Raw genomic sequence first — 120,648 nt, forward strand, 5'->3', positions numbered from 1 at the left:
AGCAAAATTATTTTACTTCTTAAGAAATTGCTTTGTTTTCCCAAATTAACTGCTTTTTACTTATTTCCAGAACACCCGATGTTCAAGGGATAGTCTTGATTGCTTGACAACCATGAAACAAATAAAAAATTGAGAATCCAGACGATAACGAAAACTCAGACTGTCTGTGTAATGAATGGTGAAAAAGTTGCATTTAAATTTAAATTGTACACATAGCATACCTGAAGCCCACCAAAAGTAATAAAAGTTTGCTTAAGCACAATACGGGAAGCATAAATTCAATCTATTTCCTTTCATTGGGGTTTGTGTGATGGCTGCTGTTGCACCATGTGAACTACCAAAGGAATTTCATATCCACAGCATTTAGAACAGAAGAAAAGAACAGAAGAACTTTAACCTCATATGATTAAATATTTTTGTCTGAAAACCAAAAGCCCCTTTTGTTCTTCCCGCATATGTACATTTTACGTCACACATGCACACACCCAACTTAGACAATACATGCAGTCCATCTGTCATCGCTACTCTATGATTGTCTCTATATACATGACTTTGTTTTGTTTGCCCTAGTTTTCTTTTCTTTTCTTTTTTAGCCTAAAGATATTTAATGAACATGTCACGCAGTTATGATATGACACAAGACAAGGAAAAAGTAGCTACAAGAAATCTATTTTATAATCATGAAAAAAAGACGCTGTTCATTTTATGTATGGAAATTTCTATTACATCGAGTGGCTTTCAAAAGTATTTGGCCCCCTTGAACTTTTCCACATTTTGTCACATTACAGCCACAAACATGAATCAATTTTATTGGAATTCCACGTGAAAGACCAACACAAAGTGGTGTACACGTGAGAAGTGGAACCAAAATCATACATGATTCCAAACATCTTTTACAAATAAATAACTGAAAAGTGGGGTGTGCGTAATTATTCAGGCCCCTGAGCAATGTTCCCTCTAAGCTGTGCACGTGCGCAATTGCGCACTGCTGGCACGGTCTCTGCGCACAGAAAATCTTCGTTATGCACAAAAAAAATCTACCTGTATTGAAATTAAAATTAATACTTTAACAATTCTGTTTTGCAGTGTTAGTCAGTAAGTAACTGGCTGCTCCCGTATGAGATTAGAACGATGCTGCCTTATCCCATAGTGCAGCCAATAATGCGATTCACATTCGTATATACGCAGCCGATCAACGTGGTTGACAGGCTATGACAGCGTCTTTATGTCCCGACACCAGTGTTTTAGCTCGCAAAAGCTGATGAGGAGTGAAGCCACGTTAATGACAACGTGTACAACCATTGGAGATGTGAGGACAGACGGAACAATTAACGGAAAAAAGTCAATATATTATACCAGTTTTTAAATTGTGTTGATAGGCCACGTAAAACAAGAGTTATGGTAAAAAAAAAACCATATATATATACCGTAATTGTCGGGCTATAAGCCGCTACTTTTTGCACAAGCTTTGAACCCTGCGGCTTTTAGTCAGGTGCGGCTTTTCTATGGATTGTCCATGAGCGGATTTGTTTTGTTTGTTCCGCTGTTGTACGGCACTACGTTGCCTGGCGGAAGGATCGGAGTTCAAGAGTGGTATGTTGGTCACATGTCCATCCGCCAGGCAACGTAGTGCCATACGAAGTAGCGCGAAAAACAAACTTCAAAGTAGCGCTACGCGTTCAGCTGGAGGCGTGGATGATGAGCGGCGATAAACTTGCAAAAAGCAAGTTATGCCCAACTCCACCACTGGATTCTGACAACGTGGAAAAGTGTGAAAACATCCACGATCACCAACGGATTTCGAAGGGCTGGACTGCTGCCTGATGGAGAGGAGGCTCTTCAGAGGGTGTTCGACTCTGACACTGACAATGAGGATTTCTTTGGTTTTGAAAGTGACAACGAAAGAAAGGAGCTGAGAGTGGATGATGAAGCCACCCTGAGCCTGTTCGTTTCCGACACTGGAGAAGAGGACTTTGGTGGTTTTAGTGCGCAGGAAGAAGAGAAAGATGGTGGTGAATGACTGACTTTTCTTCTTGTTAAAGCCGTGTCACTGCACCTGAGCCTAAAAGGTAGTCTGAATCTATTTTTCTGGTGTGCTGTAGGTTATTGTTATGTACTACATTTGTTACTCATTTATGAAGCACAGTACATGTTTTGTACTTGTAATTACCACTACTTGTACATATACCCTAAAAGGTTATGCAAATATGTACCCATAACTTGTTTTTCAAAATATTAATAAAAGTGGTGTGTCTCCAAACAGCCATCTCTTTCCTGACAATTCGATTTGTGCATATTCTCTTACATATGATAAGTCAACATTGAAACACCTGCGGCTTTTAGTCAGGTGCGGCTAATGTATGTACAAAACAGGATTTTCCCCTGATTTTAGCTTGTGCGGCTAATATTCAGGTGCGCTCTGGTCCGGGAAATACGGTATATATATATATATATATATGCAATGTTTGGTTTTCTTCCTGAATACTATCGTTGTTTATATTTACTGCGGGAAGAAACGGTAAAAACTGCGTTTTATAAGGAAAGCGCTCGAAAGCACTCTGAGCCTGTGAGCAAAAACAAAACCAAAAAAACCCCACCCTTTCCTATTGGTGGAAAAATGTACCATGTCAACCAATCAAAAAATGATATGGCAACATGGCATTTAGAGTTGCTTAGGAAGGGGGAAGTTTTAGGAGAGACGGTGGTGTTTTGAGATGTGAGAGATTTGCAACGTTTAGCGCAAATCTCGTGTAGTTAGTGTGTAGTGTAGTCAGTAGTTTTGTTGTGTGTGTCAGAACAATGAGGCGACTGCTGAATGTTACAGGTGTTACAGCAGTGATACATCTCCTGTTGTCAGGCCTGCAGGTATCAGGCTGTTGTTCTCCTTTATCTCATAGTGGACAGAAATTATTTTTTGGAGTGGCACAAATAATTTGTTTGGCATCAAATTTGATGCAGAACAGCTGATTGTTCTGTAAATAGTTTGAAATGTTTATTTAAAAACCACCTTGGCTGCATTTTTAGGTAAACAGCTGCAAAAAACTTTGTTGTTTTCATAACTCAGTTACTTTTTGAAGAACTATATAATTAATTGCCCAACATTGGTCATTATATACTGTATTTTGCAGACAGAGAGTTACAGGACTCTCTCCCAGACCACAGACTCATGCTCATAATACAAGTCAGAGCTTTATAGAAAAAAAAAAGTTGTGTTTTCAAAATTGGAGTTCAAGTTATTTTTGCTTCCAACAGAGCTAACATACTACACAGGTCATGAACAAGATTTTTTTCTAATTTTCATTATTAGTGGGCTAAAGCAGTTAATTAAAAGTAGTCTAACATAAATGTAAATGCTGTAATTTGATTATTTTAATAAACTATGTGACATGGATGGATTCGATGCTGGCGTGACCACAGTGTACACGTCTGCTGTTGCTCACAGTGGTCCAAGGGACCGTTCATGGAGTTTGTGTGTTCGCTCAGACACATGACAAATTAGAGGGAACATTGCCCCCTGAGTCAATACTTTGTAGAACCACCTTTTGCTGCAATTACAGCTGCCAGTCATTTTAGGGTATGTCTCTACCAGCTTTGCACATCTAGAGACTGAAATTCTTGCCCATTCTTCTTTGCAAAGCAGCTCCAGCTCAGTCAGATTAGATGGACAGCGTTTGTGAACAGCAGTTTTCAGATCTTGCCACAGATTCTCGATTGGATTTAGATCTGGACTTTGACTGGGCCATTCTAACACATGGATATGTTTTGTTTTAAACCATTTCATTGTTGCCCTGGCTTTATGTTTAGGGTTGTTGTCCTGCTGGAAGGTGAACCTCCACCCCAGTCTCAAGTCTTTTGCAGACTCCAAGAGGTTTTCTTCCAAGATTGTGTCACGGCTGGGGTCACAGTCGTGTGGTGGAGTGAATGAGGATCCAAGATGCAGATGGCAGTGGAGATGCGAGTGGTGATTTATGTACATTGAAAATAAAAAAGGTGAGGGCAGAACTGAACATAAACCTAAACTGGGAAAAACTAACAAACAAGCCTGAATACATAAGAACGGTGGGAGATGTATAGAGATGGCAGCTGATGAAATGCTGGGCAGAGAGACGCGGAGAGACACAGATAAAGACGGAGTTACACGGAGGATTCACTGAGAAACATAGAGGATGAACACAGACGACACGACGAGGAGCACAGGCCAACATACACTATAAATACACATCAGGTAATGAGGAGATGACACACAGGGGTGGACACAGCTGACACTAATGGACATAAGAAGAAGCAGACCTACAAAGTAAATCCGGAAACACACAGACTGTTTAACAACACCAAACGCAGGGACCCGAACAGAGCACAGAAGGGAAGACACAGGTAGGGATAATAAACATGACAACCAAACCCAAAGAACTAATACAAATTCAGAATAAACACCAAACACAAGATGAAACCAAAATGAAACACAAAACGCTGGGTCAATGACCCAGGACCATGACAGATTGCACTTGGCTCCATCCATCTTCCCATCAACTCTGACCAGCTTCCCTGTCCCTGCTGAACCAGAATGAGAATACTTAATTAATCCCGAAGAAAATTATGGGTTACAGCAGGCAGCACGCTAATGGCGCATGCACACTTACAAAGGAACCTTCTGAGCGTTACACAAACATCACATTGGGAAGACATGTCAGAGAGGTAGGCTGATAGGAAAAAACAACGAAATACATAACATGAGGTGAGAGGAGGAGAAAAAAAAACTCCACTCAGACTGAGCTCCTAACGGGAGAACAGTTTGAGAACAGAAAAAAAACCACCCCAGCGTAAAAGCACATGACTGTCAATACACCATAGAAACACAAGACAAGCAACAGGGGCGGGTAAGGGTAAGAGAGAGCCGGTGTGGACAGCGCATCCGGTCCTGCAGCATGGCTGCGCTGGTCCAGTTGACCATCTGCACCAGGAGGGAACAAGCATCGAAGGCGTTTGGAGAGGGAGAGGGTATGAGTGTGTATCAGTGTATGATTGTGTGCGTGTGTCCAGAGTTCAGCTGAAACAGTGTCCTTCGCCCTGCCAGGCTAAGTAAACAGTCCTCCAGCCAACCCAGGTGGCCTTGAGTGGGATAAGAAGAACAGTCTATGCACAGTCTGTTATCAGGGTGTTTTTGTTCGGCTCCAGCCTTGAGACCACAGCTGGCGCCAAAGTGGTAGCCGCATGAAATGATGGTCTTCTTCTTGGATCCTGAATAATTACACACACCGCACTTTTCAGTTATTTATTTGTAAAAGATATTTGGAATCATGTATGATTTTGGTTCCACTTCTCACGTGTACACCACTTTGTGTTGGTCTTTCACGTAGAATTCCAATAAAATTGATTCATGTTTGTGGCTGTAATGTGACAAAATGTGGAAAAGTTCAAGGGGGCCGAATACTTTTGCAAGCCACTGTAAGTTGGGTTATTGTGACCAAATATTGGTTCAAAAGTCATCACTCAGAAGTTGGGTTGGTAATGTGCCAGGTTCTTCAATTCACTCCACAGCTTGACTAATTCAGTTGGGTCATAGGTTGGGCAGCTTTGATCAAATATTGGGTCAAACTTTTACCCGATTGTTTGGATTGAAGATAAGCCTCAGAAGAAGCCACATTATTCTCCACAAACTGCCATTTTCAACTAGACTGTGACAAGATCAGACATCACTGGACTTCTCCACTACTATGAAATAAAATGTGGTAAGTAAAAAGTGAATTCTAAGAGTTTGAAAATCATGGAGTTATTTTTGATATGCAATTGCAGTGCAATTTATTTGTTTATTCTGTTTATTCTAGAACTTTACCTACTCATTAAAGGTCTTTTGACAGATAACACCAGCTATCTTGTGATGAAGAAAGTTATTTTTACTTAAAATGCTTGATATCATCTGTTACAATTATTATCTGAAATGAGGGTGAGGTTGCTCTGTTTGGCAAACTGTTTAGAAATCACTGTATATAGAACAAAGAAAGTATGAGATGGGTTCTGAGTTTCGATCCAATTTTTTATTAACCTCAACTGTAAACACTGGTCAATATAACCAAATTTTTTGGATAGTTTTCCTAACCTAGTGTGCTGGGTCAAACCAATAACCCAACCCTGTTAAGTTGAAACAACCCAGCGTTGGCTCAGTCATATTTGACCCAGCACTGGGTTACAAATTGGGTTATTTTAACCCAGCATTTTTTAGGGTGAAGCCATTGGGGAACAGAAGGACTTTCTTTGTTTGAGCTATTTAAAAAATTATTTTAGCAACACAATCAAACAAAGTTTTAGTCTAGTCTAGTCAAAGTTTTGGGGAGTATGTAAAAACATTTATGGTAGCTTAGGTTGGAACACAACCAAACTCCCTCTGTGTCCTTCAGACAGACAGACAAACATATTATACTTATCTGAGCCTATTAATTTCAAGAATTACAAGCAAGCTACATTTTATATTATAGGGAATATTTACACAAACAACAAATAAAAATAATACACATACTTAAATTGTACTTATTTTAAATATTTGTGATTTAAATAACTGTAAAACATGTAGACACATCAACAGAGTGTGAATACACAAGCACCTGTAAGGAAGGATTGGGGCGGGGCTGGAAAAAAAGACTTGCTAGAAGAACAGTTGCAAAAATCTCAACACTGGTACAAGGCTGCCCCCTGGTGTAAAGGATATTCATTAGATAATCAAGATGATTAAGTAATTGTTGCTTTGGCTACTTCTAATTTAGTATATTTACCATGCAATTTATTTTAATTTGTTTTAATAATTTATTACAGATTTTGTAATATTAATCCAACAATAAATTATGCCATATTATTAAATCACTTTAGATATTATTATTATTAAAAAATGGGTACTTCTGCTTTGTACGTGAATTTAAATATCTTAGGTCAAGCATCCAAAGCTTTGGACATGTGCGGAGGAGAAATAGTGGATATGATGAAAAGAAAATGTTGAGAATGGCGCTGCCAGGCAGGAGGAAAAGAGAACGATCAGAGAAAAGGTTCATGGACGTAGTGTCCCGCTCATGACCCTGGTTTGGATAAGTGAAAAGTAATAGGTGCAGGAGGTGGCTTTGTTTATCGCAGTTCATCGTTGACATGATCAGTAGGCACGGGGTTTCACCAAAAACTATACAATTTCTAACAAAATATTTGGATTTCCCGTTGCACAGCCACCTTGGTCCTGTCTTTTTATTTCATTTCTTTCATTAGCTCATATTGTGCTAATATTATTGTTTTGGTTAGTTCTCTCTTTTCAACATTCTTTTTTTATTCGGCTTTTCTTCGATGTCTATTTTTAATCTTTACTGTTTACGGTGTGTGTGTGTGTGTGTGTGGAGGGCGGGGGGTGTCATAGAAACGTCGTCTTTCAGAGGTCGTGCTTTTATTTTGAAGGCTCGTCTTTCAAACCGGAACAGACAGCAGAGGAAGTTTCCGCTCATCAAAGCAACAGGAAAGCAAAGCCATAACGAAAGGTAGGAAACAAATGCCATAAACAACCTGAGTTTCATTCTTTTACTCACAGTCGGTGTTTGTTGGTCTGTTACAGCCTTTAGACTCACTATGAAAAATGTGTTCCGCGTCTGTTTTGTTGTTAAACGTAAGGCTAACTTTATCACAGTGCCACTGATAACTTGGCTCAGGAGTTTGGCGTTTGCGGTCCTTTTTAAACATGATAAAGATCAATAAAGTCAAATGAAACGTTAATATTAAACTATGATTAGGTTAAAAATAAGGTATCACCGCTGTTGGAGTTTTTAAGAAGTTTTTAGGTCTTCTCCGGAGGGCCACTATTCACCACTAGGGTCAAGCACCCTAGTGGTGAACTGAAACATGTTGCTAAATAATACTGAACTTTACGTGTCAGATCAACCTAGAGTCAAAAGTTTGCCAGACAGTAAGCAACTGAAAATGTTTTCAGATGTACCAGTTTCTTATTGCATAGACCAGTGATGAAACACAAGTCATTATGCTGCAAATACAGGGTGTACTTCTGACCCAGCTGGAATATGCTCCAGCACCACCACACCCTAAAATGGATAAGGACTTGCATCACTACATGAAGAAAATCTTAGCCCAGTATTTACTATTTATGAGCATTTGCATTGTCTTATGAGTGGAGTCTCCAATACTGGAAGTGCGTTAGATATGAGGTTGTTTTGGAGATTGTGTCAGTCATTTTAAAACAGCGTGGGGTTTACTGAATGGTTCGTTTTCTGCCTTTAGGCCGTATTCTGCCCATGTGTGTGATGTCTATGCAAGATTTGTCTTGCTGCAAAAGTATTCTACTGGAATAAACATTTTAAGCATCTGATTTGTATACTCAAGCTAACATTTTACACGTTGTCCCTCATGTACATTTAATATCATTCTTTATTTATATGTTATACTTAGTGTTTCTTGTTTTAAGTCCTCATAATTTGTAATAATGGTTGAGTTTGGTGTTTTAGATCTTATTTGGACAGTTTTTTTTTTGCCAGTTGTAGTGGTGATTGACTGACAGTTTTAACCTCTCAACTTATAACGTTAATGGTTTATTTTAGCTGTTTAACATACAATCCTGCCCCAGGAAACTATATCATTCTACAGCATATTATACTTTTTCATTTCCATGTAGATGATCCCAAGCTTTTGCCATCCATAGAGTTAGATGACACACAGTAATTAGTTAAACTGCAGGGAAGTCTTAAAGACTTGGATAACCTCCAATGTTCTGCTTCTAAATTCAAATAAAAAACATTTCATCAATATTAATTACTGCTAATTATAAAACATTGCTAACCATTACCTCCTACCTTGGATGTTTACGTTGAACACTAACAAAATTAGTTACTTTGTAGTCTGTAGCTGATGACTGATGATGGGCTATGTAAAGACTGCTAGAATATGTTGTAATTCAAAATCTTGCATATTGAGCACACTAAACATCTATGAGCACATCTAAGTATGTAACTGATTTTAAAAAGTGCTGTCTTTAAGCAAGCAGGAAGCTGGATTTACACTATGATCATCTGACAACAGGCTGTATTGACCTCAATCTATAATTCAGAAATAACCTAATATTTTACATTTACTGCTCGATAGGATTATCCAGATGTGCAATGGAAAAGAGTCGAGCATTGCACTTTTCACTGTGACTTTTACCCACTTTTTATGTCTTGCAATTTTTCAAAGGATTTGTCTTTCTATAATTTGGCCTGGGAGGGGGACACATGAGTTAGGGACTTCTTTTGCAGTCGTCATTTTCTGCCTGGGTGTTTTTGCTTGGTTTGTCTACTATTGAGTTTCCTGGCAGTTCAAACTTTTGGGCAAATTTGGCCTTGAGTAAGTGCATCATTGATAATCAGTAAGCATTTCTGTCACATATTGTCATTAGGTTCATAGGCATTTTCCCAGAATGCCTGATAAGGTTTCTGCTGTTTCACAGTTTATCACTGTCTTTCACAACCTTGATTTCTGCAAAAATTTAAACAACAAAATGTTTAAAAACAACACATACAATGGTTTTCAAATCTCATTAACACATATGTGCTTCACAGCATACAGTCCTCAAATGCAGGTTAAAGCATGCTCATTAAAAGAAGGAGCCATGTGTAAACATGTCATCCCACTTGTAATGGGCTGTGAGGCAAAGTGGAAAAAATGTTCTGCTGTCAGATGAGTCAAATCTGAAATAGACAATTTGTCCTTCTGAATAAAGAAGACAAGGACCATCTGCCTTGTTATCAGCACTCAGTTCAAAAGCCTGACAGTATGGAGGTGCATTAGTGCCCATGGAATTGGCAGCTTGCACATCTGGAAAGGCACCATTGTCATCAAAGGCATATACAGGTTTTGGAGAAACATGTTAAAAAAGAGGGGATTCTCACAGTGGTAAACATCAAAATTAGTATCAGTGTCAGAGCTACCATAGGGCGAGTGGTAGCGTTCACCCTCGACAATTTGCCACTCTCTTGCAAGGCCAGAATAAAACCACTCTACCAAAAAACAATAAATAGAATAAATATATTCAGGCTCTGTTTGATTAAGCTCAACATACTGTCTCAGAAGAATCAGTGGGATCTGAAACTCAGTTTATTTGAACTGCATCAGTTTAATCCCATTGAGCAGAAATGACAGCAAAACATGTTGTTTTTCAAAATAAAATAAAAAAAATTAAAGAAAGCTGTATTTCTGTTATGTCACTAGTCTCTCTTCCTAATCTTCCCTCCTGTTTTTCTCTGTGAGTGTGATGGAGCAACACTGTGTTGGTATGTCATCTGACTGTAAATGTACAAATATTAATGGTTTGCCCCACATATCCTCCTGAGAACCAGCCTATTAATGTATGAGTTGTTTTGTTTGCTTTGGTTGCATGTTTGCATGTGTGATAGCAGCAGGTAGCAGGAGAGTGTGGTTGCAATCTGACTTAAGGGGTCAGATCAGGCAAAGAAAACCTCTTTTAAAGGGATGCAAAGGATGTAGCAGACTGTTAACTTCTCACTGTGCTGTCTTCGCCCAGCTGTTTTAGAACTAGGTGCAGCTGCACGGTGTACTGACCGTGAAACAAAACTGAAAGAGGAATCTGGTGCACTCCCTGCTTTCAGCATACAGTGCATGATATCAGGGCACGTCAGAACAACAGATTTCTATTACATGGGGGAAGCCAACGGCAAAGCAGCAGCAGTTTGAAGGTGTTTCACACTTGACAGACTAACACTTCTGTCTTTGTATGTTTGTGAGTTATATCTTTTTCTTAAATCTGGTGGAGTGACTGAAAAGCTCAGGTAACAATGCTTTGGGTTCTTTCTTGCTCACTCATTATGTTTTGTCTGAGAGACATTATGTAAGATAGAACCAAAGCAAAATCCTTCTAGCCTCTATTTGCTCTATTACACAGACAGAAAGATAAGGTTTTGCTAACATCATTTCAATTCACCAGTCAAAGCTTAATGCACTCTGAGCTCAAATGAGAAGAGTTGAAAATAAATTAGGAATAACACCAATACTTTGTTTTTAAGTAATAGTGTTTTTAAGATAATCTTGGTGCTTCGGCCATTTATTTTTCTGCTAATTTATTTGCCACAGCATATTTTATAAACACCCAGTTGATCAGCAAAGTTTAAATCAAGTCTGATATTGAGAGAGAAATATAATCTGTAATATCTGCAGCACGTTCTAATCGCTCTAATAGAATATTATGGTCGACAGTATCAAACGCAGCACTGAGGTTTAGCAGGACAATCACAGATCACGCAGAGATGTTTCCAAGTTTCACACAATACTTTTATTTCCCATTACTCTTATAGATGCATCTGGAGATCAGCACACTGCAGTCCTATTCTAAAGGCTGATCTAAAGAATTCCACACAAGTCATAACCTCTGATCTCCTCCCCCTACAGTAAAACACACATAGGAAAAACACTGGTACAGTGGCCAGGGGTGCTGACACCCTGTCCCCCATCTCCTTTTAAGATAGTGTGCGTTTGCCCTTTGTCTGCCCCTCACCCTCAGTAAGTGTTGTGTCCTGCCCTGCCCTTGGGGTGGGGGTTGATTGCCCTCCTGCCTTGCACCCCAATTCTTTGTTCCCATTCCAGGCCTGTTTTCTATTTTGTATTCTTACCCCCATTAACCGCCATATTATAAACTAGGGCTGGGCGATATGACCCAAAATTCATATCTCGATATTTTTTACCTGGACGGTGATATAAGATATATATCTCGATTTTTTTTTTTTAAGCCATAAAGTAAGAACAAAAAGAGAGTTCTTAGTCAAAGCTGTGTCCCAGATGTCACACAGGCACTTTTATTAACATAGAGCATAGATTTACATAAAATTTACTCAAAAATAAATTATGAGCATTTATTAAATAATAATGCTCCATAAATAAAAGAAAACAATGTTGTTTTTGTGCATAACAAAAAGCTCACAATTGTGCAGTCAAAATGTAAACTAACAGATGCTGAGCATAATAACAAAGACAGATTTCACAGCTGCTCTGTTCCCAACTTCTACTGTGTGACTGACAGCATTGAGTTTGAAATCCTCTTCGTAACCACGTCTCTTAACAGGTGCCATTTATAGTCCTTATACACAGTTATACATATTACGTTGAAGCACAGTACGTATCACTCCCCGAAGGCTCCTCGGTAGCCGTAATGCTCTGGCAATCCATCAAGCGGTGCAGCACCGTAGCTTACCAAAGTCGTACTAAAACATTTTTGACAGATTGCTGAGCGCTGTGTACCACATAAAATCGGTTCGCGGCCATCAAGCACAAACAGAATTCATACATAAGGCGCGCTGTCAACTTTTGAGAAAATGCAAGGATTTTAGGCTGTGCAGCGCCTCTGGGCTGCATGGCGTTAGCGTGGTTAGCTCGTTAGCGTGGTTAGCTAGCTAACACGTTGATGGCGTCCAGCCCCACGCACGGGGCGATGTGCAGTAACTCGTTAACGGAGATTTGCCGTGTCCATCTTGTCGCTTCCTGCAGGTGAAGTGATGGGGGAGGAGGGGGAGCTGTGTTCAGTGAAGGAGGTGCGAGGCCGAGTAACGTTGCGTAAAGACAAAAGTGGACGAAAGAGAGGCAAACTTGCGGCTCCACAAGTATAATTATAACGTAACATAGACTATATCGATATAAAGGATATTATCACACCTTATATCTCGTATAAAAATTTATCGATATTTTTTTAAAAACTCGATATATCGCCCAGCCCTATTATAACCCCCCCCCCAATATTCAACTGTAAATACAGTGTGGTATGTTTCACTAAAAGCCTTTTCCGCAGCAGGCATTTTGGCTTGTCACTGTGGAAAATGCACCACCGCATTTTATGTGTGTATTATTCACATTCTCCAAAGGTCTCAACGTCTAACACATTCATGCCATTGAAAAGCCGGGTGATTGTATCTCAGGAAGTTGGAGGAAAAGCAGACAATTCTAAAGGTAGCGGAGCCTTTTGTCTCTTCAACCACTGTAAGAGATAGCAAGGGAGTGTGAAGACCAAAGGTGTGAAAACAGCTGCGTACTGCCTTTTGTTTCTGTAGGAAGTATTTAAACTTAGGGCCATTCTGGGCTGAAGCAGAGACTCTGCCAATCAACTGCCCCAGCAATGTTGGCTTCTCTGACCAAGCTTGGGTTTTTGTTCTTTTCTGATGAAACAATATTAGCTACTGCTCACCATTTGTCTGCAGGCTTTATTAAATAGAAACTTCCACAACAGTGTAAGCGCCTCTGGTCTGTTCAGGTGGCGTGTTCAGAAAACCTTTGTCTTGGCAGCCATTTTTATTTCCCATGAAATGAAACTACTAAAGGAATTAAGAGTGTCTCGTTGTGGGAGATGATCCTGTTATATCTCAGAAGTCAGGTTGTAATGTTGATGTGTGCACTTGGTGTAGGAAATGAATTAATATTCAGGGTTGCATAATCCTGATTAGGCAACATAGAAAAAAATGTCACGGTTGTTCAGGTAATCTTGTAGCAGTAAGTGTAAAATGTATTTATTTTTTAAATAACTTCGTTTCTTGGCATGTGAAATGGGATGTCTTTTATTCATCTTGCCACATTTCATTATGTTTTTCTTCCAAGGAGCCAGACTGTATTAACATTTTTAAGTGCTCTTAAGCAATAGTTTTCCACACTTTCTGAAGGTCTTTCAAAGTTCTGCTTTGGACATTGGCTTCTTTCACACTCATTTTCAGTCCAGTCTTTGTACCTGACCATTTCATAGGTGTTTTAAACATTTGCTAAGTCACTTAAGACCAGAGATGGGCAGTAAGGCATTACTGTAACGCGTTACTGTAATCTGATTACTTTTTTCAAGTAACGAGTAAAGTAAGGGATTATTAACCGTGATTTTTTTTTTTTGCGAGAATGTGTCATGACAGTGACGTAAGCGAGTGCGACGTTCGTGACAACAGCTGTGTGCAGATCAACAATGGATAATATATCGAGTGCAGGAGAGAATATGAGCGTGCAGCGTTTAAAGCGTGGAAGTACTGACCTGATTTTGAGTTTGATTCCATAAAAAGTGACAAAAACATTAGTGTCCGTTGTGTGTGGGACGAAAAAATCTTTTTACAGCGAAAAAACCCCCTAAACTTCCGAGCAAGCACCGAGTGCGCTACGACGTAATGGGAAATTCACAGAGAAACTCGCGGATTCTTCCACTGACTGCGGCACACCTGCACCAGGGTAAACCTCCGCCTACCCCACTCCTGCTTTACAGGTGAAAATAGAGCAACAGGACAGCTAGTCTTTGATTTTATTTATTTTCTGCTGTGTTTTACTTGCATCTATTTGAAAGAGTGAGTGTAAACACAAAAAACTATTTTATTTTATGTGCTGGAATGTGCAGAAAATAGGTTTAAATGTTAAACAAATTTCTTCCAGTCAGAGAATGTTGCATATAATTTAATTTTTGCTTGATGCATAAAGTTAAAAGACTAAAACTAATAAAACAAGTTTTAAAAACAGACGTTTCCATTTGATTACATTTTGTATGATGGATTATGTATCGCTTTATCACCTATTCAGGTTGTAAATCGTGTTTTTTACAAGGTAACTAAGTAACTAATTACTAATAAGTAATCAGTAAAGTAACGGGATTACTCTTTGGGGGAAGTAATCAGTAATTAGTTACTGATTACTTTTTTCAATTAACTTGACCAACACTGCTTAAGACTGATCTATGAATTATTCACGCATGAAAAAAATTCACTCATAACAGACAGGTTAAAAGACCCATTTTAAAATAGGAACTTTTTCACAAAAATATATTTTCTTATATAATTTCTTTACAATCTGGAAAAAACTAACAAAGCTAAAGATAAAACTGTTTCCAGATATAAAACTGTGTTTTTGCACCAATAAGGTAATTCCCAAAGAGTTTTTAGCTGAACACTTATACATACAGTGTGTCCTTAAAAATTTAGGAAAGTGGGAAACCTACAAACTAAAAACTAGGAAAACACATCTGACACAGGACCTAAGAGATACATCTGGAACTTCAGCTGATCTATCTACTGCTTACTAAAGCCTCATCAGAAATGGTCTCAGGGGAAGGGTGACTGTCTTTCTTAAGAATGTCAGGATGCCATTCTTAAGAAAGGGAAATGGGGAGGAAAGGCTGAGGTATGCCAGATTACACAAGAACTGGACTGGAAGTCAGTTGCAGTGAGTCTTATGGAGTGGTGAATCCAAACTTGAAATTTTTTTTGTTCAGCCCGTCATCAATGTATCCACAGGAGATCAGGAGAGAGGTATAACAGTCGTCATTTACAGCTATCTGTAAAACACAGCGGAGGTTCTCTCGTGGTTTGCGACTCCATTTCAGCCTGTGGTCATACTCAATATTGTCAATTAAATAAACCCTGTGTTTGCCTTATTCTGTATTTTCATGTATGTTTATATTTTATTCAATAAATATCTGTATGCAATTTCCAATTTTTCTTGTGACAAATTGAGAATAGAACAGTAAAATTAGCTGCTTGGTTTTGGATCACAGCTGATCCTTGTTCTGCTTCAGAAAAGTAAACTGGTCTTGCATCTGCTGATTTGAGTGCAATTCAAACTTAAAGATCTCCCCAGAAAGGGAATACCTCTTTAGCTGCAGTCCAAAAGGTCAAGTTGGACTCTGTCTAGTCGTAAGATGAGATCTTCCCTGTGAAAGCAACTGCACAATATTGAGGATTTCCACAACCAGCTGCCAGAGAAGCATGAGATGGTAGAGGCCAAGGCTAGCTGGTTGAAGCTTTTAGAATAAGAGAGGGGTTTGTCCACTAGTAAATTGATCATAATTGGCATTGTTCTTTCTTACAGATAGAAATTGAAATACTTTGTCAGACATACTTAGGTGGGTCTCATTGAAAGAAAGACTAAATAAATGTATTCTCTATGTCATATGATCTTCTTTCTTCTCTTCACCTATCATTTTATGCTTTTGCCTGCTTTGCTTTTTGTCCGTCTTTCTTTCTTTTCTTTTTTTTCCCCCAGAAAAGACCCTGACATGATATCAATGACATCATTTCTATCTTGCAGGACTGAGCAAATCAGGACAAGACCATGCAGGTGATGAATTCCATCGATCCAAGAAATTGACGCCCACACCAGTTCAATAACACCATTTTCCATTTTTAATTTTTCAACTTTTTGTTATTTTTGAGGGATAGTATCTCTTCTTCTGCTCCAGGGCCTCTACAAAGGCCACAACATTGAGAGCTTCCAGGGATCTCACTAGTGATTGAGGAGAAGTTACCTTGGAGTTGACTCTTTTGAACGTCCACCTTGCACTGATATAGATAAATGGCACTCTTGTAGTTGCCTGTTGCCCTAGCACCTTACCAACAATATTCAACACGCCATCTCCATGTCTAACTGCAGCATCCTCCTTCCTGGCTACCCCAGCCCTACATAACCTTCTGGAGGGTGATAAGATCATGTCCCATCCCATGGATAACACCCATGCCTCTGGGAACCAAAGTTCCAACCAGGGGCAGTATGGACTATCGGATGTACATGCAAGTGGGGACCCTAACAGGTCTATGACTCTGGCTGACTCTCAGGACAGTCATTTTACTAGCACACCTAGAGATGAGTTTCATTCATCAATCACTGAAACAAGCAATCCGGTGTCTTCGCTCTCTCAAAGACTCTCTGATGTTGATAGCGGCATGGACTGGTTGCCAAACTACAAAAGTGAAATTGAGGATTCTTCTTCTAAATTCCATGCATCACCGGCTTCTTATAGAAATAAAAGCAGTCATGACAGTAGATTTGCTGCTCTGAGTGAAGGAGAATGTCATATCCAATCCATTCCAGGTTTAGGTGATTATGACTCTCAACTGCCTGACAAACCTGTGGCTGTGGCAGAGTCCAGGTACCCTCAGTACACATCAGAAGAAGCTGCTAACATCCTTTTGCAGTTTGGACTTGAAAAAGAAGACTTGGAATATCTGATTTCTTACCCCGAAGACCAGATTACCCCTAGTAACCTGCCTTTTATCTTACAACAAATACGCAATCAAAGGGGTACTTCAGATCTTCAGCCAACCACCAGTATGAGTAGAAGGGACAGGTTTAATACAAAAAGAGGAGAAGAGATGTGGCAGGATGAAATGTCACCTACTGTTCAACCAAGTAAAGTGATTGACTCTGGACACACTGCCAAATATACAGTAGATGAGATTGGGAAGAGCAGTGACAAGAGAGCTAGCAATGGTGGGAGTAGAAGTATGTTGTTGATGGACTGTTATGAGAGTAGCAGCCACAATAGAGAACCACTCCAAAAAAGTATGATGGAAGGGAAAACCAGTACGATGGTTTCACCATTTGACCTGCAGGATACTGTTTCCAGTCTGAGCTCAGTCCAAGTCTGTGTGACTTCTCAAGGCAGTAATGCAGCTCAACAGATCCAACCAAGCCGGTCTTCTCAAGAAATCATCAGCTCTTTTTCTCCACCGAAGAAGGACACAGACTCAAGATTTCCTAAGATGTCTGAGGTCTCCAGGCTAGTTCTCTTTAAAGAACCAGAGACATATCAGCAGTCAGCCTTAAAAACTCAGCCACCTCTCAGTGTGGTCTGTGTTGTGCATCCCGATAATGATTACATTCACACCAAGGGAGAGAGTACAACTCAAGAACAAGACTCTAAGGTTGCTGAACCGATGAACAAGAAGCAGCATAAGTCGACACAACAACAGCTAAGAAGGCAGAGTAAACAGATCATGAATGCTGCTGCAAAACCAGTTTCTCTACTTTCTTCTCCCCGAAGTACCATAACTATTCCATCTTCCAATAAGCAGTGCTTGGCAAACAGGGAGCTTTCAAAGGCTCTCCCAACAAGGGCCATGAAGCAAGACTATGCTGCAGCCACACCAAAAATCTTTCCACATACCTGTTCTCTGTGTTTACAACAATGTGCTCATATGAAGGTGGGTGGAAGAGTATACTCTGTTTGCCCTTGTTTAGGAGGACAAGTTTTTTAAGATTACGTTATTTTGATTGAGTTTCAATTTCATTTTCTTTTCATTTGGAAGAACTGATGGCTGTTTGTTGAAAAAAAAAAAAAAAATCTATAAATGGTACTTTCAGTTGATTTTAAACATTGTTTCACTGAATCAGTAATATTGACAAAAGTATTCCAGTAAGGTGTGCACCACAAGCTGTAAGCTGTGTACCCATTAACAAAAACAATATGAAATTTTGTAACAATATAAGGAAAGGAACAGTTCATGATCCAAAGAATGTCACATTTGACAAACATTGTAGAAGAATTGTGTGGCTACTGGTAGAATGAGGAGAATAGTCTCAGTGACTGCTGATTGAGGTAGCAGATGAATTAATTGTACAGTGCTGTACTCCCCGCTCAATTTTTAGCCAAATGATGCAGAACTGCAAAGATAGTGTTTTCACAGTGCAAATGGATAATGAAATAACTCAAGAATTTCTCAAGGCAAAGAAAATAGGTATTGAAAAAAGAGAGAGACACACAAACAATTAGCCATTGAAGGTGCCTGCAGTAAAGGCAGAGCATCTCAAAGAAGGAAACAGTATTTGGGAGTTCGTATGGGTTCAGGACTTTAGGAAGTCATTATCTTTTAAGACTATGTGCATTTGTACAGTTACTTTTGAGCTTCTGAAAAAGTTTGAGATAAATTAAGTCTGAAAATGAATCGGAATTCAGCCACATCAAATCTAGTGGCATACTGAGGAAAAATCACAAAAATTTAGCAGTTGTCCAAAAACTTATGGACTGAACTGTAGTTACTTCTATGATTATCATCTATCATATTTTTCAAAATGTAATCAAAGTCTTTGTCTATACAAATGTATGACATGCTTTTTGAGGTTTATTGCTTAGTGCTGTTTCCTCGACAACCTGGATATACGTCCAAGTTAGTGTTGCATAATGTCACAGGGCATCATAGTGATGAACAAAATTTGACTGTCTAATGCTGCAGTCACACTAGGCAAAACAGTGTTAGGAGACTGCGGTACGACTCAAATTACTTGGCCCATGTACAATGAATTTACATTGCCTTTGACATAGTTGCTTCGAAGATGGGGATTACTAAGCCAGTTGCTGTCTTCAAAACGTTGCTGTATCAATACTATAACAAAGTGGCAATAAGACAGAACTTTTCTGCTACCAGTTTGTGTGTGAATGGGGTCGAATTAGCAATTATATGCCATCTCATTGTAGTAATATGCCAATCAACTGAGATAAATGATAGAAAAACGCTTATCTGTTGCTGTCTATATAAACTGAAATGTACATAAACCTGAATTTACATTAAGAGTTCAGCCAGAACCTCATAATTCTGAAACAGAAGTTTCCTCCACAAACAGATTTAGTTGCTGCAGGGTGGCAATGTAACTCCAAGTAGAGCAGGGCGATATGACCAAAAATATTTATCACGATATACATTTGAAAATTTGCGATAACGATATAACTGACGATATAATTGACACTAGACAAAATACTTTACAACCCCACAACTTTATTAGTGCAAAAAAAAAAAAGAGAAAACATCAATGTATTTTCACTTACACAAGCAGCTTTTTTAAGTGCATTAAAGTTATATAAAAACGTAACAGTGCAAATGCAAATTCCTTGCTGACAGTTTAACCAAAAGGCATTTCCAGTGGAAATTGGCCGACATATCCTCAGCATAACCATGTATAATATCCACAAAACGTAAAAAAGGTTATACACACACAATACTGTAATATTATGTTGAAGCACAGTACGTATCACTCCGCGAGGCTCCTGCCTACGATAGCCGTAATGCTCCGACAATCCATCAAGCGGTGCGGCTTCGTAGCTTAGCAAAGTCATACTGAAACATCTGACAGATTTTCGAGCACCGTGTACATAAAATTGTTTCGAGGTCAGTAAACACAACCAGAATTCATACATAAGGCACACGGGATTATAAGGGGCACTGTCGATTTTCAGAAAAATCAAAGGATTGATTTTAAGTGTGCCGTATTTTCCAAACAACACGGTAATAACGACGGCCCGCTAGCATGCTCTACCAAAAATAGTGCTTTGTTGTGTATCTAATGGTTGAAAGCCAAACCAGTTCCACACCACTGAAGTTGCAGCATTTTTACAAACCTATTCTGGTTCATCCGTTTCATTCAATGATCCACTTTCGCTCTTCTCATTCTGCGTCGCCGCCATGTGTGTATGTAAACAAAGGCAGTGCACATGCGCGTTTTACCCATATTCTATCGCATAGGTGTCAAACTTTGGCCCGCGGGCCAAATTTGGCCCGCAGCCTAATTACATTTGGCCCGCGAAGCCATACCAAATTACTATTAGAGCTGGCCTACTGGTATTATACAGCTAATATATATATTGTTTACTATTAAGCTTTGCTTGTTCCATATTCAGTTTTTCAGCAAAACGTGTTTGAGTCCATAAGAAAAGATTCATTCTTATATCTGGAGGAATAAATATATTTCAATAAATATTAACGTTAGCCTGCGACTTTGTTCCAGTGTTGAATTTTGGCCCACAGTGTATTTGAGTTTGACACCCCTGTTCTATCGCGATATTTCATCTTCTTATCGTTGCCCAACATTACACCGGTAGTACCGTGAACAGTGTGATATAGCCCAGCCCTAACTCCAAGTCATATAGACAACAGTTTTTATGTAGGACTATAACTAGAACAGTTTCCCAACCTTATTGGAAAGAAATGAGTCACAGGCAATTTGTGATCATGGGTCAGTCAATCCATAATAGACTGTAGTTGTTTGTAAACTGGTTACCTTCCATTGGGCAACCTGTGTAATTACATTGTGACTAAAGATGGCCACACAGAGGTTTAGGATATTGCACACTCAACCTATGGGGGAAACCAACTACTTGGACCAAAAAAAACAAAATTAAAATCAGTGCAATCACTGGATGACCAGCAGTGTTTGTTTTTTTTCTCCCCTGCTATTTTTACTACTGCATTTTAGTATGACTGAGCCGTAAGGGACTTGAGGCCACAGTTGTGTTTATTTGTGTTTTCAAATGGTAACTGAACTGAAGGCTGGCGGCATTAAAACTGATAACACTACATTTCTTCTTGTTTTCTGTGTCTTAGGATTGGATCTTACACCAGAATACCAGCATTCATACTGAAAACTGCAAACTCCTCCAGATACAGTCAGTCTGTCTTCCTTTTAACTACAAATTTTAAAGATCTTTGTCCTTTTTTTTTTGATTGATTAGTGAGAATCACAGTTTTTCCAGACCTTGTGGGGTAGACTCGACAGAAACCTCCTGATGTAATTTTATTTTACTACTTCTAGGGTGTGCTATATGTTCCATACCTTAGGTCCTCTAAAGCAGTTTATTTGACAGAATATGAGCCACCCAAAAACATTGTTGATAATCTTTAAGGGTTAATCAGTTCTTTCAGAAACCATTCTTTAGGATACCTCCTGTAGTTGCTTTTGGTTTTTAATAGTTGCTGTTTGAAATAGCTTTTCTAAATTTTATTTTCATCCCACTGGTACCCAGAGTGGGATGGTAGTGTAGTACCATTGTCAAGGTAACAATATTTGTCATCAGGCAAAAACCAATCACAGAAGCTTTGCAGCATTTCCTTTTTATTTGTTTACCCGTTCATTTCTTTATTAATATCCTTTAGTGATGTAGGCACAGAAAACAATCCCATGCCCTCCACATCTGCTGAAACTTCCCAGCATCGTCATCAGAAAACCAGACATGAGAGTTCTCGCTCTCGCTCACACAGCCCACGCCAAAGGCATGGCTCAAATGGAAGAAGGTGTAGCCCTAGTAGCTATTCTTCTCATTCACACAGCCCTCACAAACACCACCACAGCTCTGAGGGTAGAAGAGAGAAAATCAAGAGTGGATCACGATCCCCACACAGCTCCAGACATACTCACAGGTACTCACTAGTTGGAGACAAACATTAATATCAGCATTTTTACATGTCAGAAATATTGCTAATATCGCTTTCAGCCGTTTTGTCATTTTTAGAAATTTTGAATTTGATTTGTCCTTCCAGCTCACCACGTTATAAAAACCCCAACTCCTACCGTCATCAGTCAGACCTGAGGAGCCATGAGCAATGGTCTGACCCGAGAAGAAGAGATGAGAAACTTAGCAGAGGCCTTAAAAGACAGCCATCAATGGAGAGGTCATCCCCTCAACCAAAGAAATTGAAAAGTACAATGAAGCTACAGGACACTCCAGGTCTGATAAATTGCAAACATTTTGTATTTTATAAGTTAACCAAGTGCACAAGTTGGTTATTCTGTGGTTAATTTACACTTGCTAAACACAAATATATTACTAGTTTATACTGTAAAAGATAGAGGAAACCAGCCTCAACCAGATATTTTTTTTGTGTGTTTTCTTTAAAATTGACTTAATAACAATAAATAACTTGTGTTGTTTTCAATAAAGTGCTTTTGTAGCTCTGTATTTAATCATATTGGTAGTGTACAGTGAAAGGCTGTTTTTTTCTGCCATCGTTGTCCCTGCAGATGTTCAGTCTTTGCCCGAACAGCCTGACTTGGAGATGGTGGTGAAAAATTTGGCTCCTGTCTTACTGGATGAGCCATTATCAACTGCTGCCCCTTCATTGTCATCCTGCCGTCCAGCAAGAAGGGAATTGACTTCCAAGACCCCCGAAGCTAAACCTATCTTCCAGAAGAGATGGGCAATTTTCTCTGCAAAACCTAAGGTTGGTGTGTTTGTTTGGTTACAGGCAGTTAACATATGGTAATTTTGTTTATGTGAGTCACTGCTCAATGCCTTGATCAGTAACAATGTGTCAGGAGTTGCTGCTGATTTTGTAAAGGCTGGACACCGATGTGTTCATCTACAACAAATAATATATTTAAAAAACAGCTGGATTCATCCTGTCATGATCACATCTATATTTGGTGTAACTTTGTCTTTTTTCTGTTTTGTTTTGTTTTCATAGTGTGATAAACCTTTACCTCCAACCATGGTGAGGCTGGAAGGGGTTTATGATTCAATTTCATACAATGATGTGGTTGCTGCTGTGGGGTTTTTTGGAAAAACCAAGTCAGTTCTATTGTTGAGGGCCAAACTGCAGGTATGTACAGTTAGAGTAAAAAGAGTGTGTATGTCTTTTTGCTGTAAAAGTGTACCATTTCATCTTTCCACATTAGCAATAACAAAGTATGTGATAGGTATCAAAGTTTAATTACGTGGGAAGTGGCGGAGCATGGAAAGAGGAAGAAACCCACTAAATGATAAATTTGCAATTGCTTTTATACTGATATTGGAGATGATGGAGTGCCCTTCTACTTTGCTTTTGTTTTGCTACTTGGCATAAAATCTTTATCCTAAACATCTTTGCACTGACGTCATTAACAAGGAACTGCTGTTTGGTCTAGAGTGTCGTGCTGAGCAGTCAGTATTCTTAATGAAGCTGGTTAATGACTTGCATGTATAAATCCCAATCAGAATTTAAGAGCCATCTTGAAGTTGTCGAATCTGTTTCAGAATGTGTCAAACAAAACGTTATTGATATTCAACGTAAAGTTACTTCTACAGGTAATCAATAAAGGGTTAAATTTTCTGTGTTGGAATATCGTTTCCTGCTCTGGATCAACATGTGCAAGTTACTGTTGCAGGGCTAAAACAGCAGTTCAGTAACTCACTGGATGTGGCTTTTAAAGGCTTGAGACTTAAGAAAGAAAGTGAATAAACGTAACAATGCCTAATTCTAACTAAAGAAAGCAGATTTCCAAAGACCTTTTAAATTTAGGAATTTGTTAATGAATACGTTGTGAGCTGATGTTCATAATTGTAGTAAGCAATCATCTTGGATGTTTATATATATATAGGCAGTCGCGTGTTTTGAGAAGGAGGAAGATGCTGAAAAATTGAGAAAAATGAAGAAACTCAGTGTGAAAGGAGTGCAAGTCGCTGTTGTGAAAGGAAAGGTATTTAACCTCTTCTATCTTTATTTGTCTTTAATTTGAGAGTATGCACAATCAGTAATCAGAGTAATCCAAAATAAATCTTTTTTTTTTTTAAAGGATGCTGTTTCTAAGAGACCTCTTCTAACTTGTACAACAGAGCAAAAGAAGCGCCCTCAGCAGTAAGACATGCCTCACATGTACTCTTTTTTTTTTTTTTTTTTTTTTTTTTTTTTTCCCATAATTATAAATATTCATCTATACCAGCAGCATTTTGTGTCCTCTGTGAGAGGGAAAAAAATTAATTTGTTTGATTCAATATAATTAGAATTTGCTGTAGTTGCTGTACCTCCTTTTTAACTTGTACCTTATTACAATCAATATTTAGTCCAAAAGTGCTTAAAGTTTATTTTAATCACAGGAAGGAATCAGTATTATTAACTTAGATCACAGTTTGTTTAGCATAAACTCTGCAGGTATAAGAAGGTGCCATCAAAAAGTTATCAGTCTTTAAAAATGACAAATCAGACCTCAGCCCTAACAGCACCAGATGGCTGCCCTTCACTGAGCCTGGATCTGTTGAAGGTTTCTTCTTGTTAAAAGGAAGTTCTTCCTTCCCACTGTTGTGTTTTTTTTCATTGGGGGGCCATCCAATAGTAGATTTCTTTACTGTTAACTCTGACTTTTAGATGTGGCTCCTTGCAACTTCATACACTTCCCCAAAGTTAAATTTAGGTTTTAATTGTTACTTTTTAAAACACCGGAGTAGTGAAGCAGAGGCACAAAAGCAAGTGGACTGAATGGGACTTCCACTTAGTAATCTGAAATCAGCAGTCCATACACACCTAACAAACAAATTTAAATCAGGTATACTTTATTTTATTTGCTGATTCCCAGAAATGTTTGATCGCAAATCATATGTTTGGATATAAAGCCTTACAAAGGAAGGACTGTCTGACAGAGTTGACCATATCATTCAAAACATTTCCTTGTATTTCTCTATTTTTGTCTCATTTTTTTCCATTTACATGTTTCCTTCACAGTGAATCTTCCAAGTTTGGTATTATTCCACCTCAAACCACTGAATCCACTTCCACAGGAAGGATTACCTCTCTGTTGGTCTCATTTTCTTCAAAAAAAATGAAAACAGCAAAAAAAAGTAATGTGCCTGCAATAAGACGAGTGGAGTTGGTTGAGGCAAAAGAAGCAGCTTCAAAACTTCCATTCAGAAGTTCAGTTCTGCCTCACAATGGTGGCTCTGAAAAAACAGTTGAGTCCAGTGAATGTGAAACCAGTGCTATTGAATCTGTGGTTGCACCTACTGAGTCAGGCCAGGTGGAAACATTTACAAACACGAACGTTACTGAACCAAATAAAGTCACAGAAACCATCTCTCAGCTAAGCTGGTGCTCAGTGGTGGCTTCTGAAGCAGAAACGGGCTCGATTACGGCAGCCCAAGAATCTGCAGTGGTATCTGACGACAAAGACAAGGTTGGTGCAACAACAAGTTTAACATCCAATGAGATGATGCAGCAGGAGGATTTCACCAAAGCCAATGTTGAGGCAACAGACACAGAACCACTGAAGTCTGGAAATACAGGAGACTCCACTGTTACCTCCCTGACTGTTGGGGAGAAGCTGGATGAAATGTACACAAAGTTCACTTCAGGTTGTTCAGGTTTTAGGAAAGCACTAAGACCAAATGTAAGTTTTCTCTAAAGCACTTACATTCATCACTAAGTTTCAAACATGTGCTCCCATTTTACAAATATGTTAGGAGTTGCATCTCGTTCTTTAATACATTGGTTCAATCACATTCACTCTCGTCATTCTTAGATGACACTCAAAGAAAATACCCTAAATAGTGTGAAGTGTAGTAATATACAGGTTATCAACAGGTTTTTAAAGACCTTACAACTTATTATGGGCTATTATTATGGGACTTCTGGGACTTATCATGGCATTATGGGCTTCTGAAAGAAGAGTTATCAGGTTTCTCAAATGAGATCATTTGGACAGCCTAAGAGTTGTCCGCTATATTGGATATGATATAACCACTGAGCACAGATAGTATAAATAAATAAATAAAACATGCTCACAAGGGAAATTTATTCCACTACTACTTTGTGAGTGGTCCCTGGTGAAATCAGCTGCAATGAGTGTGCTGACTCAAAACCTCCTTTACAATTTCCCTATAGGTAGCAGATTGGTGCAGTTTGGATGACAGATAGCAGCTTGTTTGCAAACATTTGCTAACTACTAACCGAGTAGTAATAAAACCTAAGAAATTGGAAAGCAAACAATCACCCAATTCGGCGTTTTCTATCCAAAATCTGGCAATCTGCTAATATCAAAAGCTGAAGTCTAGAGTCTAATGTATTACCCCTACATTGTCATACATCAATAAGGCTGACGCCACTGGATGTTTCAGCACCATCAATCCTTAAGCACTGTAATTAATGCCAGTTGCACTGTAGATAACGTTAATACTGAGCTCTTTTTTTTTTTTTAGTCAATTTATCCACCTGTGTTCCAATTAAATGAAAACAGGTGTCATTTAATTCGTATTATGCTTAAATATTTTATAGTCCTCTTAACAATTGCATTATGAAAGGTTCATTGTCTTCTAGAGGGATAGATTTAGATTCACAGACTGACATAGACAGTCTTGTCCAGTACAATCTACCTTATGTACCTATGTAGCTTACATTACGCAGGTAAATTCCAAGTTGGTCCCAGGGAGTAACACTCCTTTGACCTTTGAGACACTATTATATCTTTGCAGATGGTTTTTGTAGCACTGGTTACCTCTGTCGTGAAACCTAAAAGCGTTTCCATCCTCTACTCATTACTGCAAACACATTACTCTCATTACACCTACCCCAACTTTATGGTCTATATAATTACGTCACAATATCCCTTCATTACTTACTCAATACGGAGATGGAAAACAACATAAGAACATAACACAGTAAACAATGAAGAGTGTACAAGTAATGTAAAGCTTTTACAAATGGGAGTGATTATTTTTTTTAAACAGACCTGGATTTATGTATTTTTGTACTAATGTAAAAAAAAATTAATATGTCAACTTTTTTTAATCTAAAAATCTAAAATCACCCAAACCATCACTTTTTTTCCAGTTTACAAATAAAGTGTTGTTAATCACCTACCTGCCAAAATATGATGAATATGCTGACTGCTACACAGAAGAGGAGGTTGCCAATCTACTCATCCCATTCGGATTTCAATATTTGGACGAAAACATCTACGTTAGTCCTCAGATGCGCATGGTAGGCACCAGGTTTATTAATGCTCTGCATATACAGACATTCGACAAGTTTTCACAGGACTCTATGGAATCCTTTCATATATGAAGTAAACCCTATGATTTAGCAGAAACAACCTGAAGTAGTTACTTTCTCTATGACTATCAGTCTCTCACATTGTTTTGGAAGAATTTTGGCCCACTCTTATTTACAACCTTAATACTGTTCATAGAAATTTCATTTATGCACAGCTCTCTTAGAGTCCCTCCACAGCATTTCGATCTGATTAAGGTCTGGGCATTGGCGCTGTCATTGCAATACCGTCTTTTCTTTTCTTTACTTCTACCTGTAAAATCTTTATAAACTTTTACTTTATAGAAATGCTTCCACTTAGTGATATGATTTAATCGAACACTTTTGTTTAGCAGCACCTGAGTGCTACTTGTACTCTTAATTCCTATAAAAGCACCAAGGGTTTACTTAGTTTTTCATAGGACTTGGGAAACTTTCTTTTTTACTTTCACTTCTTTTGGCTGTATCTCTCCTTGTTCCTTTATCAGAGCTTGTAGCTGATTAGAATACTAATTAATGTGTTTTCTAAATTTTCTTTTTAGGCCTTTGTGCTCATGCCTACTGTGCAAGACATGCAAAACATCATCAGAGCCACAAAGAAGATCAGCTTTGTTCTCAATAAGTCTGCACTTCATTTGAAGCCCTTGAGCTACGCCCTTCCAATGAATCCAGTAAGCAGAAGTGTAAAATACTGCTGATTATTATTGCAACATTTAAAAAATGTAATTTTAAAACAAAGCATTTATATAAATTATCCGTGACCTTCATCCCATGGTTTGGTTCTATGGTTCTTATTTAAAGGAAGTTAGACTGAAAGTAATTTTATATCTGTTTTTCAAAGCATTGAGCAGAATCAAATTTCATTAACAAATGTATGGTGTCTATCAGTAGAACTAGGTGTGACCTTTTCAGTCTGGGTTCATGTAGTGCCTGAGCAAAGTTGAGAGTCCGAAAATCTGGTTTAAAAAAAGATATAAATGTAAAAACAGGAGAAGACACCTAATCAACCTAAGAATAAGATTTTTGTCATGCTTTGATAACGTAGGATAATAGCTCAGCCATCTCATTTAAAAAAAAAAAAACAAAAAACAAACAAACATTGTTTAGGCCATATAGATTTCGATTAATATATTACAATCAGAAAGTAGTATAGAAAGTAATGTCAGTAATATGTTTTATTTCACAATTTAAAATTGTGAAATAAAACAAAATAAATAAAAAAATTGTATTTTCAATGCACTGAATCTGAAGTTTGTTCGTTTTTTTACATTAGCTGGATATTTACCATTGCCACCATCTACCTTTGTTTCTTTCAGTTTGGATTTTATAAATCTATCATGAAAAAATTGCCTTATGTAAGTAATAAAGTATTAAATTACTCTCTTTTTTAAAATGTGAATTAAAATTACTGCTGGTGGTTTACAATTTATCACATTAAATCTATAAAACCATGGATAAAAGTTTTAGAAGTGGCAGAAATTTTGTTTTTCATACAATTTGTTTAATTTTCAAATAAATAAATAAATACATGTTTACATGCATTTGCATGCATTTGATTTATTTGTCATTAAAAGTTTTTGAAATGTATGAAATACTTTTGATCTTTCTATCATGATATCATGGGAACGTAAAAATATTTTATTTGTGCTAAAACCTTTGGAAACCATCAGCAGTCGTGTTTAGTTGGAGAGAAGTAGTACTGATGTATGTGTGTCTCCGGTTAGTTTGAAAATGTACCTTTTCTCGAAGCAGGAGATGACTGATGATGGATCAGCAATAATCTACATCAAGAACATCTCACAAAGGGAAGCCAAGGATCTCAGAAAAGCTTTGAAAAAGATTGATTCTGTGAAAAACTATCTGCCTTTGCTCAACAAGGTATACACACACACACTTACCTAGACATTCATGTTTAGGCGAATTCTGTGCATCTTATCTCCAATATTTTTATGTGTTATCCAGGTGTTTGTCGAATTTAATTCAATTTATGATGCTGATCGACTCGGAGTTTGGTACAGCCTCCTCAGACGGGGCTTTTGCCACACGGTGTACAGGTTGAAAATACCACGAATTGAAAGCACATCACAACGTAAGTATTTGTTTTTTATGACAATAAGAAAAATACACATAAGTTGCACTTTGCAAAAGTTGTAACAAATTTAGGTAGCACAGTACAATAAACATAGGTAACATGTGGTTAAATAAAGTTTAGTAAAAATTTAGCTTACTGTTAAAAATAATGTTTTACAAATTTTTATCAGTTATTTTGTGTTTGTGATTCATTTGGGCAAGTATTTTCATTCGTAATGCTCATAATTATTAATTTGTTATATTTTAACCCAAGCCTAATTGAAAGTAAAAAGCAATGATAAATGTGCACACATTGATAAGTTCAAAAGAGAATTAGGGCTGCTGAAAAAAACAACAATTGGGTTAATCAAGGCTTCTTTTCAAATTCTGACTTTTTCTGTCAGAAATATAACTTTAACTTCAGAACTCTGAGATATTTAATATATAATATATTTAAAGGCATTTTATCTTTTCTTTTTTTTCTTTCTTTTTTTTTCTTTTTTTTTTTGTGCGGTGGCCTAAATTGACTCATGCACCCCTAGATGCAACAGAGGGAGTTTGGTCTTTGGTATCTTGCCAGTTGAATTTGAAGTTACATATAATGAGCATTATGGGAAAAGAAACCATTTGATTAGCAGCAGCAACAACAAACTAAAGCCATAAAGTGATGGTAATAATTGCAGCATAATTGTCACAAAGGAAACTAAAACACAGCTATTGTGAACCAATGTTTTTGCAATTCTTCAGATAATTTTAAAGCAAACAGTCACTTTATTTTTGCTTGTGCAGCACCCAGACTGGCATCCAAAGCATTGCCAGACACCAAGAATGTTACTGAAGGGGCAGTTGTCCCAACAGCAAATTTTGGTGTTCCACAGGGCAGCACTTCACCATTTTGGGTCACGATGACCACTTATCCCTTTGTGTTCCCTACCGTCTCCCCTTGGTTCATCATCCCAGGTGAGAGAAACGGTTGAAACACATAATTTATATCCAGCGTGTAAGTGACTGTGACTATATTCATTTTTCATTACTAGATTTTTTGACTGTCAATGGACTAAATGACATTGAGGTAAGCTTGTCTTCTCATATCATCAATTTTGATTTATTTTTATATTAAATGTGCACATTTTAACAAGTCTCAAACTCTTGTTTTTCTTTTTGATTTTTTTTTTTTAATGGATTAACACAACATAAAAAATTAGATCTTTCCTGACTTCCTGATGTTAATGAAGCTTGTCCTGTCTAAGGCCTCAGTCACACAGGCTTTAAGACTGATAGGGAACCCTTGGTATCCATCGGTCCCTAGGAAATATGTGTATTGCCTCACTGGTTGGTCAATGTTCCTGGAGGTTGCAGACAGTTGCTAAGTAGAATCAGTCACAGGAAAGTATACAGTGTGTTACGGATTCAAATATTGAGGAGGGATACAAAACAACACTGGTCCAGAAGGGTTAGGTCAAACGGTGATTCTAATGAACACACGCGTGGGGAGATGAACACTTACACAATCAGCGTCGATCTCCTCCTAACAATACACAAGCAGTTGTTTTATAGCATCAGGGTATTATTACTAGGGGTGGGTTTTTATAATCGATTTATCGATTAAAATCAATTCTGGCTTGGATAACGTAAAATTGATTCATTAAAATCCTGAATCGATTTTTTAATATAAATTTATTTTGCCCGAAATGCCAGAATCTCTGGTGACATCTCACAAAATTTCAACAACCACCAAACAGCTAAGACAATAAATGAGAGCAGGAACACGGATTCTGCACAAAGACTTAAACACACAGCACAATCCGCGGATCAGAATCAGTGAGATGTCGCCTTTCTCACGGTCGGGGCTGAAAGCAGACAGCTCGCTGATTCTGATCTGTCGGCGTATCCGCGCTTTGTGTTCACGCCCTTTATGCGCTGATTCTAAAGCTGTTAGTTTGATGTCTCTCCAAACAATATTGACCGAACCAGCAGCAAAAGAAGATCCAAACTACGCTTCACATAAACATCGTCATGTCATCGTCATCGTCATGCACTCTGACTTTTACTGTTTTGCTTTGATCACGATGCACAGCTCTCTCTCTCTCTCTCTGTACTTCAAGAACAGTTTCCCGTCTAAAAATCTGTTTTCTACATTACTCGCTTGCTTGTTACGCACAAGTCTACCGTTGTTTACAGTGCTGTCGGCCGACGTTTTTTTTTTTTTTATTTATATATACTTCCGAAAAGAAAACCTAATTTCTGCCGTACAATACTGAACAAATTTCAACTTTTTTAAATTATGCAAAACGCTTAGCCGTGTCTCTAATAAAACCGCTGTAACTTCAGAGGTAATGTTCATATGTTGATTAATGGTTTTCTTTCGTTTTTGATGTACTGCAGAATAGTTTTATAAAATCCCAGGCCAGGAAAACCACCTTCATGTTTTTCTGTGTTTTATCTTCAGCTACTTTGACACAAAGGCATCTGCTGTGACGCTCACACCTTTGATAAAGTCTTGCGTGTGTCAGCTTCCTTTTTCTTGATACAAAAATATGTAAATGTACTGATCTGAATTATAATATTTCTGACTGTCAAAATTTCCCAGATTCAAATTGAATTGAATCAATCGAATTAAATCGAATCGTGGATCGAATCGATTCGGGACCTTGTGAATCGGAATTGAATCGATTCTAGAAATCAGTGACGATACCCAGCCCTAATTATTACACCCCCTCTTGCGTTAAGCAGATACAACACATGCATAAGTTAAAACCACAAACGTTCTGTCAATGACTTTTGACACAGTTTGAAAAGAACATCGTCTCCGTCTCCACGCCAGGTGCTTCCTGTAGCTCGTCTTGCTTTCACTTATCCCTGGAACATCAGACGCACGTCCTGCAACAAACTATCACTTATGCAGGCACAAAATGCAGTTACAAGCAAAATATGTCTGAACTCTTACCTAAATATGATTCTACCTACTGTGTGTGTGTGTGTGTGTGTGTGTGTGTGTGTGTCTCGACCTCAATTGCACTCTGTCTCACCTCTCACCTCACCAACTAAAGCTCACAACCTTTTACCAGACAGAAGCCACTCTCATATGTATAACAATCTAACTGAAACTATATACGGAATATATTGAATAAATGCTTTAATCAAATGCTACTACTCAAAGCTTAATTAAAAAAAGATATAAATGAATAAAAGATAATAATGAATAACTTGAGTCATGTATGTTTTGTAAGCTTGTAGGCAATCCTTCCATAGCTCTAACTCACTTTGCACAAATAGTTATAACTGCACCTGGAATAAAGGTTAATATGTTGCCTGTATGTTTAAACATCTGAAGGCCCTCTTAAAGCTATCTGTTATATTGTTAAGGCAATGCTAATGCTGTAGATTATATTGTAGCGGTAAAATAATTTGTTCAATTCCACAAGTGCCACATAAAAAATACTTCCTTGTGATTTCTTTTGTTGGTAATGAATTGCCACAGTTGCCTGTAGTATATGTGGAGTATATACAAACACTTGACCCTTACTAGTAGTCATAATGAAACTATGAAACATGTTGGTTGCAGTTGCAAGGCAGGACTTTTACTTTGAAAGGAATGGTCTCTGTTTAAAGTTTACATGATACTTTTTAAAGCGTCATTACCACTTGGTTAGTCAAAGGCGAGTGTTTGCAGAAAAGTTGCCATCATTAGTATAAACTACAAGCAATCTCAAAAAAATCTTTTTCACGTTTAAAGCAATAACAGACTTTTTAGACACAGTACTATTTTTGTGACAAGGTGGCAACAGCCAACACCTTTCAACGCTCATATGGATAATACACTTTTTTTCCCTGGAGACCAGGGCTTATATTAGTTAATGCTGGCTATGGCTCTCATATTACAGAACCTGCACGCTATCTGACATGGCAAATTACTGTCTTGAATTGTTAAAGTTGACCCAAACTTGGAGCGAGTAACTTTTAATATTCCAAACTAACCATTGGCAACCACTGTGCATAGGAAGTTAGCAAAATTATATCTGATGTGCAAACACACACTGGGTGGAAATGTAACCAGTTCATCAAAAGAAGTATATTGTACAGGTGTTACAGTTCTTCTTTTCCTTTAACCCTCAAGATTCTTTTGATTTTGAATCTTGTGTCTTGTAGAAAGCTCAGCCTCAAGGTTCCAGGTTCTCCACAATCATGTTGACTGGTTTGCCAGAAGAAAACTACAAGTACGAGGACGTCACCAGGCTGGTGCAGCATTATTTCCTGGATACTGTACTGTTCTACAACTTGATAGTAATACCTCTGCAGAGGAGGGTAAGGAGTAGCATCTGCAGACTGATACAAACAGATATTTCATATTTATAGAACTTTGTCATGGTCTTTAATCTTTCCTTCTTGAATTGCCTCCAGGCTTTTGTGTTTTTCAGTGACTGGAATGCGTGCTGTGATTTTGTCCAAGATCACATTAAAAATCCAATTTCTGTTGGAGGCCGGGTGCTCGACATCCATTTTGTGTTACAGGACATGCATCCTGGGACCAGTCAGGTATGGAAACTGGGGAAAGCTTAACTGATCAACACGATACCATCTTGCTTTTCCCAAGCAAACCCACATTTTGGAATTTTGGATACTATAATTGATCCTACTGAAATGATACTTTGTCACATTTTAATACCAAGATATTTATTTTTTTGTTTTATTTTTTTATTAAATTTTTTGTTTTTGTTTTTTTGTCAGAGACCGAACTTTAATAATCCGTCGATAAGTGTCAGTAATTGTCAATAAATGCATAATGCACGAATCAGCATTAAATAAGGTTTAATTATGAAACAAAATCTTATATTTATTCTTCACCCTTTAGAAATTACTCTGATCACAAGTTTGGTTGTATATTTATGAATTTAAAAACAATACGCGATAACATTTTTCTTTAAAATTTTAACATTTGTCATTTAATCTTTTCTCAGGAGACAATGTACAGAACCATGATGCAATGGAGCAATGCTGTAAGTCTCTCGTCACCTGAATAAATCTGTTTTGATGTAAAGCTGCAGTTTTATGTTTTTCCCACATCCTACACAACAACTCTTGGTTGTTTTTCAGCACGTTCCAGATTCAGACTCTCTGGAGGAGCGACTGCTGTGTGTGGAGACCACTGAAATGCTGATGTCCCTTGTCACAATGGTCATGGATGTGGTGGCATCCTTTGCTTCTTTTGTCAGATTCCTGCCGCTTGCCAACAGGGTACAATAGTGCAAACAGTAGCATTTATTTTACATTTTAGTGTAGAGCACAGCGATTGTCAGTGTCTGCAGATCTTTTTCTGCTGTGTTTTGTTCAAACCAGCTGTAAAATATTCAGAAAGTCCTAAATGTAATTTTCAAAAAGGTAAACCAGTAAAGCTGGTGAAACCTGTGATGCGAAATACATTATAAGGGTGCACAAATGTGACCTAGAACCTTATCATATTTTAATTAATTGTTATACAAATTTTGATAGGCAAAAGTATGTAAGCTTAAGGATTATTAGCATCTTATTGAGACCAATTTGAATCCATTTGTTTTGGAAAAATTTGTGCAAAGGGTTTTGTAGTACTGAACACCTCTGCAAATGCACCTTTAGGAAACTGTCGGTTTTTTCTGCATAAGAGACCAGCAGTTCTTCTCAACGTAATAATGCTGTAACAGCATGCACAAAATGAAAGATTGTTGAAAGTTCTGATTTTTAATGCTGCAAGAGGAAGAACAATGTGTCAACAAAAAACATGATGAGCAAAATAATTTTGCTGCTCTTAAATTTCATTCATCCATTTTAATTCTTAAAGAATTAAAAAATACGGGACTGTCTGCCAAATGTTATGTTCCTACCTACTTTAGCAAACCTGTGTTTGTAATACCTTCCTATTTGGCTAGAGACATATATTTTATTCTTGTTTTAATTTTTCCTCCTTTGGTTCTTTCTCTTCTTCTAACTCAGATATACATTGAAATGGCTGAATCCAGTGGTGTAACAAAAGTGTTGGAGAATATCTTCTCAAGAGACTACATAGCTACGAGCAAGATTTGGTATGTTTGTTATGGCAAGATAAATACAAATACGGTATTTAAAAGAGTCTATAAGATTGGGCTTGTCGTTACTTATTCTTGAGTTGACCCATTCCGTTTTTTTCTCCTATACAGGAGCAAAGTTGGACGCATTGAATCGTGAGTATTGTTTCCTGTAATTACTCTTTAAGTTTTTTTGTTTAGGGAGCCGAAACATCTCAGCAGTAGTAATAAATTGTATTCAGTATGATTACTGCTTCATCTCAAAAAACAAGTCAAATTTAGTTAGAGGCACGTGAGGATGAATCAAGTATTCAGTGAACATTTGAGCCACTGTGGGTGGATAACTAAATACCATTAGTTTTTGTTGGTTGGACAAATGTTTTTAAAAACTACACTGCATTACAATACAACATTACACCAGAAAAGTCTAGTAAAATTTGTTTTTCATATAATTTGGCACAGTTGGAAGTAGGTTAAATGATTTCTTGATGCCTGCTCAATCATCCAGGTATGTCAATCTCCAAAAGTTGATTCTGTTCATCTGAGTGGTATAAAAGTGTTATAAGATTGGGTGACGAAACCTTTACTCCCTCTGAAAACGCTATGTCCAGATCAACAGAATCAACTTTTGAAGAGGTTAACTGATTCATTTAATTATTTATTTATTTATTAACCTTTATTTAACCAGGAAGATCCCATTGAGATTAAAAACCTCTTTTTCAAGGGAGACCTGGCCAAGATAGGCAGCAGCAGATGTCTCACAGTTACAGAAATTACTCAAACACAGGCAGCAACAACACACATGCAACAATAAGTGAAAGAATACAAATAAAATAAAAAAGAATCAGTAATGAAAAGAAAAAAAAAAAGTCGCACCTCTTATTTGTTCAGGAATACTAGCTGAGAACTTGGATGTGTGCATTTCTTGCTTCACTAATTCATCTTATAGTCAGTCATTCTTTGAGAACTAAACAGCTTTTACTATAATTTTTTTCTTTTTTTTTTTTTAATTTCATTTTAATTTCAGTTTGAAGAGCCTCAAAGAGTGTCTACAAGACTTCAGTGAGAACACACCCAACCCTGACCTGGACACTCACTTTGTTGAATTTCACAATTTCACAAGAACTATTCAAGGAAGCAGTACACAGAGCGAGGATAAAGTTAGTGCAAACATTTGCAAAGTTTCTTATTTTTAAAACTGCATTTCAATATAAGATGTAGGATGTTGAAGTTACACAAAGTATTTCAGCAGTGATTATTAAGCCAACCATTTTAGTGCTTCAGAGTTTGTTCTTTGCTCTCTTTTCATTGACAGGATGATTTTGTGGATGAAATTGTGTCTTCAGAGCAACATGATGAAAATTTCAACATGGAGGACTTTGTTGTTATTGATGAAATTGGTGAAGACATAGCAGAAGAAGATGTCAACCGCAAACGTTCTTCTTTAGCTAAAAAGATCTCCAGAGAGAAAAGAGAAGGGCGAAGCTCAGATGTGTCATCTACCTTAAAACAGACCTTAACAAGGTCTTCAAAAGACTCTAAGAGCTCTGCCTCTTCATTTTCCTCTTTATCTGAGCCGACTGAAACCACTGAGAAAAGCACCTTTTCTTCTAGGGTCAGAAAGACCCGTTCTTCACTGTCGATTCCACTTCCTGCCTCCCCTGATCGGAAAACGTATCCTAAGTTCAAATCTCCAGAAGAAACGCTAAATTCCTCATCCTTAAATTATAAAACCTGTACATCAAAGATGGCATCAACAGTAGCTGTTGAAGCAACAGTAGAGACTGATCTAACCGATTTTAAGGATGACACAAAAGAGTTGAAGAAAAACAAAAGAGAAGACAGGAAAAAGGATAATGTCAAACATCAAGAGGATGAGGGGGATGATGAAAATTACCAAATCCTTGATTCACTCAATGAGAAAAGTGATAAGCAGATAATTGAAGACAGGAACAAAGATAACGACACGGAAACTGACTCAGCTGGACTTGTGCAAGTGCATGGACTGCTTGAGAGAAACTATGAGGTCTGCACAGAGGGCTCCAGTAAAATGGAAACAGATGCTTCTCTCCATATGTTAGAAATTGTTACAGAAGACCAAAAAACTACAGTTGAAGGGGACAGTCATCTGGTTAAAGATGAAGGTTCCACAGTAAATAAGCTGTCTGAGGAAATGACAGGAGATGACAATTCTGATAAAGATTCAGCTGATAAAAATGAAGTGTTGGATTCAAGTGGGAACCAAACTCCAAGGACCAGTGGAGATGGAAGCGGGGGAAAAGAGGAATTGATTTTAGAAGAATCTTTTAAAGTTTCCAAAGATCCTGACCAAATAACTTTAGAAAAGCAGGACAACAGAGGCTCCTCAGTGGGTGACACTAAACAAGAAGGCTTTGAGCTTTTGGATTCAATTGAGGCTCAGATTGAAATACAAGAAGACAACCAGAAACTGGAAACTCTCAGAGACCAAGTATCTAAATCAAAAACAGAAGCCATAGAAGAACAGGATGATTCATCCCAGGTAATTGATTCTGTGGAAGATGAGCCAGTGACCACAGACACAGAGTTAAAAGCTGACAAGAATGTAAAACGAACAAAGAAAAATGATGAAGCTAAAAGAGTTTATAGATCCCCAAGGAGGAGTGGACCAGAAAACAGAACATCTAAGGGTGAAGAGAAGGGCAAATCATCAAAGAAACAGACCCAGACTGAGAGAAATGACAGCACCGTCAAGAAGGTCAATAAAGCAGCTGAGGAGATGGTCTATGAGATAGTAGATTCTGTTGAAGATAAATCGATTCAGGATGACTCTTCTATAGAAAGTTCTGGTAGAAGAAGGTCTGTCAGAAGAAACAATGATAAAAAGACATTAACAGAGCCTTTTAACAAACGTGATGGAAAAGAGGATGCTAAGTATGAGATTTTATACTCCACTGAGAACAAGGCTTATAGCGGCCCACTAACCATCATGACAAGAACAACCAAAGAAGTCTTGAAAAAAGACAAGATACAAACAAGAAGCAGACCTACACCTGCCAGAGATTCACTGGCGCCAAACAAGGAGGAAACTCCAAAGACAAAAGAGAAAGGACCTGTAAAAGAGAGCACGCCAACAAGAAGAAGTCACTTCATAAGAGACCTACATGAGGAGGACGATATTTATAAAATATTGGACTCGGATGATTCTGTTATGCTCACAGAAAAAGCAAAAAGGGGAAGACTAAAGAAAGTAACTATAAAAAGAAATCCACTGAAAGATGATCCGTCTGATAAAGTAGCTGTTGAAGAGGACACATATCAAATTCTTGACTCTGTTGAGGATGAGATAGCCGATGATCAGCTTACCAGAGACCAGAGTACAGAAGAGTCAACTATAGATGATGAAAAAGGCACTCTGCCGTCTGTGTCAGACTGCCAAGATAATCAATCAGTGGAGTCCTCAAACCCAGAGGTAAAGTTGCTCTTTAAACATGTGCTCTTTTTTATTTGTAGTGATAATTTAAACTTTAATGCAAAATATTTTGCATGTCTTTTTGTAGGCTTTTGTGACTATAGATGAAGCAGGTGATGACGGGGAGGAGAAAGCAACTGAATATGAAGGTGAGAAAAGTTCAAGATCTGCTTACTGCAAACAGGATGATGGCACAGGTCTGCTATATTCTGTATTTAAATCCAGACTGCTTTTGCAGTGAAATTTCAAAAACTTCCAGATAAATACTTTGAATAACTGTTAATTATCTAAACACTGGGTTATTGTTGACATATTTATTAATGGAAAGTCATAGGCAATTAGCCCAAAAGGAAGACTAGATCTTCTTGAAGATCTTACTTTACTTTTGCATTTTAAGTCAGTTTAAAGAATTTCCCAGATATGGAATAAATAAAGTATTGCTTATTCTTATTATTTTTCTTATTGCCATCTGCAATGTGAAACTAATGAAAGTAAATGAAGAAAAATGAGATTATAATAAAAGTAACTTGCAATTGAAATTCAGAGAACATTTTGGGAGCTACGAAACATTTCTGTTTTTAGAGTTAATGTAAGTCAGAAACTTTCTTTCACTATACATAACAGTTTCAGCATAAAGTTAAACATTATTTTCACTGAAAATTAACAATAATTTGTTTGCAGAAATAAAATAGTAGTCCCAGAGTAGTACTCTGTGGCACACCTATAGGACAGTGTTTTCTGTTATGAAAATAAAAGGTTTCAAGTTTAATTTGAGTCTTTATTTGATTTCATGCATTAGAGGGGAATGGGAGCTTTGTAACGGTTGATAAACTGTGGGAGATTGCTGAAAAAGAAAAAGTGGTAACAACCAGGACAAGCAGTCAAGCCAAGAAGAGAACAAGACAGACACATGGTAACACACAAACAACTACATCTGTTACATAGTCATGTCAGACCAACATGAATCTAAAGGAATTTATTGTTTTCTCCTGTAGTGAGAAAATCTACTAGATTAAAGCAAGAAAGCACAAAAGATGAGAGAACAGAATCACTGCCTCCCTCTTCACTTGATTCCTTATCACTCTTATCATCCCCGGACCAAGTGGTGTCTGGATTGTCAAGTGAAGGCCAAACAGAGATTTGGAAATTGGAGGAAGCAGATAGACAATCCAGTATGGAAACCACATCTGCTGGGAAGCAGTCCAGCTCTGACTATGCTGATAGCCAGAGACTAGGAGAGGAGAAGCAAGGACAGAGAAGGACCGCCCGTAAAGGTTCAAGGAACTGTTTTCGCTCACAATTCACACCGAGCTGATTTTAAATGCATCGTTCTAAAAATCAATTTTGAAGTCGATAAAATTATAAAGTAGCAGCTTTCCTGGTTGCCAGTATTTTTTTCTGTCATAATCAGAAGATTTGGAACGACTGAAATTTGTCATTTTTGTTTGGAAAAAAAAGTTAATACTTCAGTGTTACAGTACAAAGCAATTTTTTTTAATTAATACCTTTGAATTAGTTTCTGCAATAGCTGCAAAATAATTTGTTGACAGGTTTAAAGGATTTGTTGACAGTTTTTTGTTTGTTTGTTTTTTTCTTCTTCTTCAGCTTTTGGGAAACAAAGAAGTGATCTTGTCGAACCTGAAGCAAAGCGATCTCGCGTTCAGTCTCCTTGTGTCACTGATAACTTGGACCTGCCGCCTTTTAACCCCAGCATCCCGCTCGGTGAGAAACAAACACAAATAATAAATAAAATCTGTTTAGTTCCAGAGATTTACTCAGTTATTTTTTTGTAACGTTCTGTTCCTTATCAGGTCAAGAGCATGTTGTCCCTAAAACGGGGTATTTATGTAGCCTGTGCTCAGTTTTCTATGTAGCTGAGAGCACTGCCAAAGACCTACACTGTAGAAGCCAGAGACATTACAATAACCTGCAGGTATGCAAAAACACATACACAAAACTGAATGGATAAAAATATGTTTTGCTTCCCTTTTATAACCTTTTTTTTTTCTTTTCAGAAACATCACCAGACAGTTGGACAAACAGCTTCAAGAATATCAACGAGAAAGTCTCAAGACTCCTCTTCGGTCTAATTGTTAATGAGTGGTTGTTTAGCCCATGCTTAAATATGGCCGCTATCTCCTTTGACAGCTAGATTTTTGTTTACTTTGAGAAATAAAGGGCAAAATGATAAGAAGCCAAAGCTGTCAAGTAGGTAAATTGCGGAGTGACATCTTTGATTTGTTGGCACGACGCTGCAGTTCTGACTGTTTACTTCAGATGTTCTTCTTTAGGCGCCTCAGTGTATAACAGTGTCGACAGTTTGACCATGAAGGATTTAGAGTTTACAATCAGTGAATGCCAAAAAAAAAACATTTCTGTTCCTAGTCTCGGGAAAACCTGGAAATAACACAGGCCTTAAACTTCTTTAAGCCATTTTGAATTTAACAGTAGATAATTGTGTCTATGGTAAATAACCTTGCCTATGTTTAAAACCATATTGTCATAAAAATATGGTTGTGTGTGTGTGTGGGTGTGTGTGTGTGTGTGTGTGTGTGTGTGTGTGTGTGTGTGTGTGTGTGTGTGTGTGTGTGTGTGTGTGTGTGTGTGTGTGTGTGTGTGTGTGTGTTATGGCCAGGAACCATGTATTCTAAATGGAAGTAGGCCTACTTAAGAAAATAATAAGATAGATATTTTTTTACACTCTGGCTCAGCAAAATCTGATTATTATGCTGCACATGCTGATGAGAGACCAATGGACGAATGAGTGTTCAAAAGTTATTTTGGATTTATTTACAATGCTATACGTACAGTGTAAATATGAGTGCATTTAATAAAGATGCTTTCAGATGTGAGGAGGCCTCAGGGTTGACCCAGGACACGCTAGAGAGATTACATGCCTAGGGTGGCTGGTTCTGTTTCTATGCCAGTTATTTATATTTGGTCAAAAATAATTCTGATTGCTTTCATTGTATGACTATACCAGTAATAATAATTAGTATTAATTACAGACACTTATCTTTTAAATAATCATTTGGATTACAGTTTGAGCAAAGGCTCAAGCATATGTTACGAAATATGAAAATTATTTATGTTTGTAACATTAATAGCAATAGTAATCTGCCGTAAAAGGTTGATGGGCTATTGCCGACATGGACACACAAGTTTGTGAATGTGATGACTTGAGAACGTGGTGACGTGAGGTCAATATTTTTTTCCTTCAGATGACATTAATGATATGTCATAATGTGATTTAAGAAAAAATACATTTTGCCAGTATTGTAATTTTTGCTGTTAAGATTGCTTCTTACAGTAAATTAATCTTGGGGTCCATGTTTGTTAACTTTGTAATGTCTCTTAACTTGTTCAAAAGTGTTTGCGAAAAAGAAAAATTATTTGGGTTACACAATAATTAACATATAACAATAAGAAACAATAATTAACATGTCACTCATGTCAGTGCAGTGTTCTCCGCTTATGTTAGGCATGCAAGATTTATGAAGGAGACTTGGAGAGATGATTCCAGAGAGAGGGTCAGCAGTTCAAGGTCAACACCCCACACGTGTGAGTGTGAGTGAGTGAGCATGTGGGAAGAGAGAGTGTGTCTGTGTGTGTGTGTGGGAGGATGTTCTGTCAGAGTTCACTGTTAGATGATTTCTGAGCAGACTGGCAGGGTAATCTCAAGTTTTCCACTTTTCGAGTATAATTTTGTCATATTTGTGCTGGAAGAGGGAGCCATGTTGGAGATACTTTACAGCTTTGAATATCATTAAGCCACCAGGCTGCGGTCTCCCACTGAGGAAGTGGTGAGTAAACAAATGCATTTCAATTCCACGTGAGGATTCACATTTTGTGTTATGATACGAGTTGCGATGTGAGCCACGCCTTCATCCATCTGCCTTGTAGACTGCAACTTTTTAGACTGATTGTAGTGTAGTGTGTAGAAAAAAAGTATAGCATTTATTTGCATAAATGGGCTAAATACCTAATGGGAAAACTTACAGAAATTATTATTTCTATTGGAGTAACAGAAATAATAAATAAATATTTATGTTAAGTGTGTCTTTAGAAAAAGTTGGAATGTAATTTTTTTTTTTTTTTTTGTTATGACATTTACTCAGGTGTTTCAAATGTAACAGAATGAAAATGCACTTGCACACTGAATAATAAAATGTTATTTTTTTTCCATGTATCCATCTGGTTATTGCAGCACAGAGTAAGCTCTTCAGAATGACCTCATATGACAAAAGTAACTTCACCTTATTTGCTCATGCTTGACTCAATAAGTGACAGATTTGTGACTATCAAGAGGATAAAAAAGGTAGCATGATTATGGTCAGTGGAAAATGTGCAGGTGTAGTTATTTATTTATTGGGGTATTTATTTTATTTAATTATTTACTTAAGTATTTTGAGACTAAAAGAAAAATATTCTAAATGCCAGGAAAGAAAACAGCTTGTTAATCTGACTTTCTTTGACTGTTTAGGGCCTAATTCTCGTGTGTGTGTGTGTGTGTGTGTGTAAAATGTTCATTACACAAAACAGCACTCATGGACAGTAACTGCCACATTCTTGGATTCATGTGTGTATGTTAGTTAATCACTAAATGGAAATGCTCATGCTCCTTATCTGCAATCTGCAAACAAGGAACTACGTTTACTTCGAGGTGTTTCATAAAGAAAGAGATTAAATTAGATATATCCGATAAAACTTTATTAATCCCTCAGGTGGGTTCCTCTGGGAAATTCTGTTTCCAGTAGCACAGCTCCAACAGAAGCTGCAAAAGGATGTAAGAATAGAAATATACCATATATACACATATATAAATACAGAGTATATAATAGCGATAAGTAGGAGTAGGAATACCAGGGAAATGCACATTTCAACTATTTTGAGTCTATTACACCGTTGAATATAGAAAAAATATTGCACAGTGAAAAGGGCACTACAAATGAGTTGTTTCTGCCCTCCTTTGTCCTCCTGTTCCCCCCCCTCTCTCTCCCCTCCAGCAAGTTAAACAGTTTGATGGTGTGTGGGACAAAGGAGTTTTTAAATCTGTTTGTCCTTGACTTTGGGAGAAGCAACCTGTCACTGAACAGACTCCTCTGGTTGTTTATGATCGTGTGCAGAGGGTGCCCAGCATTGTCCATAATTTCCAATTTTTCTCTGCCACTATCACCAGAGTGTCCAGCTTCATGCCGACCACAGAGCCAGCCTTCCTGATTAGTTTTTGCAGCCTGGATGAGTCCTCCTTTGCTGTGCTGCTCCCCCAGAACACCGCCACATGTAACAGTACTCCAGCAACCGTCGACTGGTAAAAAATCCTCAGGAGCTTCCTGCAGATGTTAAAAGACCTCAGCCCCCTGAGGAAATACAGTCTGCTTTGGCCTTTTTTGCACAGGTTCTGCGTGTTGCATGACCAGTCCAGTTGTCCACCCGCAGCCCGAGGTACTTGTACATGTTGACCACCTCCACCTCCTCTCCCTCTATCTAAACCGGCAGTGGACATGGTCTGGACCTGGACAGGGCCGGATTGTATTAAAAGGCACTGGAAAAGTCAAGAAACGGGACCCTGACCGTGCCTTTTCCCTTGTCCAGGTGTGAGTGGGCTCTGTGTAGGAGGTACAGGATGGCATCGCCCTTCTCTGACATCCACCTTGTAGGCCAACTATAGTGGATCCTGGGCATGTTGTACCTGTGGTCGAAGGAGGTTGAGGAAGAGCCGCTCTAGAGACTTCATAAGATATGTCAGTGCGACCGGTCAGAAGTCAGCTCATTGGGCCAGTTCTTTTTGGGGACCGGGACAATGCAAGATGTCTTCCAGAGGGCGGGCGCTATCCCCAGTCGTTGGCTGAGGTTGAAGACTCATTGTAGCGGCTCCCCAAGTTCAGCAGCACACCCCTTTAGCATCCTAGGACACTCCTTGTCTGGGCCTGCTGCCTTCCTGGGGCAAAGCTTCCTCAGTTGTCTCCTTACCTGGTCAACTGTTATAGGGCTTTGGAGCGTGATGTCACGGGGGTGGGCGTGGAAAGGATTTTGGCCCGATCTGCCATTTTGGGGGTCTAAGTAAGGAGCGAAAGCATAGCCATGGTTCGTACTTGCTGTGTGGTCGGCTGCAATGTTCGATCTTACGACCGGCACGGGAATAAGTTTGGATTGTCTTTTTATGCTTTCCCAACCTGGAAGTAACATGAAGGAGCTCATGTAACGGATATTACCAAACGAAGGCGTCTAGCCTGGATAGCAGCCGTGAGACGAGCTGATATCAAGTTCTGTTACGTCTCCAGATATCAGTTGGTGTGCTCAAGACATTTTCATTCCGGTAAGTTCTAAATATGTTCACATCACACTTTATAGCTGAATAATATCATCGTTGGTGGTCTCGGAAGTTATAGAAATTGCGATCAAACATCGAATGGAGTGACTTGATTGGTTGATGTAAAGACAATAAATGAAATGAGACAGGAAGGACACAAATTGGCGTTAATAATTTGCCCGATTATCAATGTGTTAATTTGCATGTAATTTACAATTATGGGCATATAATATGATAACGATATTTTAGCAGTTCAATGATAAATGTATAACATTAATTATGGTGGGGGGTGGGAAATGGCTATTTCACTCGATGCACTCCAGCTGACTTACTTTGACGACGTACTCAGAGTTTGGCGGCTTGAAAATAGCCAAATCTTGCACCCAGCCATTTGTAAATTGGATGTGCGCCTCCAGTGACTTGTAATTACGAAACTGGTTCGCTGTGTAAGCGCTTACTCCACAAACAAGATACGTGAAGATATCGGGGTAGGACAGTGGCGGTAAGTCGTCTGGGTCTTTACTCCACTGCCGTATTTCATATGGGTCCAGATTTGCGATGCACTCTATTTTTTTCAAGTACCGCCGCTTCGCCTCTGGACGCAATCGGTCTCTATACCGTCCGTTTTCTTTTGAGCTGCTTTTAAGCATGTTTCTTTCATTTCCTCAGAGGGAGAAATGACTTTTTTCAAAAAAAGATGCCAGTGAGTGTTAGCATGCAACTCAGGACAAAATAAGTGGTTGTGTCAGAAACTGGACCTGAAGACCAAATTGCAAATACCCAGAGTCGACTCAGTATTTTCATGATATTACAGCTTATAAAGGCATCACTGATGACCAAATTAATTAAGTAGTGGATAAACAATTAGAGAAAAGTTAATAAAAATAGTGAAAAAACAGGATTTTTTCTCTCTCAACCAGAAGTTTCTATTTAGTTTGTACACTGTTAAAAAAGTATTTTTTGTGAATTAAAAAAGTTGCGCTTATAATTACATAACAGTCTGGTCAATGATTACCAGAACAGTTTCTGTAAATTTATGTTTATTTATCACAGTTTAAGTCAAAAGAGTCATGCTGACAGATTTCTTTCATTTACTGCAGCAGCACTTGGTCATGTAAGAAAACTGAGACATACTGTTAAAACTGCACTGCTGCTGTAACAAACAGACTCAAACACAACTCAAAACGGACCAGCAGACGCGTCAGAATTCTCGGGGCTTCTTATTTTTTTGAGAAGAGTCTAACAGGCTTTCCCTGGACTACTCTGGCACATTTTCTGAAAATTCGGGTTCTGATGAGTCCTTGACAAGGCCCCACTGATTTATATATCCCGGGCCAATTAGCCCATCCTTCTGCGACGAGAAGGCCTTGAGTGGTGCCGGTGCGCTTTATTTTCCACTGTGCTCTGAGCCAAAAAAAGCTGTATGTGGAGAGCTTTTAGTACAATCTCAGCACACGTGACCAGCTTTCATCTTTAAACTTTAATATGATTGTGCTCAAAACACCCTGTGTGTTGTGAGATAAATACAATATTTCTAAAATATGTGACCTAAAATAGTTTCTATTAGATCTATATTCATGTGTTTTACTTTTTACTTTGACAAATAAAATAACTTTCCTTTAATATAACTGCGGTGCCTAACTGCACCCCTCCCCTCTAGCAGCCTGGTGCTCAGGTCAACTTCTTGCTGGCTACACGTTTCTCTTGGCTGTAGCTACTTCTTACTGCTTCTCTGTATCATCTCAACAGCACACAGGGGTTAAAATTCCGCTGTAACTGTTCTTGAGCCTGATTCTTCTTCTTGACACACACCTCTCGCAAAGTGGAGATACTTATAAAATACTCAGAAAAGGAAAGGTTTCACATAAAAGTGGATGAAAAATGATTAACAGAAGTAAAATATTTGAACAGACCAAACTAAATAAATAAAATGGAAGGAATGGAAAAGGGTAAAGGACAAGAAATTGATTTTTCTGACATCCAGCAACCATTGAATTACTAGTTATTAATTCATTTATACAGCGCCTTTCTAGTCCCTGTCAGTACTCTTGCTGCAGCATTTTGGATTAACTGAAGGCTTTTCAGGGAGTTAGGGCATCCTGGTAATAATGAATTACAGTAGTCCAGCCTAAAAGTAATAAATACATGAACTAGTTTTTTGGCATGACTCTGAGACAGAATGGAAGAAAGCAGTCCTACATAATTGTTACATGTTATTAGGGGTGGGGGAAAAAATCAATACTGTGTAGTATCGTGATATTTTGTTTGTTAATAATGTATCGATACAGGGACAGCAGAAATCGATATTTTGTTACAAAAAAGGTTTTTGTGCTCTGACTTCAGAGCATGTTGATCCTTTTTCTGAGCAAGAATCCTGACATTCCTTCACTGTCCAAATGTGTTTAACTTTTTTTTGGCAGCAATAAACATGACAGTTTACTTATTTTAATTTAAGACATGTTTTATTTTAATTAAGTTTAAAACTTTTTTATTTAATGTAAAATTATATTTTGTTTTAATTTACTTTCAAATTCTTCAGTTGCTGAAGGGGCTGCATAGTTTTCATAAATTGCATAGTTCAGAATAGCTATAATTGTACCAGATGGTTGCATTCAGTTAAGTTGGACTAGACTGTAATACAAACCGTTCAGTTTGTCAACAATAAAACTGACTGAAATGAGAGAAAGACTGAGTGCGAGACTTTGATATTAGATAAAATGAATATTGATAAACCTTGATGTACAGAATCTGAATATCGCAGATATTTTAAAAAATCGCAATAATATCGTATCGTGCGTTAAGTATTGTGATAATATCGTATCGTGGGATGTATGGTGATTCCCACCTCTACATGTTATATGCTGTAATTATATAAGCAACAAGTAGTGATCATTAAAAATGCAATCTGCAGTTACAACAACAAAATCTAATCAACCATTAATTTAATCTAAGACAAATCTGTTTTACCCTGCTCTACTCACAACCCCCATTAGAATCTTTGAAGTATAGGTATGGGCTCAAAATGTGGTCATAAATATTTTGTACTTGTAAATCAGGATTTGTATGTGTAAAAAGAATTTGTGTGTGTGTAAAAAAGATTTGTATGTGTAAAAAGAATTTGTGTGTGCTGTTAAATCCTCCCAATTCTTTCGATATTTGGGCTGAAGGAAGGACAATACTCGGTGTATAAATGCTTAATCAACAATCTTTTATTCCATACAATTCAACACTTTATGAGCATAAACCATCCGGATGGAGACATGCATGCAGAGGGTCAGAGCAAGTCTCAAAATGGTGGAGGGTGACTCAACCTGTTGGCCCCCACCTAGTCGTAAAAACCCAAACATCCACATTCTTTCTCTCTCTCAGTGAGCCTAAGTTATGACCATGGCTTCCTGTGCAGTATGTTCTGTTCTTTTCTAATCAAACAAGTAAGGCGATGACTCTCTGAAAACAGTATTTCTTATAACTCAGCAGTATAATGCATCATAAAACAATATCATTCATTCACAATAAATCAGCAGTCTAATTTAATACAAATCAATTTAACAAATGTAATAGTTATCACCTTCTTCTAATTCAGGAGAATAATGCAAACTAAAACTACATAACAATTTCACAATCTTTAATTAGGGTGTTACGTTCCCCTGAGGGGTCTAGGCGGTGAGGGGGAAGTAACAAAGTGTCCGGGTCAGGAAAAGGAGTCAAGGAGGCAAAAGGGTTAAATTAAAGAGTTTTATTAAAGTAGCTCAACTAAAAGAGACGGACAAGCCGCTATCACCATTTAAGAAAACAAACAAAACTCAGGCGTTGGTCAATAAAGTCACACGTAAGCCAAAAAGAAAGAGAGCAGCTCACTAGCTGCAAACCACAATAACACAGCTCACTAGCTGCAAACCACACAGACATACAGCTCACTAGCTGCAAACCACACTAATGGCACTCTGGCCCAGAGCTCACCTTTCCCAGGGCTTAAATACTTTCAATTACTGACGAGAGTCAGCTGTGTAAAAGGGAAAGGTGGCACCTCAGGCAGAAGAGGTGGTGGGACACGCCCACACAGGCACCTTCAGGAGGAGGCCCTGCTAGGGCCGTAACATAGGGGTATAACATAGCATAAGATAATATTATAATCCCACAGTGCATAAAAAAGATTTGTGTGTGGACTTAGCCAAAAAAAACCACTGCAAGTTACAAGTACGAATTTTGACCCTATTTTTCTTCCTTTCATCTGATTGGTCAATGTCATGTCAATCACAAATGTAACAATCCAATCTGAGAACAGATGGGTTTGGCTGTCGGAGGGGCGCTTTTTTGAACTGCAGGTCCTTGAAGGGTAATACAGTTTGAAGCTGGAGGATCTCTATATAAATATCCAATAGCAGCTAGGTCCCCTAACTTTTAGCAGTTATTGAACTATAAAGTTGTGGTATATCAGTGATTAGAAATACCATTATTACTTTAGGATTAGTTTAACACAACGTCAGGGCTGACCCGGGACCATTGCTGTGAGTCACAGTGCGCAGCACAAAAGTCCTTTCACATCGGACCCAGGATGTGCTGCTAATGCTAACTGCTAACTAAAAGCAAATGTAACCAACTTTAAGGTATAAAGGTGAATTACAGCACAATAATTACTTGGGCTCGTAATAAAACCCTGGCCAGAATCAGAAGACACCAAATTTGTATGGAGCCAAAGTACTGAGCAGCAATAATGACCTGGACACAATGTTAACTTTTGAGTAGCCACTCTTGTATTGTTACAAGGTATAACAGGTATTTGTCCAATTTGTACAGATAAAGTATAAAATAAAATAAATAGTGTGCACACTCAAACAAAATAAAAGTACTCGTTGGGGCCCTTTAAGAATTTAGAGTTAAGCTGGCGATAGCCAACTTCAAAGGTCCTTGTGAGTGTAACTGGAATGTATGAGTGTGTGGGTGTGTATCTTCTTTGGGGTAGATCGTCCTCAAAGTGGTTGGCTCGCCATCTATCACAACCAGAATATCGTCCTGGTCCTTGGACTTTTCTGTCCTCTCCAAAAAAACCTGACCGTTGCTCTGTTTCACAAAAGCCCAACACACACTGGCGTTGGAATTGCAGCAGCTCTCCGGATGAAAGGTGAGTGGTTAGCCGACGTTGCCTCTCTCCTTCATCCAGCCACTCGACTCCGGACTTCCAGCAGGTAAGTAGGCTGGCTTTCCTTCCTCTCAATCCTGAGTTTTTCCTCTCTTTTGTCCGTGGATTTCTCGGTTTGAGTAGCAGATGCCTCCACTCCTCTTGCTGAGATGAGAAAAAACCCGGGAGCACCATGCACCTTCACCTCACTTCCTGGCTGACAGGGTCAATGCGGCCTGGATAGGCTCTGATTGGTCGCTGAGCTAGGTGCCCTCATGTGGGGTGAACTGAGAGGTGCATTCAATGGTCATAGGAAATACGACGCTTGTTGATGTGGACAGTTAAAATAAGGAGAGTAAATATGATTTTTTCATCTGGGCTACACAAAGGATCCAGAATTTGTTGCGCTGGCTGCTGAGCTCTGTGGGTTTTTGCAGCAGCTCTACCTGTACTAGATGCACCTGCTCCTTGTCGTTTCTATCTCTGACTTTATGTCCTCTACAAGAGTTTCTGGGTTTTTTTGCTAGTTCTTCAAATGTTCAATAAAAACATGTATGCTAATTCATAACGAAGAAAGCTTTGTAGTGAAGACTGTCATTTCCAAAACACTACCCCAAAACTACCCTACCTACCTACTACCCAAAATATTTATGACCACATTTTGAGCCCATACCATGGCTGCATTTTTTTCCTTTCTTAGTGAGATGACTTTCAGATACTCCTCCTGTGATGTAGAGACCGTTTTAGGCCTGCAGCATCTTCTTCACCTTGATGGCGTAAAGTGCTATTTTATGTTAGTCAAACTGTAACTACAGGCCGATCTCCACACTCCCTTTTATTTCCAAAATATTGGAAAAGGTAGTTCTAAAACAACTTCAGGCCTTTTTAGATGCAAATGGTATTAATGAAAAGTTTCAGTCTGGTTTTAAACCTCGCCACAGCACAGAGACAGCCTTACTTAGAGTTTTTAATGATCTTCTTTTAACTGTTGACTCTGGCTATTCCGTGGTTTTAGTTTTACTTGACTTGACTGCTGCTTTTGACATGGTTAACCACAACATTCTTTTATCAAGATTGGAACATGTTGTTGGTCTCAAAGGTACGGTTTTAACTTTGTTTAAATCCTACCTCTCAGAGAGGTCGTTCTCTGTTGCTATGGGGCAACACTCCTCAGCCTCTGCCCCTATTTATTGTGGTGTGCCTCAAGGGTCCATGCTCGGTCCTGCTCTTTTCTCTGTTTACATGTTGCCGTTGGGATTAATTTTTAGAAAATACAACATCTCCTTTCACTGTTATGCTGATGATATCCAGATTTATTTACCTTTGAAATCCGATGTGTCTGCTTCTTTGCAACCTCTGTTCAACTGTTTGCATGAAGTTAAAATTTGGTTATCACATAATTTTCTTACATTGAACGAGAATAAGACCGAAATCATAGTCTTTGGTAGTCACACTCCGCTAGACCAGTTAGCTGATGCCCTAGGCCCTCTCGCTAGCCATCTCTCGCTCACTGTAAGGAACCTTGGCGTGTTCCTGGATGGCTCTTTTAAACTTGAGAAACAGGTCTCCACTCTGGTAAAAAACAGCTTTTGCCAGTTGCGTCAGATATCTAAAGCAAAGCCGTTTCTTCCTTTAAAGGACCTTGAAAAGCTTATCCACGCATTTATCACATCCAGATTGGACTACTGTAACTCCCTCTACTGGGGCCTCCAACACTCTTCTCTTTACCGGCTTCAGTTAATTCAAAATGCAGCTGCGTGTCTTTTAACAGGTACGAGAATCTATGAACACATAACTCCAATTTTAGCCAAATTACATTAGCTCCCTGTTAAATATCGTATAGATTTTAAAATTGTTTTGTTCACTTTTAAATTCTGAATAATTTAGTGCCCAGCTATTTCTCTGAACTACTCCACTTATACAATCCCAACAGAGCACTTAGATCATCCAATCACAGGCTCCTAGCACAACCTAGGTCTCGAATGAAGTCGAGAGGAGACCGGGCCTTTGCAACCGTGGCACCTAGACTCTGGAATAACCTCCCTGAATATTCGTACTGCCGAGTCTATCCAGTCTTTTAAATCATGTCTTAAAACTTATCTTTTTACTTTGGCTTTTGATTCTAACTAGTTGGCTGTTCTAGCTTATTGTGTTGTTACCTATTGTTTGTTGTCCTGTTTTATTGTTTGTTTTAATTGTCTCATGCTTTTACTGACTGTGAAATACTATGGTCAACACTGTTGTTTTAATATGTACTATATAAATAAATTTTGATTTTGAAACTGTTGATTTTTTTTTAATCAATTCAACCAAAGAAACAAAAGAAACTGCCTTAAGATACAATTCATATTTGATTTTTCTCCTGTGTCTATGCAACCAGTGTGGTGTCTGTAGCTCAGGTGGTAGAGTGGATAGGTTCTCTAAATTCTTCAGTCTGTGTGCCAAAATATACTTGAGAACGATTCTGTGAGTGTGTGCGAACGAAGGCGTGAAAAGCTATGCTCAGGAGCTCTTAAAAAAAAGAAAAAGAAGTAAGGGTTTGGCTCAAAACTTTTTGCACACGCATACTGGGTAGGTAACTGATTATTGTGTTAAATTCTTTAAAGTTTAAAAGTTTAAAAAATGTTTTTTTTCTTTCATTAAGTCACCCACAATGTTCCCTCTAAGCTGCGCACGTGCACAATTGCGCACTGTTGGCACGGTCTCTGCGCAGAGAAAATCTGCATTGCGCACACAAAATTTTTTTTTTAACCTGAATTGAAATTAAAGTAAATATGTGCCGACACCGGTGTTTTGGCTAGCAAAGCGGCGTGGCTGATGTGGAGTGAAGCCACGTTAATGACAACGTGTACAACCATTGGAGATGTGAGCAGGACAGACGGTGTTCAACTGATGGAAAAAGTATGGACTTTATACCAGTTTTTAAATTGTGTTGATAGGCCACGTAAAACCAGAGTTATGATAAAAACATCTGCAATGTTTCGTTTTCTTCCTGAATACTATCGTTGTTTATGTTTACTGCGGGAAGAAACGGTAAAAACTGCGTTTTATAAGGAAAACTCTTGAAAGCACTCTCCACCTGTGCGCAAAGACGAAACCAAAACACCCCACCCTTTCCCATTGGTCGAAAAAAAATGTACCATGTCGACCAATCAAAACATGGAATTTAGTTGTTAAGAAACGGGAGGAAGTTTTAGGAGTGAGAGGTGTTTTGAGATGTGAGAGATTTGCAACGTTTTGCGCAAATCTTGTGTAGTTAGTGTGTAGTGTAGTCAAAAGTTTTGTTGTGTGTGTCAGAACAATGAGGCGACTGCTGAATGTTACAGGTGTTACAGGAGTGATACATCTCCTGTTGTCAGGCTTGTTCTCCTTTATCTCATAGTGGACAGAAATTATTTTTTTGGAGTGGCACAAATAATTTGTGTGGCATCAAATTTGATGCAGAACAGCTGATTGTTCTGTAAATATTTTGAAACGTTTGTTTAAAAAACCACATCGGCTGCATTTTTAGGTAAAGAGCTGCAAAAAACATTGTTGTTCGCAAAACTCAGTAACTTTTTTGAAGAAGTAACTATATAATTAATTGCCCAACATTGGTCATTATATGGTGTATTTTGCAGACAGAGCGTTACAGGACTCTCTCACAGACCACAGACACATAATACAAGTTAGAGTTTTATTTAAAAAAGAAAAAAAAGAAAAAAAGTTGTGTTTTCAAAATTGGAGTTCAAGTTATTTTTACTTCCAATAGTGTTAACATACTACACAGGTCATGAACAAGATTTTTTAAAATTTTTATTGTAAGTGGGCTAAAGCAGTTAATTAAAAGTAGTCTAACAGAAATGTAAATGCTGTAACTTTATTATTTTAATAAACCATGTAACTTGGATGGATTCGACGCTGGCGTGATGACAGTGCACACGTCTAATGTCGCTCACAGTGGTCCACGAGATTGCTCAGGGAGTTTGTGTGTTTGCTCAGACACATGAAAAATTAGAGGGAACATTGGTCACCCACTAATTGCTCTAAGCCAGACCTTCCCAAAGTGTGGGGCCCGCCCCCTAGGGGGGGCACAGAGCCATTGCAGGGGGAGCACGGTATGACAGGGCTCCCACACAAACGCAAAGCAGGAGATGAAGCATTGCTGAATATGTTTCCAAACCAACTTCATTCCAAGTCAAAGACTAGAAAATATGGTGAAGCATATCTTCCCTTTGGCTTCACCTGCACAAGTGCCAAGGTAGGTCTCCCCTGCAGAATTGGTTTTCCCTTCGTCAGGAGCACGCGCTGGGCTGTTCAAATCACGGACAAACAGTATCCCACATTCTTGATTTTTAGTTCACAAACACTTCTTGTAATGACTAGCTACTCCTGACATTTTGAAGATGTTAGCTCTTTATACAGTGAAGTTACAGTGGGATACAAATAACATCAGGCTGATCCTGCCACAATTTGTTCCCCCGGTTCAAATCACAGACAAACAGGATCCCACAGCTGTTTATGTTTTTAAACCCATTTTGCACAGAGAGGCATTTTTAAAAAAATGAATTGATAGCAATGTTGAATATTATTACACAGGAAAAAAACAACTACATGTAAAATAATCACACTGTGATGCCTCTGCCTTTCTAAATGGAGGGACAGTAACTGCGTGTGTATATATAAGCTGTAAAACCTGAAGATAGTCAGAGTAACAGTATTTTGTCTCTATCTGCCATTCTGCAATTCATCTCATGTAAACAATAACGTGGCGCACAGTGTGACGTCTAAAAAGGCACATACCTTTGACGTTGCGTGACCAACTCTGTATAGACCCTGTGCACGAGACAATGCTAACTTCCTGGTTTGAGACCGGATGTGGGGTTGTACATTTCCGGTTGCTTTACTTTGCGGTCAATCGCTACTGCGAAGATATACTCCAAAATCATGTCCAAAACTCGAAAACGTAAAGATCGCGTTAAGTTACAAAGAGCAGAAGATGGGAACGCTCACCACTGTTGTGTCATAAAAAATCTAATGATCAATTTTGACGTTTAAAGCGTTTAGATCGATCAGTTTTTTACATCACTCAACACAAGCAGAACTGCATTACTGCAGCAGAAGACACATCATCCACATTCAGAAGCACATCTCTGTATAGTGACTGGTCTTATGATTTAAACAGGCAAATGTTCAACATTCAAACTACAGGTGAAGAATAGTCAAACCAGATGTTTCCCCCGTTATGTCGATATCAGCTCGTCAAGTACACACCTACACAGCATGTTAACAAACCGTGAAAAAAAGCCACACAAAAAAATGAATGATTGCTGGTAACGGTTTCTATACATTAGTATTTACAAAGGGTATGTTGTGACTTACCTTCAAAATTACAGCGGTCCCTCGCTATAACGCGGTTCACCTTTCACCTCGCTGTTTCGCAGATTTTTTAGTGCAAGTTTGCATGCTTTTTTTTACGTCACATTGTGTCCTGCGTCCTGATCACTGCAGACGATCTCCTCCATGATGTCTGTCCTGTACAGTACAGAATCGCTGCATCGATCGCTAACTTTAACATTATGCACTCCATACTGTACAGTAATGCCACTGTTTTGCACATGTCTCAACTCTGTATATTTTTATATATTTTATTTATTGTTTACTCTATTTAATTTGTAAAATATGTGTACACACACACACGTAGAAAAATATTTAGTATACACATCCAGAAATGCATATACTATTATATATTGTACATATATTTATTAGTTTCAGATGTAGCCATTCTTGTATTTTGCTTGTTTACATTATTGTATTTTGCACAACTCTGTTGCTTGTGAAGCTCGCACACAAGAATTTCACTCACATGTGCTGTACCAATGTACCTGCACATGTGATGTGACAATAAAAGTGATTTGATTTGATTTGATTTAGCAGTGTGACTCTGCAGTGCAGTGCTGTATGTCCACGATGTCCACGAAACATTTTGCACCGTCAAAGAATAAAATTGGCTACTTGATTTCACCTATCGCTGGTTATTTTTAGAACATAACACCCGCGATAAACGAGGAACAGCTGAGAAATATAACATTTGAATCCCTTTTCTCTTTTGCTCTGAGGCGCGGGGGAAAAATATCCACAAGTCGATGAACATCATTTACAGATATATTGGGTAAATGCCCAAGACATCTATAGAAATGTAAATCGCCGCTTGATTCATTCATTTGCTTAACTTGTTTTGGACCGTAAACCAGGCGCGAATAGGACACCGGAAACAAAGCTCCCCACAGGAGTTTCCGCACCAGAAGTAGCATATGCTAACGTGCACATAGGCTGTATCCCAATTCAGGGTCTGCACACTTGAAGTACGCATTTTAAGTGTGATTACGTCACCGCCACGCGACGACGGCTGTCCCAATTCGAAGTGTACTTCAAATGCATACTCCAAATGCGCCGTCGATTTCCCCAAATATCAAGCGTGGTCCGGTGCACGCTTCGTGGTCCCATATATCCCACAATTCATAGCGCGGCGGTGGGTGTGGATAATTTTGCCGCAAAATACGGCAGAAGGGAGCGGCCAAGAGTGAACTGTCAAAGGTAAGTACTGAATACGATGTCACTTATTTATGTGCGAATGTTTAATAACGAAGAACATTAAAACATTGACGACATGTGGCCAACAGCAAAGTTATGTGACATTAGTGATGTTTGTGCTTTCAGCGTTAACGTGGTTTTACAGCCTCTACATATATATATATATATATATATATATATATATATATATATATATATATATATATATATATATATATATATATATATATCATAATAATCTGACAATACTATAATATTGGCCATATTATAATTACATTACCACAGTGAGATGACTTTAGTCTCATGAACAACATCAGCTAATTGTTATTTACTAACTAATCTTGAAATGACTGTTCAGTACAGAAATGAAGCCCAACAATCATGTTTTACAGTCCTGTGGTCTCAGCCTCAAATACTCAACTAATCAAAGTGATGTCATGACAAAAATGAATGACCAACAAAACATTTTCTCCTTCATTTATGTCACACAATGCTGTATGAGACGTTTCTCGCGGTTAGTATCATGGTTGCTAGGCAACCTGCACAGCGCGACGAAGGCTAGACCATCCCATTTCACAAGCCTATCACTTCCGCACTTATAATACGCACCGTACGTAGTACGCGTAGTGCGCGTACTTCAAGCGTGCAGACCCTGAATTGGGACACAGCCTTAAAGTACGCAGCCTCAACGATCCTCAAGGGCCGCGTACTTAAAGACCGCTAAGGCCAGAAGTGCGAGGCTTGTGAAATGGGACGGTCTAGCCTCCGTTGCGCTGCCCAGGTTGCCTAGCAACCATGATACTAACAGCTGGAAACGTTTGATACAGCATTGTTTGACAGAAATGAAGGAGAAAATCTTTTGTTCATTTGTTTGTTTGTTTCTACATGAGCTTTGATCATTCTCTGTAAGATTAAGCTCAGCTATTTTAAAGTAAAGCCTTTAAAACCAAGTTGGTACAAACGTCACTAATGTCACATAACTTTGTGGCCAACAGTAATGTTTTAATGTTCTTCGTTATTAAACATTTGCACATAAATAAGTGACATAATATTCAGTACTTACTTAAAGTTTACTCTTCGGGCGCCCCTCATCCGCTGTTTTTTTTTCCGGCAAAATTATCCACACCCACCGCCGCGCTATGCATTCTGGGATATGTTGGGCCACGAAGTCTACACCGCCACGTCCTTGAAATTCAGGGAAATGAAGGACACATTTGAGGGCCGCATTTCGAGCAGCCTTCAAATTGGGACAGCCTTCGTCGCGTCGCTGTGACGTAATCGGCCTTAAAATGCGGCCTTTAAGGCTGCAGACCCTGAATTGGGATACAGCCATAGTCTATTCCTCGTCCACACGTAAACACAAAAAAAGGAGTTTTAAAAGATCTCAGTTTTCGGTGATTCGAAACGCCGTTCACGTGTGGACGAAACAGTTGCATTTTCAAAAATACCCGTGTAGGTGCGGACATAGTATAAAAGAGTTAGTAGTTTATTTTATTACTACCTGTAATTTATTGCAGATTACTCGTATTTGCTTAATTGTTTACTAAATGTTTGAGGTGTGAAATAAACCGCAATGGAGCAAAATATGGCTGTGTGTGTTTGGAGGATGTGTTTGTGCGTGGGCGTGGGCGCGTGCACGCGCTAGAAAGGGGGGCAGGCGAACATTTTTCTTGTAAAACAAAGGGGGGCCCAGCAAAAAAAGTTTGGGAACCACTGCTCTAAGCGATAGATTTGTGTGGAGAAAGCCAGATTTGAAGTTTATGCTTTTATTTTGAAGGGAGGTCTTATAAAGCGGAAGTCCGTTCCGCCTGCACGAGACGTCACACTAAACAGGGACAGTTTTTATTTGGACCCAAGATAAGAAAGCGGAGGACAACACAGACGCAATCAAAGCTGTTGGCTACGCATTTATTACGAACGGTATGTAACGGGAGCTCTTACTAAACACAGAGCGACATGTTTTAATCTCAGTGGATGTGTGTACGCCGTTAGTCGTTTCAGGCTTAGCTAGAAGCTAAGCTATTAAAGGCAGCCTGTAAAAATTGCAGCAGCTACTGTTTGGAGAAACAGTTGGATAGCCGTGCTGCCATGTTTCATGCAGAGGAGTGTGAGCTTGGGATAATACTTTTAGCATCCATATGAAAAAGATCTGTTTGTATCATAAATGCTGCAAAATGTGGGCCGCATGTGCACGTTTTCTTAGATGGTATACAGTTTAAAACACTTTTCTGATATAAACTTTGTTAAAAAAAACATAAGAAGAGACTTGTATAGATATACATATGTATATGAGTGTGTATACCTGTGTACAGGCAAAGCAAAGGCCTAATTGCAAACAGGGGATTCCCAGGATTTTTAAAATGGGGTGGCACAGACCTCCCCTAAACCTAACCTAACAGCATGACAAGGTTTTAGTAATAAAAAATACTTTGTTAGGTTTAATTGTTTAAAAAAGCACCTGGTCAGGTTTTGATAACCAAAATAGCAAGTGATGTACAGATAGCAATTTTCTCTTTATGATTATGATCATCATAATCATAAAGGGTTTTTTTTCTTTTCTTTTTTTTACTGAGAACTGTAGTTGACAGGATATTTGACAGGGAGAATCAACTTTTCTTTAATGCAAAAAAATTTCATAGTGCAGTAAGGAAATCTGATCACTTATTTTACTAAGTTACAGGGTCCTATTTCCCTGTGCACTGCTAAAAGAAAGAGATACAGATATTTAAATGAAGATTAGCTTGTGTACACCCACTTTTTACCACACATTTTGAAACATTTTGAAAATGTAGGTGTGTGGAAACGATTGAGCAGTAGCAATTAATGAGTAATTACTCTAACTTATAATTTTAACAGATAACCTTTCTCTTACTAGTCACCTTGGCCAATGTGTGATGTAGAGGAATAAGAGTATAGCTTGAAGAAACTTTAATTAACTCCTATTTAACATGTTAGCAATGATATTCTGCACTGAGAAGAGTCATGAATGCAGAACCATTAGCGCTTACTGGGTTTGATAACACAGGCAAGTTCCGCATGTAAGTTAACAGACTTTTCATTTTACAACTGCAATCTAAAGGTCTTATTCAACTTACTTTTGGCTCAGTAATATTCTTTCATCTGTAACGTAGATGTATTGCAAAGACTTCTCAGAGTAGTCCCTGCACATAAGTTCAATAATTTACATATAGAGAGTTGTTTTTCAAAGCAAATAAATGTAATTTAATTTCAAAAATGGATAAATATCATGAAAATTTAATTCAGATGAAAAATAAATAAAGGGAGAGGTGGTGTAGTTAGAGAGACAATGCTGTCTGTTATTGAGTTGGGCTGTAGTTACGTGGATTTGTATGCCTCAGCACACCTGGACCACCATGGGCCACCAAACCCGAGCTCAAGCTAACAGCTAAAAAACCCCACTGAGCGATCCAGGGAGAAAAGCAGCTGCAGGCAGCCTTTAGCTCCTCTAGGTCAGCTGCAGATACTGTGTTTTACTTCTTCTTGATTTGGAAAACAGACTAAAGTGCTACATTGTGAAAAACTGAATTTAAACATGATGTACATAGTGCTGAGTTATGCAGAACTGAATTTTAGAAGACGCAACGAGTAGGAATGGGTTAATATTTTGTTTAATTATTAAACCAAGAACTTGTTAGGAAATATGGCTTTTTGAAAAGGTCACTTAGATGCAGCTTTGTGTCTCTATAGTTTACATTTTGAGTAAAGGTGTTATTTTGTCCAATGAAAAAGTTTGTTTGGACACAGTTTAATTTTTTTTTATTTTCGGCAGCAGGAAGCTGGATCGAGTCTGTGGGCTGTATTTCACACTCTGTGCTCTAGTTTCAAGTTATTGACTTGAGGCACTTTTAGTCTAGAGTTGTATTTCCTGCATTTCTAAGAATCATTTAATTTTAGAAGTTGTGCATGGTGTGTAGTATACGAGCACAAAATGTTAAGATGTTAAATACCTGCTAGATAATATCTGGTAATGTTATTTTGTAGCTTTTGTACTAGTAGTATTATTGCTGTTGCTTTTGTTTGTTTGTTGTTGTTGTTTTTTACTGCTCCTGAAACGTCTTGTGAAATTGTTCAAGTCCTCTATCTTGTAGGCTGTCTGGAAGCATTTTTGTTCTATCCCAGACACACACATTCATTTTTATTTATTTTTAACCATTTTTAATATCCTCATTCAAATATATAATTTTTCATGAAGCTGGTAATCTCATCTCTCATCGAATGGATACTGGGACATTTTCCTGCACCAAAAACTTCACAGAGAGGAAGGAGATGGACATGTTTTACCACACCACAAAGTAAAGCTGGATTTACGGTCTGTCCGTACTGCATGTCAGATACCAGATTGGTTTGGCTTTCTCAGGCTGCAAGACAATGTCATCTGATGAAAATATGTGGACTGACTGAAGATGAGCCAAAAGCATGTTTTTTTTTTTTTTTTGTTTGTTTGTTTTTTTTCTTGCTAACCTTAATATTTTTTTTGTTTTTATTTTAATTTTTTTTGCATTACCACTTGCATTGCCTACCAGATCAACAAGGAGTGTATCGTTTGTTTTTCTTTGAGAAGTAATGTCTGGATAGAATTTTTATTGAAGATATACTTTTGCAATCTTTTTGGATAATACAGTCAAAGGTTGGGTAATGTTTTCAAATTTTCTAAATGGCATCAGCATTTAAATACCTGAATGTTGATACACAACTTAGATTATAAGTGTACATACATTCATTGACATAAATGTCAAATCAATATAACGCTGTCAGTAATTTATGAGAAATGTAATTTTTTCTGGGGCTGAATGGCTGCATAACGTATATTAGGGCTGCTCAATTAATTGAATTTTAATCTCGATTACGATCTGGGGTTTCAACGATCATTAAAAATGACTGAGCCGATTATTAGCCCCTCCCTCGTGCTTTACTCTCGCGCTGCTCCGTGTGGCAAATCGAGCGCACCTCTCTGCATTTCGAACACGTGTCACAACAATTAAGAGCAGCGGTCCCCAACCTTTTTGCGCCACGGACCGGTTTATGCCCGACAATATTTTCATGGACCGGCCTTTAAGGTATAGCGGATAAATACAACAAAATAAAACTAGTACCGGTACCGAAAAAAAGGAAATTTATTCATAACACACGTGAAAAGACCAAGGAAAACCGAGTAAATGATAAAAACGATAACAAAATAACACTGAAAACCGATAAAAACCCTGAAAACTATACATTTCACACCTGAGCCTCAACTCTAGCGGCCCGGTACCAAACGACTCACGGACCGGTACCGGTCCGAGGCCCGGGGGTTGGGGACCGCTGATTAAGAGGACCCGAGGGAAGCTCGGAAAGCTAAGCAGAAGTTATTTGGAGAGGAGAGTGACTGCTGTTGGTTGAAAAGAGAGGTAAAAAAACTTCAGTGGTGTGGAAACATTATGGGTTCGCGGAGTCAGACGTGGATCAAGTAGACATAGTGTGTAAACTTTGCTACAGTGTCGTAGCTGCACCACAGAGCAACACCGCAAAGTTCACTAAACATAGATGTTTACATTTTTCATTTATTTTTATATTGCAAACATTTGCACTGTTATCAGTATTTGCACACTATTTTATATTATTTTTTGACAATCTTTAAAGTCATTATTCAATACATTGTTATTGTTAAATAAATATCGTCAAATAATCGAGATCTCAATTTCAGTGAAAATAATCGTGATTATCATTTTTGCCATAATCGAGCAGCCCTAACGTATATCTTTCATAGTAAAACAGTCAAGAATTTGGTGCCAAATATTTTGTCTATATTTGGGGTTTTCTGAAATGTGACCGTATACCTGCTTACATTTTAGTAGCAGTGAAAGTTTGAAAAATTCTGAACTGGTCAAGGCCAAGGTTATAATTGTGTCAGAAAGGTTTGGTTCACAGCACTCATTGGTAGAAGCTAATACACAGTAAAATGGGGAATTCCCAGGACATCACTGGAGATCTGAAGAGGATTATAGGAGTACACAAGTGGGAAATGTGTCTGAGCCCTTTCTAAACCATTGCAGATTCTGGCATCATCAGATGGAATGGAATAGAATAGATTCAATTATATAAGTCATTGGGAACTGTACATACTTTGTTAAGATTTGAAAAAGACCCGAAGGACACCATAAAAAGTTGGTTTGAAGAGTCAAAAACCACCAAAGCACAGCTCTGCCATGGATTGGGAGCTGACAGAAGATCATTGCTGAGCAAGTTTTACATCACCATTGACCAAGAGGCTGCGTCTGAAGAGAAAAACCACTGCAACAAAATCAATACTTTTAAAATCAGTTAATGTTGATAACCTACCAAAAGGACAAAGAAGACTTTGAGAGATTTTTTTTTTATGAACAAGCATTGAGCTGTTGCTGCCAGTGAAGCTGGTACATCGAATTAGTGGATATAATAATGAAAGAAACAGACTACTGAAGAATTCTTTAGCAACTCCCCAAACCATTGTGCAAAGTTTCGACAAAATCAGATATGTCAATAGGGCTAGTTTTGGAACAGGCTAGCTACTAAGCTTTTGGAATGGCCTTTTCAAAGTCCTGAGCTTCAGCTGATAACAAATTATGTGGACTATACTTGAAAGTCAGATTTTTGCCAGGGAAGAAATTATTTCAAACAAAGTGGTAAAATTTGCAAACAGAATGATACTACGAAAGCATAGGTGTTCTGAATGTACATGTAAGAAAACCTTATATGAATTCAATTTTGCGCACAGATTTTTTTTTTTACTCTTAAAAATGTACGTTGCACAGTCATTCTGCCCCAAAAAAGCTCAGTTCAAATTATTCAGTGATTTATAATGATGTTCTCCAAAGTACAAATTGGTTTTTAAATTTTTGTAGTCAATCTGCTGGTGCAGGGAAATAAATGAGTTTGCCTGCATTTTTTTTTCTGTTTTCTGACCTTGTTTTCTCTTTTTATCTGACCTTTGATGTTTGTGCTTCCTCTGTTTATTTCTAGTAGTAAAGATCCTGATATTGTAATGATAAATTTATATTTGGCAGGAAGCAACAGAGTGAACAAATCCAGACAAGACCTTCCAGATGGATTTCACCCATCCAGGAAGCTGAAGCCCACACCAGTTCAAAAACTTTATTATTTTTTTTTAATTTCTCAGTTTTGTAATTGCTATTGAAGATTTCCCTTCTCCCGCATCCAGGATCACCATCAAACCACATACTTGAAGTTCTCTAAAGGATCTCTCTACACACAAGACTTCGTGATTATGGTTGCCTGACTGAATGGTCACTTTGCATTTTGCATGAGCTCCACATTGACAATGACCTCCAGCATACCTACTTTGTAAAAAAAACAAAACAAAACACTCAAACACCCATTCCATTGACTGCTGTGGCCATCCTTGACTTTCTGAACCATGTCCCATCCTCTTCATAACCCCTATAATTTTGGGATAGAAAGTTCTGCGCAGTGTCGAAATGCGCTTAGCTCTTCTGGAGCATCATCTGGAACTTCTGACACTACGTTGGGAACAATTCCTTCACTGCGTGCTTTTCCAGTGAGCTACACCCCCCCACAGAGTAGTTCTATTTTAGATGGAGGCATGAAGAGATCTACAGAAATGTATCTTGGTCAAGCCAGGACAGAGATGAGACAGCAGCCTGTTAACCAGGCCCCTTGCTTTACCAGCACTCAAGAAGACAAGTTTATTTCTTCAACTGCAACGGTTGCCTCCAGTCCAGTGTGCTCAGCATCTCAAAGACACTCTGATTTTAAAAGTGGGCCTTGCTCCTTGGACTGGTCAACCTATAAGAAAGCCACTGAAAATGTTTCTTCTAGATTTTTTTCATCTACTTCACTGAGCTTTCAAGGCAGTGGTGAAAGAGAACAGGATATGCAGTCCATTCCAGGCTTAGGTGATTCTGACTATCGAATGCAAGACAAACCTGTGCTCAATACTGATTCCAGTTACCCAAAGTACTCTTCACAAGAAGCTTCTAACATCCTTTTACGTTTTGGACTTGAAAAAGATGACTTGGAATATCTGATCTCCTACCCTGAAGACCAGATAACCCCTGGCAATCTGCCTTTTATCTTAAGGCAAATCCGCATGAAGAAGGCTGAGAATGTTAAACCTATTGTTCATTCAAAAGCCTGTCCTGAACCTCAACCCACCCCCAGCATGACCGTAATAGACAGGTTCAGAAGGGAAGGGATGCAACAGGGCGAATTGGCACAGATTATCAAACCAAGTAAAGTGATTGACTATGGACATACTAGCAAATACGCTGGAGGGTTTGGCAGTGATATAAGAAAGAGCAGTGAAAGTAGAGCTAACAGTAGTGAGAGTGGCAGTATGTTGCTCATGGACACTTGTGATGGTGACAGTTGCAATAGAGAACCACTGCAAGAAGGTACGGCAGAGGTGAAAACCAGCACCTTGGTTTCTTCACATGACCACCGGGGTACTGTTTCCACTAATAGTTCAATGCAGAGCTATGAGCCTCCTCCAAGCAGGAATCTAACTCAACGATTGCTGACTCAGCCACACCAGGCATCTCAAGAAATCATCAGCTCTTTCTCTCTGCCAAAGAAAGACACAGACTTAAGACTTCTCAAATTCAAACCAGTTCCTTTGAAAGAACCAGAGCCAGATTGCCATTTGGCATTAAAAATCCAACCACCTCTCAGTCATATTGCTCGTGGTGTGCATCCTGATCAACCTGGGCTTGTGCTCATCGGCAATAAGGATAACAGCTGCACCAAGGATCAACATAAAAGTCAACAACAAGTGCCAAAGGTTGCTAAACCCATAAGCAATCAGAAGATGCACCAAAGGCAGATGCAGCAGGAGCTAAAGAAACAGGCGGAGCAGCAGCAGGACCAGAAACAACCACCAGTGCAAATGGGACAATGCCAGTCTGCAAAACCAGCTACTCCTCTAGCACCTCAGATAATTCCTAAACCAGTGAACTTTGTTTATATGCCGCTGCCACTTTCCAGCAAGCAGTGTCGTGCAGACAGGGAGCTATCAAAGGTTCTGCCAGCGTTGGCCATGATGCAAGACTATGCTGCAGCCACACCACAAACCTTTCCACATACCTGTTCTCTGTGTTTGCAAAAATGTACTGGTATGAAGGTGAGTGGAAGACCGTACTCTCTTCTGTCTCCATTTAGAACATTACGGGTATTTATTTCTGTCTATCATTTTGGTTAATTTTAAAAAGAACCAAAAAACCAACATTAATTTGTGAAACAACCTCCTTGCTTCCAAACTTTACGACTGCTTTTTTAAATGTAAATTTCTGTAGCATATTCTTCTGATCTGTTATTTAAGTCTTTCCACCTTGGACACATACTAGAAATAAGACTTATGAAGTAAATGATTTCTGTCATATTTCAGTCTAGAAGAAAATGACTGGGTGTGCATCAGTCTGCTCATATAGCTTACTAGAGCTGCCTCTTGAAAAAACTGGAACATTTTCTAATGGTTCTCAAACAACATCTTTATTCATATATGTTGACATGTCAAAACATGTCACTTAGGGCACAAGGGAGATTGCCAGATGTTGTATTTATGGGGAAAATAGTTAAGATTGGATTATCCGAGCTGCGTTAGTCTCTGAAAGTAATTCATAGTTACCCTTTTTCTAATTTAATTTAACAATAATGGCAAATTGGAAGTTTCTGCCCAACAAAAAGAAAACGATAAGTGAAGATGAAGAGTCTGCAAATCTGAGGAACATGAGCATCAGAAAGATGACTTTTCCCCCTAATTCATATTTAGTTTACAGCCATCCACTTTAGAACAGTTACCGTCTTTAGAAGAGTAGCAGTCATCTTGCAGTGACAGTCATTGGTTGAGATTGTGAAGCAAAATTAAGATGTTCTATAGTATGCTGCAAAAGTCTTGAGCCCCTTGCATTTCCTTTCCAAGGATCCAGAGATGCAATTGTTATTGCAAATGGTATTGAGCAATAGTTCTCCAGGCTTTATGAAGGACTTTCAAAGATTGTCTTTGGACATTGGCTGCTTTTTCACTCATTTCATTCCAGTTCTTGTACCAAACAATTTTCAGAGGAATGTTTTTTGTTTGTTTGTTAAACCAGTTAACACTGATCTATGAATGATTCAACCAATAAAAAAAATCCAGCAAGCCCACAGGTTGAACCACTAGTGTGTCTACACAAAACCGATAACTAGGCAACTAATTCTTTTTAAATTGTAATTTTACGCACTTTGTCAGCTTGTTGCAGAAATACATTTTCAGTTAAATACATGTAAATTGCCAAAGATAACACTTTCTGACCACTGCAGAAAGTGTAGTGGTTTTGCACCAAAAAGATGATTCCAAAAGAGCTATTAGCCAAAACCTTAGCATGTGTCCTTAAAATATTTTGAGGAAGCTGGACAAATGCAATAAAAGAGAAGTGACAGTGTTGAAAAACTATTTAAAGCAGATAAACAGTACCTGAAAGTCATGTTCTTCAGAGACAGGGGAAAAAAAGACCTGCAACATGCATGTGGCCCTTCAGTTGAACAATCTCCTGTTCACTGAAGCCTCATCATGGTCTCAGTGGAAGGGCGGCTGTCAAGAACCTTTTTTAATAACATCTGGTGGTCAGAGGGCCAGGTGGCGCCAGTGTCCGGCAGCCTCGCCTCTGTCAGTGCGCCCCGGGGTGGGTGTGGCTACAATGTAGCTTGCCATCAACAGTGTGTCTGTGTGTGTGTGTGTGTGACTGGGTGGATGACTGAATGTAGTGTAAAGCGCTTTGGGGTCCTTAGGGACTAAGTAAAGCGCTATACAAATGCAGGCCATTTAACAATTTACCATTCCAAATATTGGTATCCAGATGTTATTAAAAACTCTTGTCTTGCCCTCATAAAGTTTATTTCTATCCGATTGTTCAGTCTGACGTCACTAGCCGTGTCTGGGTCTAAACTCCGCTGCAGGTCCATATATCAAACAATCACTATGGCATTACTGAGAGTTGAAAAACTGTCTAAAGTCTTTCATCTTTAATAAAATGATCAGCGTTCTGCTCTACCAGGTGTAACAATTGAGTTTAACATCCAGGCATCCATGAAAACGGAATTTATGACATTTAACGGAGTTAGAAGTTAGCAGGGAGTTAGCTCGCTAGCTTCTATCTAAATACAATATAGCATGTCCTGACTGCGGGGTTTTGGAAACAAATTAAAACGTACAGCTCTGTTATCACTTCCAGCATAAATGAAGACAGAAAGCTAAACAGCAGTGACGTTTGTAGGGTTACTGAAGTTGGGCTAGCTGGTACATAATGATGTGCTACGTGACCGCTAGCGACACAGCTATGTTAGCATAATATAAACAAGCTAACTTTTTTCCACTCGATAAAAGTTAACGTGAGTGTTCTCGGTGGTCAGGAACAAATGTAATCGCATGGCAGGATGCTGTAAAAGGACCAAACTTCAGCCAGGAGAACAACTGAGATAATCCATCCACAATACGAGGTTAGTCATTCATATACTGCTGCATGGGCTGGGCTGTAGTTACATCCTAAGGTTTTAAAAACTGAGCTTAAATAAATGATTAGTGGTAATAAAAGCTGAGGGAGGTCAACAGGGATCACTGACTGTTTTAGGAGCTTTTTGAGATCAAATAGAAGAAAATACATAACATTAAACATGTTAACAACACAAAAGCCATATTAAACGCAGACTACTTTAGACCCGGAAGTAGGATTCGTCGCGTCATCACTGAACAACCGGATATTGCTTGCAGACTTTCAGTGAGTCCTTGTAGTTACTTCCTGTTTTAGTATAAATAAACAAGGGGTTCAAGACTTTGGCATACTACTGTGCTATAAAATGAAAATCCCCAATGCGAGACCTTTAGAAAAAGGGGGATGGGTCTTCTTCTTTGACTGCCCAAACACCAATTACAGGTGGGGTTTGTTTTTTTTTGTTTGTTTTTTGTTTTTTGTTTTCCATCTCCATCCAGACCTGAGCTCTGCTGAAATGACGTCAAACCTCAGGACTCATTTTTATTGACACATTCACACATAGGACAGAAGAGACCTATGTTGCAGAATCAAGAGTCCTGCAAGACTTTTTACATTTCTGTATTTGTTTTGTTTTGTTACTAAATCCATGACTGTGGTCTTCCATGCCATCCTATTTGGTGTCGTTTATAAATATGCTAAATTATTCAATCTTTAAGGATTTTGTCTTTATAGATTTATCTTACTTGTATGTACATTTATTGCTTTCCACTATGGCTTATGAACAGTCAGCTGATGTCCAAACTTTGAAAGAAGTCTAAAGGCTGCTGTGAATGTTAAGTACATTGGTTGTCAGATGGTTAGAAAAAATGTCACCCGAGCGGTTGTGGTTAATAATACTTTTGCTATGACAATGAGGCCTATCTAAAATGTTTGTTCTGACTACTAGGAATGGCTCCTTCACCAGAATACCAGCTTTCACCTTGACAACTGCAAACTTCTTCGGAAACGGTCAGTCTTTTCTTCTTTTAACTTTTTCTTTAACTGGGGATGTCTGAACACGTTTTGGCCTAACGTTTCAGTGGATTACTGAACAGAATGAGTGGTTGTAACGTTATAAAGTCTTTCGTAGCATTGTTCCTGATGCTTTGGAGTTAGTTGTTTAGATGGGTAGTATATCCTCTATAGCAGTGCTCCCCAACCTTTTTTGCGCCACGGACCGGTTTTTGCCCGACAATATTTTTCACGGACCGGCCTTTAAGGTGTCGCGGATAAATACAACAAAATAAAACAAGTTCAAGTATCGGGAAAAAAAAGAAGATTTATTCATAACACACCTGAAAAGACCCAGGAAAACCGAGTTAACGATAAAAACGACAACAAAATAACGCTAAAAACCCTGAAAATCATACATTTCACATCTGAGCCTCAACTCTCGTGGCCCGGGGGTTGGGGACTGCTGCTCTATAGCTTGTTGAAGAGGTAATCAAAATCAGTTTTAAAAATTGTAAGGTGAGCTACTTTTCTCAAGCAACATTGTTAATGGGGTTGATCTGCCAGGGTTAATTGATCCCTCGAGAAATCATGCTTTAAGATTGATTTGTAGTTGCAGAAATCTACATTTTTAAAACATTTGCTGTTTTAATAGATTTTTGATTTCCCTTATATTGTTTTATTTTATTTTATTTTTTTTTGACAGATATCCACAGTGGGATGGTAAAGTACTGACGTACCAAAGGTAAAAGTCTTTGTCTTTTGGGAAATTAAAAGTACAGCAGCTTTGCAGGGTTTTGTTTGTTTGGTTTTTTACAGTTATTTATAGTTTCTTTTTTTAAACCTCTGTTGCTCTTATTAGTGCTTCAAATACAGGAAAGAAGTCCTCGTCCTCCACCTCTGGCAAAACTTCCCAGCATCGTCATCAGAAAACCAGGCGTGAGAGTCATTCCCGTTCTCGCTCACACAGCCCACGTCGCCGCCTTGGTTTGGATGGCAGAAGGCCTAAACATGGAAGCTATTTATGCTCTCGTTCAAAGAGCCCTCACCATCACTACAGCTCTGGGGAGAGAAGAGAGAAACTCAGTAGTGGATCACAAACGCCAAACAGCTCCAGACGTGCTCGCAGGTCCGATTTAAAAATAAATAAATAAATAAATAAATGAAAGATTTCCATTCCAGTGAATTGTATCATGGCATCAGTGTTAGGTTTGACCTTTTTATCCTTACTGGATTTGTAATAGAAATATTTCTTTGAGGTATTTCATTGGCAGTTTTGAAAATGTCCTTATTGAAAGGATCGAAAAGGGTCAAGAGGAGCAAAAAGGCATGTTGGACACAGTTCATGCCACAAATGTTCCACCCAAACCTAAAGCTTCAGAAAATAAGCCTGATGAGACCTTCAAGACTCCCAAAAGTGATACAAATGTTCAAGAATCTGCAGTTATGCTGGAAGACAGAGCAAGAAATGTGTCTGCTTCTGAAATGAAGCAGCAGACAGAATTAGCCAAAGCTGAGACAAAAGAGGCCAGTCATACTGAACCACTTTTTGAAAAAAATGTTTGATTCATACTTTCTAGGTCCCGGTCTCGTTCCTTCTCCCCACGGAAGGACTATCTTGCCTCCTTGCATTATCAATCACATTCAAGGAGCCGTGAAAGACGATCCTCACCGAAAAGGAGAGATGGGAAACAGTTACTACAAAAGAGGAGTGATGAAAGACGATTGCTGACAAGGAGACAAGATGATAAGCGTTTGCCGCTGAGCAGAAGTCATAAGAGCTCATCATCAGAAAAGAGGCCTCAACAAAAGAAGTTGGACAGCAGTACAAAAAGACTTGCTAAACAGCTGCTGGAAACCACAGGTTTGGCAGTGTGCACATACATATAACTTAAAATATACTCATAATTAATACATTTCTCCCACTTCCAAATGTATGTTTTCATTGTCAAACATGAACAAATTCAGTATACTGCTGTGGAGTATAGTGAAAATGTTCTGTATGTGTGTCTGTGTGTCTGTCTGTCTATGTGATCCATAGCGACTAAGTAAAGCGCTATACAAATACAGGCCATTTACCATTTAACTTTAAAAAATAAATAAAATAACTACTGAAATTACAGAAATTTCACCTATCTCTGTTTTTTTTTTTTTTTTTTTATAAAACACTCCAACTGACAGGATAACCTTCTCTGTTTAGACATATGAACCACCAAAGTGTGACTCTTTTTCCATCTTTGTCCTTCTAGGTCTCCACTCTTTGTCAAAAAAGTCTGACCTGGAGGCCATAGCTGAAACAATCGCTCCTGTCATACTGGCTGAGCTAGCCAAGATGAAGTCACCATTATCATTATCATCCTCTGCTTCTACATCCTCCTCCTCCTCAAAGAAGGCGAAGACCACAAAGTCATCTGAAAGTAAACCTGGACTTCATAAGAGTGAAGCAAGTACCTCTTCAAAGCCTAAGGTTGGTGTGTTTGCCAACAGTTAAGGAGTGCTAAGTAATATAGTTCCTTCTTTCATCCTCAACTTTTGGGTCTAAGGCACTGAGAAAATGTTTTGATCTGTGATAAAGGGAAAAGAAAGAAACAATTAAAAGAAAAGTTTTCCTTATGACTAACAGGACTCGTCGACAGAAAAGGATGTGTTTGTCTACACCAAACAAATTATAAACTGAACTAGTTTCAATCATTCACAGTCAAGTCTATAGTTAGTTACTGATTTTTTTTTTTTTTGTCTGTTTGCACAGGCTAGTAAATCTTTTACTTCAACAATGGTCAAATTACATGGGATTGTCGAAACTTTTTCTCATGAAGAAGTGGTTGCTGCTGTGGAACATTTTGGAAAAACAGAGTCCATTGTACTGTACAGGTCCAAGCTAGAGGTATGTATAGTGGGAGTAATCAGCTGATATGTTTTTGCTATAAAGGTATGTGGTACATGGAGTCACGTGAAAAAGGAAGTACACCCTTTGTCATTTCTAAGGTTTCTAAGGAAGTGTGAGCATATGGACTATTTAGGTGTGTGTTAACACAATGCCAAGGAGGAAAGACATAAGCAATGATCTTAGATAGTCAGTTATTATTATCAGTCAATCTGTATTTTTAGGCTATTCATACCACTATTTGTAGTCCACCATTCTACAGTTAGAAAGATTCTTCACAAGTGGAAAATATTCAAAGGCAATCTTCTCAGGAGTGGACGTTCTAGTAAATTCACCCCACAGTTAGACCGTGCAATAGTAAAAATCCAGACCTCAACCTGACTGAAATACTTTAATTGGACCTTATGAAGGTGGTACATATGCCCTTGACCTCAATGTATGGGCTCAAATTGTGGTCATAAATATTGTGTACTTGTAAATCAGGATTTGTATGTGTAAATCAGGATTTGTATGTGTAAAAAGGATTTGTGTGTGTGTGTGTAACAAAGATTTGTGTGTGTGTGTAACAAAGATTTGTGTGTGTGTGTGTGTGTGTGTGTGTGTGTGACAAAGATTTGTGAGAAAGTCTGCACTCAAGTTACAAGTACGGATTTTGACCCTATTTTTCTTCCTTTGATCTGATTGGCCAATGTCATGTCAATCACAAATTTAACTATCCAATCAGAGAACAGATGGGTTTGGCTGTTTGAGGGGTGCTTTTTTTTGAACTGCAGGTCCTTGAACGGAATAAATGCCCTTTTACATGCCAGCCCAGATTTTCTTTCATCACCAGGAAAACAGTCTGTGGTGGTCTGAGTTTTGTGATTTTTGTGTCACAGGTTTACATGCTTAATACAGGGATCTCCTGAACCTTTTCAACAGCGCTGCAAACCTCCGGCGGGGGGGGGCAGTGTTGTGAAAATGACAGTCTTCACTAGTGGGGATAATTACAAAGCTTTCCTTCGTTATGAATGAGCATACATGTTTTTATTGAACATTTGAAGAACCAGCAAAAAAAAAAAACTCTTGTAGAGGACATAAAGTCAGAGATAGAAACGACAAGGAGCAGGTGCATGTAGTACAGGTAGAGCTGCTGCAAAAACCCACAGAGCTCAGCAGCCAGTGCAACAAATTCTGGATCCTTGGCTTTTAGTTAGCAGTTAGCATTAGCAGCACATGCTGCGTCCGATGTGAAAGGACCTTTATGCTGCGCACTGTGACTCACAGCAATGGTCCCGGGTCAGCCCTGACTTTGTGTTAAACTAATCCTAAAGTAATAATGGTATTTCTAACCACTGATATACCACAACTTTATCCTTTCAGCTGCTGAAAGTTAGGGGACCTAGCTTCTACCAGATATTTATATAGAGATCTTCCAGCTTCAAACTATTACCCTTCAAGGACCTGCAGTTCAAAAAAGCACCCCTTCGACAGCCAAACCCATCTGTTCTCAGATTGGATAGTTAAATTTGTGATTGACATGACATTGGCCAATCAGATGAAAGGAAGAAAAATAGGGTCAAAATTCGTACTTGTAACTTGAAACTTGAGTGCAGACTTTCTCACGTAGTTTTTTGGCTAAGTCCACACACAAATCTTTTTTACACACACACAAATTCTTTTAACACACAAATCTTTTTTTACGTACACACAAATTCTTTTTACACATACAAATCTTTTTTACGCACACACAAATTCTTTTTACACATACAAATCCTGATTTACAAGTACAAAATATTTATGACCATAATTTGAGCCCATATCAATGAACTGAAGTGAAAACAAGGGGAGAAAAGGCCAAAATTCATCCACAATAAATCATGGGGTCTACTTAGTTTTTCACACACACTGCTTCACCATCTTGGCTTAGTTTTTGTTCAAATAATTTTTTTTCCATTTAAAAAAAAAAAAAAAAAAATTGACAGTCTTACACAATTTTTATGAGATTGTGTTCAAAACATTTTAGAGCCTCGCAAGGGCTAGGATTTTTATCATGTCCTGATAAGTAAAACTCTAGAGTTGAAATTGCTCTTTCTCTTTTACATGACTGAAAGTTTTACAATAACCTAACATAACTCTGAGTTACATAAACATGTATAGAAGTGCCCTTGTTCTGCTTTTGGTTATTGCTTTGCTGTTTGGTTGGGGATTATCCAAGCAACAAAACATGCTTTTCATCCCAAAAAATCTCTTTTTATGAGCAATATTTGACAGTTCAGGCTTGTTTAAAAAAACATGCCATTACATGATTTGAAGTGCTGTTTTAGAAGAGAAGATTTAAGAAAACAAAACAAAAAAACAACCTATACCTAATTAAAATTTAGTTTAGTTGATTGCCGTTATGTCTGCTTGTTTTTGAACCACTGTTTTGTGCCGGTCTTGGTACTGAATGTGAATGTGGTCTCTGGCTAATTTGCCCCACATGGTACATCTAACCTTTAGTTTGTGAATATAGTGGGGACATAGTCTAGATGGTTGAAATAATCACAATGATTTCACTTTGTGTGTTTATTTGCACATGTAGGCAAAAGTGAATTTCATGAAAGAAGAGGATGCTCAAAAACTGAAAAAGTTAAAGAGCATCGACATAAAAGGAATACCAGTCACTGTTGTCAGAGAACAGGTATTGTACCTTTTCTGAGTTGTTTTTTTAATTATGGTCAAACTGTCAAAACTTGGAATGTATTGCTGTAGCATCATTATACTGTATTTCTTTTACTAATTTTATTATGTAATTTAATATATTATACTTTTTCATGTTTATTCAAACTAAATCTGTTTACAGAATACTGTTACAAAGAAGCCTCTTCCAACCTTTTCCAAAAAACAACAGAAGCTTCCACCGAAGTAAGATATGCTTGACATTCAGACCTTCATCTCGATTGAAATTCTCTTTGTTCCTGTCATTTGCACTTATTAAAATCTTTTCTTCACAGAAAAATCGTCAAGTCAACTAAATCTGCTTCAACTGGAAATTCTTTTAAAAAGCCGTTGTCTTTGTCATCTGGAGACAAAAGAAATACAACAGGCAAACTTGTTACTAAAGCAAAAGTCTTGGTTTCCAAAGCAAAAAGTGTCTCAACAAAACCGATATCCAAAACCTTAAAGCAAGGCAAAGTAGCTGCAAAAGGAGCTGTAAATGTTGTTCAAGAGAAGAAAGATGCTTCAAATCTTAAAGGTTGTAATGATTCCAAAAGTTCAGGAAAGCAGCAGGGTGATGCCGTCTCAAAACAAAGACCTGCCCTCAAAAGATCTGAAAGCAATGCTAAAAACTCTGTAGTTGCATCTAAAGATACAGTCAAGGTGGTCCAATTGTCAAAAAAGACTGTGAATCCAATTAAAGGAACTGCAATTGTCACTCGTGCAAAGGTCTTAGTTGCCCAAGCACAAACGGCCTCAACTATCGACAAACCTCAAAGTCAATTACAACAATTGGCTGCAACAGGAACTTCAACAACATTAAATGTGGAAGAAATTACTGTAAAGGGCACTAATGTTCAATCTAAAACTTCAGAAGATAAGCCTGGTGTAGAGACTTTAAAGCCACCAGAAATGGAAATAAAGTTTCAGCAGCCAACAGTGGTGAGTGAGGAGACAACCAAGGTACTTGAAACAAGAAATGCAACAGCTTCTGAAACAAAGAACCAGGCTGATGAAAAAGTTAATCAGAAGGAAAAAGAGGTCAAACACACTGAACTATTAGAGTCTGTGAATACAAAAGTCGTAGAGCCCATGGAAATTGAAAGTTTTTCCGGTAGCAAATGCTTACGAGAACCAGAGTCCTCTGAAATAGGACAAACACCACTACAGACTTTAGGGAGCTCAGCTCAAGCTGCTTTGGATACAAAGCAGACACCTGAAAGGATCGAAAAGGGTCAAGAGGAGCAAAAAGGCATGTTGGACACAGTTCATGCCACAAATGTTCCACCCAAACCTAAAGCTTCAGAAAATAAGCCTGATGCGACCTTCAAGACTCCCAAAAGTGATACAAATGTTCAAGAATCTGCAGTTATGCTGGAAGACAGAGCAAGAAATGTGTCTGCTTCTGAAATGAAGCAGCAGACAGAATTAGCCAAAGCTGAGACAAAAGAGGCCAGTCATACTGAACCACTTGATTCTGGGAATAAAAAAGTGACACAGCCCACAGAACATTTTACTGACAGAACAACTGAACTAACCGAATCCAATAAGGATCAGACACCAACCAGCACAACTCAGATTACACTTGATGTATCTCCAACAAAATATCCGATTCATACACCTCATAGAACACAGACTACCATAAAAAAAACAGAATCCTACAAGAATTCAGAGGTTCAAGAATCTGGAATAGTTCCCGAAAAGAAAACCAAGATTCCTGAGACAAAAAATGTATCAGTTTCTGAAACACAGCAGCAGGCAAAATTGTTGAAAGTTGAGACAAAAGAGCCCAAACACACTGAGGATTGCTTTGAGGATACAAAGGTTCAAGATTCTGGATCTGCCAAAAATGATGTGGACGAGGCAATGGAAGTCGAACATTTTGCTGAGAAAAAGGCCTTACTAGCCAAATCGAGTGAGGGTCAGACACCAGCCAGTACAACCAAGACCACACCAACAATTGATCACCCTCAGAGACTGCAGACCAGAGCTGAGACAAAAGAGGCCAAACACAGTGAATCACTAGAATCTGGAAAAACAAAAGAGACAGAGTCCATGGAAGTTGAAAGCTCTACTGATACGACACAGACCATTGTCAAAAACACAGAAACTTTGGAGATTCAAAACTCTGCAACAGTGCTTGAAAACACAACCAAGGTTCTTGAAACAAGAAATGGAGCAGCTTCTGAAATAAAGCACCCAGTAGAATCTACCAGTGTTGATGTAGATGCAAAAGATACCAAACGTGCTGAATCACTGGAGATTGGAGCATGTAAAAAGGCCCTAGCAACCAAATTCAAGGAGAATCAACCTTCAATTGATACAGCTGACACCATACTAGATGCATCTCTACCCAAACCTTCGACCCCATTAAAGACACCACTAAAGACACCACAGACAACTATAAAAATGCCATCCTCATCACAGATCCAACAGAGTGTGATGCCAGATCCAGAGTCCACAACTGCACTAGGACAAAAAACCCTGCAAATGTCAGGAAGTTCAACTGAAGCTGCCCTGGAGGCAAAGCAGACGATTCAGAGTGTGAACACAGTCACACAGCAAAAAGGTATGTTTGATACCATTAAGCTTGTGAAACTGAAACTCTATATTTTAGGAATAAGTAAGGTAACAGTTAGGCACCATTATTAGCATTATTAGTTGTGACTTTAGTATTGCATGGAATATGTAGGACAGTGTTGTTGGAGACACAAAATACAGGTTGTGTCTTTGTTACTGATAATGAAAAAACATACACTCATGTTGAAAAATAGTTTTCACAGGACTCAATGCATTTCTATGAACACATTCCTACTGAGTTTGCTGCCATTTCTTTAGTTTATGTCTGCCTGTGGACATGTTCATGAGGTTTGCTTCTAAAATTCTTTTTCAAAATATTGCAATCTATCTGAATAAAACTTCTCCTCCTTTTTAAGATCTTGTGATTGCTGTGACAAGTCAAAAGGACCTGTCAAAAACTGTCAGCAATGTTTTAGCAGTGTCGACTGCAGTAGCTGCATCTTCCAAAACTGAGCCAACAGCTGCAACAGCAGGCAAGCAACAGCAAAGTTTTAGCAACCTGACTTTTGGGGAGAAGATAGAAAAGCTCATGGATAGAAATCGCCTGAGTAAGTAATGACAGAAGCCTGTATGTGGGTCATTATTTGTTTTTGGTTTTTTTTGTTTTTTTTTTGGATCAAAACTCCCATTTATTTAACTGTTTTTATGTTCACTCTACCTCGCAGATTGTTTCAAAAATAATAAAACATTGCCGTCAAAGGTAAGTTTTGTTTTTTTTTTTTTCTTCTTTTTCTTAAAGGTGTGAATAACCCATCTCTCAGTTTTAGTTGTAGCGAAAAGAATAATAAAAATCTAGTAAAATATTCTTTATCAATGTTTAGCAAAAGTAATAGTGTTATCTGTATGTCTTTAAAAATTACAAATGTTTTTCCACTTTGGTAAAGATAATTTGGAAATTTAGTCAACAAACGTGACAACAAAACCTGTTTTTTGTTGTTGTTGTTGTTGTTGTTGTTTTTCAGAAATGGTGCTTTTGGCATTTCACATTTCTTTTTACAAGATAGTCATCATACTTTTGTCTCCTGTGTTGCATTCTGCTTAATAGTTTGGGTAAGTTCACTTTCCTGAATCTTAACTTCTAATTTCTCCTTTTCCCCTCCTGTTTAAAATGAAGGTGATGTTGATCACAAACCTGCCAGAATACGAAAATAGCTGCTACACAGAGGCGGACGTTGCCAATCAGCTCACCCTATTTGAATTTGGATATCTAGAAGATGACATCTATGTTATTCCTCAAATGCGTATGGTAGGTACCAAGTTATAAATCTGCATTACTCAGTGATCCCACAGGTATATTTCTAGGTCTCTCTTTGGTTTCTTTATGTGAGGTCAGCCTACATTTTCTTGTATTTGTGTACACCAACACAGTACACAAATACACACAAGTACAGTGCACAGTGAATAATTGGAATAATAACAAATGTGACTTTTCCTTCTAGGCTTTTGCCATTGCACCAAGTCTGATGAAGGCAAAAAAGCTTTTTCAAGCGTCAAAAGAGAAGAGTATTATTCTCAATGGGTCCACACTTTGTTTGGATTTTTTAATCCACTCCTTTCCAATGAATCCGGTACGTACTAATACAAAAATACTGTATATTGTGGCATGTTTGGAAAAAATTGCCGTGCTTCTAGTGCACAATCTTGTTGATCCCTGTAGATTAGTAAATAAGGCACTTAGAGGATGGTAATTAACTAAATAACTTTAAAATATTGTTTAAAGTAGGTTTTTTATTAATTGAATTTTTAGATTATTTAAATGTAATAGAGCATGTAAATACCATACTAAGGCCTTAAAATTTTCTTTTTTAAAAAATATTTTATGTTGCCTCAAACTTCAAAGCTTCTTGGTTAACATTAGCAAAAAGCTTTTATCTATCTCAATTTCCTTGCTACAAGTTTTTAACTTGAAAATATCAAACTGTCTGTTCTTTGAATAATTATTATGATTTATTGATGATGCAACTAGATAAATTAGTCTTTCGCTGCCTTTTGCTGTGCTGCGCCACAAATTGCTAAATTTGTATCAAGGAAAAAAGAAAACCCTCCAGACTGAAGTGCCTTATAAATACCACCTTACATACAATAAATGTTTGAAATGATACTACCCAAAATTAAATAAGAGAGTAAGAAGTGTCTTGCCGTAGAGCGTAGTGCCTTTAACGCTGTGTTCTCTTACATTCATGTTTCAGCTTGGGTTTTATAGCACCCTGATGAATCTGGTGAATTATGTAAGTAACTTTTTTTTTTTCCCCTGAATTATACATAGATTTGTAAATATAACATATCAAATGAACAAACAAAAATAAACTCTTTGTATTTGTTTGAACGTTTGCTGGCTCTTCTTAAAGCAGCAGACAACTGATGATGGATCAACGGTAATCTACATCAAGAATATCTCACCAAGTGAGGCCAATGATCTCAGGGAAGCTTTGGAAAAAATCGGTTCTGTCAAAAACTACCTGCCTCTCCTCAACAAGGTTAAAAACACACATGTTCATACATTTGATTACGAGGATTTAAACAAAAAAGACATTGTTGTCTTATCTTCTCTTATCTTTCATGTTTATGCATGTCTGTTCTAGGTGTTTATTGAATTTGAGTCCATTTACGATGCTGATCGACTCGGAGTTTGGTACAGCCTCCTGAAACAGGGCTTTGCCCATAATGTCTACAGGATTAAGATACCAAGAAATGAATCCACAGCAAGACGTAAGTCTTTGTTTTTGGATAAAATAAAGCAGATGAGATGTAGATGTATGGGGAGTTACATAATAGGTAGCTAAAAATATCCTTAAGGGTAACTGGTAACTCTTATGCTGGGCATACACTGAGTGATTTTTGGCCCATTTAGAGTCGATTTTTCCGTCGTGCAACAGTTTTGGGGATCGGCCCGATTTTCACCTTAATCGTATGTCGTGCATTGTGTAGTATACATGGGGTAACGAGAAGCGACCTCGACCAGCTCCCGATCATCAATCTTTTGGTCATAAGAAAATCAAACCTGTTTGAAATCCTGTCGGCCGTCGTGAGGGTGTCAACGCAGCCTCTCACACTGTGCACACGCAAACACAGAAATGAAGATGAAAAGAGCAGCACGGCAGTGTAGCGTGTGATCTGGACACAAGCGATGGAGGGACAACTTGTAGAACTTTGGCAAGCTCATCTGAGCCTTTATGTGGCCTCACAAAATTATCACGACCACAGCAACCGTGTGCCATACATGCATACAACAGAATTAACCTTGACTTAAAATTCTGTTGCCTGCTACATTGAAAACAAAAACAAACTGCCTCAGCAGCTAGTCACTGTTTTTTTTTTTATTTTTATTTTTATTTTTTTTATATATGTTAAATATCTTAAAATAATTGGAATGATATGATGGTAAATAGGAAATGTCAAAATCAAAGCATTTAATAAATTAAAATAAAGCTCTCTTTTTTTTCTTTTTTTTGTTTGTTTGTGCAGCACCTAGACTGGCAGCGAAAGCTTTGCCGGACAGCAAGGTTGTCGCTGAAGGGGCAACAATCCCAACAGCAAATTTTGGTGTTCCTCAGGGAAGCACTTCACCATTTTGGGTTACAATGAAAACGTATCCCTTTTTGTTCCCTACCACATCTCCTTGGTTTGTCATCCCAGGTGAGAAAAACAAATTGAACTAGAACTTAACTCCAGATTCAAAATGTAGGAAATAAGTGGCTCTTACATGTGACTCTGTTTATTTTTGACTTATAGATTTTGTGACGGTCCAGCTGACAAAAAAACAGGTAAGCACTTTTTTTTTTTTTTTTTTTAAATTCTCCAATCTGGTCAAGTAACAAGAAAATTGTAATTTTAATTACTTGTGATAAGATATTGTTTACCAACTAGATATAACATTTGGCTAAGAAAGTAGTTTGAAAATTGTTTGCATAACCACCCTTGGAAGTTTGGAGAAACTGGCTGAATCTTAATCTGCAAATGCTTCTCTTTGAACCAACTTTTGTCATTTTCTTCTTAATTGCTAAAGAAATAATGTTGTAATGCTTTTGAGTCAATCGTCCAATCACCCCTGATCTCCAGTTCTAAACTCCATGCTCCTCATTTTGATATGAATATATATGAAATCTGCATTTTTATCCCATGTTCATTACATTCTGAAAATCTGTGCTTAATTATGTAAAATGTCATGAACTGTTTTCAGTATCAAATAGCATAAAATAGTTAATGACTTTATCAAAGGAAGCACAATGTGCAGGTGTTGCCTCTGCTTTTTTTCCCCCTCTTTGAATTAACTTTGTGTCCTATAGAAAAACCGTCCTCCAGGCTCTGTTTTCCCCCACATTATGCTGACCGGTTTGCCAGAAGGGAACTACAGACACGAGGATGTCGCCAAGCTAGTGTGGCACCATTTCCCTGTTCATAATCTTCATACTCTGTACTACAAGATCATCGTTTTATCACTGCAGAGGAGGGTGAGGAATAGATGCTGAAGACTGACACAAGCACAGACATTTTAATATTCCTCATTTGTTTTTGTTTTTTTTAAATCAAACAAAGCTTTATTGAAAACTTTTATTTTTATCTGAGGCTTTTTCTATCCTAACCTACAGGCCTTCGTGTACTTCAGTGACTGGAATGCCTGTACCAGTTTTGTTCAACTGCACAGGAAAAATCCTATTTCTGTCGGAGGTCAGATACTCAATATCCACTTCGTGTTACAGGACATGCATCCTGGATCCACTGAGGTATGGAAAACTCCGTCCAAAACTTTGATGTGTTATTCGGTCTGTTATTTTGCTGAACTATGATCAAATCATAGGGAAGATGGTTGGATGATGGTTGGAGACTGGCACAACCAAAACCATTGCGACTTTGTACAATGAACTTGCAGTCTTGTTGCCTTTGATGTAGTTAATTCAAAGGTGGGGACCAGGGCTGTGGCCACGCGCAGTCAGTTACCATCTTTGGCGTATCAAGACTGCGACAAAAAAAAAACTAAGGCAGAGTCAGTGAATCATTTTGTGAATTAATGGGTTTAAGTTAGCAATTACATGCAGTCTGTTCATGATAATACACTGATTAACTGTTACGTAGTATAAACATACAAATTCACCTTAATTTCTTAACTTTAGAGTCCAGCTAGAATCTGAAATTAATTTTTATCTTGTTCCTGCAGGATTTCAATTTAACTACAAAATAACATACATGCTTGATAACTTTGCTTTTATATGGGACTATAACCTGAATGCAACCAGTTGACAACCATCTCCAAAAGTTGATTCTGTTCATCTGGATGTAGCGTTTTCAGTGGGAGAAACGTTTCGTCACTCATCCAAGTGACTTCTTCAGTCTCAGCTGACTGCAGGTTTCCAATCTTATAAACAGTACATTTGCATAATGACTGAAACTGATATGGAACGCCAGGACTGCCATAATGAATTAATTAAATACACCATTAAATAATTAATTAAATGTGGCAATAATTAATTAAAATTGGAATTAATTAATTAAATAAATAGTTATGACACGTAATTAATTATTGACACATTTAATTAATTATTTATGTATTTCACATTTTAATTAATTATTGACACATTTAATTAATTATTTAATGATATATTTATTTATTTCATTTTGGCAGTCCTGGCGGCCTGGCTCTCATCTTGAAATAATTTTATCTGTCAGCCTCACCCATCAAACTCAGGGGGCGGGGTTAACGCTGATCGAGTCAAAACCATTGCTTTGGCCTGGTGGCCATTGTTTCTAGCACACAACAACCGGCATGTGGAAGCTAACAGAACTGAACTTTGAAAAACCCTGTTTGTGTGTCACCAAATACCGTTTTAATATTTTTTTTAGCCGAGAATGTAGTGGTTTAATCTTCATGTGTCTGGTCGGTTTGTCAAGATACAGCCTCTTTGCAAAAGTGCTTCGATGATTTCGGAGATGTCTGCCCAGTCTCACGGCAAAGCGTGGGATAGACCCGCTCGCCTCGCAAGCAATCCCACCGACAAAGCGCAGGCCCCGGTACACAGCTGTAATAACCCCCGCTGACTTCTTTTACTGAGGTTATATTTATCGGTGTTTTATTTCCTGATGTTCTTATGTGTCCTACGTGTTTCAGTCGCCAATTCTGAATTATAACTAACATTAAAAACATGTTTAAGGAGGAGAGAGAGCAAATAAATCTGTTTAACATCTGATCTTTGGGTTTTTGTTCAGTAATCAGCGTGACCTGTGTATAAACGCATAAAAGAGATAACGTTGGTGTTTCCGTCATGTAGTAACTGCTGGCTTTAACTGTACAAAGGTTGTTCGACACTATGAAACACATACAGACTTCATGATGTTCGGCTAATATTTTTATAGTGAATATTAATCATGAGGGTAAACGGCCCTGTACACCACGGAGCGAGGTCAGCATATCCACGATATCACGATATCCTCAGCTCCATGAGTTAACACAGAGTTTCCCAGCTGACTATCTAACTGCCAACTATTCCAGAGACGTGAAAATATACAGCATAAAGAAAAGTGTAAGAGACTCAGCAGCAGATTAGAATAACAGTTATACATTTAATAAATCACCAAATGAATCCAAGAAACAAGCAAACCTGTTCCGACAATTTGAGTTTGTATTCCCTCAGCTGCAGACTCGCTGCTGTTTAAATGTTTGAAAAGGAAGATTAGATATAAAAAACGTCAAACATAGACTCAGTCTGCCTTCACATTTGATATGAGGCCAGCACGTATAGTGGCTGTGTCCTGTTCTAAGGTCATACATGTAAAATTGTTGTCTGACCTCCGTCGATCCAGCCGCTCAGTCCGTGGTTACCATGGTTACTGCATAAGCAGCTATAATGTTAACAGCTGGCACTGAGGAAACCTACACCAGCATGGGTGTTTATGTTTTTCATTGCAAAAGAACTGTCTGAATGGTTAACTGAAGTTAACTTGGATAAATTATAGTTAAGGAGTTTCACAGATAACGCCTACGTGAGCTGTGCGACTGCTCACCTGAAATCAGCAGGCTATTACTGAAATACACATGCTATATCATAAACTATGATATAAATAGGGAGGTCCTATTAACATGTTTAGTTTTAAAGGACACCTTCCTGCCTTTAGTCTCCTTCATGAGCAGTATTAGTTTTCTTCTAACATCCAGAAGTCTGCACGATGTGTTTCATAGTTTGTAACAAACCTTTGACAGTTAAACATAACATGACCGAAAAAGCAAAAAAAAAAAAAAAAAAAGAGAGAGAGAGTGTTGACATACGAAGAGAAAATGCTCTCAATTATGGAGACAGGCAAATGGTTCATTTATGTTTGATGTGTGTTTATTCCTCCCTAAATATCGTCGGTGAAGTTTGCCATGCACGTCAGATTTTCCTGCGCATTCTTATACCTCTGCCAACAGAGAGAGAAAAAAAATCACATTCTAACAGACAGCTGGTGCTTAGAATACAGTTGAATAACTATTAAAAAACAGATGATATTTAGATGATAGTTCAGTCTAACACATGTGCCAGTGAACCATTAAACGTCTGTGAAACTATGCAGTTATGAAACGTAACTTTAACCTCAGCCAAACCGATTTGCTCAGTTGTAAATAAAACAGCGAAGTAAACGTGACCCGACAGACAGAACCTGAGTGAATGAAGTCCAGCGTTTAACCACTGAGAGCTAAAACTCAGCTGAGGTTTCAAAGCTGTGTGCCGGTGATTGGACATCAGCCGCTGATGAAGCTGCTTCGCCTATAAAGTGCTCTGTAAGGAAACAAGCTCCAGCAGCTCTGCGCTCGGGGAAAACACTATATTTACTTATCTTGTGCAGAAAAATGCGCTGACATTGCTTTATATCGAGTACCGGCTGCCCGGTTAAACTGTGACTATCACCAGGTAACGTAGGCGTGTTTCTTGAATTAGCAGCAGGTGTTAAACAGCTGACAGATGAGGAGGAGGGTGCATGCAGGTAAACTGAGGGTCTGTTGAGCTGATCGCTGGTTTCGTGAGGAAAATGTCAGCTCGTTCTTTATGTTACAGAAGCACAGAGACACAAGACCAGGCGGAAAGAGACGATCGTTCGGTGAAAATGAGAATCTGCGAATGCAACATGTGGAACACGGAGAGTGGAATATGTAAACAAACCGGTTAACGTAACCCCCTGGGTGCACTCTGCATGCTAATTGTTAGCAGAGCTAGTGAAATCTCTGAAAACATCTGAGCACTTTTGCAAACATGTTCTATGTTGACAACCTGACCAGACATACGTCGCGACATTTGCGGCTAAAACACTGTTAAAAGTGTAGCTGGTGACAGAAAAACGGGGTATTTTAAAACTACACCACCACCATTGCTGCCTGTGATTTGATCTGCATTCTGGGATACCTGGCTGCCCCAAGTCTACACAAGCAATCGATTATCTAGGATCGACCTGTTTTGACTTACTTTGCACGGCAACCAATCAAATGTTAGAGAAGCTGCATGGGCAGCATTAACCCCGCCCCCTGAGTTTGATGGGTGAGGCTGACAGATAAAATTATTTCATGATGAGAGCCAGGCGCCAGGACTGCCAAAATGAAATAAATAAATATATCATTAAATAATTAATTAAATAATTAATAATAATTAATTAAATGTGTCAATAATTAATTAATTACATGTGTCATAACTATTTAATTAATTAATTCCAATTTTAATTAATTATTGTCACATTTAATTAATTATTTAATGGTGTATTTAATTAATTCATTATGGCAGTCCTGGCGTTCCATACACTGAAGGAACAATGGTTCCTTCATCATTATTATGCAAATTCTCATGACCATTGATCAACAACCACTGATCAAAGCCCACTGATCAATGGCCATGAGTACCATTCACAGAGAGTTGGGGAGTAGCTGCAATCACAGCATTGTAAGATGGCGAAAGATGTACCCTTAGGCCCCCTCCTCGATTCAGAGATGGTCTTTCCCTTTTCACGTAAATGGCCTCCTTGACTCCGTGCTCAAACCAGCGTTCCTCCCTGTCCAGGATGTGTACATCCTCATCATTGAAAGAGTGTCCACTGGCCTATAGGTGTAAATAAACTGCAGATGACACCACACAGAAGAGGTAGCTCTTCTGTGTGGTGTCATCCGCTTTGCCAGAGGTTGTATGGTTTCCCCGATTTATAAATCCTGGCAATCCTCCTGGCACTTGACAGCGTACACTATGTTACTCTGTTTGTGTCGGGGGACCTGATCCTTGGGGTGGACCAAGGATTAATTAGGTGTCATTGGGACGCTACAACACAGAGCGAACACCATCCCCACAGACAAAGCAGCCAGGAAAGCAGAAGAACATCACATTAAGAAGGCCCTGAGTAAATGTGGTTATCCTATCTGGACTTTTGTCAAAGCTCGGAAGCTCCAGCCAGTCCAGGAGAGAAGGACAACCGCTGCCTAAGCGAAAACCTTTAGTTGATCTGGTGTGTGTCAGGAGTACCGGAACAGTTGAGACACATATAATATTTTTTTTTTTTTTTTTTTTTCTTGATACCGTGTTTCTGTGGCTTTTAAACCCCAAAACACACTGTGCCAAACATTGCTCCACCCAAAGGGGACTCTGGAACAATCTCCCAGTTGATGTCCTTACGTCTGAGTCCATTCAATTGTTTAAATCGCACCTAAAACCCACTTGTTCAATTTGGCGTTTGACGCAAATTAGTTTGACTTTCATCTGGTGCATTTACTCGTTATGCTCTGCCCCGAATTTTACCCACATTGCGGTACTATTGTGAAGCTGTTTGATGTTATGTTTTGATTTATGACTTAAAAAATACCTTAAAATGTAATGCAATGTACCTTACAGCACCTTGAGGCAGCCCATATGGAAAAGAAATAGTAAAAACATACATGATTTACTCATGAAAGTGGCCACTTTCTCATTACTTTCATATTTTTTTTTTAGTAAGTATACAAAACATACAAGTTTCATTATATAATTTTTCAAGGGATCTTATATGTGTTTTCACTCTTGTATGCTTTTCATACAAGTTTCATACAAGACAGATAAAAACTTTATAAGATTTATATATATCTTTTCCATATGTGAGCTGTTGTGATTTGGCGCTATATAAATAAAATCGAATTATACCTTTGGGATAGGGACGTGTTTTACAATTTTGGTTGGATAATTTTTCAAAATGTTTGATATTTATACATTTTTATACATAATTTATACATTTTCTAAAACTGTATGCTGTTTACTGCATACAGTTTATGAGTTGGATAATTGAATTTACAGAATAGCAATGTGTGTGACAATATCTTTTAAAATCTTTTTGTAGGAGCTCATGTACAGAAATCTGATGAAATGGAGCAATATTGTAAGTAAGCTATCACTTAATTATATCTGTAGTCATCCAAAAAAAGTTTTTCTATTTCCTGCTCCTTAACAGCGGCTTTTCATTGTTTTTCAGCATGTTCCAGATTCAGAGTCTCTGGAGGAGCGGCTGATCTGTGTGGAGATCTCTGAGACATCTGTGGACCTCATCATGATGGTCATGCAAGTGGTGGCATTCAGTGGTTCTTTTGTCAGATTCTTGCCACTTGCTAACAGGGTACGACACACACCTACACCCCCCCCCCCCCCCCCCCCCCCGTGTTTTCAGTTGCATGACTGCATTAACGGTTTTACTTACAGTGGGATGCAAAAGTTTGGGCAACCTTGTTAATAGTCATTTTCCTGTATAAATCGTTGATTGTTACAATAAAAAAATGTCAGTTAAATATATCATATAGGAGACACACACAGTGATATTTGAGAAGTGAAATGAAGTTTATTGTATTTACAGAAAGTGTGCAAAAATTGTTTAAACTAAATCAGGCAGGTGCATAAATTTGGGCACCACAAAATAAGAAATGAAATCAATATTTAGTAGATCCGCCTTTTGCAGAAATTACAGCCTCTAAACGCTTCCTGTAGGTTCCAATGAGAGTCTGGATTGTGGTTGAAGGTATTTTTGGACCATTCCTCTTTACAAAACATCTCTAGTTCATTCAGGTTTGATGGCTTCTGAGCATGGACAGCTCTCTTTAACTCAAGACAGATTTTCAATAATATTCAGGTCTGGGGACTGAGATGGCCGTTCCAGAACGTTGTACTTGTTCCTCTGCATGAATGCCTTTTGTGGGTTTTGAGCAGTGTTTCTTGTTGAAAGATCCAGCCCCGGCGCAGCTTCAGCTTTGTCACGGATTCCTGGACATTGGTCTCCAGAATCTGCTGATACTGAGTGGAATCCATGTGTCCCTCAACTTTCACAAGATTCCCAGTCCCTGCACTGGCCACACAGCCCCACAGCATGATGGAACCACCACCATATTTTACTGTAGGTAGCAGGTGTTTTTCTTGGAATGCTGTGTTCTTTTTCCTCCATGCATAACGCCCCTTGTTATGCCCTAATAACTCAATTTTACTTTCATCAGTCCACAGCACCTTATTCCAAATGTGCTTTAGCATACCTCAAGCGGCTCTGTTTGTGCTGTGGGCAGAGAAAAGACTTCCTCTGCATCACTCTCGCATACAGCATCTCCTTGTGTAAACTGTGCTGAATGGTTGAACGATGCACACTGACTCCATCTGCTGCAAGATGATGTTGTAGGTCTTTGGTGCTGGTCTGTGGGTTGACTCTGACTGTTCTCACTGTTCGTCGCTTCTGTCTATCTGAGATTTTTCTTGGTCTGCCACTTCGAGCCTTAACTTGAACTGAGCCTGTGGTCTTCCATTTTCTCAATATGTTCCTAACAGTGGAAACAGACGGCTTAAATCTCTGAGACGGCTTTCTGTATCCTTCCCCTAAACCATGATGGTGAACAATCTTTGTCTTCAGGTCATTTGAGAGTTGTTTTGAGACCCCCATGTTGCTACTCGTCAGAGAAAATTAAAAGAGGGAAACTTACAATTGACCCCCTTAAATACTCTTTCTTATTATTGGATTCACCTGTGTATTTTGGTCAGGGGTCACTGAGCTTACCAAGCCAATTTGAGTTCCAATAATTAGTTCTAAAGGTTTTGGAATCAATAAAATGACAACAGTGCCCAAATTTATGCTCCTGCCTGATTTTGTTTAAACAATTATTGCACACTTTCTGTAAATCCAATAAACTTCATTTCACTTCTCAAATATCACTGTGTGTCTCTCCTATATGATATATTTAACTGACATTTTTTATTGTAACAACCAATGATTTATACAGGAAAATGACTATTAACAAGGTTGCCCAAACTTTTGCATCCCACTGTATTTCAGTCAGGATCGCTATAGCATAAATTTTGCATCTATGTTCCCATCTATGTATGCGTTTCATGTTCAGTCATATTGTAGTTCATACTGCACCTTTGCTTGGGTAAACTAAAGCATGAACGAGTTTAAAAAAAAAAAAAAAAGAATTGTTAATGTCTATTATCACTTTTTAAGAAACGTTTTCCTTTTTGTCTTTGGGCTTTTCTTATGACTATTTCTATTCTCAGATTTACATTGAGATGGCAGAATCTAGTCTTGTAACAGAGGTGTTGGAGAAGATTGCTTCAAATGAACATTTATCTACGAATGTAATTTGGTATGACTTTCACTAAAATAGGGGAAGAGATGAATAAATTATTAGAATAAATTACGTATTTATTTGTTATGAAAATAGACCCTTAGACCGTCTCCTTTTTTATCCTCTATACAGGAAAAAAGTTCGACGCATTGAAACGTGAGTATTTCTCTTTCTAATACGACAATTCCTGAATCTGGGTGCAGCTTCTCCTGTAGAAGTTAAAACAGTTCTAATACTAAACATTTTGGGTTTTCGGATTCTTGGTTTGACGAAAAAATAATAGTCTCATATGGTGAAGTATGGTTTCCTGTTGTTTTTTTTTGGGGGGGGGGGGTTCTCTAATTTTTATAATGAACTGGCTCTAAAAGATGTGGAGAAACAAAACAGGCAGTTTATGTAAATGTGTCTTAAGCTAATGACTGCTGAACAAAAAATTGGAAATGATATTTGTTTCTTTCTCTGTTTTGTAACATGTTATGTGTAACCATTTTTGTGAAAACAAACTTGTTTTTTGTGGGCAACTAACAAAGATTTTCTGCTTTTGATTTTAGTTTGAAGAGCCTAAAACAGCGTCTGCAAGACTCCAGTGAGATTAAAGTAAATCTTGAACTGGACACCACAGATGTTAAGTTCCCGACTGTGATAAGTGGAGCACAGTCTTCTCTTTCTGATAAAGGGGCGCAAACTCTTCAGCAAACAAGTACCTCTGGTTCTGCTCAACCAGCAGTATCAGTTAGTTCGAACATTTCTAAGTCTCTCACAGCAGGACAAAGTGCAACAAGTGACCAAGAAATGGAAGAAACCAGTGATAAACCAGGAACTGAGATCATAACATCCACCGTTGCTCTTCAGGCGAGTCAGGATGTAGAGAAGGCAGAAGGGAGGGTAGGGGAAGAAGGGTCACCAGTAATTTCAGTCACCTCTGCTGATGGAAGAAGTTTTTCAGCTGCTTCTACCCCTGCTCCTCAAGTCACAAGTCTGACAAAGTCTAAGGAAATGATCAAAGAACTTCGTTATATTAATGCTGACGAGCCCATATTGATTCAGGGAACCAAGACACAGACTGTGGATAAAATGGTAATATCTGGCAAAAAGTGTATTTGCAAAGTGCCAAAAATGTTCTAACTATGACCTGCCATATTTTTGTGAGGGTAACGCATTTCCAATTTGTTCAAGTAAAGTAGTAAGCAATCTTTATCTTTTTAGAGCCCCAGCAAGAGAGAAACAACCTCTAGAAGTGACTTGGGTAAAGAGAAAATGGAAGAAAAGGTGAGTTCCTTACTTCTAGCTTCAAATTTGGTCTGCATATATGCATAAACATACAGTGTATATAGAATCAAACCCACTAAACTATGATATGATTAGGGATGGGTACCGGTAATGGCACCGGTTCTGACATAAACGGTAGTAACCAGACCGAAAAGCAGCGCACATTGCGGTGCTTTTTTCTTTTCCTGAGATGTCATACACTTTGGATTCCAGCCAATCATTTTACCTTTGCGAGCGTAGTAGGCGGGCCCAGGTACGTACGTTCTTTTAGAGAAGAGCTACAGATTAAAAATGCCCAAAGCAAAGTGGTCAAAGTCTGGCTGTACTTCACAGCAAAAGATGTAAACTCAGCAGCCTGCAACAAGTGCTTTAAGGTGATACTGTGCAAAGGAGGTAACTCCTCAAATCTGATGAAACACATAGCGACGTATAGCATTTTGTTAAAAGCCGAGAAATGCGCCGTATTTGATAGCTTGCCGCGAGACCGTGCACATCTACTGCGGGTGTGGTGCCTGTTATCGGACCCGGAGTTAGCAACATCCCCCGAAAACCCGAAGATTAGAGTCCTGGCCCGTAGCCCTGCCAGTGTAGCAGAAATGATGACTGATGATGATGGCAGCAGCAGCAGCCGTTCTTCTCTGCGTGAGTAGCTTAATGTTGTTCGTGTGTAATTTACATTGAGTAGGCTAACCACGTTATTACATTAATGCATGTAAGGTGAACTAGCAAACATCATCATAGTTACATGCTGCTGGCTTCTTGTTTGATGGCAGATGCTCCCTTCACCCTGGCCAAAAAGGCTAAAATGACCAAAGAAAAAGTGGAAAAACAGCTAAACACGAGAGGTTTTTGGACAAAGTTTGTTTTTTCCATTGTTTAAGCTCTGCTTCCAGCCAAGAGTGATGCCATAAATCCCCTATAGCTGCAGAAAAGGCTAACATTGTTATCTTTTTACAAAAAACAGCTGAACATGAGAGGTTTTTGGACCAATTTTGTGTTCTCCATTCTTTAAGCACCGGTTCGAGCACCGTTTAAGCACCGGCACCATTTCAAAAGTACCGGTTTGGTACTGGTATCGGATAAAACCTAAACCATACCCATCCCTAGATATGATAATATATCTTAGTTTATTAGTGACAGTCTTCTGTGGTCCCTTTTATTAGTTGTTTTTTGGGTGGTTTTTTTTTTTTTTTTTTTTTTTAATAGCTCAGTTATGTAATTGAAAATAACTCATCTCTTTAACTGGTTAAGCAGACCTGCGGAGTGGAAATAGAAAACCAAAGCCTGGTTGTGTCGACCACTACAAAACAGATCTCAACAAGGCCCTTGAACGACTCGACGAGCAGCTCATCTCCTAGTGTCAGCCAGACCTCTGTCTCTTCTTCTCTACAATCTATTGAAACTCCTCCCTTCCCTTGCCAAACAGCACAGCCAGAAAATCCAGAGTCTCCAGAGATAGCCTTACATTCTCCATCCTTCAGCTGTAAGCCTTCTTCATCAACAGCAGCAGCAGCAGATGTGACAGTAGAGACATATCAGCTTCATAGAGACGAAGAAGCAAAACCCAAAGAAAGTGCAGTAGGAAAGTCGGGTAAAGTGTTAGCAGAGGGCATTACTACAGAGACAAATAGAACAGAAACATCATTAGCTATACATTCAGCTGCACATAGTCAGGGGTTAGAGTTGACAAGCCAAAAACCGAATCTAGAAATTGATTTTAACAATGGCATACTCAAAGAGTCGAAGGAGAGGACGGAAGAAGAATGCAGAAATTATTATTCTGGCAAGTATCCTGAGGAGGAGGACTTTGAAGATTACCAAATCCTGGACTCGATTGAGGATCAATTGGATGAACAGATGAATGAAGACGGAAGCCAAGATGGCACTGAAACCAATTTATCTGGGTGTGTACAAGAGCAAGGAAACTCTTACCAGGTGATGGATAGTGTTACCGAGGACCAAGTATCTGTAGTTAAAGAGGACTCTCAAGAAGATGCCACTGATAAGGATGTGTTAGATTCAAGAACGAACCAAAGTCCAAGGATCAAGGGAGCTCGAACAACCATACAAACACAAGGAGAAATGCATAGGTCTTTTAAAGCCCCCGAAAATTTGGGCCAAATCCTAAATGTTGAAGAACAAGTCAACAAAGACATGTCATGCGATGCAGATTGTGCTAAACAAGAAACCTTTGAGATATTGGATTCAATTGATGATAACACTGATGACCATGTTTCTTCAGAAACACATATTTTTGATGAGCTAAATTTCAGTTTAGAGGACTTTGTCACTGTTGATGAAATTGGTGACAACACGGGAGAAGCAGCCTTTAGCCACCAAAGCCGCTCTTCTCATAAGCAGAACTCTGAAAGGAAAAGAGAAAGGCGGAGCTCTCACATTGCCTCCTCTTCTTCCTCACCCGTGCCAACTCACATCACAGTGAAAGGAAATTTGTCTTCTAATGTCTTTAAGACCTCTACCTCCTCATCTTCTCAGTCTTTTGAAACTTGTAGGAAAACACACCCAAGCAAGTTAAAGTCCCCAGCCAGAGCACTGCATACTTCATCCTCAGATTGCAGGGCGCATTCATTAAAGATGGCATCAGCAGCAGAAGCTGAGACATCAGTTGACACATATAAGCTGCACAAAGAAACAAGTTCTGTTGAGTCAGAGTCAAGGCAGTCACCTGGACCTGAGAAAGGCCATAGACTGCATAAGTTGGACAGTCAAGTCATGGAGAGCGATACAGATGCAGTCAAAACCTGTTCAAAGGAATGGAGTGAAATTGGATTGGATGCTTCTGTCCAACTATTACATGGGGTTTCTAAACACCAAGTAGCTACCAATCAAGAGGATGATCGTCTGGTTGAAAATGAAGACTCAGCAGAGAAAAGAGAGGTTGAGGAAAACAAGATTCAGATAATGGAAAATTCTGATAAATCTACAGTTCTAGATGCAGCTGATAAAATTGAAATGTCAATTACAAGTAGCAACCAAAACCCGAGAGGCCAAACAGAAGATAGAAGAAGAAAAGAAAAGGAAGAAATGTTTTCAGAAGAATCCTGCAAAGCGTCCAAAGATGCTGACAACAGAGACATGAAAGACAATTCATCAGATAGTACTGATCATGAAACCTTTGAGATATTAGATTCAACTGATGATCATACTGATGACCATGCCTCATCAAACACCAACCTTTTTGATGAGCCAAATTTCAACTTGGAGGACTTTGTCACTGTTGATGAAATTGTTGATGATGTGGAAGATATGACCTTAGACCACCCAAGCACGGCTTCATCTAAACAGAACTCTAGAATGAAAAGTGAAAGGCAAGGTTCAAATGTTTCATCTCCTGTAAAGCAGACTTCTACAAGATCCCCGAAAGACTCCAAGAGCTCAGCAACTTATTCTTCTTTCTCACATTCCTTATCCAAGTCAATGAAAGCCACTGCGAGGAGCAGTTTATGTATGGCTATGGAAACTCCTGCCTCCTCTGTGGAAAAAGCAGCATCAAGTAACCCAAAATCTCCAGCCAGAGCATTGCAAGTTTTGTATTCAGGTTTTAGGACCTGTGCATCAAAAGCAGCTCTAAGTGGAGTTGAGACTTGTCAGCCAAATGAAGAACAAGCAAAACCAACAGAGAGTTTAGTGGTAAAATCTGACCACAAACTTTCAGCCAATGGCATTGCTTTGAAAATTGTTGAGTCAAAGTCAAGCCAGTCATCTGCTCTTGAGCAAGGCCAGAAATTCTTTGGAGGTGGCTATAAGGTCTTGGACAGTATTGAAGATGAAAGTCCTGAGGAGTTTAGTGAAATGGAAATAGATGCGCCTTTCAAAGCACTAGACGGTGTAACTGAAGACCGAACAGCAACAGTTCAAGAGGCCACTCAAACAGTTAAAGATGAAGGTTCCACATTGATGCAGCTGTCCAAAGAGCATGTGATTCAAGTAGATAATTCTGATAAATCTGTTGCTGAAGATTTGGCTGAGAGAAACGAAGTGCTGGACACAAGTAAGAATCAAGCTTCAAGGAGCAGGGGCGATGGAAGGTGGGGGAAAGAAAAAGAACAACAGATGCTTTCAGGAGAAACCTGCAAAGACTCTGGCCAAATGACAAATGTTAAACATCAAAGCATCAAAGAAGCTTCACCAGATAGTACTGAAGAAGAAGGCTTTGAGGCACTGGACTCGGCTAATGATTGCGTCGATGACCAAGTCTTTTCAGATACCACCCTTTTTGATGAGCAAAATTTTAACTTGGAGAATTTTGTCACTGTTGATGAGATTTTCGATGACTCTGGGGAGGACCAAAGCACAGATGTGTTATCCTCTGCCGAACAAACCTCATTAAAATCCTTGAAAGGCTTCAAGATTTCTTTGTCACCTTCCTCATCTAAGACAAGGAAATCCACTTTGAAAAGCAGGTTGTCTTCTAATGTCAAAACGATCTCAAACCACAAAGTTTCAATAAAAGGCATTGCTGGGGAAACTATTGAGTCGGAGATAAGTCAGACACCTGGACCTGAGCAAGGCCAAGAATTACATGAAGGAGGCTTTCAGGTCTTGGACAGTGTTAATGATGATGACGCATGTTTAAAGGAGTGCAGTGAAATTGAATTGGATGCTTCTCGCAAAGTGCTAGACAATGATATCAGAGACCAAATAACTACAGTTCAAGAGTCCAATCCTTTGGCCAAAAATGAAAGTTTTACAGTAAAGCAGCTGTCTGAAGATTTGATTCTGGTAGTGGACATTTGTGACAAAAATGAAGCAGAGAGCAGGGGAGATGGAATCAAGGGGAAAGATGAAATAACGCTTTTGAAGGAATCATCCAAAGCCTCCAAAGATGCTGGCTTAATTGCAGAAGGTAAAAAACAGCCTCTTGAAGAGGGAGACAACACTGTAAAAGAGGGTACTGAACAACAAACCTTTGAGATACTGGATTTAACTGATAGTCATAATGATTATTCTATTTCTTCAGACGCTCAGCTTTTTGATGAGCAGAATTTTGAGAGTTTTGTCACTGTTGATGAAATTGTTGAGGATGTGGATGACAACCAAGGCACCTTCTCATCTGAGCAGAACTCCAGAAAGAAAAGAAAAAGACAAAACTCAGATGTTTCATCTTATGCCAAGAAGATCTCAACAAGATCCTTGAAAGAGTCTAAGAACTCAGCTGCTTTATCTTCTGAATCCAAGCCCACTGAAGCTTCAGAGAAAAGCACCCTGTCTTTAGGCTTGACCACTGACTCACCAAAAAAACAAAAAGGCTCATCTGAACCAACCAAATTCAATACCACATCTATGCAATCTGCTCAGGCCACTAAGACCCCTTTATTCTCTTCTTCGCTGCCTGTCGAAATTCATGCATCGCCTTTTCGCAGAGCACAGCCACACAAGACAGAATCTCCAGCCAGAAGACCACACACTGTATCCTCAGGCCACAAGACCCATTTGTCAGAGATGGCATCAACATCAGATATTGAGGCATCTGTAAAGATTCAATATTCTAATGAATCAGAGAAAAAAAACACAGAGTGTGCAACAGCAAAGTCTGACCACAACGTGTCAGGAGAGGGCATTGCGGCAGGGGATTATGTCGGAAAATGTATTGAGGAGGAGGAGGAAGATGGTGAAACTTACCAAGTCATTGATTCAGTTGATGATCAAACAGAAGAACAGCTGGATGACGATGGAAATCAAGATGGCTGTGCTAAAACCAAGTATTCAGGACCTAAACAAAGCCACACATTGCATGGGGAAGGTTATCAGATTTTAGACGATATAAAATCCACAATCCGAAATGAAATAAAACAGTACATTGAATGTCAAGACATCCAAAAAACTTCAACAGATGCTACTGAAGCATTTGAGATACTGGATTCAGTTGATGATCTGACTGAAATAGAAGATGATAACCAAAAATTTGAAACCCTCGGCACCCAAGTATCTAAAGAAGCCACAGAAGAAGAGGAAGAAGCTTACCAGGTAATTGATTCTGTGGAAGATGAGCCAGCAACCACAGAGACCAAATTGGAGGCAGACAACAAGGAAAAAAGAACAGATAAATCCAATGAACCTAAAAGAGATGATAGACCAACAAGGAGGAGTGGATCAAGGTCCAGAACATCTAAAAGTGAAGAAGAGGGGAAATTACCAATAAAAGAGGACAAGATGGAGAAAAAATATGAGACAAGAACAAAGAAAAGCAATACAGAAAAAGGCAGAAATATTCTCAAGGACACTGAAAAGATCATTCATGGGAAAGTAAACTTTGATAAAGATGAACCAATTCAAGATGCTTTTACTGCAGAAAGGTCTGATAGTAGAAGGTCTGCTAGAGGATACAAAAAGGACAAACTGACATACACAGAACAATCTGAAAAGCCAGAAGCGGTAGAGACTGACAACAGCAATTCAGCCATTACAGAACAATCTACCAGTGGGAGAAAGGAAAGAACGGCTAAAGAAGTCCCAACAAAAGACAAGACTACAGCAAGAAGGAGAACCACATGGGCTGTACATTCCCAGAAACAGGATCCTGAGAAAAATACAGAAAATGAGGAGACAACGCCACCGACCAAGAAGACACCAACAACAAAGAGTGATGCCTTGATAAAAGACTTAAGGGAAGACTCTACCTATGAAATACACCCTGTGGAAGATGATGATAGGAATAATCGACCTGCAACTTCAGAAAACACAACGTTGGAAAGACCAAGGAAATATATTGAGAAAACTTTTTTGGATGACACATCTGAGCTAGTGACTCTGGATGAGGTGGGGGCAGATGAGGGTGGAGACAAAGGTTTTTTGGAGGGAGAAGAGTGGACTAGGGAGATTACGGAGGATGAGCTGCAGGAGTTTGTCACATTGGATGAGATTGGTGAAGAAGAGGAGGAGGGACATGAGGTCTGCCGACTCAACCCAGATAGCCAGTCAGTGAAGTCCTTAAACCAAGAGGTAATGTTAGCATTTAAACTGTTGCAGACATTTTTCTTTCTTCGAGAAATCTTTGTTCTGATAACATAAATCTTGATGCCAAACATTTTGGTTTTCTCTTTTTAGACTTTGTCAAATGTGAATGAAGCAGTGCATGATGAGAATGAGAAGGGTGTCAAAAAGGAGGCTCAGAAAATCTCAAGATCTAATAAACGCAAACGTGATGACAATGCAGGTTTGTGTTAGTCTTCTTACTGCTTCCATAAAAATGTCATAAATTAGCAGCAGGCAACAGGTTTCTAATAAGAGTCAGTTGATTAATTAATCATCAGCAGGTGTGACCTCCTTTACTAAAGTTTAGTTTGCTGCTCTGGTGCATGGTCAAGTTACATCTGAAGAAGCCATACAAACCTGTGGAATAATGTCCTTTAAACACCTTTGGGTTTCTTTTATAAACCTTGGGCACCTTGCATTCCCAGAGTCAACCATGAACTCCTCTGTATGTCTGACAAAGAAAAGAATCAAGGTGTTGAAATTGCCCAGTCCTGTCCAGACCTCAACCTGATTGGAATGCTGGTTTGGGACCTTAAGAATGCTGTGCGTAAATGTATATCCCCAACCTCAATAAACTGAAGCAACAGAGGTATGGGCCAAATTTTTCCCACAACGATGTGAGAGACTGATGAAGTCACACAGAAAATGATTCCTTCAGTTTAGCTAAAGCTGGTTATAGAAGCGATTGAAACATGGACTGTACATAGGGTGATCGTGGCAGTTGGCAGTTTGATTGTGTAAGGTTGCCGGGTTCGAGCCCCGGCTCCGACAGACTTCACCTGTTGCCTACTGGTGGTTGTCAGAGGGCCCGGTGGTGCCAGTGTTCTGCAGACTTGCCTCTGTCAGTGCACCCCAGGGCAGCTGTGGCTACAATGTAGCTGGCCATCACCAGTGTGTGTGAATGAGTGGATGACTGAATGTAGTGTAATGCGCTTTGGGGTCCTTGGGGACTAAGTGCTATACAAATACAGGCCATTTACCATAGTTTTTCAAAGGACAGCACAAAGTCTCGTGTAAACTTCGTTTCACATGACTGTTTGTACATGGTAGGTATGATAAGCAGGCATAAACAGTGGTGCCTTCATTGATAGAAGGAGCAGCACATCTTAAAGCAGATAAGACATAAACCAGGTGAAATGGATTGTGTTAACAGCTAAAGGTTTCCAGTATAATGGAACTCTAACCATAAAAGCTAAATTACTAATTATTTTAAGGTGCAAATAAACTGACATCTGCTTACAGCCTAACAGAAATTTAAAATTAAAGGTAAGACACACTGTTAAAGACAAATCTATCACCCGTTACATGCTTTGTTAGCCAAGACAGTTTGATTTTGGTGTGTTTTGATTGGCAGATTATTATCACTATAGATTTTTTTTTTTTAAATGGAAAGCATTGTGTACTAGTCTGTTGTGTGAATCTTGTAAAGTTTACTCCTAAATTTACTAAAAAAGAAATTGGCAAACTGTTTTGCATTAATGTGAGTCTTTGTTTTTGTATCTCATATTAGAGGAGAATGTGAACTTGAAAAGAGATGAAGACGAGGACAAGAAAGCCATTAGAACCAGGACAAGTGGCCAAGCCAGGAAGAGGACTAGACAGATCCCTGGTAACACAAGCACAGCTTTCTGGTTTACATAATTGTGCAGAAATATTGAGCCACTTCTCATTTCTTCATACTTTGTTACTTTGTTAAATAATCTTGAGCAAATGTTCCCTAGTCTTTCAAAGTTTTTCTTTTGACTGCTTTTACTCACTGATTTTCAGTCCAGTCTTTATACCTGAGCATTTTCAGAGGAATGTTTTTGTTGTTGTTTGTTTGTTAAGCCACTTAACACTGACTTATGAATCATTCAAGGACAAAAAAAGGAACCTTAGTCATGTGATGAGCCAGTTGTAATCTAATGCCATGTAGTGCTGTCAATCAACAAATTGGAAACAGCGTCACGACAGCATGACAATGGTTACAGACACACGGCAGTAAAATCATACCTGGGTAGAAAAACACATGGTGGAACACTATCAGTCACGGATTGGCTTCACCAGAACTCAAGCTTTAATGGAATGTGGGATCATCTAAAGCGTGGGTGTCAAACTCCTTTTTCATCATGGGGCACATACAGCTCACTTTGATGTTAAGTGGGCTGGACCCATGAAACTACATGATAGATGTGTAATTCACAGAAAATGTACCGTGGATAACATTTCTATTGTAGTCTTTGGAAAAACTGGACCTTGTATTAATAATAATAATACTGCATTTTATTTGAGGGCGCCTTACAAAAGAACAAAATTAAAAGGAGCAATAGTCATAAAATAAATAAAATAAGTTAAAATTGCAAAACAGAACTTGACAACAGATAAAATCACTACTAAAGCGAATAAACCAGTTTGAACAGATGTGTTTTGAGCTGTGACTTAAATAGGGGAGGAGAGTCTATATTTCTTATGGCTTGATGAAGAGAGTTCCAGAGCCGTGGAGCAGAGCGACTGAAAGCTCTGTTTATATTTATATGTAATTTATATTATATTTTCGCAATATATGATCAGGAGGGAGCATGTAAATAATGAATAAAAGAGGCTCTAATACTAAATCCTGGGGCACACCAGCAGAAACAGGATAGAGACTTGAAGAGTGGGATTTAAATTGGATATAACTGAGTGCGGTCTGAAAGATATGAGGCAAACCAAGCAAGGGGGTATGACGAATGGCAATGGATGCTAACCGGTTCAGGGGGATATTGTGAGAAATGGTATCATACTAAGATCAAGAAGAATGAGGATGGATAGGAGACCAGAATCAGCTGCCATCAGAAGGTCATTGGTTGACCTTAACAAAGCAGTTTCTGTGCTATGATTGGGGTGGAAACCAGATTGAAATTGTTCATAGAGATTATGGTCATTGAAATGTAAGTGAAGCTGGGAGGCGACAACTTTTTCAAGAATTTTTGAAATAAAGGGGAGATTTGATATAGGGCGAAGACTATCAAAGTTTTTGGGGTCTGCACCAGGCTTTTTGAGAGTTGGAATAACAGAAGCCTTTTTCTGACATGAAGGGACCATTCCAATTTTAAGGGAGGAACGGATAATACTGGTTATGAGAGGAGCTAACGAGGGAAGACAGGCTTTAACTAACACAGTGGGAAGAGGGTCAAGTTGACAGGTGGATAATTTAGATTTTTTTTTTTTTTAAATATGATTAGATACGTCAGTTATAGAGGGAAGAGTAAAACCTGAAAATAACTGACAGGAACACAGTGGGGGAAACAGGAAGTCTACTTCAGAGTCAGAAGCTCCTACAGAGTGACGGTGGATATCTTAGCTTTTACAAGACTTTTCTGTCATTTAATTATTTATCTCTTAGTTAATTACTTTTGTGTAGTATGAATGACTGTGAGGGAGTCTTTGTCAGCAGGAGACGCTGTGAAACCTATTTAAATACAGTTAAAAGCAATGTTCCCTCTAAGCTGCGCACGTGCGCAATTGCGCACTGTTGGCACGGTGTCTGCGCAGAGAAAATCTGCGTTGCGCACACAAAAAAAAATTCTAACCTGAATTGAAATTAAATTAAATATGTGCCGACACCGGTGTTTTAGCTAGTAAAGCGGTGTGGCTGATGTGGAGTGAAGCCACGTTAATGACAACCTGTACAACCATTGGAGATGTGAGCAGGAGAGACGGAACAATTGACGGAAAAAGTGTGGACAGTTTTTAAATTGTGTTGATAGGCCACGTAAAACCAGAGTTATGATAAAAAAATCTGCAACGTTTGGTTTTCTTCCTGAATACTGTCGTTGTTTATATTTACTGCGGGAAGAAACGGTAAAAACTGCGTTTTATAAGGAAAACGCTCGAAAGCCTGTGAGCTAAAACAAAACCAAAACACCCCACCCTTTCCCATTGGTCGAAAAATGTACCATGTCGACCAATCAAAACATGGCATTTAGTTGTTAAGAAACGGGAGGAAGTTATAGGAGTGAGAGGTGTTTTGAGATGTGACAGATTTGCAGCGTTTAGCGCAAATCTTGTGTAGTTAGTGTGTAGTGTAGTCAATAGTTTTGTTGTGTGTGTCAGAACAATGCGATGTTACAGGAGTGATACATCTCCTGTTGTCAGGCCTGCAGGTATCAGGCTGTTGTTCTCCTTTATCTCATAGTGGACAGAAATTATTTTTTGGAGTGGCACAATTAATTTGTGTGGCATTAAATTAGATGCAGAACACCTGATTGTTCTGTAAATAGTTTGAAAGGTTTGTTTAAAAAACCGCCTTGGCTGCATTTTTAGGTAAACAGCTGCAAAAAACTTAGTTGTTTGCAAAACTCAGTAACTTTTTTGAAGAAGTAACTGTATAATTAATTGCCCAACATTGGTCATTATATACTGTATTTTGCAGGGAGACAGTTACAGGACTCTCTCCCAGACCACAGACACATAATACAAGTCACAGTTTTATTTAAAAAAAAAAAAACTCAAAAACTCAAAAAAAAAAAAATGATTCTGGGCCTTCAGCCTTATGTTTGACACCCCTGATCTAAAGGTAGTCCAGATCTGAAGAAGAGCTTTGAATGTTCATCAAGAAGCCTGGAGAACTGTTCCTGAAGACTGCTGCCACTAAGAATTTGCACAAAACTGTACAATCTGGTCAGAGGACTAAATTGTAAATCTCAAGTATTTCTTTTTCTTTTCCTGCAGTGAGAAAATCTGTTAGAGGGAAAAAAGGGGTCGCAACACACGAGAGAGAAGATGCAGAAACAGAATCACTGCCTGCCGCTTCACTCGAGTCCTCGTCACTGGACAAAAACGTATCTGTACTGTCAAGTGACGACAAACCAGACAGCCAAAAAACACAGGAGAAACCAGAGAGCCAGCCCGATGTTGATGCTGCCTCTGCTGGGCAACAGCAACAGCCTGAGTGTCTTGATAATCAGACACAGGAAGGACCGAGCAGGAGTGACGTTAAAGGTACGAGAAGCTGTTTTACCTCAAAATGTGCTGATTTTAAACCAACAAAATGTTTCAATATGATTCACTAAAGTGGATGATGGTTGTTTTCCACTTAGAATTTGTTAGAATAGAGCAAAACTGCATCCAAGTCAGTGTCTATATTGTGGTTTTCCTAACACACTCTGTCAGAAGACAGCCACAATTTGTAATCTGGAACTTGTGAAGTTAAAGTTTGTCCATCAAAAGTTACTAATCATATTACAATTCAAGACATTCGAGCAGCTGTAACTAGAGAAGTAAAAATATAAACTTGTTATTGGAATAGGTACAGTTTAATTTGCAGTCATCATTTATCATTTATTAGTCGTTTTCCTTTTCTTTAGCTGTCCGTAAACGAAGGAGAGCACTTATTGAACCCAAAGCAAAGCGATCTTGTTCTCAGTCTCCTCGCATCACAGACAACTTGGATGCTGACGCGTCCCTTGGTGAGAACGAAACATAAAATAATGACGTCAATTTCAAGTCTTTCTTTTCTCTCTTAAGTTATTTTGTATGCTTCTGGTCTTCTTAGGTGATGAGCATGTTGTCCAAAAAATGGGGCTTTTCTGTAACCTCTGCTCCATTTTCTACCTGGATGAGCAAAATGCTAAGGACCTCCACTGCAGAAGCCAGAAACACCAGGAGAACCTGAAGGTACCCACAAACTCAATTCAATAAGGAAAGATCATCTGAAGGAACTGAATGTGATTTATTTAGATACTTAAAGTAGGCAGAGGGGCGGCTGATTGGCTCATAGAAGGTGGTCAAGGACGCGATTGGACGGAAGCCAGGATGTTAGCATTGAGTTACTGCGTGAGAGAGAGAGGAAGTGATGTAAAGGAAAGAGTGGGAGCCTGAACACTAAGGAAAGCAGGCAGATGAGTGATTAAAGGTCTTTCTTATTGAGGCTTTGTAATCGAGTGACTGCACAAAAACATACAAGTGGTCTCACCTTTTTCCCCTTTCTTTTATTTCCAGAAACATCAACAGAATCTTCGACGGAGGCCTTCGAGAATGTCGCTCAGAAATTCTCAAGGCTCTGTTAAGGATGAATATAACTAGATTTTTTTGTGTTCTTTCCCTTTTTTATGAGAGGTGCAAACAAAACCACGTGTCGTTGAGATTTGGTGGCGAGTGACTCAAGTTCGTGGACACGTTTAAAATGTAAACTTTCATGTGAGTAATTAGCACTCATAAACATATTCTTATAAGAAAAAAAACTAAGAGCTTTCTTTCCTCTGGTTGCAGAAGGGTTTTAGTTGTATAGAAGTTGGTAGGAAGTCTGCTTGTTTCAGGTAATTCTAACAAAAACATGACGTTTGTTTACTAAATGTTGGTTATTTTTAAGAGGGAGATAGGATTACCCACATTTCACTCTTTAGCTAACCGGATGCACGTTTACAGTTTTGTGCTCCACTTGTTTAAGTCATGTGAAACAGAAAGGATGTCAGTTTTCAGCTTCATGTACTTTGCTGCTGTTAGAGAGAAGCATGTTGTGTAGATTTATGCAAAGCTAATATACTTTTTTCCTCTTTCAGTGAGAGAGAGTATAACTATATTTTTTTTTATGATTGGTTTGCTGTATGTAAAAGCTGTTAACTATGTTATGGTCACCCTGTAAATCTTTATGCACATCAGTGATGTTTAAATGCAACATTTTCTCCCTGCAAGTCACTACAGAAATATCTGTACACATTTCCTGTGTAACCTCGGGGAAAATAAAACACTTCCTGTTTTTTCAGCTTTAGACATTTCTGTCATTTATTCGATTCTGCTCCTTCTATTGTTAAATGTTTTTCACAAAGATATTGTATACATGAATGAATTCTTAAATACTGTAGTAGTTATTAAAATAGTATATAGGATTTGTGTAGCCATAAATATTTATCTTAACTTTTAATTGTATTAATACTGTATTACATCTGAATTTAATATCATTAAACACACAATCAAACGCAACCATTTTATTTTCACTTCACGTCTTCTTTTTAGCTCTTGTTTCATCCCAATCAGTTACTAGAAAAAAATCTAGTCTATCTGATGTAATCTCTTGAGTATACATCCACTTTTTTATTTACTCTTTTATAAAGACCAAATTTATGATTTCTGCCTCTTAGCTCAGTCTGGTGACCCTTGGATCACAGAGGTGACTGCGGCTCAGTAGATAAATTGAGTTGCCTACCTGTATGGTTGGTAGACCGGTTCCCCAATTACTCCAGTTTGGCAAGATACTGAAGCCTGAGGTGGAGAGTGTTAGATGAGGTGCTTGGGTATAGAAAAAAGGTGCTATGTATGCACCAGTCGACCCATTTACCATCTAACTTGCCCTGCGTCTAAAGCTCCTGCTGTACAAGGAGAAGCTCACATATTAATTGCTTTTACCACATGACTCTTGTATTTGACTGTTTTAGAACTGCACACATTACAGAAGATGCAATAAATAATCTCATAAATCCAACCGTCCCTCTTCCACTATGGGCTGGAACCTGCCAGCTCTAAAAGGTGGGATACACCCTGGACAGGCTGCCATGCTAACCGTAGTCATAGAGAGTTAGCTTTAACCAACCTGCCATACATGTCTTTGAACTGTGAGAAGAGACACAAACTTAGCTGTTTATTATTATTATTATTATTATTATTTGTTGTTTTCTGATAGGGTAGAGGAGAGATGCCAGACTAAATGTCATTGCATTTTTATAATGACAAAGTCTAACCTATTCTATGATGTGCACATATACCAGCAGTAATTGTAATGCAATCATCGCCTTACAGTTTATAATTGTTGTTAGTCAACAAAAGCAGAAGGACCCGCCCATTCGAACACGGCTCGTTCATTGGTCTAGCCCGTTGTCCGTCACTTCCTGACTCCTTGAATCATGTGACAGATGTTTTCGTTGTATCGTTTCCGCGTTTAGTGAGTGTTTTCGCCGCGTCATGTGGCTGTCAGTAACCCAAACCTCTAGCAGGGTCAGGAGTTGAAAGCCTCACACCGACTCCTCCAAACAAATCTTTACCGGAGGTCCGAGGAGTCTCCCAGCCGCCGCAGATACACTTCCCGCGGGGCGTTGTTGGAAGAAAGGCTTGGGTCCGGAGGGAGCGATGGCAGACGGGGAACGGTCACCGCTGCTGCCCGATCAGCACGACGGGACCAACGGCTTCTCTCCCGGTACAAGCTCGCACGGATATCTACCGAAACCTCAGAGTAACCTCTGTGTCCTTTTCACATCACCATTCAGAATACGAGCAGTCATTAATAGGCTTCAACAGCGTGGTATTGTAGTTTGTTTTTACCTTTAAAGGTGTCGTGTTGTAAACAAGTGTTAGCTTTCAGGCTAACGTTAGCCGTAAATAGAGACATTATCACACAAATACAGGGGATTCAACCCACACAAAAATTAATTGAAAACCGATTTTAGGGTGATTTACCAAAGCTAATGAGCACCTTTGAGCTGTCAGCGGTCTATAACAGATGTTAGGCATGAAAAACCGGGTGTTTGAAAGGCTTTTCATGTGGGTGAGTTTGATTTGGTGATTTGCATTATGACAAGGGGTCAGAGCTCCCGGCTGTCAGATCACTGTAACAACGCTCTGTGGTTAGTCATTTATCAAGCCTGAGCAGCAAAAATCAGCAGGTTCTGATTGTTCTCATGTAAGGATTTGCTGCTTTTCTTTAGTGTATGGTATTGAACATTGAGTTCTGATGAAACAGGCATAAAGTAAAGTAATTTAAAAACTTCGTTTTGGACTTTTAGGGATATCTTAATTGTAAAATTCTCGACCAATACTAGAGATTACAAATAACAATGTGGCCAGACCATTTTTGTTGTGTCATTATTTCACTATTGTTGTGGGTTATGTACTTTTTTTCTTGTACCAGGAAAATATTAAAAATCACACAAATTTCCCAAACCTTTGAGTTGTTCCGCTTCAGCAGTTTCACTGATTTATCTGGCATTGCGTCATGAAACAATTGTTTCTCAGTTAGGGGGGAAAAACCTGCAAGTCGGTCTAGTGATCACCACAGCCTGCTTCCGATTAATGACTGTGTCGTGCTCATGTGTTTTCAGTCTGTGCTTTGCCACAGGGATTTTATACATGTTTTAAACATGTTTTGCTTCAGCATCTTCAGTCTGCTGAATGACAAATGTGGGAGCATGTTGGGGTTTTTTCTTCCTTCGCACCACTCTACCTCTGAAACCTGGTAGAACCAGTATTTTTAACTAAGTATTATTAACAAATTTCCCACGTGTGGGACTAATAAAGGTTATCTTATTTTGGCATTGCTGTGTATTCTCAGGCACATGCAAAAGTAATTTAGTGACTGAAATGGAGAGAAACCACATGATGTCTGGTATCAGGTGGATGGACTGAAACTATTTCCCACCTGTAAATACCTCAAAACTAATGGTGTATAAACATTACCTTTTTTTCAGATTGGGCGACGCTCCCATTTCTGGTGTGAGATAATCTGAAAACCAATAACAATCAACCATTTCTTTTCATTTCCTATACAGTATCGATACCAATACGGAGTACTAATCCGTTACCAGCAAAATGCCAATAAGCTGTAATCCACAATGTGAGTGAAAAAACTGGACATTATTTTTTTTATGTGTATGACAAGATCAGGCTTGCCTTGCTGCCTTGCTTTACTAACTTTAGAAAATAAAATGTGACAAATAAACAAGAATTTAGATTTACTGAATTCTTACTGAGCAGTAAAATGATAAACAAGGAACAAGATGACTGTTCTGTGCATGCCCGAACTCGTCTGAACTTGGAAGCTAAGCAGGGTCGGGGCCTGGTTAGTACGCAGATGGGAGATTTCTTGGAAACTGCAAGCTTTAGGGGCGGCTGTGGTTCAGGAGGTAGAGCAGGTCATCTGTCAGGTTTAATCTCCACCTCCTGTAGTCTCCGTGTCAAAGTATCTTTGGCCTAATTTGTTTTTCATAACTACATCTGGGTTTTTTGGGGTTTTTTTTACATAATAAAACTCCTAAATGTCATATCCACTGCTTGTAAAAGGGAACTGATTCAAAACACATAAGGACTCTTATTACTGCAAAATAATGTAGAAATCAAAATTATTTTGCAAAATTACTCCAGTGTGTAGATCAATCAAGTAGATTTCCGTGAATGGTAAATGGCCTATATTTGTATAGCGTTTTTTTAGTCCCTAAGGACCCTAAAGCGGTTTACACAACCTGTCCTCCACCCATTCACACACTGGTGATGGCAAGCTACATTGTAGCCACAGCCACCCTGGGGCGCACTGACAGAGGCGAGGCTGCCGGACACTGGCGCCACCGGGCCCTCTGACCACCACCAGTAGGCAACAGGTGAAGTGTCTTGCCCAAGGACACAACGACCGAGACTGTCCAAGCCGGGGCTCGAACCAGCAACCTTCCGATTACAAGGCGAACTCCCAACTCTTGAGCCACGATCGTGAACTTTATATGTTAGTTGACTAAATGAAATTAATATAAATACTTTAGCTAAGCCTGTCACAACCTGTAAGGCAAGGAAATTTTATGGTTTGAAGTTAAGGAAAATGATTGTGCTGAAGGACAAAAACCAGAGAACTACTGCAAAGCAGAATGCAATTTATTTTTTTTTATGTGAAATTAGTTGATTTTAATAGTCAGCGGAAGGAAAAAAAATCGTCATTGAAGTATAACTATGATTAATTGCCGAGAAGCAACTCCATATAATAACTTGCAGAAATAGTATCTCAGTTTCTGGGATTTAAATGAAATGTTTTTTGGTTTTGTTTTGTTTTTTTAACTTGTAAGCTAAAACAATTGTTCTACTTTTCGGTGTGATCATGTCAGACATCACATGTCTGGCTTGTTTGTCTTTTTTCATTGCTCTTATCTCTGCTGTGACTCCAATTTTTCTCTCTCTCACTTCTCTGGTTGCTTCCTTGTAACTGCGACAGTCACTTGCTTTCTGTGCTTCCTGTATTACACTCACTGAGTTTTGACCCTTAACGGTGTCACACATAGATAACATTATGTTAATCAATATAATTAAACATACAATTTGCTGACCCACACATGAGTCAGTATAAACAAACAGATACACATCTAAATTCTGTTTGTGCACCTACTGTTTGTCTTGACCAAGCACAAAAGTGGTGATATTGTGAGCCAATACTTGTTAATGATAACGGTGTTTACTGAATTGCAGTGCTGTACCATTGTACAACAGATTTGAAGAGTGAAAATGCAGAAATTTACCATCAGAAAATAGATGGCTCTTAGAAATACCCCACACAAAAGGGAGAAGCAGTTACACTGATCTATTAAGCCACTAGTTTCCTGATCAGTCTCATCAAGTTATAGTTAAAGATTTTATATATACACCACATAGACAAAAGTACCAGACCACAGATTTTAATCTTTGAACTCAAGTGTTTTTGTCTCACATGTTTCTAAAAGCGCCGAACCAAGCAGTCTGCCTTTACAAATATTTGGTTTGGGAATGGGTCCTTTTAAAGAGCTCACAGAGTAGGACTCCACTACTGCAACAAATTCATTACATTTCTTGCTTTCATTAGGGCTTAGCAGTATAATACCAAAGTGGAAGAGTTTAGGAGCCACGGCAGCTCAGCCTCAAAATGTCAGACCGATGTAAAGTAACAGGGCGGGGTCACCAAGTGCTAAGGTGCATAGAAGGCTCTGCTGACTCATGAACTGCAGTGCTCCAAATCTCATCAGTGCATTAATATCAGCACAGAAACTATGCGCTGGGAGCTTCATGGCATGTGTTCTCATGGCTGAGCAGCTGTAGATGTAATGTGTAGGTGAAGCAGTACTTCAGGCTATATATTTTCTGTATTTTTTTATAATAAACAAAAGATGTTGTTTTATTAGTGTTAATAAATACAGTATTAATAAAACCTCTTCTTCGTCTTCATCAGGTTTTGCTCCGTTCCCCAGCTCAGTGGCACCAGGCGAGCCTCCACCCCCGTACTCCCCACAAGGCAGCCCAGACAGCAGCAGTGCTCCGGTCATCAGCTGCCGGGTTTGTCAGACCTCCATATCTGTGGAGGGCAAGACGCACCAGCATGTGGTGAAGTGCAACATCTGCAATGAAGCTACGGTAAGAGGCAGATACAGAGAACTATATAGTCTTGATGTACCTCAACTACAGAAACAAACAACATTTATTTCCTACAAGCTTAGATTATAATAAATGTTAAGTATATTTAACACAGAAGTCCATTTTCCTCTGCAGGGACTCTTATTTTTATTGCAGCCTTATTTGAGATCCTATGTTGTTGCCTTGTTAAGTTGCTGTATTTTGCTGGTGCTACAAGAACTCAGTGCTTCTGTACACATTTCAAAATAAAAGTCATCTGGCATTGCAGTAGAATAAACCGGTAAACCCTTTCTTAATGGGGCTTTTATTGCGAAACATTCAATGCTAAACACCACCTACACAGTATTTAAAACTCAATAAAGCAAAGTGGGTCTACATTGATGAGTCAAACACAACAAATGGAAAATGAAGCTCTTGCTCATTGTAGTTATAACTGGTAATTATAATAACTATAATTAATTAGTTAGAATTAGTAAGGACTTGATGGAAGTGAATGGAGAAAAGCTGCACAGATAAAACAACTTTACCTGTTTGTTTTTAAGCATCTTTATCGTTTTATATGTGTAAAATGACTTGTTGATATTAAGTAACTGAACAGTTTGAAGCTTTTTTTTATGTTAAATAAGACTGGCTGTTAATTGTTCCATCATTATTGGAGGCCCATCTATAAACTGACTATGGGTTGTAATTTGCTTCTTTGTAATTGCCTCAGTCACTAGCAGACTGCCATAGTGTCTCTTAATTTGCATTGATGTCACCAACTTGTCTGCAGATAAGTACTTGCTAAGTGGTAGTGAAACTGATGACATTGACATTCAAAGTAAAATTTCAGCAGTAAGGCCCAACTTTTACTTTGCTTACTGCTTACATCACTTTGTTTCTGGTCTTGATGCTTAGGGCAGTTTTTGCTTCTTGTAAATTTCCACCTGGAGCATGATGGGAAATAATCTCAAAAGGAATTTAGTTGTTGTCTTGCAAATGGTGACCCTGTAAGATCAAGTCTTTCCAAATTTTTATATTCTGTGACTTAAAACTCTGACTTGTGGCACACTTTTAGATGTGCCTGACTCTTTTCATTCAAAAAAAAAAAAAAAAAAAAAGACAGACTGTTATCTGCTTGGAAAATGAAGAAAATGATCTATTAATCCAGAAAAACATTTGACAAGAGTAATTGAAACCAGACTTTGTATACCAAAAAATAGTTAATAGCTTTTTAACATAATAGAAATCTGTACTTGCGTCAGTATTTGTTGGAAAGTTGCATTGGTAAACCACAAAATATCGGCGTGTTGGATTGTCGTTCACTTCTCCTTTCGTCTGATGAAATCAAAAGTAAAACAATTTAAGAACCTCACATTTGGAAAAGCCAAAAGCAAATGTTTGAAGTTTCTTATTCTTCTATCTGTGTCTTCACCTCTCTGGTTTCAGCCCATTAAGAATGCTCCTGTTGGAAAGAAGTATGTCCGCTGTCCTTGCAACTGTCTGCTGATCTGCAAAGTGACGTCGCAGAAGATCGCCTGTCCAAGACCGTACTGGTGAGTCAGGAAAAGAAACAGAGGCTGTTTTTAATCCATCTCAGCTTTAACACGTATCACACCACCTTTTCCAGCCGTTCAACAAAAGCAACCATTACGTGGTGTTAAGATACTGTTGAAGGAACCCCCTTTTTGCAAAATTTCAGCTTTTGAAAAGTTATAATAATAAAAGCAAAAATTATAAACTCTAGTTATATGACACTTTTATTAACAAACGTAGGGCTGCTCAATTAATCGAATTTTAATCACGATTATGATCTGGGCTTTCAACGATCATTAAAAATGACTGAGCCGATTATTAGCCCCTCCCTCATTTATCCGCGACACCTTAAAGGCCGGTCCGTGAAAATATTGTCGGGCATAAACCGGTCCGTGGCGCAAAAAAGGTTGGAGACCGCTGATTAAGAGGACCCGAGGGAAGCTCGGAAAGTTAAGCAAAAGTTATTTGGAGAGTGACTGCCGTTGGTTGAAAAGAGAGTTTTAAAAAAAAAAAAACTTCAGTGGTGTTGCACACCATTTTATATTATTTTTTTAAAGTCATTGTTAACCCTTTAAAGCCGGTCAGAGCAGCACACTCCGTTTTGCGTAACTATTTTTAAATCCCTGTAGAACCTGAACCGCTAAGCTAGCGCAATAATTTGTTTTGCATATGAAACCGGAGGAGTTGTACTTACATCTTATGCCATCAGCTTGTCCTCGGTCACGGTTTAGTTCCACATATAGCTTTGCAAAAACGGCATAAAAAGCGCTTGCAGGAACAAAAACATAATATTCCAGAAACACGCTTTGCCGTTCCTATCAGCTGTTCGTAACACTTCCCACAGTGAAATGATGCACATGCTGTTTTCTTTGCAAATTTGCATCATAGGATTGTTTTTTGTTTTTTCTGCAGTATATAACAATTGCTGTATCTCCAAAATAAAACTATGAAGACACTCAAAATAAATTTCCTGTGGTGGGAAACTATTTTTTGCAACTTTATTGTATTTAAAGTTTTGAGGGATAAACCTCTTAAATTTCTCCAAGTAGAAATATATGTAAACAAAACAAAAGCGATTTTCAATTTTTTTGTAGTTTATTGCACTTTTTTGCAATTTATGTAGTTACTATGGACTTAATGCATACATATCATTAAAATATGGGCTATAACAGTTGTATTGATGTATAGCAACTTGAAATGCTCCCACAAATGGCACTACAGCATGTAAAAAAAAAAATAATATAAGCTCTGGTGGACTTGGTTCTATGGTAGGTCTTAAAGGGTTAAATAAATATCGTCAAATAATCGTGATCTCAATTTCAGTGAAAATAATCGTGATTATCATTTTTGCCATAATCGAGCAGCCCTAAACAAACGTTTTTATATTAAAGCCTGAAACAGAATTAAATATGTTTAAAAAAGAATAGAACAGACCAGATTTTATAAAACAGTTCTGGAAACAGCCTGGCATTACTGGCGATTTATGCTTCAAGTGGATATCTATGCTGGGCTACATTATAACCAAAAACCTCTCTGAAGCCCTATGATGTAAGCCGGTGTGCACCTACCTGTAAATGAGGTGCAGCCCAAAGCTGTTATTATTGGTCTTTTCAATACCATTGAGTTCTCCTGCGCATTTCCAGCTACTTTTTAGCCGCAGTTTTTAAATCAATCAGTGAGTTTATAACACTTATCATCTCAATATAAGGAACGATAATTATAGCTTCAGTATTCCCAGCATTTTATTTATTACTGTAACACTCACACCACATACAAAAACCAGGACATGACCTCCCCAGTACAGTTAATGGCGTGTTTTGACCTTTCAGTATAAAAATTGGTAAAAGATGTGGTTTGATGACTATTATAATAGCGTCTGGGTTTTTCCAAGGGTAGCTCTAATAAGCTGTTTATACAGAAATCAACCTCACTAACCTCTGATGCAGACGTGGTCATTTTGTTCTATAAGCAGGCCTGAAGTATGAAACTACTCCGAAAAGAGAAGCAAGTTTACTCCACATAGGTAAACCGTAAATCTTTCCATCTTGAAGTCTTGATTTTTGCCCTGACGGCAACATGTTCATAAATCTCAGGCTCACGGCTGAATGAGCCTCCTGGTCTTCCTCGTCTCGCGTCTTCATCCACTGAGGTTTAGCAGAATGACGACCTGACATCGGTCACACTGGAACATTTCCTGCTGCTGTCATCTTCCATTACTGCTGATTAAGTCTGTATCCAGTATTTTTTCAGTGTAAGCTGCTCTAAAGGCTTTTGCTGTCAGCTCTGAGAGAACAAACAGAGATTAATGAGTTAGTTAGGTGTGTTGAGCCGAAAGTCATGAATGTGGACCTCTTCTTCATATTTTGATTTTCAGTGTTTTAGTTTAAAATTGGCTCTTGGTGTCCCATTTTTAAACCAACTAACAAATCATGATCCAGGGATGTCAAACATAAGGTCCGGGGGGCCAGAATTCTGCTGGCAGAAACTTTGGAGAAAGTGAAGGAGGACATAAATTTTGGGGTTTTACAGTTTTACAGCTTTTCCTACTCATAAAAGCCCCCCCCCCCATGGCCATACATACTATTCATTAATATCGCTTAAATAACAAAAAAGTTCCTGTTTGGTTTTTGGTTTTGTGTTTGTTCCCCACTATTTCTATCTATAATGAAATTTTTGATTTGGACAGTGGGTCTGCAGTTAAAAATTGGTACTTTTGTGAATTAACAAAAACTAAATATATATAGGTAAATAAAATATAGGTCAGTCTGAGTAATGAACTACCAAACAATTAGAAAACAAAAAAACCCTAAACATTTATTTATTACAGTTCAAGCTGAAAGAGTTGTTCTTTGCTACAGAAACATCTCTTTATCCTGCGAAAACCTGAGAGGTACTGGTGAAAAAGTGATTAAATGTGTAGCTACACCTCTTTGCACTGGATAAAATGCAAGTTTCCTCAGTCCAGCCCTCTTAAGATCACATACAGAGGGCTTTATGTCACCTATAATGGGAAATGAACTTTACATTCCTTTTCTAGGTTGTCTCACCGAGATTTTATGTTTTTTTTTTTTATTGGTCATTCCAGATTAAGTCCAAGTGAAATTCCCGCCTGACACTCTTAATCAGCTGGGGACTTTTTGTACAGTAACTTTAGTATATTTCCTCATTTGTTTATTTACTATAATCACTTCCAGTTACAGTTTCCAAGTCACACACCTTCATAGTACGCAGAGCTGGCTTTAAATTTTTCAACTTTAGGTTCACACCCTTTTTTAAAAAGCTAAAAAGGTGCTTTTTGGACAAACTTTGAAATAAGCAGTAAAGGCTGTTCACATGTGTTTATGTTAAATCAGTGTTTTCTGTTCCCCGGCAGTAAACGCATCATCAACCTAGGTCCAGTCCACATTGGAGGGGACAGTCCTGAACCACGGCGTCAGCCTGTTGGCATCAGAGTCATCTGTGGACACTGCTCCAACACATTCCTGGTAAAAGTCACACACTCACATGGCTTATATTACAGCTGACAGTGCCAGTTTTACTTCTTTATGCATTTATTTACTGACATCTACAGAATTATTTGCCAATGTACTCTTCTGCTTTACCCCCTGATAGAGAACTGTAATATATGCACACACTGACCTTTTCATTTCCTCTCTCTTAGTGGACAGAGTTTTCAGCCCGCACTTTAGCTCGATGTCCCCACTGCCGAAAAGTGTGAGTATGTCAGATGTTCACTTTCTGTGTGTGTGTGTGAGGAAGGTAAATAAGTGTTTTGCATTTATAATTTGAATTATTATTTTTTGACTGTCTCTTGGTTTGATTTCCAGCTCTTCTATTGGTTGGCGGTACCCCAGAAGGAGGAGCCTGCTATGCTTCCTGCTGTTTTTAATCCTCGCCGTCTCCACCGCAGGACTTTTGGTGTGTATTTGTGGGCGAAGATGTTGGAGTGATGTTAACGTCATAAGATGATGATTAGGATGCCAAAAGCCAAATCATTTAACCAGCAGATGTCCTACTGCTGGAAATTTTAGGCGAAAATAAACTCAATAGCCATTTTATTACGTAAACATAAACTTATTACGTAATACTCTTTAGCCTTCAAAGCGGTTTTAACTCTTCATAACATAGATTTAACAAGCTATCAGTTAAAAACACTTCTATCTGCTTCAAGGTTCAACATGTTGTGTGCTCAGAGGTGCTCATCTATATACTTAACGAGTGATTATCTGGGTTTCTGTTCCCTTCCTGACTACTCAAAACAGTCTGGCCATTCTCTGACCTCTGACAGAGAAGCGTTTTCTTCCACAGACCTTCAGCAAACTGGATATTTCCTCTTTTTCACATCATTCTCTGTAAACCAGAGATGGCCATGTGGGAAAATCCCAGTAGACCAGCAGTTCTTCAACAACCATGACACATTCAAAGTCACTGTCATCACCTTTCTTCCTCATTCTGGTTCTCAGTTCAAATTTCAGCAGATTATCGTAACTATGTCTACATGCCTAAATGCAGTGCTCTGCTGCCATGTGATTGGCTGATTAGATATTTGCCTCTCACCATTTAATTTTGGTTATTACCTTTTATTCATTGTAACTATTACTGTTAATAATTAATAAATTAACTGTTATTGCTGTACTTTAATATTTTATATAACCTAATTGTAAACTCTACTTTTGCACAAAAGGCAGATTCACAGATGCTCTTTTTGTTCACCTTGTGACAACAAAAAAACTGTTTATTCTGTCTTTATTTACACCACCAGCAGTTACATTAAGAAAGAAACATGATTGTTATTCATTTCAAAGAGAAATAACTTAGAGTAGATCACACACTGCTCAGATGGCTTCAGAAAAGCCTTAATTCTCAACAATTTTTAGGTAATTTGGATGACATTTTTCAAGTCACACAAAGCGAAACATCATACAAAAGGTCACAAAAGAGAAAAGGTGCAGCACTAGCACAATAAGCAATAATATCATTGTAATTGTTCATAATTGTGTTCAATTTATAAGTAGTATAATTATAAGTATAAGTATTCCCTTCGAAAAGCTGACAATTTAAACATGGTGTAGATTAGATTGAATCCACATATATAGTCGTGGTGGCGTGTGGTTAATATGTATTTTATTTTGCTGATTTTGTGGCTTCATTGAGTGTTCACTACAGTAAATAATTATTTGTGAGGTGCAATTGCTAACTGGAATCACAAGTTGCCACTTTCAAAATAAAACATAAATTGAGAATTTTATATGACCAAAATCATTGAAAAAATTTTAAAAACGTCTTCTGTTTGCTTCTGCGTTCAGGTCGGCACCTGGAATCCCGCCAAGAGCTCAAAAGGGATCTACGTGTCATGGGTGCTCCTGCTCCTGCTCACTTTGTTCACCATGGCCAGAACAATCTACTGGAAGTGTCTAAAAATTAGCGAACCCTTATCCAATGTCACATAGAGGGAGAAAGAGGGTGAGGAAGGTGAGGAGGCTGGTGTATGAGGAGGAGACATTTTAAAATAAGAAAGTAAAGCGTTAGATCTCAAGTGAGGAAAACGGTGAGTCCTGACATCAACGAGGGAAGAAAAGATGGGGGAACAGTAGATATAAAGAAGGAAGGTTAAAGAAGAAAATGTTTTTTAACATGTTAAAAACATCAAGTTCCTACCAAATTGGGTTAGAAAATATAAACATACACGGAGGCAAAATTCACATAATTCAGTTAAATTGCAGAGCTGCATGTGATTGTGACTGTGATTTTTGAGAGATCCGTACAGTTTAAGCAACAGTAGATAAGGACACTCCTAGAGTGCAGTAATCCACCAAGGGCAATACTTTATCTTGGAGTTTAAAAATAAAAGTAATGTAAAGTTTTAAAGGTTCCTTCTTTTGCCAATCCTGTACTGCTCTGCCAACAGCAATGAAGATCTCTGTTAAAAAAAAAAGACTTCTAGAACATCTAGGCGTTAATTCAAACATGAGGCTGAACTTTTGCGCAGATTACCATGTTTTCCACTGAAGAGGTCCTTCAGTGTTTGCCAAGACCATAAGCATGATTATGGAAATCAAAAATGTATTCACTTTGTTATTCCTGACTAAAATGTCTCAAGTAAATGAAACCCCAAATAACCGATCTGGTTAAAGAGAATATTCTATTTGCCTAAAACGCTTGTGGATGGTAGCCAAAAAGATCCTCTATGCAAGAGAAAAAAAACCCTAAAATACAATGTGGACTGAAGGGGGTGTTTTAATTATAAGAATAGTAGTAATCAGACTGGGTAGATCAGGCAGAATAATTTAGTAGTTAACTTTTTTTGCCAGCAAACAGAGGAGCAAACGTTCCCAAATTTGCTTTTAAATTGATCCAAAATGGAGCAGAACCAGTAGACGCTTCTCTTATTGAAGGACTAGTGTGATATTTTAAGTGAGACTGTGCACTTTGAAAATTGGGCAAGAAGACTGATATTGCTCATGTCTGTGTGATAAATAAGAATTTCAAGAATTTACAATGAGCATATCTTACTTTACTGTAGCATAGCTTTGTGTAAATGTAAATGAAATGCTGAAAAAGATTAAATTAAAAGTTGATGTTGTGCAGGGAATTAAGTGTAGGATTATTTGTTTACTATCATTTTTTTTGGTAGCCTTGCATATAGCCGAGCTAGCTGTTTGCGTGTGTTTCCTGTCTTTATGCTAAGCTAGAGCTAGCCAAGCTATTTTTTTCTTTATTTGAAGCACTGACAGGAGACTGGCATCGATCAACAGCAAATTATTCTGTTTAAGGCCCCAGTCACACAGGATGGCACACCAGTTGGCAGCCACCTGGCAATGACTGTCCCAAAGGGAGTTGGCAAGTGGGTGCTGGAGGTTGCTTAGTGAAATTTATGCTGTGTTATCTACTCCACTAGTGTTAGTGGAACTTGCAAAAGTGCAACACACTCCAGAAAGAGGCCTTGCACCGTCAAAATAGAAGTTGTGGCTTTTGAAACATATTTGTTTCAGTGCTAAGCTTTTACTTTGAAGGGGAAAGGTCTCTGTTTTTGGGGTGTCATACGTTTGCATGGTTCACGAATGCTTGTCAAGTAGTTTATGAGATTTTGCGGAAGTCAATCTCTCCCGGGTATACTAGAGGAAACTGCAGTGATCTGTTAGTAGCCACTAGGAGATTTTTGGTCCAGCAGCCTGTTTGCGACTGATTTCACCCAGCACCTCCAGGACAGGAGGTTGCCGGGGGGGGTGACAGACTGGTCTATAGGCCTATGTGACAGAGGCCTAAACAAATTAAAGATGACGAATTATGCACAATGAATGAAAGTCTCAAAGCAAACAGTTTTTTATAATGTTTCAATGTTTAATAACAAATCCACGACCAAACTATGAGAAGTACTTAAAGGACCTTAATTACAACATAAAGGCAGATGGCATCCGAAGGAACCATGTGGATTAATCATTACATTTAAACTTTTAAATGTGTTTGCTGAGGGACAAATTATGGTGTGAGTTAAAATTGTATGTAAAAAGTGCTTTTAATGCATACAAATGAAATGATGGAACAAGCAAACCAGTGGAGACTGATATGAAGAGGGAAGTTAAGTTGTAGCTAATAAAGGGTTCACATGAGGAAATGATTATGGAGGGGCATTAACATGAGATTAAATAGCATATGTTTCCTTTTATTTTTTTGTCATGTTGTGTAGTAGCACATCAGCATTCTTATCAGATCTTAGACAGGGTGTTTGGGGCATTTGATGTGATTTTTTTTTTTTTTCTTCTTCTGTATTTGTTTTAACACCAGCTTTATTTTGTAATGATTCATGTCAGAGAAACTCAAAGTTTTTGTTTGATGAAAGGATGGCATGTTTGAATTTAGTGAAAATATCAATGTGACAGAGCTTTGATATGTGTGTACTGTTCATATTCTTCAAAGTTGTCTTTGAATCACAGGTTTAAAACACTTGATCCACACGCAGGTTATTTTATTTATTTATCTGTTTTATTTGAATCAAACTACTTTCTCTGACATTCTAGTAGAACCTGTTAGAGTGTCCGTTTCTCCGTGGAAGTGCAAATATATCCAGTGGATGTTGATTATTTTAGACTGTACAGAATTGTCAAAGCTGTCTCTTCCCCCTCATGGCTGATTAATGTAAGTACCTGCTGACTGTGAAACATGTTGCACTACATTGTACAGATGAGCAACTCCTGTATCTTTGTGTCAATGTTATCCTGGTGGATGGAGTTGTTTTGTTTTTGGGGTTTTTGGGTGGGGGGGATGCAAAACTAAGTAATACTTTTAACAACTTCCTCTGACTCCAATGTGCCTCTTATTTATTTACATATATCAGCTATTAATAATATGTGTCTCTCTTTGTCACAGAAAGTTATCAGAGTATTTAGGATGCATCGTAATGTCTTAAATACCCGTGAAACTTTTATAGTTTATGTTAGTTTCTTTTTATGGGGGCATATGGCTTATGAACCGAATGCCACACCACAGCATTTACAGTTGAATCTGATTTGCATGCCCATTCCTGGTTTACACTGTATATGTATTTTGTGGTTTTCTAGTCATACTGGCCACTCAGTCAAATTTCAGAACTGCCTCAATTCTTGATGACATAGATTCAACAAGGTGCTAGAAACATTCCTCAAAAATCTTTGGTCCACGTTGACATGACATCATCACACAATTGCTGCAGATTTATCAGACATACATCCACGATGGGAATCTCCCGAAGGTGCTCTGTTGGGTTGAGATCTGG

General features: G+C 38.5%; 3 protein-coding genes across 9 annotated transcripts; all 3 read left to right on the forward strand.

Annotated features, from left to right (window-relative positions):
• Positions 1-7,458: 7,458 nt before the first annotated feature.
• Positions 7,459-41,243, forward strand: LOC120718561 (zinc finger protein 638-like). Of its 3 annotated transcripts, none has more exons than XM_040007092.1 (31): positions 7,459-7,508; positions 16,057-17,948; positions 21,120-21,181; positions 21,669-21,932; positions 22,053-22,240; positions 22,534-22,733; positions 22,977-23,111; positions 23,869-23,967; positions 24,064-24,125; positions 24,987-25,647; positions 27,087-27,236; positions 27,827-27,955; positions 28,601-28,639; positions 29,034-29,162; positions 29,247-29,373; positions 30,144-30,314; positions 30,392-30,426; positions 33,504-33,659; positions 33,756-33,890; positions 34,313-34,351; positions 34,449-34,589; positions 35,322-35,410; positions 35,525-35,548; positions 36,420-36,552; positions 36,708-38,843; positions 38,932-38,992; positions 39,643-39,756; positions 39,839-40,117; positions 40,449-40,565; positions 40,655-40,776; positions 40,859-41,243. In XM_040007092.1, the coding sequence occupies exons 2-31, from the start codon at positions 16,455-16,457 to the stop codon at positions 40,931-40,933; spliced, it is 7,566 nt and encodes a 2,521-aa protein (XP_039863026.1). In that variant the 5' UTR covers positions 7,459-7,508; positions 16,057-16,454; the 3' UTR covers positions 40,934-41,243. The 3 variants fall into 3 exon arrangements, with proteins under 3 accessions (XP_039863026.1, XP_039863028.1, XP_039863029.1); XM_040007094.1 differs by having other exon boundaries at positions 29,037-29,162; XM_040007095.1 differs by lacking the exons at positions 39,643-39,756; positions 39,839-40,117.
• Positions 41,244-58,574: 17,331 nt separating this feature from the next.
• On the forward strand, positions 58,575-105,024 carry LOC120718583. Of its 3 annotated transcripts, none has more exons than XM_040007134.1 (35): positions 58,575-58,768; positions 63,892-65,984; positions 69,278-69,339; positions 70,028-70,066; positions 70,184-70,450; positions 70,902-71,185; positions 71,571-71,788; positions 72,071-72,205; positions 74,769-74,867; positions 75,030-75,091; positions 75,181-77,453; positions 77,821-78,012; positions 78,130-78,164; positions 78,579-78,710; positions 78,904-79,032; positions 79,654-79,692; positions 79,813-79,941; positions 80,047-80,173; positions 80,930-81,100; positions 81,197-81,228; positions 81,751-81,915; positions 82,054-82,188; positions 87,776-87,814; positions 87,908-88,048; positions 89,959-90,047; positions 90,162-90,185; positions 90,581-91,106; positions 91,236-91,298; positions 92,550-98,261; positions 98,367-98,475; positions 99,805-99,903; positions 102,987-103,256; positions 103,622-103,723; positions 103,810-103,931; positions 104,256-105,024. In XM_040007134.1, exons 2-35 carry the CDS (start codon positions 64,263-64,265, stop codon positions 104,337-104,339), a joined length of 13,827 nt encoding a protein of 4,608 aa, XP_039863068.1. In that variant the 5' UTR covers positions 58,575-58,768; positions 63,892-64,262; the 3' UTR covers positions 104,340-105,024. The 3 variants fall into 3 exon arrangements, with proteins under 3 accessions (XP_039863068.1, XP_039863070.1, XP_039863069.1); XM_040007136.1 differs by having other exon boundaries at positions 79,816-79,941; XM_040007135.1 differs by having other exon boundaries at positions 58,576-58,768; positions 92,553-98,261.
• Positions 105,025-105,333: 309 nt separating this feature from the next.
• LOC120718584 (type I phosphatidylinositol 4,5-bisphosphate 4-phosphatase-A-like) lies at positions 105,334-120,190 on the forward strand. Of its 3 annotated transcripts, none has more exons than XM_040007139.1 (7): positions 105,334-106,479; positions 110,200-110,381; positions 111,810-111,916; positions 115,270-115,381; positions 115,558-115,610; positions 115,724-115,814; positions 117,203-120,190. In XM_040007139.1, exons 1-7 carry the CDS (start codon positions 106,377-106,379, stop codon positions 117,344-117,346), a joined length of 792 nt encoding a protein of 263 aa, XP_039863073.1. In that variant the 5' UTR covers positions 105,334-106,376; the 3' UTR covers positions 117,347-120,190. The 3 variants fall into 3 exon arrangements, with proteins under 3 accessions (XP_039863073.1, XP_039863071.1, XP_039863072.1); XM_040007137.1 differs by having other exon boundaries at positions 105,340-106,443; XM_040007138.1 differs by lacking the exon at positions 105,334-106,479 and adding an exon at positions 107,532-107,856.
• The last annotated feature ends 458 nt before the right edge of the window (positions 120,191-120,648 follow it).

The sequence above is a fragment of the Simochromis diagramma genome, unplaced genomic scaffold (genome assembly GCF_900408965.1).
Source record: "Simochromis diagramma unplaced genomic scaffold, fSimDia1.1 OVJJ01000531.1, whole genome shotgun sequence".
NCBI lineage: Eukaryota > Metazoa > Chordata > Actinopteri > Cichliformes > Cichlidae > Simochromis > Simochromis diagramma.

Excerpts from the sequence above, each read along its gene's own strand:
- LOC120718561 (XM_040007092.1), top strand. The coding sequence starts at position 16,455 with ATGTCCCATCCCATGGATAACACCCATGCCTCTGGGAACCAAAGTTCC. Across the intron at positions 27,237-27,826 it reads TTAGTCCTCAGATGCGCATG|GCCTTTGTGCTCATGCCTAC; the intron begins GTAGGCACCAGG and ends TTTTCTTTTTAG. Across the intron at positions 34,590-35,321 it reads TCCTGCCGCTTGCCAACAGG|ATATACATTGAAATGGCTGA; the intron begins GTACAATAGTGC and ends CTTCTAACTCAG.
- LOC120718583 (XM_040007134.1), top strand. The coding sequence starts at position 64,263 with ATGTCCCATCCTCTTCATAACCCCTATAATTTTGGGATAGAAAGTTCT. Across the intron at positions 71,789-72,070 it reads GTACCTCTTCAAAGCCTAAG|GCTAGTAAATCTTTTACTTC; the intron begins GTTGGTGTGTTT and ends CTGTTTGCACAG. Across the intron at positions 81,916-82,053 it reads TTTTATCACTGCAGAGGAGG|GCCTTCGTGTACTTCAGTGA; the intron begins GTGAGGAATAGA and ends CCTAACCTACAG.
- LOC120718584 (XM_040007139.1), top strand. The coding sequence starts at position 106,377 with ATGGCAGACGGGGAACGGTCACCGCTGCTGCCCGATCAGCACGACGGG. Across the intron at positions 110,382-111,809 it reads ACATCTGCAATGAAGCTACG|CCCATTAAGAATGCTCCTGT; the intron begins GTAAGAGGCAGA and ends CTCTGGTTTCAG. Across the intron at positions 115,611-115,723 it reads TGTCCCCACTGCCGAAAAGT|CTCTTCTATTGGTTGGCGGT; the intron begins GTGAGTATGTCA and ends TTTGATTTCCAG.